A 114,233-nucleotide genomic window follows, 5' to 3' on the forward strand; every position below is an offset into this window, starting at 1 on the left:
CGCCATCTACTTCTGTTAACTCACAGCTTCACAGCTAACACCTGCAGAGTCCAACACTTCAACAAAATTCACTGAGAGGATTTTATAAAGAGGTGTAACAATATGGAACATAAAACAAATGGGTGCAGGTTGCAGTGATGAGAGAGAAAAGAGACAAATGACAATACTCCTCTTAAGGCTACAGCCTTTCCCCTCGTTCCAAAAAACGGTGAGGTTTCACACCTACATGGATCAAACGCTTCTCCTTGCACAAACCACAGGTGGTGTTGTGTAAGATGATGCTTCAAATGTTGTTGACAATCTGACAAATTTCCAAAACACTTGTTCTCATTACTGGAACTGGATGAGAGCTCGGAAAGCATTGCAAGTCTTCTTTAATGTCAGCATCAGTTCTGCAACAGTCAGCCTACAAATGATTCTTTTCTTCTTTTGATCACATCTGAAGATGAGCAGCTGATGTTAACAGATAGGGTGTGCATGGGTATAGCCTATTAAAATCCTTAAGACAAGAACAGTTGGTTTGAGAAGGGAAAGAGCGTCAGCAGGTCCGACGCCGTGGCACATGTTCATGTCAGAGAGAGGATCGCCTAATTACATATACTGTAAAGGTCTTGCACACACACACACACACACACACGCACACACACGCGCACACACACACACAACGACGGTAATGTACCTTTTTGTGCTTTGTCAGCCTTTCTTTAACGTAATGCATGGCTGTGTTTAAGTCCCTAATAATGATCAGGTCAGTGAGTGTTCCATGGATCATTGTCATGCAAGGACACAGAGTAAAACATTGCGGTTATAGACTCAATGTGCACAATGTGCTTCCTATGTAATTTGTCTTGCATTCAATGACAGTCACTTCTTAATATTTAACATTTATTCCAACACTGACATAATAAGGACATCTTATTCATACAATTCAGTATATTAATACATATAAATCATATAATAATATTCAGTATAAAATGATATATAAATACCATCTAATGTAAATATACAATATAAATACCATAAATATATTATAAGAAAATCTAAATATTGTACGATATAAATCACATATATATCAAATATAATAGAACATGTTTATGTATTAAGATGTTTTAAGAAAGTTTTAATGATACAAAAATGAAAGATATGTAATATATAGAATTTATATAAGATGCAACAAAGTGCTGGATCCATAAAAGAGAGCAACTAAACTGTGTTAACTTAACATAAACTAAATAGAAATGGGGAACGAATGGATGATTTCTGATTAAGAGAACACAAAGACAATCACAACTACCGAAACTACAAATAAACCATAACAATTAGTCTATCTAATACATATTTCCTTAATACAGTCTAAATAAATAAATACTATCTCTGAACTAGCATTAACTAGGCCTTAATAGTATATCTCTCCAGCTACAATAGAGTATCTCTCCAGCTTTATTGTATTGTATATTTGTAAACATGTTTGCTGCTGCTTCACAGAATGTCCCCCTGGGGTTGAATAAATAATATCTTATCTTATCTTATCTTACAAGGACTATTTGAATAGTCTTGTTATCATCATGAAGTTAAGTCTTGAGATTTCTGCGGAGGTAAAACATTAGTATATTTTACTGGTTTAGAGGAAATTAAGATGGAAAACTGCATTAATGGATGGTTTCATTTCCACCAAGCAAAATCCGTTCAGAGTGAATATCCTTTTGGAATGATGCATTTGCAGCCCAAAACCTCTAGAAAACCATATCATGACATCTGTGCACAGACGGATGGTAATAAAGAGAAGCAGAGCAGTTGGAGAGGTTGAAGTTGAGGCAGGGAGGAATCTTCAAATTGGCAAATTGGATGCATTTGGGTGCCATTTGGAATTTACTCAGTTAACTGTAAAACTCAATTTCATTGACATGTCACTATATGTATTAATTCCATCTATATACAGCTTTTTGGGGGCTTCAATCAGGCGTTTATACATGTTCCCATTCACAGAAAACCATAACCCATTGGTTTATGTGGACACCTCATGCCTGTATTGAATACCAATGCCTTCAGAATGACTTCAGTCCCTCAAATAAACCTCCAGATGTAGACCTAGCCCTCGTCCTCAAATGGGAGGATCGGCTGTTTGATGCTGGAGAAAGACAGAGTACAGGTTCTCCTCCAGGCCATGCAAATGGCTCATATGGCTGAAATTGCCTTATCTGGTGGTTGTTGCGATACATATAAGCAAAAAGGCCAACACCAACAATGAAGTAATTCTGCTAAAAGGTATCAGCCAAAGCATGATATAACTTAGCAATGGGGCTCCATTGCTGTTCAAGAATCTACAGCCACGCTAGTTTGAGTACGTATTCACAGCAGTGCTATGAGCTAAATGCTAAACACACTGTCAGTTTGGGATGATGGAGATGGCAGGTCGTTTGGCAGATTCATGCTAATTAACTCGAGTATTAGACACATTCAATTTTGACCAGATGGCCAGAAGTTTTGAACCAAATTAGGTGCAATTCCATCCAGAAGTTGTTGAGACATTTCCCCTCAAAGCACTGATGTAAACCTCATGGTGCAGCTAAAGCCACCATGTCTAAAAACTCATCAGGGAGCCACAATGTTGCACACAGTGACATGCTTCTTTAATACAGTGAACAATACTCACCTGTGCTCCATGAAAATAGCCTCTAACAAATACACTATTTACTCCTGTTTGCGTCGCATTTTATTTAGGAAATGACTTGAAACTATTTAGAAGGACTTCTAAATTGTTTCAAGTCATTTCCTAAATAATAGAGGAGTCAGACAATATTGAGAGATGGACTAATGCATTGTTAGTGTTGGTCTCTTCATGGGATTTGTTGGTAATAACAAAACAATAGAATATTTGCTGCATTATCTTTTCAGACAAAATGTGCTGACCATACTGAATGCTATAATCTTTCTCTCAGTGCATATTCGTCCATATTCTTTAACCCCAATTTTGGCTCAAGAGAAACCGATGGGAATGGCTGATCATATTTCACAGATATTTAACATGTTTGTTCTGTGCTGATGAATGCAACATACATTTTAATCACATTAATAACAATGCTCTATTATAAGAGCAGTGTTTACCTCTTTAGCCCAGGAGGTACAATAGGGACACCGGAAAGCCCCAGTGCTGCCTGCACAGAATTGATTTCTACATGCGTCAGCAGAGAAAGGCAGCGTGTTGTTTAACTAGCAAACAGTGTCAGGCCTACCACGGATACCTGCAGCTGAGTGTGTGAATGCAGAGCTGGCAGTGATGCTGCGAATCAGCACGCAGCTGTTTTTTTTTTTTGTTTGTGGAGAAGGTGTGGGGTCCCCATGTGTGACTGAATGCAGGATGTCTCAGAGGTTTTGATTTTGGGAATCAAATAATGAACAATAACAGAAGGATGTTTTCGGTTGATCACCATCTTGGATTGCCACCAATTGTCACGGCACTCGCCGCTGCACTAAAACCAGTCTTTTCGTCCATGTTTTTTTTCTGCTTCGATATGCTGTTTGAAGTCACTAACAGTTCCGCCTCAAATGCATTTTCCTCTCTCGCTCTCGCTCTCGCTCTCTCGCTCTCTCGCTCTCTCGCTCTCTCGCTCTCTCGCTCTCTCTCTTTCGCTCTCTCTCTCTCTCCTCTATCCTCCTGATTACCGCCACAGCTTCAAAATATTGCAAATACTGGCGTGAAAACCGCTGCTGTCATGCTCTAAATTAGGGAGGTTTGTGCCTGCAAGGAATTAAATGGAAGTGGATGAATAAATGTTTCCACACATTTTCTTTTTTTTTTTAACTTCTTTTTGACTAATAAGAAACTACATGTGACAGATTGCCATGAAATGCGTTACACAATAGTATTCGGTTGGCTCCTATTTTGACTTGCTTTGCTGTGTGTCGAGCTATGTTGTGCTTACGGGAGGCAGTTGTTGTTGACCGATGGCTGAATGTTCTCTGAATATCCTCAGTTTGTGTTTTGCTCTGCCGACGGCATGAATTGCATTTAAAAATCTCCTGACAGGAAAGTAAAGTTAGCAACCCCCTCTGCCCTTTGTACGTATTCCTAACAACATATCTCATTTTAGGGGAGCCTGTCAAACAGAAGCCTGCATTTCTGCTCCTTTCATAGCACCCGGTCCTCTGTGGTGTTTTGTTTTGACGTGTTAATAAGTCACCACGTTGTGTTAAGGCTGTTTAGTGGCATCTGGTAATTGGATCGTAGACAGGGATGCTGTTATTCCAAAGGTATGAGGCCAAATCGAGGATGGGATGATGACGTTGAAGAAGCGGAGATAATGATGTTTCAAAAATATTACAACACAGCGTCTCTCTCGGCTGTGCAGACTGTGACGGTGTGTGTGTGTGTGTGTGTGTGTGTGTGTGTGTTTTTCCCCGCTTCGTATTTTCCTCCTTACCATCATCTTTTTGATGCCTCCTCCTGCAGCCTTCACAGACCATCTCCTCCTCTCACATTATCTTCTTCCGCTCAACAGTTGCCGCTGCGCTCAGTGGCTCTTTAATGCCGACGAATAAGTCAAGGTTTAACCTTAAGGGGCTGTGGAGGGTCAGAAGTTCATCTGTCTTCAGCAGTTCTGTTTCATTAGCGAGCGACAGCGGTGACTCGAGCAGACAGCAACACTCGGTGGCCACTTTATTTTTTACAGAACTTCTGTTTTTTGGTAACATTGTCGGAAATGTTTAAATGTACTTGTTTCTATTGCTGAAAACCACAAAACAAAAAGAAACTAATCTGAGAAGCAGTCATTGGAAAGTGTTTGGAAGTGGGCGGGCCCTTTCAAACACTTTCAAGATGGCTGTGACTTTCATTTGTTGCCATCGTGACACAAATGTTGCAACAGTTTTTTCTTTCCGATACCATTTTTAGAGGAAGATTGTCGTCGTGAGCGTGAAGAAAAATGTACATTATTGTTTTGTCCTGCTGCCGTTTCACATTCTCTCTTTTAACTGGAACAAGAGAAAAAAAACCATAACAGCAAGGAATTCCAGACCCCGCCCATCAGCATAATCATGTGCTTGTACCAGCGATGAGAGACACTGTCCTACTTACAAGCATTTTTTTAATTGGCTGTTTTTTATTGTTGCATGTGTCTCATGGCATGCAGCACTGAGACTAAACACGTTTTCCACACAGCAGACGCCGAGCAGAATGCAAAGGGCATGCGGCTGAATCGATGCACGTTGACAGAGAGCTGAGCAGTAAAGCACGAACACACGTGTGTGCACGGACACGCGCACAGCACACAAATTCTCCTGCGGCATACAGGCTGAGAAAATGCTGACACAACGCGTGGTGGTGGGGGGGGGGGCGTGATAATTGGGCAGTGGGGCCGGGTGTGGAGCGCCGAGAAAAGCCTCATCAAAGCTATTAGCATGAGCGTGACCTCATTGGCAATGACGATCAGCTGAGCTTGCACTGATCACCGACAGAGCGGTTTGAACACGCTCGTGTCAACATGTCAACACGTCAACAAGTCAACACGTCAACACGTCAACAGCGTGCCTCTCAAGGAAAGTGAGCCTGAAAAAGTTACTGGGACGTGAATTTATTTGTGTTTTCATTTGTTTACTCCCTTGAAGTGTCATTTAATAAATTGTATTTAGTAACACTTTCTATGACACCCATACTGCATTACAGTAGTAGCCTACAATGCATTATACTTTGTTTATTGCACATATAATTACAGTTATAAGTACAGTGTATAAATAATCCAAAGCGTACAATAAATATAACTAATTATAAACATTTTATAATGTCTTACACGGTCATGGTCTATATACCATACTTGCTGACAAGGATCGTTCCCACAGTTTGCATATATTTCATATTTTATCATAATGCATTCCAAAAAGATTATAATGGTAATTATATATTATAATATTTGACCTTACAAATCATTATAACATGCTGTATTATGATTATTGTTATAAAGCATTATGAATATGAGTGCTTGAAAACTATAATTACACTAATATTATGCATATAAGCTGATTATAATGCATTATAGATATGGGCGTGATCTCAAGTCTCATGTTTAAGATTTTGGCACTATTGTGAATGTTTGGCGTTTCTCTGTATAAAAGTGACAGCAATTGGCCCGTTCTAGAAAAGATGAATTTATTATGAAGAATTGCTTACGATTAATATTCATTATTGGTACTAAGACTGACAGTATTTCTGAGATATCTTGTTAGGAACTTAAGAAGAAAAAGAAAGATAGATAAGTGAGAAGATAAGTCTTGGATTTATCCTCTAGTGACCATAAAGCTGTGTGCCAAAAGTAATGCCAATCCAAAGACTGAAGACCTCACTAAGGTTTGAATTCAAAGACCGATATCCCCATCCCATGAGGCCGAAAATACGAGGGATTGCAAGGAAAGATTGGAAGAACTGCTTCACACGTTGGAGACGCAAGAGAGTGTGTTTCGAGACTGGTGGGACTGAGTGAGAAAGAAGAGTGAGGTAAAATCCAGACGTTCTATATTTAGCAGAGGAGGTATTATTTTCTGTCTGGGGAGGAAAGACACATGGCTTGCCAAACTGAGCTTTCTCAGTAAACCTATCCAAAGTGCACAATTGACCCTTGCTAAGCCCCGTCCCCCACTGCTCCTCCGTCATGCTGTCAGAGCTGCCATGGAGCCCACACTGTCACTAACTGGACTCCTCAAATACATTTTTAGAAAACCAAAAAAAAGCAATTTCAGATAGAAGGGTCTACAATATGCTTAATATGAAATAAAACAACAACACTGTCCCTGTAAAGCCGGGTAGGTCTTTATTATTTGTTAGAATTATTAAAAAGCAAAGCGTGTGTATACATTCAGGAGCTAGCGTAGCCTAGAAGTGCTAATGCTATTAAATGACGTGCGGAACGTTTCAGAAACGTACACATCTCCTCCCAACCTCTCCGGATCAGTATTACATGTCTAACCATGTCCAAATCCACGAAACCAGCCTGAAGACAAAGACAATTTGAAACGAGAGACCGACAGTTGTTGGAGCTTGCCGATGCTACGCTTTAATTAGCCAGTCTTGCATTTGAGGGCGGGGCTTAGCAAAGGGTCAATTGCAAATCTATACACAGATGCACCCGATCCCCCCCACCCCTCCCACACGCATGTACAGTATATATTTAAACATATATACAGTAGCCTATATATATTTATACCAACGTACTACAGTTTGTGTGTGTGTGAGCTCCTCTCTGTTACTTCATGGCTGGTGCTCATTACATTATTATGATGAATATTCAGGAGCTGACCTTATCAGTCTGTGATTTATTGCTTACTCCAGTACATTTTTATTATCATCCCTTCCAATCTTCCAGATCTGGTGGCCTGGCACCTCTGTATCCTTTCAGCCTTATTTAATGAGGATTGCTAGACTGCACATAAACACCATGATAGAAGATTATTACAGAAGGTGTGCGTGCGTGTGTGTGTGTTTGTAAAACATGAACATTTACACATAAATTCACTCCCACTGAGAGAGAAGCATGTTTGCATATGGAGAGTTTTTATTGTGAACACATGTGACTCCCAATCTCGGCAGGACAACACCGATCTCCATCAATCGTGGGGAAAGAAAAAGGTGTTGCTTAGCTTGAAGTGACCACTTGATTAAAGGCAGGAAACATTTGTGGTCACGGGGAGAAAAAACAAGCACTGAATTGAACATACAGTATAACTCATCTTTGGCTCAAATGGACGAGAGTCATACCTCCTAAAGGAAATAGAGGTCTTAGTCACTTGAACATAAAAATTTGCAGTTTTGGGGCATTTTTCGAAAGTAATAATGCAGTCATTTTTCTCAGGGAGACAGTATCCAAAGGAATGTGGACTGTGGCCTCCAGGTTAGATTTAGTAAATTAAAGACTTTGGTTGAGTTTAGGAAAACATCCTTATACTTTAAGTCAGTGTGGACCTTTTTTCAATATTTAACCAAGACCACCATTTTTTCCAAACCGTAATAAGTGTCTGTTGCTTGCACATTACCATATACATATATGAATCATATAGTGATATTATATAGGGCAAACAAATTGAACACATTACCAATACATGTTTTCCAGCTCCATTCATTAACGTGTTTCCTCATTATGTTGTTAAAAGCATTACAAAAACATTTGCTGTTGCAATGTAATCAGCAGCTATAGGCCATCCGAAAACTATTAGTATTTATGAGTGTTCATCTGTGTGGCGACAGAGTCACAAGTACTGTAACTCCACACAGTTTAGCAGCATCACTGGAACAGGAAATATCTAGGATTGATGGCACCGCATCGCTTTCCCCTGGCGGGTGTTACTGCTAAATGAGGAAAAAGTGGTAAAAGTTGCAACGATGTCGCACATGCGGTGTCATTAGCATTGATCAGGGGCCGCTGTAGTCGATGGCTGCGTGGCAGCCGGGAGAATCAATGGTCAGCCTGATGTTGCGTAACACAGGAGAGAGAGAGAAAGAGAGAGAGAGAGAGAGATGGATGACCCGTACTGTAGGAAGCCCTCAGTGTTGCCACAGGAGGGTTTGTTCCGGTGTCTTAAAGAAGCACTCCTGTGTTGGGCTGATGAGGCATTGAGTGACAACTGATCCTCATTAACTCTGCTATATTTGTATTTCTGCTTCGAAAAGTGAGAACCCAGGGAGCTCTGAGAGAGAGAGAGCGCCGTAAGCCATTACACCACATTGCTGACAACTTGAATGGAGGGAGCCTGTTGAGTTTTTACAAACTGACTGTGATCCTGCAAGGAAAAATAAACAAAACCTGCTTGGTCCTCACTGTCTCAAAAAGTCAGCAGAGAGTTGCCACTCTAGGAATTAAAAGCTACAATTGTGAAACTTAATGCCTTCAGGCAGGAAACGTATTGTTAGTCGTCCTGACGCTCAGTTCTTTTAGTTCACAACACTCGCCTCTCATCTTGATGAGCTGTCTACCTGGAAGCAACATAGCCTGAGGTAAGCTGGGGAAGCTGTTGGTGAATTTCAAAGAATAAAAAAAAAAATTTAGACATATGGCTTACCTTCTTCAATTTAACTTAATTTTACTGCTTCTATTTCTTTTATTCAGGGATTTAATTAAATGTAGGCCACATAAATAACAAATATAATAGACAAGAAAACATTGAAGTAAAATATCTAGATAATAATAATTAAAGAATGAACCCGAGATGACAATCATTTCATGGGTTTAAACGTTACATCTCAGACATCCCCATCATCTAGCCTTCATATCGTCTTGGTTTCCATGGCGACGACTCGTTACTTGAGGGCCACCAATCACGTCTCGGCATGAAGGGCAGAGGCTGCGCCGCGTCTTCAGGTTGAGTCAGAAAGAGGAGAAGAAAACCGAACATGACGACAGACAGACTCAGCTCTCTGACCCTGACATGGATGATGCTCCAGCCAAGTGGGGACAAAGAGAATAATCATCAAGAAATATATAAATAAGTTGGAAATGTTAGCGTGGCTGAGACAGCAAAGAGAGCTCACGGCAAAAGAGTAAAGGGTAACGAACTGCACAGTAAGTAGACCTTGAAATGACCTACAGATGCTGGAGCACAAAGTAACGTACACACTGTGACATATGTCACGACTGCTGCTGTAAACCAACGTTAGGGACAGCCTTTTCCCCCGTATTTGTTTTGACAAACAGAGGCATCAAACTATATTATTATAATTGCATTTGAGAGCAAATCAATAGAGCATGGAGATTCGTCTCAGCCTGTGAGGTGAACTTGCAATTTTCCATAAGGTTCTCAGTTTCTTACATCCACTTCCTGCAGCATACATTTCTGATGACAGAAAATCAAAACCAGGATGAAACCTGGTATTTCTGCACTGGAATCCAGAGCACTCATTTTAGAAAAGCACATCTGTTATTGACAGACAGATGCAGAAATGCCCCAAAAAAATTTTAATGAGAAAAAGTATTGTGTGAATTTTGTTAAATGTTCAAAGAAAAGGGCCCTTTAAAAACTATTTTTGTTTTAAAGACAATCAATGTAGGTATTTTCACTTCAATCCTCCATGGGGTAATTTCTCCCATTTCTTTCTGCTCTAATCTTCTCCATGTCCCTACACTCATCACCACACACGTCCAATCTATCTGCCTGGCTCTGTGGATGCCAACATTGACCGGTCCACCACTTTGGTCCAGACTGAAACATCTCAACAACATTTGGTGGACTCGCCTTGACATTTTGAACACGGCATGGTTCCTAAATGAGGAATCCGAATGACTTTGGCGATGCCTTCACTGTCCGTCAAGCACCACCGGCAGGTTGACATTTGTATGTGTTTTTGTATCTTAATGGATTATCATGTGGATTGGTGAAAGTATGCATGTTCCCCTCAGGATGAATTATTATCTCTTTGGAGAGCCCCAAGCTTTTCTTCTAGCTCCATCATCAGGCCAACATTTCTGGTTGTACACTAATTTAGTTTGTGATACTTGCAAAACTAATAACATCCGTATCTGCATCAACTGTATTTTGTGTTAAATTGTAATTATGAAATAGTATCATAACACACTAAAATAAGATGATGAACCAGGCACACATTATACCTGCTAAACAGCAGAATTGTTCTCCTTCTAAGATCTGGAGGATCATGTCCTATCTCCGACTGTACGGCCTTGACGATGCTTTACATTAATTCTCATCACGTTCTCTGTTCCTAACCAGCAATATTGTTATACACTTGCATTTGATGTCTCCTGGGTGATATTTTTGAGTGTGCAATCAATTCCACATTGTTTCAAATGGCAGAAGATAGAGGAAAGAAAGCAGATATATGATAGAAAAGCCACAGTGAGGGAAGCCCCACGATGCTCCTTCACTGCATCGTTTTGAATCACATAAATTGAGGCGTCTGACTTGAGTTATTCCCATGAATACCTTCAGCAGTGGAGTCCTTAATCGTTTTCTTTTTGTGCAAACCAAAAAAGGGACCACTCTTTACATCAGCCAATCTCCTGTGCACCAATTCCCTCACGCAAACCTCGTTGTGTTGGCTGTAAAGCAGGCAGAAGAAAACTCTGGGGCGAGAGCACGAGCAATGAGATGGCTTTTATAAATCCATGAGCACATCAAATAGTGCTCTGCTTCTCCCGCAATTGCAAATCTTTAGAAAGAAGAAGAAGAAAAAAAAAAAAAACTTTCAATCTCCTAAACTGGAGCAAGCTTTTTTTTATTATTATTGGTGGGTGGAAAAAATACCCCGAGGGAAACTGTTTGCAATGCTGTTTGGATAAACGGAAATAAAATCAGTGAGTCGCAGCAATGTGTAGTCACGAAGAGGACTTCTACTGTAAATATCAGCGGGGGGGTGTTGCACTTCTGTCTCCTGAAGGTGCGGTAGAGAGAATGCCGAGACAGAAAGAATTGATAGAGGATAAGAAAAACACAGAGAGACAGATTGATAAAGAGTTGGATTCAAGAAGCATTTAATTGCTAATTAATAAGATAATGTTTGGGCTGCAACAAACTGTAAAACCTTATGGGACCTCTACAGTGCTCCTTATGGCACTGCCTTTGGAACACTAATTAATTCACATCCTGCTGCTAATTAATTCGCCACCGCTAATTAAACTGAAAGGCACCTTCTTTTCACCCAGTCCTCTGTGTCTCTCAGCTCCTCTCCTCTTTACAGTTTCTCCATCGTTCTGTTTTTTGCCTCCCTCGATTTAACAACTCACCCAACAAGCTGAACCCTCGCTCTCTCCACAGTGTCTTCACGGCTGACAGCTAATGCTATTATTGTGTTAAATGCCCCCGGCTAAAAGTGAAGCATCTTGCTATTTGTACCTTTTAAATGGTTTCACCAACAGGGGGGGGGGATTGTTAGCAGGATGTCAAATATAATCCCAACACCACACTTAACTGATAGGATTCAACGGTTGCTAACGTTGCAAATGGCTTCCTGAATAACGCAATACTTGTTATTTTTGCCTAAAAAATAAATAAATGCTTGTCCTCAAAAACACAGGGCCCTTAGAAGGAAATGCCTTCCGATGACTCACGACTTTCAGCAATCCATAATGTGTTTTACTCATGCCTGTAATTATTTTGTCAGGCTCCATCTCTGCAAATCTTGTTTTAATTGTGTCGAAGCCCTGTGTTTGAACTGTGGGGAGAAAGGAGGGCCTCGCACATGTGCTCTTGATTCGCGGCGGCTGACGGGCCACGGGTTGACTGATGGGAAGGAGACGGCTGCGTGGGGATGCTGTGTGATTCTGGCCTCGCAGTGGGAGTGTCGTTCCCCGGCCTCCTGACCCCTCCTCAATAACTCTGTCATGGAAATGTATTACATCTCAATTTGACCAAGGCCCTATGAATACCCCCCCCCCCCACATCCACACAGAAAATAAATGGGCATCACGGTCACCCTTACATGAACTCGTATTGGACAGCTTTTCAAAGAATGTATTATGGCATGCAGAATAACATGTATTTCACAATAGTCAATTTCAATATGGTATCATTTATGATGATTGAAATGACCTACTTATATCTTCAATTTAGTCAACTTATTGAGGCCTGGGGTTATCTTAACTTGGGTTAACAGCTGGCTGAGGAGTTTTCCAGATAGAGACATTGACTCATGGCTAACTGTCATCTTAGATCAAGTGATTCATAGACAAACAGTTTGTCAGAAAAGTAGCATATCATGTATTTCACGAAGCAAGCAGATCATTGTTTCTGAATGCTTTGTTACCCTGATGTGTGCAAACTACTGGCATTAGAAACCATTTGAATGAACATACCTTTTCCTCTTGTGCTGAAGGGAATTTAAAGGAAAATTACACTTTTTTAAAACCCGGGTCGTTGTTCTCGTAACTGCTGGGGCACAGCGGACACACTTTAATACTGTACCAAGCACTGAATGGAGGTTCTTGGACTTATAGCTTCATTTGTTTTAATGCACCTTTATACTTCTCCTCAGTCTTTGACTTTGGGGGGCTGAGCTCCCCTGGAATAAATACAAGTTAGAACTTTTAATGTCTTGAAAAAATGGATGAATAACTCAGCCAGTATTTAAGAGCATTTTCTTAATGTCGCAATTACTGAAATCCGTGAAGAAACAAGTGAAATCATACAAACCTTTAATGTCCATTGCTTTGCAGTCGTGCATAAAAAGTACTTTTACTTTTGATACATTAGTTTACTTTTATGTGAGTTTTAAACTCCACATAACCTTTCTTATTTTGAGTGAAACTTGTCCTCGGTCAATACGCTTAACAGTCCATCATCAACACAGAGGAAAACTTACCTTAGTGTTGGTATTGTAGATCCTCTGCACTGAAATGAATGCTCTTTGAAAATGGATAGGTCCAATAATTGAGTTAAAAATAACCTTTAGTTAACCAAAATGCACAAATGAATCTTCTCATGAGACAGAGACATGTTCAACCTCTATTTGACCCAAGCAACACTCATAAAACATAACATTGCCAAAGATTGCTCACCCATGTAATGGGAAAGTGTTTTACAGCTCATGCAACAGATCTTCAGTTTGAGGTTCAAACAAAATGATCTTCCAGAGGATCAGTGTGCTTTAAATATCCATCCGCTTGACATCAATAACAATTATGATGATGATTATGATGATAAAGGATTGTGCTGCAGTTCTCCCGGGCTATGATGTGAATAAATTACCAACGACAAAGATAATGAAAGTCATACACTATTGATTAAGGCTGAGATAAACCTTAACGGTGCTGGTGTAGAGTGTGTGGTGTGTGTGTGTCCGTGTGTCGCTGTGTGTGTGCTTGTCTGTTTCACTCTGTCTGTGGTATCATTATAAACAGTACAATGACCTTGTAAGGGTCATTAATGATAGTCTGGCTCGAGGGGTTAACTGGATGAGACCCAGAGTGTTTGTGTGTAAAAGCAGATATAAACATTCACAGCATCAAACCACCTTCACATGCTTCATATAGAAATATCATGTGGTGTGAGTGTCTCTGCGTGTGAGCGTGAAACCTGACAGAAGGTATGTGTGATCACATAACGAGATCTGGTATTAAAAGATGTGTTGAGTACATCTTACCTAGTCTCATGCAATCTTAACAGGCATGTTTTATCATAAACCTTTTCATCTGTTGCAGGACTAAAATAACTTTGCCAGCAGCTTTTGGTCGCCGGAACTTATAATATGCTTTTTTATAGTCCCCTTATATTTTGATTAAAACTCAATGCAATTATTATTATTGCAGTAACCGAACAGAATTCTTGGTAGTTTGTGATTCGTCTGCTACGTCACAGAATCTGAATCATAAGTGTATTGGTTTTCAGCCCAACTTGAAAGAAACATTAAATTGTCCATTTGTTTAACAGAGTGGTTGTGATATTGTCTTTTCTGGAGATGTCGGCACCGCCCGGTTAACAATAGCTAAGCAGGATGTTCTGAAATCTGACATCAACAACAGACACACACAACAGACACACACCATTCATTGTCTTGTTCTGATTCGGAGTATAACGGTAATATTTAAATATCACTAATGCAACAATATTTTAATGGGCAGTGCATGTTTTGATCCACTAATGGCAACCAAAAACCCCCTAAAAGCCTGCCATTTCTCAACATGGCAACCCCTACTTTAGAGCCCTATGTTGTATTGTTTTGTCTATTCTATCAATCTATGTCTATTGTTTTATCTATTGTATTGGTGTAATTCATCCTGAGATGTATTTGTACATTCTGGTCCTTTCATGGAAATATATACGAAGCATTCGAAATAATGATATGACTATCGTGACCATATATTTTTCATCTTCTCAGACAAACCATCCTAGTCTGCTCAAACACTGCTTTCATCCACGTAATCTTCAATGCATTGAATTTCAAATGACTAGTCTGATGGAAATTACATTTCAGTGTTTGCTCTCTTTGTGACGCGTGTGCACTGAAATCCACTGGGAGATGTCAGGAAAGAGAGTCTGCCAGAAACATCTGCCTCAGGACCCCTACAAGTGACAGATGTGGCCTGTGGCCATTGTTTTTCACTGGAGTTATTTTCAAAAGAGGATACAATCCTTAAGGAAGACCTCAGTTGTACTCACACAAAATATCCTAAATAGTTCATCATTTTATAGAATTATTTTGGGTTATTTCCACTTGTACAAGTAAAAGAAAACCTAGAATACCCCAAAAAAAACAGCCAGGCACAGAACTGGGACGGATGAGCTAGCCAAGATCTTTTTTAAGTTGGGGTGGGAGAGGCTCGACATGTTGCCAAGGATAGGGAAAGACGAAGGGAGCTCACTGTGGCCTTATGTCCCACAAGGGACAGGGAGGATTAAGTAAATGAGGAGTTTTAAGCTTAATTTATACTTCTGCATTAAGGGGTTACACCATCCCTACTGCAGCTATGAGCGGATGCTCAGCAGACTACGCCATAGCAGACGTGTGTAGAATACAGAAAGGCGTCTCTGTAAATTACAGAGTAGTTTTGACGCTGTTAATATTGTGTGTTTGGGAAATGTTGGTTGTTACATTTGTTCAACAAAATCCCTTATTTAGGGTTAGAACACACATCATGGAGACTTTATGTCGATACGTCCACTTCTTATGCAAAGTCTATGAGACATCATGAGACATCTATAAGACATGGGGGGATATGTTTTATTCAGATAAGTACAATGTAACAATCCTGTACAATGTTATTTTGTTTTCTTTGTGTTGACTTTCTGGGTTTTGGTGAAATTGGTTACCACTGCAGTTATTCATGACCCCAATCGGGAGGAATTGTAATGAGTTTGGTAATCCCTTTCCTTTTCATTTAATGCCAGCTTCAAGTCAAGATTTTAATTTGTCCAATACTTTATGAGCAAATACATGCAAAAAGCCATAACATTTCCCATCAGCCTCAGGTGTACTTTGTGTCTAGTGCTATATAACAAATGTTAGCATGCTAACATGCTGAACTATCTATCAATTTGCATAAACCCTCCTCTGATCAGGAGCTTTGATGCCTCAGCAATTGCTGCTAGAATAATGGAACTGGATACGTTGTTGTTCCAGTTCTGTGTAAAAGGACTCGATCATGTTAAACAACCCCAGGTGTGTGGCAACTGGGGATCAGATTGAAATGTCTCTGGACAGGTGTATTAAAGAGCAGGAGACACTCAGTGAAGGTTCAGTGTCATGGCGATGCACTGAGCAATGCCTCAACGCTCAGCCAGTTAATCTTCAAATGTCTCACTTTGTTTTTTTAATTATCAAAGGGAAAAAGCCCATGTTTGAGATATAATATGATCATTTCAATTGGTTTGCAATTGTGTAACTTGAGGAAGTAACAAATGTGGCTCTCAGTAAGATTGTTTTCGATTAATATTGGACAGAGTCAACGACTATACATGTAAATCAAATCTAATAGTGGAGAACATCTTCTTTTTTCCCCTTCCAGGAACAAGGATATTCTCTGTGGCTACATAACCTCATTTTGATTTAGATTGTTTGTGATTGGTGGAGACAGGTTTTGTGATGAACCCATTTCAGAAGAGCTTTGAGATTTTGAAAGGGATAATTAGGTCACTGCAGCAGGCTTTGATCATGGCGAAGAAAACATTCCTGTCGTTGTTCCTAGCTTCTGTGAAAAGTGAGCTCTGAAGGCTAATGAGTTTGGAATGGAAAGGAGGAAAGAAAGGAGACTGCTAGGAGTTTATCTCAGTCACACCAGAGGTGGTTTTTACTCTAAAACGTCTTCTCTTTTCAAAGCTTAGGGGAAAAAAAGAGTAATTTGTTGTCAACATTTACTGGGACTACAACATCACTTGTGGTTCTATTACATCTCTGATGCCCATAATGTGCCGCAACCCTGGACTGTTAACTAGTGTAGTATCCTGGGTAAGTGCTCTTATTAAGCCAATAAAAGGAGACAGCTCCTGGAAGAGAAGCTGAATGTGTTCGACTGGAGGAGTTATAGTTCTGCTCTCGCACTACATGTGGTCTTTATCATTTCTGAACAATAAGAAACAGATCTGCTTTCATTCCTGCTGCTCACTGACAGTTTGCAGCCCAAAAGTTTGCAGCCCAAAAATGTCCTAATTACACACTTCTGGTGACTAAATCAGGACTGTCCAACTGAATTATGAATGGCGGACTTCTCTGGATAAATATTTGAATGGATACAATGAATAATTTTGATTCTGATTTTGAATATTTCAGTTCTCAGATTACAAAATCAACCATTAAACATTCTCATAGTTTCAGTCTTCTACAAGAAAAGATTCACTAACTCCGGCGTTGCCATTAACCTCCTTGCCTCAGCTTTCCCTTTGAAGAAGTTTAAATAAAATGCGAGGAAGCCCCGACTTTGATACTGCCATCTCAGCATGAACACTTTAGATTAGATTAGGAAAAATATCCTCCCAGCGGCAATTTGCTTTCCAATACATATCACGCTTTTTTACACGCTGTAAAATTTATGGGATTTTACAAGTTTACGGGTTTACAGTCCTCCACGAAAACTTAAAGGTGCTCCTGGGCTCTTCGTGGCATGTAGGTAATCGACTGCGCACGTTGGAGTGCATTTCTGTAAGTGTGATGAGATTATAAATATAGAGTTGGATAAAACAGCTCCAGGGAGAAGCACTGTGAGATGTATGGTTGATGTCATCAGCGGTACCGGACCAAATATGATTCATCTGCAAGTTTAGCAGCCTCGGTGATGAAAACATCAGCCCTAAAATAGGCTAATCCACTGAAATCCCAAAATTCAAAACTGCGCGCACACACATAAGCACAGACACACACTTAAACCAAAGTGGTGCCTGCATAGATCATTTTAGATGAACTAGAGATACATAATGCAATACTACATGTGCTAATACATGTGTGAATTATTGACCCTAAACTGTAAAGCTATCAAACATGTTAATTCAAAGGCTTTACACAGCAATGTATGCACGTGCATGCACAGATCACTGAGCTGCAATAAAAGCCTACTGGATTTAAAAAATCCGCTTTGTGTCACAAAACTTTAGAAGAAGAAGAGAGAAGGAGCGAGTGAGGGCAAGTTAGTGTCTCTGCATTAATGAGGTCTCCTTCCTGCAACTCTTTCCAACTCTCCTTTTCTGTTTGGATTATAACATTCTCTCCATTTATTTCTCCTTAACATGTTGTGTGACATCATGGATTATTCAGTAAGCCTTCGGAGCACAGGCCTGGAGCCCAGAGGGTCAGAGGGCACCTTTGGCACCGCATCTGTGTGAAGTTCACGTTCTAATTTCATCAACATTCCCATGTATTTATTTTTAGAAAGTCAATCATACGATACAAAAACAATACCTTAGAAAAGATGACAAATAACTGCAAAATGATAAAATTAAGAAAATCGACAACAGAAAGACATACAGTGAATATGACGAGATGCAAAACAGACTCAAAACGACTACAAAAAAACGTGCAAAAGGACATTCAGAGACCCAAAACATATACAAATCTAGAGTAAAATTAGATAAAGAAATATTAAGAAGAGGTACAAAATGAATTCAAATACCCTCATAGACTTTATAAAAAATCACCTCTATCCAGATCCTCCTCAAGCTGAACATCAATAAACCTTGCACCACTTTCACTGTATATACACTGTATACGCTTTGCATTTTTTTATTTGATTTATTATTCAATATTTCTTAAATGTAATATGTCCTGCTCTGCTATTTTATTTTATTGTATATACTGTGCATTTTTTCATACTTAATATTAATATTGTATGCTTACTCTGTAACCTTGCTTGCTGCTGCTAGAACCACATTTTCCCCTGGGGATGAATAAAGTATAAATATATCTATCTATCAAAATGACTACAAAGGGACACAAAGTGGGTTATTGCTCTTGTCCAGTTCAGAGAGTTTGGGGGACTTTTACATATCTGTTCCCAGGGGCCCACTGTTTCATAATCCGCCCAATGCCTTTATTTTGTGCACCTCCTTTATTTATTTTTTTGCTCATTCCTTCAGCTCCTTACCTGCCTTATTGTTCCACCACCTCCACTCTTTATTGCTCACCTTTGGGTAACCTTTCTCTCGTTCGCACAGTCCCTTTCTACATCTCTCCTCTTTCTGAGGACAGATCTCATCTCTGACTGGCTGATTGGGTTACTGTGGCTGTCCTGATCACACAACACACACACACACACACACACACACACACAGACACATACAGACACACATTAGATGGCTTTGCAGGGGATGAAACGGAGACAGACAGCTAATAATGACATGGACCTCCCACTGAGGCACAGCCGGATAATCTTCTATTGGCGACTGCTCAACTAGTTATCTGGCCTTGTTGCTCCCCGCTGCTCCGGTTAGCTGATTGGTAGCTCTCTGCTAACTCGTGCTGATCTCTGAATTATTGTAATTCATCCATCATCTACACCCGCTTATTCTGTGCAGGGTTGCATGGGGAAAGAGCTATCAACACACACACACACACACACACACACACACACACACACACACACACACACACACACACACACACACACACACACACACACACACACACACACACACACACACAAAGGGCCAACATTAGGGCAACACTAAACATTGTAGGATGGCAAACACCAGAGAAGTGAGAGCATGGATGGAGTCGAGTGCTGCACATGATGGCAAGAAGCAACTTTCTTTGGGAGCGTGATGAATGATAACCCTCATTATGCTGTGTCGTCAGGTTCGTTGACAGTTTGCTGATGGGTTCAGATGACATTTTGGCTGATGGGCCGAGTGTGTTCTTGGCCATCATTAAACTAAATGGTTGTTTGGATGGCTGACTGACAGGACTGGATCGGCTGCTTAACAAATGGACAACAAGGATCATCAATACTTTAAATACATTAGCAGCGGTCATTGATCCACCCATGCAAGGGCATGTGGGGTAGTCTTTCTCAGTGGTAGGGAATTACAAAGGAACTCAGGGAAAAGAGAGGCATGATATGGAAATAGAGGAACCACTATACACTAAATGTCTGGAGTACAACATCAATCCAAAGTTATGCATCCCAATAATAGAATAAAACAGGACATTTAAGATAGATTGTTTTCTTCTTATATCTGACTGACCCATATTGTCTGACACAGAGGTTCGAGCAGAGCGCTCCTTTCACAGCGGGCCTTTTTCTCTGTCTGACACATGGAACAGACAGGGTGAAATCTTTGTGTGCTTTCTTTTGATGGAAGAAGAGGGAAAGCTGAGAGGGTTACAGACAAAGAGGGATCGCAGTACAAAAACGGCCACAGATGGGAATTAGACCCAGCTGGCCCACATGGTGTGTGTGTGTGGGGGGGGGAGGGGGGGGGGGGGGGGGGGGGTCCATCTGCAAATTAAACTTTTATTTTTAAGAGAGCTGCAATGATGAGAGCGGCGTAGCAGCTTTAAACCTCCACTTTCAATAACCTTTTCATGTTTATCTTTAACCTTTGAGATAATGTTAGACACAAATCTGTACTTGGCTGGAATCCTACACTGCCAGACAATGTAAGCTAATTCCTACCCAAGATGTATATAAGATTATATCAGTGACCTTATTTTAAAGTAATTGTTTTTGGACATTTGATGAGATTCGGATGAGAGGATTGATACCACTATGAAAACTGTTTAAAGTCCGAAATATGAAGCTGCTGCCAAGCAGCAAACTAAAAAGGAAAGCCAATGCTTAAATGCTGTAAACTTGCATTTTCTCTAATGGCCATCAGGGGGCGATTCCTCTGGTTGCTAAAAGTCAGATTGTATGGAAGTCTATGAGAAAATGACCCTACTCCTTACTTTGTTTATTTCCCAATTACTAGTTTAAAGTATTCTTCAATACAGCATGATGTTCATTTGGTAAATTATGATCCCAATTAGAGTAAAATATACCATAAACCAGGGTGTGCTTCAGAATGTGGCTACCTTGTAATTGAGAGGTCACAAGCACGGCGTTGTCCGGTCTGGGGTTTATGTTTTCAAAAGAGCATTGGGCCATTTCCTATGAGTTGCATCAATATGTTATAGTGGGGTAGTGTATGTGAGAAGACCGCATTGGGATCGCATGATATCGGACGTTTTTTACCTGGAAGCAGTCAAAACATTAACTGCGGAGTTGAGCTGGTGTCTGTATCAGTTTTACTGATGAAATGTAAGAATACAATTACATCCACCATCTTTTCTGAATCTGTCCAAGCGTCTCCTATAATTCGGCAACCACACAATCCACCAAAGAGCATGTTTTAAACGATTATTTTACAGTGTTTCTCAGTAACATGAAATGGAAGGAAAGGAAAAACAGTCAATCGTTGAGATGGACATTCTCCACTTGTACACAACACAGGACTTTCTACAGTAACTGTGGTCTCTTTCTGGTATTAGCAGCTTTTTCTGTATCAACTTCACATGGAAATGTATTATCATTTGGTGGGTTTTTGTTTTAGAAGCCTCTCACCGTCCTGTGCTGCAGTATCACTCTCCACCTGAACTCTTAGTTCTATGAAACACCCTGGAATTCTTTGAAAGATCTGGTTATATATACAGTATAACATCAATTGTCAGACATTTTCAGGACAGATACTTTTTTTCCATTACTTTCCCCAGTGTTTTAATAAGTCCATCGTTTCATTATCGGTATTGAGATATTTAGGCAGGGTATCATATCAAAGTCGTTGGTTTTTTTCCATTTACCGTCATTCAAACAAGACAACTGCGTCCTCAACAATGTTTCTCAAATGAGATGAAAGAAGCAATACTTTGTGCAATTCCAAAACTGCTGAGTTTCAACATTTAAATGACTATCCTAGTAAAAACAATCTCACCTCAGTTTATAACAGATCTTTTAAAGGCAGCCATGTGGGACTGAAGAATAGTTCAAAATGGAAAACACATGATTGCTGAGTCAGGCGTTGTGAGCCCCTCAGATTGCACTTAATTACAACTAAATTGATAGAATTGGGGAGACTTGTGTTGCCTGTCTTAGAGAGACAGCAGCACGTTTGATTCCAATGCAGTGCACACACACACACACACACACACCTACACACACAGGACACAAACACACCTTATTACAGCATAAGGCATAACAATAAATTCCTCTAGGGAACATCGTATCTTTTGTTTTGGGGTGATTGTTTGTGGTTAGGTGTGTGTGAAAGTATTAATTTGTGTATTTGTGCCAGCTTCGAATCAATTGCAGGTATACAATGTCTGACCCTTGCAGTCAAGGACAAGGTTTTGGGAGGGCAGCGGCTTGGGACGGAGCTGAACAAAACTTCTATATAAAAAGTAGGTAAGTAAGTAAGTAATTAAGTAAGTCAAGTTTATTTACTATATTGCACTTACCAGAGACAAAGTGCAAAAAACAGAAGTGGACTTTGTAACGTTGTGGACTGTTGATTTGAAGCATTGAGTATAACATGTTGTCCGTTGCCATCATTGTTTCTGAGCTGTTGCCATCTTATTTTTGGCCATTACCATCTTTACTTTTTGACTGTTGTCTTATTGGCTTTTAGGCCGTTGCCACCTTGGTTTTTGACCATTGTCATCTTGTTTTTTTAGGCCGTTGCCACCTTGGTTTTTGACCATTGTCATCTTGTTTTTTTTGGCTGTTGCCATCTTTGTTTTTTGCCCTTTGCTTTCAGACTCTCACTTTCTCTTAAATTACTCTATTTTGTTTTCATGGTCTTTTCATTATTTGGGATTCCTTCAACATTCCTCTTATACTCACTCTGTATTCTTTCATGGCCTTGTCTGAGTTACACTCACACAAATTAATCAGTTTTCTTTGTGCTGATTTCCACCCTGAACTAATATATACCGAGTGACAGTCAGAGTGTACAGAACTGATGAGCAGAGCGCGAAAGGAAATGACACAGAGCGAGACAAAAAGAGTGGGAGTGACCGGATTGGCGACTAAGACTGATTAAGACCGACTGAGGGACGGACAAAGTGAAGGTAACGAGGGGTTGCGGTTTGAAGTGGTAGCGAAGGCAGCAGTTGACTGAGATGAAGAGGTTGATTGAGGTTGGTTTTTGAGGAAACCTAATGTGCTCATCCTCTCTAAGTTTATTTAACATTTAATGAACGAGGAAAGAAGTGGAGATGAAGAAGAGGGGAGGAAGGTGAGAAGAAAGTAGAGGACAAAAGGTCATGGAACAAAAGAAAGGAGACACGCACCAGGGGAAAGGGAGAGGTGACAAATGCAGGAAGAGAAGTGGAAAGAAAAGGTTTGGAGTACAAAGGGAAAATCTGCTGAATACAGTCACCTTCATTTTGATATAATACGCTAGAAAATGTCAAAATAAATAATACATATTAGGAATGTAAACGAATAGGAATACATTTTCCGGGTATTAACAGCATTCTTTGCCGTAATATCTGCTTATTTTTTGCAAAAAAAATATGTATTTGTGGCATTATTTGGCAGCTAAAGAGTATTAATTGCAATAGAAAACAATAAAATTTGCTGGGCGATATGGAAACATCAAATATCACAATATAGTTATTACAAAATAACTACATATTGTTGGACTGACTAGTGGTGCTTTTACAAAATATTCTCTAATGTGGACATAATGATTAAGTGGTTTAAGGCAAATAATGGAACAGCTGAAACAGTCTGGTAAGTTTACCCAAATGCAGCTTTTAAAACCCGGAAACAACAACACTTATGCCGTAATACAATATTACAATGCTCCAAATCAAAGGCAATATATTGTTTCTTGTCACAATATCTATATACAATTGAGATATTTACCAGCCCAACTAGAGGATTTCTAATAACTTACAATGTAAGCTGCACTTCCAGAATATAAATTCAAACAGATATTTCTGTGATATTACCTTTGAGGTTACATCCTAATACTTAAATATCCATATACTATTGCATGAGATGTGCCAGAGAAAGACCACGACAGTAACTGAGAGTTGAAAATGTGCTATTAGACCACGACCAAGCTGAGAGAGAGAGAGAGAGAGAGAGAGAGAGAGAGAGAAATGATTTAAGACAGATCACCCATTCAATCTGCGCTCTCTCCCCTCCATCTCATCCCTCTTTCCTTTCCATCATGATTTTCAACCAACACTCTTCGCTCCCCCGTCTCACTGCTTCTCGGAGAATTAAGAGGCAGCGTCCTGCTTTCTCTGATGGTGGGAAACCGGTCTTTATCCACCACAACTTTTATTTCTATCTCGTAATTAATGACCTGCTTTCCATTAGGGGGAATGTGCTGAGGACACTTTAATGTCAGAGGAGGATTAGCTGATTTGTGGCTCATCACAGAGTGTGAAGTCACGGCACTGTGTCGGCATGCAATGTTTGTGTACGTGTGTTTCATGACACAACTCCCGATGCACTCTGCCAACGATTTTAAGCAAATTTAGGCCGAGAGGGTTGGACAGAGTACAAACAGAAAGGGAAGATGAGCTGGGAGTACTTGCACAACTATAAAAGAAGTAAGACAGTGTGGCTCAAATGCATGAGTTTGCAGATAGTGTGTAAAAACAATACAAAAAGATAAAAAGGAGAGGGTGACGGGGAAATGAAAGAAAAGCTTTCAAGCTTTTATGTGAAAAAGGAAGTTGGAAAAATGAATATTTAAGAGGAATATAATGTTCGCCACTTAAAAACAGAATAAAATATTAAGCAGCGTTTCCGTCGCTGCTTTTTTTTTCTCACTCTCAGTATTTTCTGATGAGGTTTGCCCGGTTCATGGTCAGGCCCAGAGGCACTACTACTTTTGCGTCTTCAAAATCTAGTTCACTTTCAACAATATTATCTGGGATTATTCAAAATTCATAACATTTTGCTTCTCCATCTCTATCTTCAATCAATTTCCTGGGAATTTTATGAGGTCTTGACTGATGTCTATTGCCTTTCTCTTTCTATCCAGGTCTAATATGTTACTTTCCTTCAAGATAAGGTTGCTTTTCCCCCCTCCTACCTGTCTGCATCCCCTTCCTATCCCCTCTCGTCCTCCCACTATTCCTCTGTCAGTTCCTATTCCAGTCGCTTTCCCCATGTTTCTTAATCCCCCTCCCTTCCCTGCAATAATTCCTCTCCTCTTTCGCTCCCTAGCTCCTCTCTGTCAAGCCCTCTCTTTGGCAGCTGCTCCGCTCCCCTCTTCTCTTCCTGCCTCCCCCTTCCTTTCTGTTTATATCACTCTCGCTTCCTCCTTCCCTCTTTCTCACCCTCCATCCACTCCCCTCTCTATCTCTCTCTCTCTCACTCTCCCCCCTTCCCTAAATCAGCCCTTATAGACTGCAGCATCACACATGTTCCAGGCACGCTCCCACAAAGGATGTGCAAAGGTACCAGTAATTACGCACAGGCACGAACGTAACGCTTCGCACACACAGAGACACACACAGAGACACACACAAAAACATGCATCGCGCATGCACACTGAAAAGGTTAGACAGACAGCAGGTAAACTGACAGCTATAGATGACAGGGATGTTGGCGACATGAAAGGAGCATGTGTGTTTGATAGTCGAGAGGCAAAAAAGAAAAGAAGAACGTGGGACAAAACTGGGAGAAAAGTGTCAGTGACACATAATGAGAGACAGAGGAGGAGAGTGAAAGGGAGAGTCAGCAGGCTGGAGCTGCGCTCATTTACGCACAAAAGACATATGTGTGTGTGTGTGTATGTGTGTGTGTGTGTGTGTGAGAGAGAGAGAGAGAGAGAGGGGAGGAGTGAGTTGGAGAGGGAGGAGTGAGAGAGAGAGAGAGAGAGAGAGAGTGTGTGTAGTGTACATTGTCATCCAGTCCTGGCAGAGAGCAGCAGTATTAGCAGCAGCGCGAGCATCACCAGAGGACAGGATAAAGACGCACTGAGCAGACCCGAGGCAACGAGGACATAAGGAATACACACTGATGAAGAAGCAACAAAGGGAGAGGATGGAATAAGCATTTTATTGCTTCTCCTTTCTCGTCCCACTTCTGTTTGGAGCATCTCACAAGCAGAGCACCAGTGAAAACACATACATATGATATATATATAAAATTCCTATACATATATATCAAATTATGACTGTTTTCAAAGAAGCTGCAGCTGGACAAGGACTGAATTGAAAGCTAAATCCATTGCATGAAAAATTGGGAGATGATTTGCCCAAAAAACTGTTGCATATTAATGCTTTGAGAATTTCTTTTGTCTGTTTTTTTTTTTTTTATCAGAGAGGGGAAAAAAAAGACCCACATTGATGCAAATGGAAAATTTGGAAAAAGGGCAACTGAGTTGTTGAACAACAAAGAGCTTCTTTTGCAGGCAGTCCTATATTTCGAAGGGGGCTTCTTTTGAAAACAGGATATTTTTTGATCTGCCATCATTGCCACACGGCTATCTGGCTGTCGCATCTCCACTTGTCTCTGTCGTCCGCATGGGCTCCGAGAGTATTATTCCAATGAGGCTTTCACAAGTGCGACACTGAAAGTGCAGAGGGCAGTCCACGGGCTCTCTGACCCCGCACTGGTATTTCCTCAGCAACGACAAAAGCCCCGCACAGCCCGGCTGGAGCAGAGAGGAAAGGGGGAGGTAAGTTGTGGGGGAAAGAAAGAGGCAAAAATATCAGAGAGAGCTTAGAGAGAGATTATGATCAGAGAGTAAACAAAACGAGATAATCAAAAAACTGAGCCAAAAGCAAATCAAGGAAGGAGAGACAAAACCGCCAAAGCCAGGATCCATTACGTGGGACACTCCACTGGTCAAGCCATCCCAGCATCTCATTTTTACAGTGTTCTTGTGTCGTGGATGCAGCAACGCTAAGACACTAAGATCAGAGATTCAGTGTCACAAAATCAGAAGCCCTCCCCTCGCACCTCTCTCTTTTCCTCCTCTCCCTTTAGTCTTAGCACTTGTAGGGCAGGACTGAGCAAGCTGACAGAGAGATCACGCAGCTGGTGTCCCGGGTCTGTGAGAGACCCCGGGATCCACACAGCGGAGGGGTGCCAGAGGAGTGTGCACGCAGCAGCAACAGGAGCCCCGTGCACGGCTGGGACAAAAAAGCCATTGGACTCCTTCTGTCTCGCTTAAAAGCTACAGACTGACACTGACAGAGCACTGTCACCAGGTGGATTTGAGCTGTTTGTGAGTGTGTGTGTGTGTGTATGTGTTTGTGTGTGTGTGAAAGCGTGTGTGTGTGCGCGCGCGCGTGTGTATGTGTGCATGAGAGAAAACACGCCTCAGGTGCAAAAGCTTTTGGACTGTAATCATCAAAGGATTTCAGCTTGACGAGAGCCTGGAGCATCGTTTTAAAGAACACTGCTCAGCTGTTGTTACCTGTTGGGTCTTTGGCTGGAAATAGGAAGGAAATAGCCTCCGCAATTTTTACAAAATAAAAGCTCAGTATTTAATATCCCTCATAAAGGCTGGATCTACACATCTCAAGGAGGGAGTATAACGTTCACCACAGTGGAGCAAGGTGGCAGCGAAAAAGATGCCCACCACAAAGATAAAAAAGCTCTCTTTGAACAGTGACATTGAGAGTAGGGGGATGAGAGATGCAAGTTAAACTCTGAGAGGGAAAGCCCTGCGCTCTGGTCAGAGTATTTCAAGGACATCACAACTGATTTGACTCCAGCGTTGAGCATTAGAGTCGTTATCCACTCAGGAATATGAGTCCGTCTCAAGAGCAAAAAGCCTTTTATGTGGGAGCCCGTGACTATCTGCAAGTTTGAGAGGAATCCGCCTTCTTTTTCTGCAAACGTCGTCAGGAACCAAGAGTTCTCCCTTTTCACGGATTATTCAACCACTCAGCACGAGAGCTTAGTGCAGGAAATGCAAGAGGCAAGTTCATTCGTAGGTAACAAGCCCTCCTAAACTACATTCCCTCCAAGCCACCGGATTTGGATCTGTCTACAACTGCCTCTGCTGTCTGCTGATGACGTATGGCTTTGTGAAAGGTGACATTTCCTGAATTTTGGAATATTTATCTGCCTTGATAAACCCACACCTACACACATACTGTAAACAGCCAGGGACTGTGATGTGTCTGTGCATGTGAGTGCCTGCTCACAAGGAACTCACTCCTGTTAAGATGCAAGATAGATTTCTTTCACTCACTTGTTCCTTTGCCCCTTGATGACAACTTAGCCCTCTGTAACTGTGTGCATTAATAACTCCCACAGAAACAAAGTGAAATCTGCTTTATTTCTTCCCGGCATGCATCTAGACTAAAACCTCTAAAATCTCAATGATTAATCGTGCCTAAAAAGCTCACATTTTCATTCTGTGACTGTGATTTGAAGATCTTGATAAGAAGGATATATAATTCTCAATTTCTTTTCTTTTTTTAAACCCAGAAGCTATTCTATCATTAAAACTTCCACATCGGCATTGAGCCACCACAAGATACTGGAGTAAGAGCAAGATGGCTCCCTTCGTGCATCCATTCTTGGTTAGCTTCTCCCTGGCCATTCTGCTGGGTTTGACCTCTCTGGGTGGACTGAACTCTTGGCCGTCAGGTCAGGCTTCTGCCCAGGTCTCCACCGACAACCAGACAACAGAGCCTTCAATGATTCCGGAGGCCGCTCTGGCAACCCCGACACCAGATACGGAGGACAAAACGGTTCCCAGTAACGGTAACCGTTGCTGGGGTTACTACGATGTCATGGGCCAGTGGGACCCGCCTTTCAACTGTAACGTAGGTATCTACCTCTTCTGCTGTGGCTCCTGCTTCTACCGTTTCTGCTGCCAGTTCAAAATCCACAGTTTGGACCAGACGTCCTGTTCCAACTATGACACACCCGTATGGGCAAACACCGGGAAGCCGGCGGAACCCGTCACAGAGGTCCAAGAGGAACCGGACAAGGATCGGACCCACATGATCGTGTATATTATCTGTGGAGTGGTGGCCATCATGGTGTTGGTCGGGATTTTCACCAAGCTCGGGCTGGAGAAGAGCCAGGGAGGACAGACGGACATGACCAACTCCAGGTATGAACTGAGAAAGGTGGCCGTATGGATGACGTTGGGCACAAAAGGGGGTGGCGATCAATACGTAGATGATAGATGTGGTAAGGATTAGCAGGGGAATAAATTATGATGGCAATGTTGCCAACAATCATTATGATATTGATGCATTTAGTCTCATAAGATTATCTTGAATTGCTTGCTGGCTTGCTGGATAGATTTCTTCAATCAGCTCATTGACAAATATGTGTAAGAAGCTTTCTATTTTTGTAAATGTCTAAATGATTATATTGATTATATACAATACATATATGTTTGTTGTTGGGATGAGGGGATGAAATAAGGAGTTGCCAAGTGCAGTGGTACTTTGAGCACCCATGGATGGGGGAATACAGGTCCCATTCATTTGTCCCATAGACAACGTTAATGTGACTCCCCGTTTGAGTTTTTCTTTGGGTTCGGTTGTCAGGGTTGGACTGGCCATCGGGAGAACCAGGCTTTTTTCCTATGGCCCTCAGTCAGGCCAGTGCTCCAACAAAAGCAACATCTGGCTGCAGTGTCATATGTACAAAGCAATGACATGACTTATTACTCAACTGAGACACTGTGATTTAGCTAGCAGACAACCTACATGTTGAATGCATTAACTGGCACACTTCTCTTTTAGTACAGGCTAACGTCCTCCCCACGCATGCAGCCCCTGCACCAAGCTAACGCAGTTCCTCCAATGAGACAGTGCAGACAAAAAACAACCACTAATTGTAAGCATCACAGAATGGTCAAATTATTGTACATGATGGCACTTTTGGGCATTATTGATTGTACATTAGACCGATGGCAAACTTATCCTACGAATACAATAATTATCAGACATCTGCCGACGCTTATATTGACCCTCCACTAAACTCCCAGTAAGACAATGAACAAGCTGCCACCTTCATTTTCAAAGTAATAGAGCGTGACTGGGATTAGTAAATGTAAATGTCAAATTGTAAACCAATACACAGCTCGTTAATGAAGAACGTTACTGAGCAATGCACCACCGTCAGTCACATACAGAATGAATAGGAAAAGAAATCTGAAACAATCCAATAATTACGAAATCTCGTCTGTATATTCATGTGTTTATACGGGTGTAAATTCCTGCATGTGTCAATGGACGTGTTTATGCATATGTGTGAGGAGGTCACCAGCTGGGTAATGAATCAAGTGACTGAATCACAGAGAGGTGATAATGGGTGTGATGTTTGTATGCAACAATGAGGGAGCAATGGCCATAGCGCTGGAGAGAGAGAGAGATAGAGAGAGATCGAGAGAGAGATCAAGAGAGATCGAGAGAGAGAGAGAGAGAGAGAGAGCGAGCGAGAGAAAGAGGACCGGCTGGAGGTCAGGGAGTGAGAAATGGATGGAGATTCCAATGGACGCATGTCAGGGGATAGTAGGGGAGCAGTTTGGGGGAAATTACCATGCAGTTGTGTGGTTTTTTCTCCGTATAAGTGTAGCGGTTTCACATTGATGGGTGATTGATTGCTGTGACACAACTATGACTGTGGCAATGTGTGGCCTCCAGTGAACAATGAGATGGGAGAGGGTGGTTTTTTGGAAGGGTGGAATATTGAGCGGATCTGACTGGAGTGCAGCCAACGGCTAATTCTAGTGTAGAGAACAGGGTTGTGTGTGTGTGAGGGGGAGAGGAAGAGGAAGAGGAAGAGATGGAGAAAGAGTGTGGGTGTGACCGACCAGCCCATCGGGTGTTAAGAGTCGGGCCATGGGGGCTCCTTTAAAACCCTGTCATTACCAAACCTCCTCTGAACCTTCCAGGGCAGGATTAGAAAAGGAGGAAGATGAGGAAGAGGAGGACAGTGGTGGACATCAGCATGCATTTGTGTTGTACTTCACTGAGCCACCCAAAAACACAATGAAAGCTGCAGCTCTTGGCACATTTTAATTTATGTGTGGCGCTCTGTATTTAAAACAAGGGATTGTTTGGGAGATATTTTTTTTTTATCTCATTGGCTGTCTTCATCACATACAGGTCAAAAGATATTCAGCATCTTTCTTGAAGTTTCTCAGTGTGTGAATGCCTCCAATCAGCAGGACACTCGACACACTTGACCATGTACTTTGACTTTCCTGGATGAACATTTTTTCCCAATGAAAATAAATGAAATAGCTGATCTATTATTATTACCAGCCATCTTTAAAATCAAGCTGTTAGTTAAGGAGCAACCATGAAGAGAACCATTTTATTTGAGCAATCACTAATGGTATTTCCGTATTCACAAATCCAAAATGACCTACTCCAGTCATCTGATTGGCTGACATTATTGTAGTACGAAGAACAACTTTATTGTCAGACCAACGCGTTTAAGATTGTAGCCTTGATCAGGGTCATAAAAAAAGATTTTAAAAATACATATCAGGCAATTGGGCACCCACACATAGATGAGCTGGCTATGTGGTCATGTTGCTTCAGGCAAATCACATTTTCAAACTAGTAGTGGAGCAAGGGGAGTTTACCTCGCATTAGATCACGCGATAATCGTAGATCACACAGAAATCCATCTTCAGGCTTTGAGTAATGCGTTTGTGTTCAAGCCTCAGTGGCTCGGACCAACACGCGCCCTGCGAGGAGCTACTGGCAGCTGCACGTGAAGTTTAGGTGTGTGCGAGACGATGCAGAGATAATTTCATATCTAAAATACAAAAGAAGCACAGGTACTGTGACCAAAGCTAAATCGGGTCAGTGACAGAATAAAGCAAATAAGAATGTGAAAAGTAAAGAGAAAGACAGCACAGGGGAATGGGTGAAAGGCTATGTTGGGGGAAACAAAGCCAATGAGGACAGAGCTAACCAGTGTGTTGGTGTGGTATAGGAGCCTGTTAAAGGACAGTCCACTGGAGCATGACGAAGGGAGAACATGACAAAAGAGAGAAGGAGGTGCTGATGAGTGAAGGGCTTAGCTGTTGTAATTCTGCTGATTTGCCACTGAGAGCTGTGGGTGGCTGGTTAGATTCATGGCAGGCTGCATGAATAATGATTATTGAGTCTTTCAAAACTTGCTTAGAAGACATTTTTACTCTTGAGGGCTTGTTTTAACACTTTGGACTATGCTCGGCTCCTTGTAGGATAGAACTAGGCTAGTTTTTAATTTTAATAATTTAATAATGTAACTTTTTATTACATCTTATTAAACGCGTATTTCAAGGTACTTGGAAGATTTCTCTGTCCAGTTGTTGGAAGATTTCATCCTTTTCACTGCTTAGATAATCTGTTTTCATCTGAGTTTGGTAATCCATATGTGTTCTGTGGGTCTGGGGAAAAACAAGTCTCCCTGAGATATTCTGGGAAAGATTTTGGGGGATTATGGTGTGTGTAGACTGAGTGGGAAATGTGATTTCATGACTGATAAATGGTTAGTTATTCCCATCAGAATTGGCTTTCAATTAAAAGCGTCCCTGACAGACAGAGTGTGTTCAGCCTAAACACACATTTTAGAGGCAGCACTTTGCACACGAAGTGGGTGAAGTGACACAAGTGGAAGCAAATAGACAACACAAACAGAGAAGAAGAAAGAAGAAGAAGAAACCACTGATTGTTGGTTGTCACCTAAAATGTAAACATCCCTAAAAACCCATTCCTTTTGAGAACCCAATTATGAACGAAGTTTCCCCGTGAAAAACAGAAACACTTTGTGTCTCTTTGCAGACTGGATGAGCCCAGGTCAAATCCCCAAAAAACAAAAACAAAAATCCTCATTTTAAAATGAATTCTCAACCTGCATACATTTGACAGTTATGAGCAAGAAAGTGTTGTGGCTGTGTGTGTAAACATGTGTGTGTGCGTGAGTGTGTGTGAGGGTGTGTGTCTGTGCCCTGTGTGTTCACTCAACAAATAAATCCAGCCACAAAGCTGTTAAGGTGGTAATGCGCTGAAATCCTGGGTCAGGCAATCATAACAGGCAGGGGTGCAATGATGTATAGTCCCAAACACACATGTGCACACACACACATGTGCAAACACACACACACACACACACCCTCTCATTATAAGAGTACTGACCCCCCCACTGCTTCTCCTCCCAAGGGGCTGTTTGTGTTTTTGTTTTGCTTTCAGTCTGTCTACTGCTGCGTCTGTTGTATGGAAACTGCTGCAAAGCTAAATTAAAAAATTTGATATGAGATTCAGCTGTGGGAATTAATAGGCCTTTTAAAGTAACGACAGATCAGCTCATCATATTATGGACTGTGGCTTCATTGAAGGGGAAGAGTGAATATAGAGGGAGGAAAAAGGAAGAGAACGTACACAAGGACCTTTTAAGTAGTAAACAGGTTAATATTACGACAAATGTTTAAAGCTGACACTTTTTTTTTTTATCATTGAAGCAAATTGGTAGAAATCAGCTCAGCTAACATGTCGACAAGGTGCAAAAAAGTCCAGAGCAGCAATGTCCTGACGTGTAATAATCAGTTCCAGTGCAGTTAAGCTGTTGGCCAATAAATAATTGGCGCATTCACCTTCATAAAATCGAACTATAAAAATACCCTTGCACAGCATACCTCCAAACATTGCTTCTGGTGCATTAAGCACTTTAAAGACAATACAACAACACTTAACCGCCAACAGTATAAATAATCTAAATGCCAGGCATGAATATTAATGCCAGTGTAAGAAGCACCGAATAAGCACAAGCTGTCTTTTGCACAATCAAAAAATACATACAACCATCGAATATCCAAGTCATTTCTTACTCAAGTATTATCAACCAAGTTACTCTTAAAGTATCAAAAGTAAAAGTAGTGACTGAGCAGTCAAATATTTAACTATTCATATTTAAGATTGTGCTAATTTTTTACGAATTTAGTAGTTTGATCTACAGCATTATTCTATAAGAGCATCTTATGTTTGTAGCGTGATGAACCACATATCTATAAAGAAATCAGAAAAACTCCCTGTGTCACCGGGCAGCTTGTCCCGGAGATCAGGACCAGAGTAGCTGAAGGCACCTGGATCTAATTCTGGGTTTAGCTGGAAGACCTCTGCCTGAAGTCAGAAAGTCAGAAATGTACTGAGGAGCCAAACCATTGAGTTCCTTCTAGACTATTAGCAGGATTTTGCAAGGTATTCTGTTTAGTGCCGGAAGCCAAGGAAGTAATTTCATTACCAGAGTAAAATGGTCAAATGTTTGTGTATGTTTAAGGATTCTGTCCGCGTCAATTTGAAAAGTAAAAAGTAAAATATTTGCCTCTGAGCGAGTATAAAGTTACATGAAATAGAAATACCCACATCAAGGAAAGTACCTCAAATCTCAGTACTTTACTAAATGTACTTTTTAAAAAACTTTTCACCACAAATAGGTCACATTGTCTCCACGGTGATGCATGTCAGTCAAACTGATTGACGACAGCATAACGTTGCATGTTGATGGAGAAAACGACTGTGCCTAATTAGAGCAACCCATCTGAATTCACATCTCTAATCACACAAGCGATACCCATGTTCATGGTTATGCACGTACCGGTGCTGACGAGGAAAGATTACTCATATCAAGCGCTGTATTTGTCACCTTCATCAGTGACCTTGTTAACACGGCTGATCATATCTAGAATGTCACATGTGATTATAGCGACGCATCACACGGCTAAATTGTCTCTTGTGCTTTTGTTTGGGAGAACAAGTGAGCACTTGATACCTAAATCTGTTAATAGAGAAATATTCCTCCTGATACACACAGACACTAACTCATTGTAATATTACCCAATGTAATATCACTGTACCACTTATCATAAGTTATTACCCTGAAAAGCCATGTGTTCAAGGGCACATGCGATTGAATGACCCACTGGGGATCCAAACAACCATTCCCATCGGCAAATCTACTCCTCGACTCTATTGCGTTTTCTACAGCGCTTTCTATTTCCTTTATTGTTCGGCCGCAGCGGCGCTTTCCATCATCGGCTTTGACAGGTGTTTAGAGCCTAGAGATGAACACGTGCACACAGCTCTGCTTCCCCCCCCCCCCGAAAACGGTTACAGAAGAGGCCGGGTGAATCTTGCATTTTATGGTGAGGTGCGCAGTCCAAATTAAGTTTTTTTCCGCATCAAGGCCTGCGGGGGTGGTACAAACTGATGATGTGGGGTTTAGTTGCTTTTTCCCATTTGGGGCAAAAAGTTCTCAGTTACCGCAAGCAAAAATAAAATAAAATCAATTAAAATATCAAACGGAAAAATGGATCAATGGATCAAACAGATCAAACAATTCTTCAACACGGCTTCACAATGAAACTTGTCGGGTCTTCCGGCTTAAAAAGAGTTTGTGTTTTTTTCTTTTTCGACTAAAGCAGTGAGGCATGGTGAGCTCATTTACTCCTCCTCCTCCATGCCTAATCTGGACCCAAAATAATCTATTTTAGGCTGCAGCAGTATGAAGTACAAACCTCCCAAGGTGCACTCAAATAAACAAGGAATTATTGTTTATGCCTTTTATTAGCATCTGTGCACGCTTAGGGAAGAATAATGAATATATAGTCAATTTAAATATGTCATTACTGACTTCTCTTTATGCTTCCCTTTGCCAGTACATCTGCTCTTTAAAATAAAGGCCAGAGTGATCTTTGGCAGTTGTACTGTAAAAGTGATTAAACATACGCACTTATATTCAACACCAAAACACACGCTTAAGCCGCCTGCTGGCTTTCATGCACCAGCCTGCAGTTTTCTTTTGACGCATTTTACTTGTTGTACCTTCTTCAGCTGACATTTAACCAGTTAAACCAGCAAAGTTGAGATTAACAGCTCAGAGAAGCAGGACAGTTCAGTGTGTTTTTATACATTATACATCCGCCCAAACGAGTTTGTTTGATCCGAAATATGGTTGGTTAGTCGTTGTTGTCTTGACCTACATATCTTGTTCACATGGGACCAATCAATAAAGTGCAGTAGTGCAGTGCCCGTTGGGATCGCGTGTCCATTTGGAGCAGGCCGGTTGATTGGCCCCCTTTAATGCCGCATCGCTCGTCCACTCACTGATGTTTGCTTTACAGTTAGATGTACAGTTAATGCAAGAAAGAAGTCATACATGATAGTTATGATATTTTTTTTTACAACTATCAAAGGTTTGTCCCTTTTATTTTGTCGCAATACTCGGATATTGAAAGAGAAATAAGAAATATTGTATTAATACATTGTGCCAGGCAGCGGAGGAAGTCATTTCATTTCTCAAGTACTGCAAGCAAATACATTTATTTAAGTACCTCCTTATACAATTTGGAGGTACTTAAATATTTCCATTTTATGTCACTTCATACTTAACTACTGTAAAACTGTACTTATCAGACAGCTACTTTGCAGATACAGATTTTTGCTTACACACATGATTGGTTTATGGAGTGTGATGTATATTTATAGATTAAATTACCCAACAGCATGTGGGTAGTTATAATTAGCCTAATCTTGACCAGTTACACCATAACCAATAATAATAGTCCTTTGGCAGGTCTTATAAGTCAAATTATGAATGAAAGACTTCTACTTATCAATCTCAATACTTCCTCCACCACCAGATGTACTACGCTGCACTTCTGTGTATATTGACAGAGATGTGTCTTCACATGCATGTCCGGTAGACGCCGCTGTGCCGGTTGTGTCACGATTGTAACTCCACACCACACCTCAGTGCAGTAGAGCTCGGAGAGACAGATTGCTGCAGAGCTCGGAGGTTCTTCAGCTCAACTGTTGCTGCAGTGACTCCCCGACACGTTTTCTGTCCCGTCTCATTCAAGTGCAAATGCTCTTATGCTGCTCTCCTCCTGTTTCTTCACCTCATCTTCTGCTTTCTCTCATTCTCTCCTGTGTCCTCGTATATTAAACATGTAGCAGACGTCACGTGTGTGTGCATGCAGATGGCAGGAGATTTAGCATATTCATACATCATGCTCCCAGTGAAGTACATTAAAAATTGCAACGGCGTTTTGACAGCAAGGCCATTTAAACTGATTTACCTCAGTCATAAAGGCATCGAGAATAGATAAAACGTAGGACAAAATCTAATCAAAATTACGGTCACACTTCTCTTCTGATCTCTGTGTTTCCCCGATGGCGCAGCATAAACACCCCCCCGTGTGCGAGGGGTTGAGAAACGTTACTTCGCTGTCCACTAACTCGTTGCTCTTGCAACTAATATCGAGCAGATGGAGAATTAGGTGCAAACATTGTTGCACCTTCTTACCTTTTACTTGATTCAGTCTTCTGTGGAGAAGTCTCGTTTTTAAATCTCGCTTTAACATCCACATTGTCAAAATCAGCATAATATTCAGCAACATTGAACATCTTTTGGATAACAACGAAACAAACTCTGACAACATCAGATTCAACTCTCTTCAAGTTTCCAGCGACATGGCAAAAACAATCCCTGTTAGCGCACGTGAATTGATGGTTAGGAGTTGACCTGAGTGATCACGTTGCAGCCTGTTTAGCGGCTGCTGTCTGCATCGTTCTTCCTCAATACTGGACCAATATAAAAAAATGTTTTCCCCATTAGTTACTTAGACACAGCAACATGGGAAACATGGTTGAAAAATACCATAACCTTTTTCCACATCTTTCCTTTCTTCCCAGATACCCTACATTAAGCATCAACATTGCAAAAGCCCAGTTGCCTCCTCTCCTATTTCAGTTACTTGCCAACGCACCCGTCCTTATTCTGTGTGATATTTATATCCAATTTTCATCAAAGCCAAAACACCCAAATTAGCCTACCAGATATCTACCATAAGTTACGTAGCTTAAACACCACATGCCACTTTATCTTAAAAAAGAGGACAAATTATAGATAAATGAAGTGTGATAACTTCATAATGAGAGGTTTATTTTGGATCAGGGCTGTGGGCTGTGGGCAAGTGTCTGTGTCCTCTTTGACTTTTCTAATTTGAAGGCTTTGTGGGAGGCTCCATTATTAAAGTGTGTGTATATACCCCTGCCTACATTCATTCTAACAACTCCTCTCAACTAACTGGAGATAGTGTGTGTTACTGTGAGCCTCTCTCTGACTGTGTACGTTTGTGTGTATAGTCTGCATAGAGGTTGGGAACATGGACTCCATTTTCACTCCAGTGATCCTGGTAATGGTTTCGTCCCAGTGGGGATTGACGTTGGCTCCAAGTCGCCTTGACAGAAAATCAACTGCTTACGTGTCGCTGTTTGCTGAAGCGCACGCAGTAGCCGGCATTATCACTCCCTGTGTACTGTATAGCTGGTCATCTCTCTTTCTCCTGCTCCTCTGTCTCACCACTGACTCAACATTTTAAAATCTATCTGTGCATCTATTCGTCCGTCCGTCCATCTCCATTTTATTCATCGCCATCTCCCCATTCTCAGCTATTATGCATATCTTCATTTCTTTGCAATCTGCCCTTCAACCTTCAGTTTCTTTCTTATCTTTTTAATATATTTCAGTCGGAGGGGAGAAGAATACTCAACCATTTTACTCAGGTAGACATACTGTCACCTGAAGCAAGTAAAGTATAAAGTAAAGTAGCCTCCTGTTCAAATAATTAGTGTTAGCAAATTAATAGGTATGGATTGAATATGAATATTGTGTGTTTAATTGGCTCAATCGCAAAGGGATTTGTAATTACATACATACATCCCTAGGCCAAAGAACTTGCCAACTGACAGCATATTTGTTAGCTTGGTCGCTAACGGGTCGATAGGTTTGCAGTTTATTCAAAGGAAGTATCCCTACCATTGACTCATAACTGTCTTTTTGGAGCAGTTTATACCACTACGGAGGAGATTGCATAAAAATAGATGGAGTAACACTCCTCGAAAGCTCATTAGCTTTCTCAATTTTGGAGTCACTGATTATTGGCCATTCCTTTAAAGGGTAGCCCAGTATCAATAATCAATGAGATCTGCGTGTCGAGGTTCACCAAAGTGTGAAAGAATTGCACTTTGGATTTGGACTGATCCATTGAAATAAACAGATTTTGCTGAAAAATTCCTCCATTTAAAAACTCGTGGCCTTTATAACTGATCACTATTATAAAGCCTGTGTACAATCATGAAACACTTGTTATTGCTGTTCTCATCATCATATATCTGCAGATCATCACAGCAGCGTTGCTAATGAGACAACACAGCTCTTGTTTATTAGTTTATTAGTGTACACACTCATTTCACACAGGTTGCTATTAGTAATGGACCTCAACCAATTTGCTATGTTGCATGTGGCTGTAAGTGTGTATTGTTGTTGTTGTTGTTCTCTCTCTCTTGCTTTCCTATCTATTCTTCCCCTCTCATCCTACACCCACCGTGGCTCGTTGCCTTAGTAATCACATCTCAGCTCTAATCTCTAAACACCATCGCGCCCACAAGAAAGCTTCAATTTAAACACTGAGATTAAACAAGAGAAATAGATACATCCCCTTTGACATTCATCTCCCCCCCCTTCTCTTCCTCCAGCCTTCACCTTCCATCCATATCCTCCCATCTCCACCCATTCCTATTTCTTTATAGTCCAACAAATAATTACCTTCTCGCTAGTAGCGCCCAAACCGCCGTACATCTTCAGCATTGTGCAGGGACAGAGATGAAACAAGAGTGGGGATGAGGAAACACTCAGAAGGGGGAACAGGATGGCACAGCAAGGAGGATTTCACTTCTTTACTTTGCCATCTACTTTCATCTCTTACCATCATCCTCGTTCATGTTCTGTTTGCTTCTCATATTCGTATGCTTGCGCTTGTCTCATTCCCTCTTGGCCTCTTTTTGTCTCGAACATGCTCTGTTTCTCTCTCTCTCTCTCTCTCTCTCTCTCTCTCTCTCTCTCTCTCTCTAAACTAGCACCAGCAAGGGCACACACACTCAGACACAAATCTTCATCTAGACGCACAATAACATGCACAAACGTGTCACGACAGGCTGCACAGTGCAGTGCCTATATATGTCTCAGCAGTCGTTTCTCACGTTTCGGGGCCAAAAGAAGCCGGGTTATTCATCTTCCTCTCAGACCAATCGAAAGACAGAGAGAGAAAGTACAACAACTAAGTTGAAACAAGAACATTTCATGCTTTTCTAGCTCTTTTCTTCTCTCGGTCATCATGTCATGCACGGCACTGACTCTAACCAAACTTTGCATTGTAAGGTGTTGCAGAGGGATTATCCTGGTTTTCAAAGTTGTAATAACTTTAGTGTTCCTTGTCATAGAAACCTTGACAATTCATCAATAACATATTTCTTTAACAAGTGGTCAAAATAGAACATGTACAAGTTACCCAGTAGTATAAATACAATTAAATTATCACCACATTTACCAGCTGCAGCATTATAGTGACATACACATTAATAATCACCATTTTGATGCTATTGCAATGGTGCATGCACTTTTACTTAAATACAATTGTATACGCATGACTTTCTGCCTACACTGCGTTAGTGCTAATTTTACTTTTACTTCAGTAAAATATTTGAAGTACGTCTTCCACTGCTGTTCCTTATCTAAATTTGAATATTGTTTCAGATAAGTAGTTGTTCTTATTTTGGTCAGTTTATTTGTTTGTGTGTTGCAAAGGGTCTAAATCAATACCCATGACATTGAGAATATTAAATCAGTGTGATATAAAATTCCGATTGCTCTGTCGTTGCAGTCAGAAACAAAACACCACACTATAGTTGGTGTTCATCCAAAATTGACCCAGAATGCAAAACTGAATAAATTCAAACAGCTGAATGTATTACAGTGTGAGTATCCCATAAAGCAACGTGCATTATGATCTCATTTCCCATTTCCAATTAATACATAGATCATTTACAGTTTAATCGTTTTAAATGTGGATTATTTGTGTGTCTGGTTGAGGCTGGATTTCCTTCGTACAATATGTTACTGTCGTTCCACGGCATCTAATTGGGGTTTATTCTGCATATCGGTGTGTGCAACATGTCACATGATTGATGAGATTGTGGTGGGTTCAGGGTCTACAGTCGATAGCGCATCCCGATATCATTTTGTCGTCTCCTCGTCTCCCTTGAACCCCCCAACTCCTACCTACACACATGCCAATGCACAGCAACTTCCACAATAACAACAACAACATAGTTTACCTTATGTTGTGTTTTAAACTAGGACAGGTGTGACAAGAGTCTTCAACCAAAAAGAGGCGTGCCACTTTAAGTATTTTATTCTATTAAAACATGACACAAACGCCGCAGAGTGTATCTGCTATCTGTGTACTGAACAGGATTGTGTTTGTTCTTTGCACTAGGGATTAATAACACAGTGCCGGAGCTATAATGAAAATCAATCATGATTCAGGCCTGCAGTTACAACGCGTGATGACACTGTCATCATAGTACACAAGAGCCACTGTGCTGTCTGTAGAGTCAACAGCGAATATTAAATTCAATATTTTACCTGCATCTTTCTAAGTACTTTGGAAGCCTCCCATCATCACTGGAGATACGCCCGGCTTTCTAATACTCTGACTGTCAACTCTTTCCAATTTTTAGATATTTTTTCAGATGGTCACACTGATGACAGTGTCGTGCCAAGTGCTGTCTTCATTTATGAATCATGCACTTTTGGATTGTAATATTGTCACCAAATACTAATAAGACCAAATATAAGTGTAACAAAATATTGTTGAGACGCCCATGTTTTTGTTGTTGTTGTTTCTTTAAAAAAACTAAATGCTAGATTTCAACAAATACAATTTACCTTGGTGACTAAAATGCAGTTGTAAAAGTCAGAGATCCTCGAAACCTTTGCGTCGTGATTGCTCTCAGGGTCATTACTCGTACTGCACACATACCCAAACACACACATACCCAAACACACACATACGCACACTCGCATTTGGCCTCAGTGACACAGTCAATATGTGTTCTAATTATACCGATGCTCTATCAATGTTTTAAATGTCTTCGTGATGCAACACTGCTGCTACGTGGGAGACCGAAGGAGAGAATAATAGCCACATAGGTGGACAAGGGACCAAGAGAGGAAAATTGATTTTGATTTCCTGTCCTTGAGCTGCAGTGAGAACAATATCGCATCCTCAATGGGCCACTGTGAAATAACAGAGTCGACAGAAAATGACGTGGGGAAGTGAGATACCCCATCTCTACATGACAGCAATGATGGTCAAAATACAACTCATCCGTCCACTCCTCCCTCTCTCTAGTCATCTCTCTTTCAATCCATCATCTTTATCCCCATTGCATGCTTCTTCCCCTGCTCTCCTTTCCCTCCTGTCCTTTTCTCTGCTATCTTCCTCTTGAACTCCCCAGCCTGCCCCCTCTGGTTTCTAACCCCACATTACTTGTTAATGTAACGCTGAAGAGCAGTGATTCTCTTCAGTGATATCGATACACAGCTGCAGCTGTAGAAACACCTGGTGCCTTTACGTCAATGACCATATTGTGTCCTTATGTTTACACAAATATACAGCCTGTGCTTGTCTAAATGCTAAATAAAATAGTCTAATCTGCTGTATACAGCTAGTTTAACTGATGATCCTGGTTATTAGAGCGACCACGCTTCAACAAGTGATCGTCAGACTCTGTTGGCCTCAGGCTTTCTGACAGGTTGCTCCGAGGGGTGCAAACAGAGATATTATGAAACGCTCTTTCTACTGCAGATTCTGGCCCACGAACATCCAAAAGGCCAAAACTGGAGGACAGAATGGGTGCACCAGGAGCATCATCTTGAAAAGAATACATCATGTCTGGTATATACGAGGGCTGCAGTGTGTTAAGCCATTTGAAAATAATTGGCCAGTTGAAAAGGAAAGTTTTTTTTCCCGACATTTGCATGTGTGGGAACAGCCTACATACTTTCCTGTAGATACATGTTCATTTAGTTATCACCTTAACTTGAATTTTTTAAGAGCCTTATAAATATTTATATTCATACACGCCGGCGACAGCGGCAAAGCATTATGTTTCCGTCAGTTCATTCTTGTGAATGCGATAACTCAGAAACATCTGGAGGTATTTTCTTTAAATCTGGCACAAGCGTCCACTTGGACTCAATGATGAATTAATTAGATCCCGTCTCAGAAACACTGCTTACAAGTTTAGTTTGGCAAGATACTCTTCACAAATGAACACCACTTTTTTTTTTTTAAAGTGTGAATACAACCGCCAGAAGCAAAACGCTAATGTTAGACTATTAACAAATTAAAACAATGTACTTGATCTCACCACCGGTAAGCTGATGAAGGTGGTGTAGTGTTCAGCCTGACATTTAAAAAAAAAAATCAAAAATGTATGTTAACCACCTTATATCAGGCACTGTGTTATATCAGGACCCAAGAGCGGACACGGAGGCAGAAGGGTAAGTGTACACTTACCCTTCTGCCTCCATGTCCGCTCTTGGGTCCCATTCCTACACTGGGTAGGAATGGGTTTTATTTGACAGCTGGTGATTTGTAGGGCAGGAATCGAATGCAGGTCGGGAGATGTGGTGGCGTGAGCGGCGGCTGCTGGGCTGCAGGGTTGGTACGGGAATCCTGGGCACAAGGAACAGAAGTTAGTACAACGGCAAGATGAAGCGAATCACAAAAGATACTTTCTGTTGAAAAAGACTAAGAGTGGCCGAGAGTCACACTACCACTAAAATGGCGAAATAATCTATCGAAGGAAGCCGGTGTATTTCACAGGGTGGTTTGATTGCAGACAGGTGCTGGAAATGAGCCCAGGTCGCACGCACGCACGCACGCACGCACGCACGCACGCACGCACGCACGCTCGCACAGGGAGACGGACAGGGGACACTATAGACAAACATGCACTCATTTCCAGGTTTTATGACGTATTCATGCAGGACTCTATGACAATGCTAACATGCTTCACTGATTGTTTTCACGTCTCTCAGTTCATTTTTTAATAACACTTTCATGTGTCGCTTTAAGACATGCTTAGAGAACAGCTCGGATTAATCCATTGACCCAGTTTGCACAACATTTCAAATGCACAGTAACAAAAGTGAGCAACTTTATGAGAAGAAAATATGTCAATGTCGATTTTTACAGTTTGTTGTGCTGCCCCTCAAGTGGCCCAAAACATCTTTTGATATTAATGCATTAATGTTTAAGTCGTATGACAAGTATAACCTCTACTACTTTCTACAGTGTCACAACCAATGAGTTATTAGCAATCTTGCTTACCTTTTTTAAATGTCCATTTACTGCAAGTAAAACACAAAGCCCTGATGCAATGGTACGGATTCAACCCCTGAGGACTTTCTCTGCTGTGATCATGAGAGCATCGACGGTGGTTACCACACTAAAGAATGTCCACTCAGGTATAATGGCCAATAAACCCCCATTAATATTAAGACTGTTCAGTCAAGTTACAACGTGGCTAATGTGTAACAAACACTCTAGAGTTCATCTATTGCTCCAGGAACCAAAGTCACTTCATGTACGCTGTTCATTCCTGCTCTGTCCTCAGTGAAGGAATAAAAACATTGGTTACTGTTGATCCCCATAACCAATAAACCCAGCGCTGTGTGCCAGTGCTCAGCTGCACTGCTCAACCATACACGGTCCTTAATCTCTTTACCGAAGTGGAGCACAAGAGGCACAGAAACACGGTTACATAACACAGGCCAACAGGTGAGAGATCTTGGGGGGAAACAGAGACAGAAAGCTTCGGAAGGAAATAGAGAACACGAAAGATAAAATAAAGAGGGAGATGGGAAGAGAATGTAGGTCAGTTTGTCAAATCTAGCAGGAAAGTGGAAAAAGGCACACACGACAACATTGTGTTCTTTTCACGCTGATTCACTTTTACAATCATGAATAGATATTGAAAAAGATATTTTCTCAAATTTGAATGGAGCCTCTGCTTTGAAGCAACATTAAGGCACAGTCGGCACTGACAAGCAGACGGTGACAACGCTTTGTCACCAGGATCCCTAGACTAAAAACAAAAACAGCCTGCCTTAATGACTGTTGTTTTTTTTCTAGTAAATGAGACAGGTTGTGACGAGACCTAATGATTAACTCAGTTTAAACAGGAGAATACAAACGAATGCGTGGATGCACATTTGATGACATTAACCGAGAAGTCCGGTGCTCTCAATGACAAACAAGGTCATTTGTCATCCAGGAGAACTATTTTGACTCAATATTGTCATCACATGATTCTGCCTATATTTTAAAGTGGCAACATAATTTTTTACATGTATTTATCTGAATTATCCATATATATATATATATATATATATATATATATATATATATATATATATATATATATATATATATACATGTTTTAAGTAAGTATCCCTTAAATACATACAGTTCATTCTAGCTACTCACTTCAGAGTACTCCTCAGGCTTTTACCATCTATTTCTAATGTATTCTTCCTCCATTTTCAGGCCATATGGGCCCGTTTATAGTCAATTTAAAGCTCAAATTAAGCCATAATTAAACGTGTCTGCCCTAAGAGATGTAATGTAAATGATCAAATAATGCTGATATTGTGTTTTGCAGCCAGCTGGATCTCTCAGGAATCCTCCTGTTATTTTCTTTCTGTGCAGATGTAAACAGATTATGAGAGGAGATTTATGAAAGACGCAACCCACTCATGCCAGGGTTTTCTATTTTTCACAAACACAAAGTACACAACGTGTATTCTTGACATACTTTAACTCCAAGCAGCTGCAGCAACTTACACATTTCAGCCATTGGGGAACACTGAGGAAGATTGAAACACGTATATTAAATCCTTTTTTCCATAGACTTAAGTGTTGTTATTCTGGCCTTCGTATACATTACGAGTAGAATAAATGAGATAGGCAGGGAGGAAGTCTAGGAGCCTCCTCCTCATGCATCCTTAGCGTCTCCTCCAGCCTCGCCATCTATTTGACTCTCTTTCTTCTCTCTTTTATAACCTTCTTTTTCTCCTTAGCCAACTTCCTTGGTACCTCCTCAATCCATTCCCTCGTCCACTCATTCATCAAGCTATCCTTCTCTCCTCCTTTCGGTGTGTGTATCGGTATGAACCCCTATGAAATGTAAAGGGACATTCACATTCCTGCCACATGCTTAAGGGAGGGGCGGATCGCCGTCTGTGCTGCATACATATATATTGGCAGAATGGCAATAGACAGCCATCTAGATATTCACTGGTTTCAGTTAGAAAACATGAGTAAACCCTACCAGCTGGGAAAGCCACGTTATGCACCCACAACTCGTGTTGGCAAGAGTTTAATATTCTAATAATAATACTAAGTGAAAAAGGATGTTTAACCATCTATTGGTTAACTGACTGTGAAAAGTGACAGAAGAATGTAAGAGATAGAAGCACATGATATGCTACAAGGCTTCAAAGTCATATGTCTGAGTGTAGCAAAAGCAATGTATGTGTTCCCAAATAAATAATATTGGGGTTTATTCAACAGAAATCTCAAACAAAAGCTGCTGTGACCGTTCATTCTGCATTACAGCTGTAAGGCATGCATTTTGTTTCAGGAACACCTTGTTCCCTCCATGGAAAAAAACAGCGCTACTATGAATTGTTATTGGATGTCGTCGAGAAGCATGAGGGGAAAAATCAGAAATGACCAGTGAAGTTGAAGTAGATTAGTCAGGAGAGAAAATCACACTGTGACTGAAAACGATTGGATTGCAATTTTTTTTGTTTAGCTTGCTTATGTTTATTCCTGCCTCTTATTCACTGAGAGGGGAAATCAATAGATAATGATAAATAGAAAGAAAGAATGCTGTTAAAGCAAGCATTCATATTGTCTCAGTGTGTAATAAATGGTCAGTGTTTTGTTGGACATCATCACCATGACAAAGTGAAGGCAATTTGTCATCGCAGAGCCCTGACATCCCACAATGCAAACTGACGTGGCCTTTTGGGCTACAATTGTCACCCCTTCCCCGTCTTTTGCTTGCTGACTGACTTGTCTTTTTACATTCCCTCGTCTTTCTTCCATCTCCAGCAGTGGAAGACGCTCAAAAATACAAAAAAGATTCAAAACCACTGGTGCCCTGTTGACAGCCCTCCAACACTTTTTAGAGCTCTTTGGGAAACGGAGCGAAGAAGTTTGCATCACACTCTAAACAGCAGGAAGAAGCTGTTGTTTAATGGCACCGTGGTGACGCAGGGATTTGTCGTTTTCCATCATCATCATGTGCCTTAACAATGTGCGTATGCTTTTGACTGTAGCGAACCACAAACAGTAACCCAATTTAACCTCCCAACTCATATGTCATGCTGTATCATCAAAGATATGGACTTGTAGATGAAAGGTTATTTTGTATGTTTCTCAACTTATTATTAAAATGGTGGTGGGCAACATTTCGTCAAATAATTCAGTCCAGCATGTGTCTACATGCGGAGACCACTGTCTGTGTGTGTGTGTGTGTGTGTGTGTGTGTGTTTATCTTCATCAATATGTATACGTAACCACTCAACATATAATAAATCACTTTCTGCTGTTCGCATCCCCTCTTAGTCTGTCTCCCTCCCTCCCCCCATCCATCTCTACCTTCCTCTTTCCTCTAAGTGATATCCCACCAGCTTAGCTCATTATAATATCTCCAGCCATTAAGTAGATTTATGGCCCTGCCTTTCTGTGAGAGCTATAGGACCCTTTCTCAGACTGCCCAATCAATGCTCGTTCTCCCTGCATGGCTCCCTGTTTTTATGTTTTGTTTGTGCGAGCAACATACATAAGTGTACATGTGTGTACATGTATGTACATTGTCTATATTCTGACCTAGATTAAATTGGCAGAGATTCTTTATTATATATTCAGTTCCTTATTATAGCAGTAAAAACACACCTTCTCTGAAAAGTAATGTTTACCTGAGCAGAGAATTGGGTCACTCTCTGCATGTGCACGTGTGTGTGTGTGTGTGTGCTGTTATCAAAGCTTCTCTGTGTTTTGTTGACATAGTTGGACCGGCCTTGTGTGTCTTTTTAATGCAGGCTAGTGCACGTGAGCGTGCCCCACCGGCTATCTGACTGCCACTGCTCTGCACATGCGCTTACAATGCCGTCCTGACTAAAGGCGTCGTCACGGAAGCATAGCACCCACGCTCCGGTTCCCCCTCATGTCAACACTGTTGAGGTTGTTTCCACTGTTAACTGCAATAGTTATCTTCTGATGTTATATTTAGTACCTTTATAAGCCATCTGTGTAATGGTGTGTCAGACCGTAAAACCCACAAACCAGCTCCAAAACAGAATCCGTACACTAGAAACAAACACCGTTTTTTTTTGCATTGCTTGTGTCGCGAATTAAGCAGACTCCTATTCTGCATTTGGGGCACTTTGCATGTTTTGTTGTGGATGAATAAGATACAGAGCAGCTTCCACACATATAATCCACAGTATACAATCGGTTCAGCTTTAAAACAGAAAGCTGATGCACGGTCTGCGCGTTTTTCACTTTGTAATAAGCTTCAAATATCAGCCCATAGCAGAGAATGACCTCTGTGCCTCTGAGACCTTAGGACACCATGTGTTATTTACATAAAAACGTGGCGATTATAGTGTCTGTGTTATTGACTTAAAAAACAACTGCTCAGTATGTCATCAGTTTTTGTTCTTGGATAATTGCTGAGGTGCCACCAACTGTGCTCATGACTTAAAGATACGACTACCCCAGAGATGCAGTGTATATCCATTAGGTTATAGTCACTTGCAAAGTTGCGAGAGACAAATTCTAATTCAGCAGCCGCTGAGATATCCTGACTTTTATTTCCTCGTACTTTGTGTCCATGATGCATGGTTAGCATCTTTCATTACACTCATCCTGCCATGAGCTCCTTCAATGTCTCTTCAACCCAACACACTTTCTGATCCAATTACAACAACAATTCATTTATTTTAAATCTTTATTTAAAATAAATGAACAACATAATCTCTTCTCCCACAAACAGGCCACATATCATCTGCGATAATACACTCACTGTTACCACAGGCTGCATTTGTTGCTGTTTCTAGTCACAATCCAGGAACACATGCTGGTGTCTGTTCTCACACCGAGATAAATTGACCAATAGACCAATTGGCCAAAAAGAACCAAAGTGAATTCCTTTAAATTGTTTGTACAAAGACAGGCCTGTGGGTAAGCCAAAGCCATGCCCGTGTATCAACTCAAAGCAACAAGCCAGTGAAAGACACCGAGATAGGGAAAAGGAGGGGGTGGGGGGATTGTTATGAGAAGACGCTACAAGTGTGTGCGCTCATATATTTGTGTGTGTGTGTGTGTGTAAGTGAATCAGAGGGCAGTTTGTCATGTTGCTGCTCCACAGCCCTGATCCAAGCTGACAGGTGAAGCTAAGCGCAGCTAAACAGCACACGTAACAGAGAGGACGAGAGAGGGAGAGAGAGTCAGGAGGCACCGGAGATAAGGAGAGACACACAATAGAGAGTGGGAGATGAGGAAAGAGCGATGGACATAAAATAAATGTAGAGGGATGGGAGATAGTCGTCAGAGTTAGAGAGCCATTAAAAAGAGAAACAATCCGACTACAGAAGAAAACAAGCCGGGTTAAAGAGAGAGAAAGAGAGTGAGAGAGAGAAAGAGCGAGAGAGAGAGAGAGAGTGAATTTGAGCAAAATAGAAAGCTTGGAAAAAGAGATTAAGATTAACCAGTGAAAGAGATTGGTTAATTGGCATTTTATCAAAAGAGTGGACCGAGCGAGTTCATTTTTTACACCATAACTCCATTAATCTTTTCCCGTCTCTTCTCTCCACTTCCCCTGGCATGTCTTTTTGTCTTTACGGGATGTCGAAGACATGGGAATTGATTGAATGTTTTTTCAGCAGGCTTCTTTTATGAGAACCATATAATTTAAGTACATTAAAGTCAATGTGAATCATGGTTATTGTCTGCTGAAGTCATATACAGTATGTAGTGGTTGGGGAGAAAGACAGGAAAAGCAGAACGTGTGTAGAGGTAGACATAGGAAGTAAAACGTCTTGGTAATGAAAATGCATCATTGTTTCCTTTGTGCCCTTTGTAATAAAATTGTTGAACGCATTTTAAACCCACGACAAATGAGGTTAAGTGATGAAAGAGAGTCTGCCAAATATTAGGATTCAAAAGTGAACGTGGACCACTTCAACACTTCTGAGAGAGAGAGAGAGCGAGAGAGAGAGACAGGTGTGTGTGTGTGGTAGGAATTAGAAGCAGTCAAGTCGGACAGGTTGATGGATTACAGTCATTGATATGACCCAGCCTGCATGTATGCACTCACTCATGTCAAGGTAATAGCCAAGATCGAATTTATTGCACATGTGTGTGAGTGTGTTTGATTTCTTGACGAATGAGGAGCAAGACTTGGCTGTGTGACTTGCTTATCCATTAGTGTATTATACCGCATTGTCAGAGTGTCCTTGCACTCTCTGTAAGTGTTTGTGTGTGTGTGTGTCTGTGTGTGACAAACTACATATTGCGCATAGCTTTGATGTCAAGGCTGAACTTTGAGCTGAATGCAGTGTGAAGGGAATATCTGTGGTTGAGCGAATGTGTGTTATGAGCTAAACACACGTTGACTCCTGGCTCACACTTCAGTTGCGCTGCATTGCAAAGCTTTTCATAGTGTTGCTTTCCGTTACATTACATTGCATTGCATCAATTGCATTGTACTGCCTCAAACAGATTAGCACTGAGTTGTTTTGTTTTAACTGTGTGAACAATACTACTGTGATCCCACAAAGTTGATTTAGTCTTTGGGGATTAAGGGCAACAAGAAAGAAAAGATAACGCAGGGTTATAACAGACTGTAGAAATATGGACATGACAGCTCCACTAAAAGCCAAACCATCTCGATCACTCACTGGTGACTGCTGCAATATGAGGCTGCTGTTAAACCTCTGATGGGTGCAGTACCTGGTCCGCAACCTTTGAAATAACACAAATCTTTACTTATTTGGCAATAATTCTACGCTGCCTAACAGCTAGTTTCTACCCAGAATGTATAAAGATTATGGAAACATTTACAAGTTTCAGTGGCTGTTTTAAATAAATAGTTTATGAATATAAGCTTATTCACTTTCTTGAAAGTTAGTTGAGATGAATGATAGGCCTATCACTCTAATAACTTTCCGCCAAATATGAAGCTACAGCCAGCAGCAGGTGAGCTTAGCTTAGCAGAAAGCCAGGAAAAGGGCAGGAAACAGCAATCCTGGCTCCGTTAGAAGAAAACTAAATTCCCCTCGCAGCTCCTCTTAAGCTCACTGATTACCTTTCTTGGCTGGGATTTTTGTTTCTCTACCTTCGCTTCCAGACTTTATCCTGAGCAAAGCTAACCAGCTGCTGCCTGTAGCTTCATATTTAGCACACAGACAGGAGAGTGGTATCGATACAGTTTGAGTGTTTTATGTTCCATGTATTGATTGGAAAAAAGATAGGGCCCACATCAATTCTTAAAGTGAATAGTTCCGTTCAACAACAGAAAAAAAAAGGTTAGTGAATCCTTAATCAGACATGATGTGGCACTAGCATTGCCTGAAATAGGATCTGTAGATGTGAACGCACGCATCAGGCATTCCTGAGCGTCCACTCAAACTGTGTGCGTGTCCGTTGATAGTTGACATTGCTGGCTGACCAGCTGCATCCCCTTATCCACTAATAGCAGCCACAAGGGAGAAGCAGAGCTGCCAATCGCTCATGTAAACTGCATCCAAAATGAGCAGAGTTAAGATGACCCATTCATCTATTCATCCTGCAGTCTCGTTTGAAACGTGCGAGTCTGTGTGTGTCTCACCTCCCGAAACCGAGCAAACGGCTCCCTGAGCGGATGACCACCACACTGGCCACGCCAGTAATCCAAGGTCATTTAACTCTGCAGTTCACATACCGCTAACACCATTTACTAGAGCCTGTCGCAGTGCACTGATGATAGAGGGATGTGGTATTGCTCATGTATCAATGCTGCCCTGACCATAGCATGCTATTTACAGTACATGACATGTAAAGGTTGTGTGTCGGGCCCACATGGGTGCATCCATAACATGGATAAATGCATAAAAGGGTAAATTGATCCCATTGTGCGTGTCAAAAGGATGGATGGTTGGAATGTCGATCTCAATGGCTGCATCAGAGGTTTGGATGAAGGTACTGTTATATTCAGCCTTACACTCAATTTAATTCAAGATGCAGAGTCTACCACTATGAATTATGGGAATCTATTTTCAATAAAAAAAAAAAATAAAGGAAACTTTGGCACATGCATGCTTAAATAGTCTCAATTTGAAATATGAAATTAGAAATGATCAAAAACAGCCACATGTTGGTTGAAATAATGGTTGCTTAGTTAACAATTGCATACATCTACTGTATCTATTCTATTGGATGGTGCCCCTGTAATGATGTCCACGATGGGCTTTCCTAATGAGTGCTTTAGACATTGATAGATATTTGATAAAAACAGATCAATAACATTCTGTCTATCTCAGTGTAATGATGTACCCGTGTACCCCCAATACTGTCAAAGGCTGCACAGGATGATACATATTCTGCTGACAAATGTGTGTCTGAGTGTAGGTGTATTCATGCGTGGGTTATGTGTGCGTCACACTGATGAATGTTTGAGAACAAATCCCTCCAGGAGAGTGAATCTTTGTGTGTGAGTGCGTGCGTGTGTGTGTTTTGTTGTTTCTAAAATAAAGACGGCCCAAAAATAATGAGTGCAGGCAGTGACTCAGAGGTTGACATATGGTATTTTCTGTGACATCATCTTTAGCAACACTACAGCCTCAGCGCTGCGATGCTGCCAGTAACCTGATTCATGCGGCTTCCAGCATGCTGGCTTTGAGTTTGTTCATTTTTATTATTATTTTACTGCTCAATCCAGGAGCCATGGTCTATAAATCAATGAGGCAACATTATTCTGAATCAAACTCGCCCTTAATCTTTATTATCATTTATGTAACATTTTCGCAGCATTATGAAATGGAGATGAGAGGAGCACTAATGACGGACAACATTTCGTGACCTTAATTCAGGCTTCAGACATGATAAACAAAGTAAAAACTGCTATCGTAGAGAAAGTTTCAAGTCCCAATGGGCATAATATTGATACATAGTTCTCATTTTCAAAAGCTACTATTTATTTTGTTTTGCTTAACGTGTGTTGTGAAAAAAAAAAAAAAACGTTTTTCATTCTAGTTTTGATCGACTGGTCCACTGGGATTGTTTTCTGTTGACCCAGCGTGTTTCTGCCTCAGAACTAAGGCTGAAATTAACACTTTGTCGTAACACATATTTTAGGTAATATACCTCTATTTGTGAATATTAAGGCACCACTTTTGGTTCAAACCGTTCTTCCCATGTGAGGTTATACACAAGTAAACACACTTGTGTAAGTGGATGAAAGGCTATATGCATGAACACAAACCGGCCTTGGCATGGCAGGCGCTCAGCCATGCCAAGGGACATTATTTGGCAGCTGTCAGCTCTAATAGGGGTATAGCAGGGTGGGAGACAGATCCAGGCTCTGTACCAAGCCTACAAGGGTGCACTATCTGGCAGCCACAGCATATCTGTGTGACTTACTGTGTGTGTGTGTGTGTGTGTGTGTCTGTGTGTGTGTGTGCACATGCAAGTACACACATGTTTGTGTGTCAGAGGGACGAGTGTAAAAGACCCCCTTTGAGATAATACATGCTTCCACTTGTGCCACTACAGTGTTCTTTTAGCCTACTATCTCTGTGTGGGAATCTGGCTGTGTGTGTGCATTGCCTCCCTATGACAGCAGTGGTGGGATAAAGTGCAGTGAATTACTGATGAAGAGTGGTGCCTATGTCACTGCATAACACCATAAGACAAAGAGAAGGTGGGAGAGTTGAAGGGACATATAAACTACAGCAAACACACACACACACACACACACACACACACACACACACACGCACACACACTCACTGCATGTGAATATCTCTTTATGCCTCTCCTATTACTTGCAAAAGGCTTCCTTCTAGTTCAAATCACCCATTCAGAGGGAACAGGTTTGGAACGACGACTATGCACTTTCACTTAACCCTCCTGTTATGTGATCCGGTGAATGTTGAATCATCCAAAAGTTGTCAGAAACCAAAAAATCCCAAGGAATATAGTTTGTACCTCATCACCAACACCTTTACTAACAATTCAATCAGTTTTTAGAGGAATGGAGTTATTCAACCCTCCTTAGATCAGAGTTCAATTAGGATAACTGACTCGTTTGAATGAAAAATACATGTTCAAACAATTGTTGAGGTACTTTGGAAAGATCTAGATATAAATTGCATTAGTCTACCATAACAAGTATTTTCTGCAAAATTTTATTTGCTATTTTAAACTTTTTTCTTTTCATGGGGTGATGTAGATAAATAGAGATGAGACACCTGTGCTGTTCACGGTCATATTGATCCACTCACTCAAAATCAAGAAAAATGAGTCATAAGGATTTGTATTGAAAGTAAACTTTAGTTATGTTTATTTATAGTGTTAAGATACATCAATAAAAAAATTGTTTACGTTGATTACACTAAATAAGTTAAGCAGAATAAGTTTTATACAGAAAAACTACTTACAAATATTTTTCCTAGATCTTCAAACTTTGAAATGGACCAATTTGACCCGCAACATAATAGGAGGGTTAATTTACATAACAATCACACAATCACAATGAAAACCAACTTAATTGTATTATTGTTGAAGTATGAAAACAAAACACTCAGGCGCAGAATGTAATATTTCAACAAGTAGGTGGAAAATCAGATAATTCGGTCATAATGAAGAACGCCTTATTTACTTGTTTATTTGTTTTCTGTATTGGGGCCTCACATATCTAATTAATAGTGAAATACGAGAGAAGGGACTGCGAAAATACAGCCCCCCACATGGTCATAAGCTCTTATACATCCTCCTCGCTAATTTTATAATTCCCTTGCTCTGCCTCGGAGGATTTAACATGAAATCATTGTAAACCACACGATAAACAATTCCCTCCCACTGTAACCCTTCTAGTTTACTACCAATGGGAATAAAAGGTGAGTCACTCCTATGTGGCATCTATTAACTCCCTCTAGGCACAGCTGTAGGTGGGATGCCGGCAGCTGTGTGTGTGTGTTTGTGTGTGTAGATCTGAAGCTTCTGCTCAGCGTGGATGTGCGGGCGTGTGTCTTTGTGTTTGTGTGTTGGTTGGTCGGGTGGGGAGCCGCGTCACAAACAATTATACAGTGCCCCTGTTTGAAAACAGCAGGGTTGTATCTCAATGCGCGGTCCCATTCTCGGTTACAGGGCCCTGGAATCATCTGCGGGGGGGCCTTGTAATATAAACTAACCTGCTGTGACAGTGAAGAGTGATTCAGCTACAAAATGCTGTGTTGCAGACCCAGAGGAGTAAATGTGTTTGTGCGCAGAACAATACTGAATGTCTTATTACGCGACCGTGGGGTGTTTTTCTCACTTTATTTTTAGAACGAAACACACTTTGACAATTGAAAGCAAAAGTGCACATTTAGTTACACAACCAGGACCGGGCCACTGCAAGACTGTGATACACCGACAAACACAAACCGCATGGTTCCAAGTGATTTGGTTTCGCAGCGTTTGGCCGCATTGATTCGCAACTTGACCATGAAAAGATAGTTGCCCTCTCCTCCCGTCTGGAGTTGGCCAAATGTGTTTGAGCCAAACGCCGCAAAATGTGTTTCTTTATTACTTGCAGATTGAATTCTTTCACAATTGACACGCATTTGCAGATTTGCATGCAGCAAACAAGAGAGCAAGTGACTTATGCTGGACCCTTCTGAGTTTACTGTTATGTCACAACAACAAAACAATATAAGTGCTTCCATGAGCTCATGAAGCCTTTAGCCCGAGCTGCTCTCCCGGAGTACACTTGCTGTGACAGAGCAGTGTTCAATGGCACACTCACAGCCAGGAGGAGGGAAGGGACTGCATCTTCTCGTGCTTTGAGACAATTTGATTTTTTTTCTCCTTTTGAGTATCTAATGAAGCAGCTAACATACAAGCCATTATACACACTCAATTGTCACTTTTCTTTTTAATACTCTAATGTTGTATTTAATTGCATTAGCTAAAGTGCACAGTAACTAATGAACTGAGTGTAAATGATATGTATATCATGAAGACTGCTGCTCAGTATATTCTGTGATTTTAATTCATGTTAGCAGGGAGGCCCTGGCGATGAGTGTTGGTCTGTGGGATGACAGAGATCCGCCTCTTTGTTCCAGATCCACGGCAAGATCATCCCTAGCTACCGTTTTTACAGAAAACACTTACATATGTGGAATCAAACGGCACTCTGCTCACCCTTTCATGGCAACTTTCAGCCTGTCAGACTGCCCAGATATGTTCCTGTGGAGTTTTCCAGAAGTTCCACCAAACCACACGGGATTAAAACCCTCCGCGGCGGATATTTACAGCTTTTGGCTGAATCATTTTTGTTTACGTTTCTGGACATCTGTTCATTATTAAATTCATATCCTGTCTTGCATTACAGAGAAAATACATTTTTCTAAGTAATTTAACAGGAAATTAGGCTCATCTGGTTCTGTGTGAACGCAAAGCTCATACAACACTCCATACAATTTAACAGAAGAGAGTTTTCCATATGAAGAAAGCATTTTTGCTAAATAGCCTTTTTCCACATACTATAACAATAAGAATGATGTTATAAGGTAATAAAGTACGTATGTTCTATGTCATGTACCATGATCAAAAAGATTGCAATTTGGGCAGAAAGTAAGAGCAGCTATTTTTAAAGTCATGATGATATTAAATGTGACAAACTGACACATACAAAGATTACATTACTGTAGTTTGACTTTGGGGTGTAAATGGTGGACTGTGTGAGAGGCAGGGTGCACCCTGGACTGGTGCTGCTACTTAACTTCCGTGATTGGGGCACAATGGCATTGTAACAATCATACATATTAAAAATAAAATAAATATATTATATCAGACCTCTTACCAAAATCCATTCACATAACTAATTGACTTAAAAAAAGCGAACTCATTTCTGGGTTTTATGTCTCATTCATTCCTGCAGCACTTTATTGGCTATGCGGCAAAATCAATAAATCCTACATTTCCCTTAATGCTACCAATAGCATAATTTCACTTGAGTCACCTGGTCTGTGACGCATGCTCTCGGTCGCACATGTTTTTGTTTCTAAACACAAGCCTGGAAAATAACCCTGAAATGAAAATGATAAAAAGACAGCGTAGAGGCCCTGTGGTATATGAATGCATTGTCGTGTGTGGGCCTGTGCTAGAAGTGTGTGTTGTGTGACGCGCTGCATGTCAACCTCATGGCAGAGCCCACGGCATATAGACTGTTTGGATGCTATTCTGATCTCGGGTTTATGCAGTCTTTGCATTTCCCCTCAACTTAAGCGGTGCAGATTTGCCATTTGTCAGAATAATGTGGTGAAAAGCTGAGATGAAAGCGGTTGGTAAGCGCATGCTATTACTTTATTATTTATTATTTTCTGGAGTCATTTATTGATTGTGTTTGTGCACCAACAGGGAGGGCTTTGATGTCCCCCATATCACTCTGTATTATTTCACAAGTGCTAATATTGCAAGTTAGAATAGTTTATGTGACAGTTTCCTCGGGGAGGGGAAAAGAAACGGGGGAGGAAGGGCTGAGAATACTAAAGGGGAAGAGAGAAAGAGAAGAAGAAGGAGGAAATAGAAATTGGGCCAAAGGGTGAGACGGACCAGACACAACGATGTGACCGTGCAAGAGCGCCAGAATCGGAGGGCTAGGAGGAGATGAAAGAGAGGGTTGAGGAAGCGATATAGGGAGGGATAAAAAAAAAAAAAAAAGGCTCCTAGCGACGAAAAAGAGGCGAAGAAGGGGGGCAAAGATAAGAGGAGGGGAATGGAGTCAGATGCAGGAAGTTGAGACGATAAGACAGACGGGATCAGAAGAGGAGACAAATAAATAGAAGTTGTTTCCAGGGAGATTTAGGGTGTAGAGAACAACAAGCACTCAACAGTAGCGCTCTGAAGCATTCTCGAGGGGACGAAAGCAAGAGAGCGAGCGAGCGGGGCGGCGAGAGTGACGAGAGATACAGCCTACAGAATGGTGTCTGGGGGAGTGGAAGACAAATGAAGTGAGGGAATGTGAGTGGACAGATATTAATGTGACGGGTGAGAGACAATGGATTGGCTAGCAAGCAGAAACTGAAAAGGGCAATTGAGATGCATGTACAGCATCTGGGTTCCTGTGATACATACTGCCCATGCTACACAGTATAAGGACACATTTTATGGGTATTTATTGCCCCTGCATGTGCCATTAATGCACTAATTTCCATTATATCCTTCAAACCTCAACGGTTGTGGTTTAAAGAATAAACTCCATTACTAAGCGTGCACATATATTTGCCAGAGGAGATGACTTGTCATATCAAACATCAAACTTTTCTCCTGATGTTAATTTATCCAGAGGAAGTTTATGCTGAGCCGGGTATTTTCCACATGCACACCAGGGAGCTGCCCAGTACAACCACAGTCCACTGGAGCAGCTGAGGATTGTATAATGGCACCGTGGCAGTGAGAAGAATGTCAAGGGAGTGCAAAGAAATACCAATTAATTGTCAGCTTTTTCCTGCCTGATACTTCTGATTTGGGGCTCTGCTATGCAGTCACTTGAACTCTCTCAACAGCATTGCGTTACTTTGGTGTTTAGTAGAAATTGAATTGTACCATCTAATTTCCTGAGCCAAGGAGAGCATGTTTCTACCCAGACAGTTCATTTGTTACTTTCTGTCTCTGATGGATTTTCTCAAGAGCTCCTGAATTGATTTATTTTCATATTTGGTGGACAAATAGCTCATAAAGAAAAAAATACCAGCTAATCGTTTCCATTTAGTTTTCATGCTGTCTCAAATTACACAAACGTGCAAAAAAACAAAACTTTCACTCCGGCACTTTATACTAAGTGCCTATTGCAAGTCTACTGTGTTGAATTGCATTATATCGTACAGGGGTTCATGTGTTTATGCATACTGCTCCCATGACCACGGGCAATCGTCTCACAGCGGGCTAATAAAAAGACATTTGCTCTGCTGCATTTTAGGAGGCAGTGGTAAGGGTTTCAACAGTGAGATTAACAGTGAGGAAATATTTATGTGCGTCTTGATAGCAGCTCTCAGGTCACAGCTGATTTGTTGTCTATGTCGCTATAATTTCCTTGTCAATGGCTACAAGTTGATGCTGAGCGTTCCACTGTTTTTAATCCTTGTTAATGTGAGCAAAATACTGGAAAGTTTTCTAAACTAATTAATGAGGTCAGAGAGGTGGAAATAGAATACATGTGAGCGACCTATTTACAGCAGGTTTTTAGAAATGTTTTCTTTTTTAAATTGCTTTATTAAAAAACAAATAATGGCAAAAGCTAATTTGGTTGCTGACTCTCTAAAAGGGCCAGTAATATCCCTTTGGTTTCCACCAAAGATTGTTGGCTGAAACAATTTAACTGCAATCACACACGTGACAGTGATGCAGCTTTTGTATGAGACACACTTTGACAAATGCGATTACTTGGCTGAAACCACCACTTGTATAAAAAACACATTTTCCTCTTCCATCTTGCACAGAATAGACAAGATAATCTGTCCAGAATGAAATCGACCAGCTTCTTATTGATAAAAAACACTGCACTATATGCAAGCTGCAGGTTCTGCTTGCTCCGAAGGAGTTAAATCTGCATGTTGGAAGGCTGTTTCCTGCCTGTGTTCCAGTTTGGAGGACGCATCAGAACTTGTTCAAAGGCATCAAACAATAAAAGATGGCAAGAGGGGAAGTTGTTTTATTTTTTTATATATAAATGATTGATGCTCCCAGTTGGCAAACATCCAGAGACTCATGCTTTTCATCCTCGATTCCACTTTCTTGAATTTAATTCCGAGGGTATTCTGTTTGGGTTTGTTTATATAGACGTGAACAATCTGCCTCAAACTTCTCTTTGTCCTCAGGTAGAGCTATTAAGCTGTTTGGGTACGTTTAATAATGGCGTTTCACATTATGTCCCATGAACATTTGTTTCTTTTTAAAAAAAAAATCTTTTATCATCTTTCTCATTCTGTGCCAACACATGTCTTCAACACTAATTCAGTCGCACAACAAAGCTCTCTCTCTCTCTCTCTCTCTCTCTCTCTTTTGTGAGGACACTTGTTTCTACAATTCTGTTTGTATGCAGGATGATTTTGTAAGTGAGTAAATGTGTGTCTGTCTTCCTCCCTCCAGGACTCTGACAGAGCTGATGAAGCAGCCAGGGGAGGCAGGCCTGGTGGATGGAACAGGGGTTCATCATCCGATAGGGACCAACGGCATCTCCGCCAGATCACTGCGCTCCAACAACGGTCAGTACTCCATGTGTGTGTCTGGGGGTTTGCATTAGGCCTAGGTATCGTTTAAAAATGTACGACACTGGTACTTACATAATGAGCCACAATTATGATATGATACCAATAGAGTACTTTATTTGATACCTGTTTCATTTTTTTTTTAACTTATGGGTTACTTATGGGTACTAATCGATACCATTGTATGCCGCCACCACCGCGTACATTTTTGTTAGAAGCCACATACTTTTCTCACGTTTTGGTGGGATCTCAGCAAACAACTTTTATAACGTTGTTTTTTTTATTTTTTATGGAGTCTGGCTCGAACATCATTTTTTGCATAAATACATTACTGTTAATACCGTAGACAGTCCGTGTTTTAAACACATTTATTCACAGAGTTTGGTCCGGTCTCTGTACAATGTATGAGGGACTATCGTAGAGCTCTGGGTGCCCCCAGACAGCTATCGGGGCATCAGTTACAACAGGAGGAGAATCTCAATACTAATAGGCCTTTGTAACACAACGTCAGGCAAATTTGTTCTTATTTGCATTGACTTTGTATGTAATTGTTTTTTAATATCTACATCATTATGTGGTCTTTTGTCATCCTTTTTATTTGTATATTGCAATTATATCACAGCTGTGTATTTGGGGTTCGTACTGCTGTCGCAAACCAGCAAACATCTGCTTCGTGTTTGGTGTGATCACAGCGTAAAGCCTCAGTTACAGCATCGGCAAGGACCGCGTTTGTTTTGAACACACTATTAGAGCGACCCTTAAAGTCGAGAGCAATTTAGAAACAAGGGGCTGGATTAATTGAGAGGACTGGGACAAAGCCGTAATAGCCACCAGGACACAACACAACACATTAGCACTTAGCTCATGGGACAGTGAATGGGACGTACATTGTGTACAATCCTGCACTGGAACCCCTTGTACCTATTTATATTGAATCACATTTTAGGTCTCACTTTCTACTGCTGTTTGTCTTACACATAAACACTCACATAAGCACACGTGTGTGTCATCCATGTGCAAACAGCAGGGACAGACAGGTCATTTTTAATTAAGATGTAATTAGCTGTGTTCCAGCTCCGAACCCATAGAGGGAACACTGTGTGTGACCCATCTGTCTCCCTCTTAATCTTTTGACCACACACACACACACACACACACACACACACACATGCTAAAAAAACAAAACTGTGGTTCTTCAGTGCATTGAGACTCCAATTAGGCATGTTTCCTGGGGGCTCATTTGTGACAAGCGTGATGGCATGTTTTAAAGTCCCTGGTGCCTATTTGGTCCTCGTCATCAGGCGCGGAGGAGAAATTGTGAGCCATGCTTTGGTCCAGTTGTTTTCTAGTATCCAGACAGGCTTGTCTTAATGTTTGGGGTAAATGCCTTTATTGTACACCACTGAAGTCTGATGGAAATCTGCCCTCGTACTATCAATAAACATGACGGGTACTTTTTCAAACATACATGCACAGATAAAGACAGCGATACCAGATGTTTCATATGCTCTGGTTCCTATATTAATTATTATAGTGTAAGGTTTTCTTATTTCACACTAACTCAAATGCACACACTAACACATGCAGTATTTTCACAGATACAGACAAAAAGAAAATGCTGAGGCTTCTCCCAGACTTTCATCTTCCCACCATTGCAATAAACAAGTTGTTGGCCTCTTTTTCACCCCACACTGCGCTTATTAGCGCTCTGCTTTCTTCTGTCTTGCTTTGCCTCGCATCTTCCATTGCTTTCTTCCCTTGCTATTAAATCTATTCTTCCTCTGCTTTCTCACGTTATGTTGTCTTGGTATTTTTTTCGTAGTACACACATTTTAATACCCTTTCTACTGTATGTGATAGCATTTTTGCTTTATTATTTCTAAAGGACCTGAAATGAACCTGAATCTGAACTGGAGCTCCATTTTATATTTTAAGATAAGAGCTCTCAAACTGCTTTTTGTTATGTTTATCAACGCTTTACATCTTATGTTCATTTCAAATTTTTCTGCATGCTATACCTGCATGATATAATGTAATGATATATATATATATATATATATATATATATATATATATATATGCCGTAAAATTCCAGCACTTAGGCTCCACAAAAATTAATAATTATGATAAGTGACTTTAAGTAAGTACTTTACCGATCTGGGCAACAAAAGAAGCAAAAGACAAAAGTAGGAGAATTAATTGAATGATAGAAAGATAATTTTTTTTAAACAAGGAGGAGAAGACAGAAGGCTGTGAGAGGTATAAAGGGGGAGGGGGGAAAAGGACGGACACACGAAGGAAACGAAAGAGTGTGTTAGTGTGAGTGCATGTGTGTGTGTGTGTGCGTTTAAGGGTTGAATGGGGGCACAGGGTGATGACAGTAAGGTGATAAGATGAAGCCATGGCGATCCCTTTTTTGTCAGCCGTCTACACGTAATCACCTCTTAATTAAACACATTTAATCCTCCAGGCCACTTAGACAGAGAGGGAAGAAAAATGGAGGGATGTGAGGAAGTGAAAGAAACAGAGAGAAAACTAGAGAGGAGAAAGTTAATTATAAATGTAGATGAAATGCATATCACTTCAAAGGTTAGAGTAAAAGTAGTTTTCAAAGGAGGTTGGAGATTGCACAAAATGGTTCTCCCTCTCCATGATTCAATTTTTAGGGCTCATCCAAAAGACTTCTCGGCAGTATACAAAATGATGTAAGACCCACAGCAAAATAGCACATTTATAATGACACCATAATTGTCTTTCAATGGAAAAAGCTCTTGAATGTCTACCACACTTTGAATGTTGTCTTGAAATAGATTCTGCAGTAGTTTTTTAGCCACACCAGAGGCCTGATTCTAAAAGACAATGTCTGTCTGTGAGTGGGTCTCCCAACTTTGGTCCAGACTGAAAAAGCTAACCAACTATTGGCTATATTACCAATACATGAAAAGGCATTCATGGTCCCCAAAGGATAAATCCTTTCCGACTTTGACAATCCCCTAATATTTCTCTTCAGCACCATCATAAGGTTGACAAATTCGACTCGGAGAAAAAGGTCCCCCCCACATTCATGTCCCCCTCAGAAGGATTTATTAACTTTGGTCACCCTCCATTTAATCTAATAGTGTAGCTGAAAGTACTGCTGTTCTAAAGTGCATGTCTAAAGACTAAGATATGTAGTTTTATTAAATTATTTATTTTAATGATACAGTTAGTCACAGAAATGGACCTGGATGGCGCTTTTCTAGTCTTCCGACCACTCAAAGCGCTTTAACACTACATGACATCATTCACTCATTCATACACTGATGGGAGGCGCTAAGGTGTCACCTGCCCATCAGGACTAACTAACATTCATACACATTCACACACCGTAGGCACAGCTACGGGAGCAATTTGGGGTTAAGTGTCTTGCACAAGGACACATCGACATGGGCTAGCGGAGGCGGGGATCGAACCGCCGCTGAGCCACAGTTGACCCACATACAGCACCATGTACCTGCATTAAACCTTGAACCTTTCTGTCTTTCCCATTTTTTTTTCTTTCTCTCTATACTTTGCATTTTTTTATTATTCTGACCTTGTAGTTTTCATACAGTAGTGGTCCTAAACATTTCTCATTCATCAAGCCGACATGTGCGGACCAGATTATGATCACTTCATTGCCTGTCCTCTAGACTAATTTCTAGAAGAAATCGACTCACAATTCAATAATGAGGCAATACGCATCAAGAACGAAAGCGTGCCCCTGCATCTCACTTTCACTGCAAGGGAACGATGCAGAAGACACACCAGACAGTTTGCTATTCTCATCACTAAACATGCATATCAATGAACTGCTCTGTGCATCAGTGCACTTGGCCTTGCAATAAGCTTTAGCTGCACTAGTTGGAGTGCAGTGAGAATAGGATGAAAATGCACTGTACAAGTTCTGATCCCTTTCCCTAATGAAGACAGCAGCAAAATCCTCATGTTTCCTCTCAGAGTAAAGAATGATCTCCTTATCTGACTCTTCTCCTGCTCATTTTTAAGGAAGACATATTTTTAATACCATGTAAAAGATGAACTAGGGGATAAAAGTGTTAGGATGTAAAGTCTAAGGCTGACATATTGGACAGAAAGCGAGGAGAGCAGAACAGACAAAAAGGAGGGAAAGTATTAAGGTCATGCGACGTTTACAAGGAAGACGGAGAAGTGTTTTGTGTGGTTACAAAAGACAGCTGATGTGATGGAGAGAAAAGAGGTTGACAGAAAGTTCTGGAATCAAATCAAAGGTAATGGGGAGTGGAGAGAGGGAGGAGAGGAACATTAGATGAGGTTACAAGAGACATACCTCAACAATAGCACTACTGAGGCATGCAATGGGAGAAACGGCTTGAGAAGGGAGGAGAGGTGGAGAACGGAAAGAAAGAGACAGGGAGGTGAAAGGGGGCTGATGATGACGATGAGCGGTGGGCGTGACTCTGCGTCCCGTGTTCAATGAGGAAAGAGGCTGGAATGAGAGCTGGAGCGCAACGCAGCGGGTGAGGGAAAGAAAGGATAAAAGAGTGTGAGAAAGAATTGGATACAAGTAAAAGAGAGGATGAGGCAGGAAGGGTGAATGGAGACAGAGATGGAAAGAATAGATAGAAGAGACAACATGCTGCTAGCTGCGAGGGAGACAGCTGGTCAGCTGCTGCTCTGCTCTGTTCTGGTGTGGAGAGCTGCCCTGAGGACAGTCACCCGGCTCTGCAATCACACACACACACACGCACACACACACACACACGCACACACACACACACGCAGAAGGTTACATGTATACATAGAAACAAATTACACTACAGACCGGGTTAAACAGTCTAACACAGATTTTGTTGCGTTTTACTGTTCAGATAGAGCGCAGAGCTTAGGGGGTTTCAAAGACATGGTTACATGAGGTGTTGAAGAAAGTAAAGAAATTATGGGTAAGATAAAAGCAAAGCATATTAAAGAAAGGGCAGATGGAAGGAAAGAAAGGAGGGGAAAGCAAACTAGAGCAGAGGACTATAAATCCTAAAAAGAGATTACAAGCATTTTTTAAAAGTGTGTTATTGTGATTTATTAAATAAAAGGGAGAGTGAGAGATCGGGCGGGTATAAGGCAATGTGATGTAAATAAGAAAGTGTGGCAGGGGAAGAGTAGAACAGATGGCAGGGAAGAAGAGCAGGAAGGAACATGGGAAGATGAGAATGCGAGAACTCTGCAGATAACTTATAGCTGATGTCAGCCATGCCAACATTGCTTCTAATTGGAGCTCTGACTGCAGCAAAGAGTAGAGGAGACCAATGACTGTCAGGTGATTTCAGCACCGTGGACAGCTCCCTTGAAAACAGCCCACGGCTGCAGTCGATTAGTCCAACAATTACCTCCTAACGTCCTTCCCTAACCACTTTCACTTGACCTCTGTGGAAAACGTCACAGGGTCATGGAAAGATGCAAAGGAGAATTCATGCGTGAGGAAGAGACAACCGCGGTGTTCATAGCACCTGACTACACTTTCACTAAGCTACGTAGTTAGGATGCGACTGCAAGCGACGAAACAAAGCTCATCTTGGATACGTCGTCCGTGTTCTTAGTGTTAAAATCAAAGAATGAGTGCTGAGGCTGCAGTACAAAACCAAAGAGAGCAGATCAATAACGTCAGCAGGTTTAATTAACAGATTATTGAATGTTCACAACATCGAAGCATTTCCAAGTTATGGCAATGGTTGCTTATATGATCAAGCTTTGATCATATAAGTTGCCGCCGCAAGGAATTGTGGGGCATCTTCGAACAGCTCTCATCATGGCAGATAATTTCACTCATTTAGGACCTTCCTAAGCAAAAAAAACCTTGGACCACAACCTTGGACTCTACTAGGTCTTCCTCAACTGGCTATACAATAATACACTATACGAGTAAAAAAACTCAAACCCAGTTTTTCACCACAAGAAAAATCTCCTGAAGCATTTATTATCATGTGCGATATCTCAAATTTAAATCTGAATATGTTACAACCTTCAGGACGAATTGTCATAACCTTTGTGATCCCTTTACTAAAGAAACCACATTTTAGTTAAATTAAATAATTAAAAGGGTATTTTCTCGTTCCCAAATCGGGGGACAGGAAATGCATCATGCACATAGGCAAGGCAAGACAAGTTTATTTATAGAGCACAATTCGTACACAAGGCAATTCAAAGTGCTTTACAGCAACATAAAATTACATTATTAATTATTAATTAATTATATTAAAAGCGAAGAGTGCAGATACAATACTTTCAGTTGTCAAATAGAACTGTTTTCAACCTGGATTTAAACATTGTCAGAATTGAGGCCTGTCTCACATCTTCTGGAAGACTGTTCCAGATTTTAGCAGCATAAAACTGAAACGCAGCCTCACCGTGTTTAACTGGGTGTTTTATGAGATGCATCCTTGAAAAATGTTTTATTGGTATTATTCAAAGGATCCTAGACATTTGAACAATCCTTCAGTGGATATTCAATGACGCAGCGTCCTTGAAATTCACATCCTTGAAGAAACCAGCTGTTGTTTTTTGAGAAGCGCCCTGATAAAATCTAATCAAATGCTCGCTGTCTTCCTCCGTTTCTTCAGCATAAAGATGTAGAAATGTCATTAAGCTACCATAATGGAACCATTACATAAATCCGTTGTTAGCTATAATATTATCCTTCGTGAGTTTTAATTTTTGTACCAGTGATTAAATTACCAAAACATAAATATAAATCATTGGAACCTGTGCCCTAGTTGGTATTGCCACTTACATTTAAAACATATTGAATAATGATGCCTTGGACTGTCTGAATAATGCACATGCCCACATGTACTGCTCAGAGGTAGTAACCTTCAAACAAAAGACGCCCCTCGGTTATGGAAGTAAAGACATCAGTGGGGCATATCTGAGCTGGGTGGACTCCTCGTCTCCACTGGAGGTCTCTTCTGAAAGGATTTGCATTTGTGGGGCATAATTTGCATGTTGCCTGCGAGAGAGCGAAATATAAACATCAGAGCGAAAGGGGGAGGAAGGGAGGTGGAGATGGAAGGAGGGAATGTTAAAAGAGGTAGAGCAGGAGGAAAAGGCAAGAGAAGCGGTGTGTGTTTGATGCAGGAGGAGAGGGAGAGCAGGAGACCGTGGAGGGGGGGGGGGGGGGGGGGAGATACGATCGGTGTGACATTGAAATCAAAACACGGAAATGAGTATCATGGGAGCCTGCGGGATGGGTGTTAAGTGAAAAGACGTACTATAAGCAGGGGGCTGGTGTGTGTGTATGTGTGTGTGTGTGTGTGTGTGTGTGTGTGTGTGTGTGTGCGTGTGTGTGTGTGTGGGGGGTGTGTGTTAGCATCTGTGAGAGAGGGAGCGTGTTTGTTTACATCTGTGCGCCCTTGATTTCTTCACTACAGTGCCACATGGGGCCAGTGCCAATTATATCCGCACTGAGCTCGTCAACGACACCCCACCAGAGAGACAGAGAGAGAGAGACGGAGCGAAGGGAGTCAAACAGAGCAAATATGCTTTAAGAATATGTGAGTATATGTGTGTTCATACAAGCATGAAAACATGCTCTCATGCATGAACGTATTGTACAGTTTGCACATCAGGTGGCCAACTTGTCTTCTAATGCAGTTACATTCCCACCATTATGTCTGAATGACTGACAGGAGCCCAGGGTCTCCCTATGTTTGCTGCTTTATGGGAGTTTCTATCCTAATTAGCATCTGACTTGTTAGCCTAAAACAACCAGATTAAATATAGCAAAAAAACTACATATTTTATGGAATCAAAGAGATGCGTTTGACCAGAATTGGCAGCTGTAATACATCAACAGAGATGCCGGTGTGTGTATATGCTGTAATATAACTGTAAACAACCAGAAATCCACAACTTAAACAGATGTCAACTAATTTGTAGAAAGTGTAGACTCACAGTTGATAATCAAGCAGCGATGGCAACGTAACACTTTGGTCCAGACGGAAATACCTCAATAATGTTGGGTGCATTGCCATTAAAGAAGCTGTTCCTGTTCAGATCTGTCCACATTTTGATGCTAAGCTTTCTGTTTAGTTTACCAATGTTCTGGTGATTTCTTCCATTCTTATTGTAGGGATCATTGTCTATTGTCGGGTTGAACCGCGGTAGGGTGTTTTGTTCTCCATGTACACAACAAACCCTTCATAATAAATGATCTATTCATCAATAGGTCTTTCTACAATCAATATCTGACTTTAAAACTTGAGATTGTTGAACACACCAGCTGATGTGGTTCTTTTATAAGACAAGCACAATGTAAATATATTTCTAGTTGGCTATAAGTAATACCATTGTTTTAATGAAATGAATCCTCTTCTCCCAATCTCAGTAGACCTTTGAGTGCTCTTTCCCTATTTCACTCTTGAATGTCTTCCCCTGGATCTTTGTTTCTTTCTCCCGATCTTGCAATTATTGTCTGACTTGGAGAGGAGAAATATCAGTCTACATTTATCTTCTCTGTCAACTAACTTTTCTCTCTCTCTTTCTCTCTCTCTCTCTCTCTCTCTCACACACACACACACACACACACACACACACACACTTGTTCTCCCCCCTCAGGCCAAACTATATCTATATCTTTTCATCCACCAAAACCATACTGACACAGCAAAACATATCCAAAAAACACCCATTTAAAATGTCACTTGCAGGTATTTTCATACATTTCGTTGGCTTCATTATTGCTCCTATTTGGACGAGTTAGCGATTCCCATCTTGAATGTTAAGTGATATGTATCTGCCTCTGACTCATTTAGGGCAGTGCAGGTTTAATTAATGTAGCCTTCACACTACCAGATCTACAGTAGGATTGAGATATCCCCCCGACTTTAGGGTTGGGAAATCAGGTGTAAATCCGGCTGATAATCCTCTGGTGCATCGCTTGCTTTACTCTCCCACTATCTCTTTTCCCGTCTCAGCCTTTACAGCTCCTTCTCATTAACCGCCAATCTTCTCTCATCCTTCGCCTTCTTTCTGTTCATAGCCCAGCTTCCCTTGAGGTCTCTCTCTCTCTCTCTCTCTCTCTCTCTCTCTCTCTCTATCTGTTTCCGCTTGTTCTGTCATCTCTCAGTGCCCTCCTCATCTATCTTCCCTCTTTCTTTCTCTCTCTCTAAATCATAGCCCCAGTGTCTGCAGTCTGAGCTGTCTGATCCCTCATCCCTCTAAATTCACCCAGAAATGATCACAGACCTACAATAAATAGACCTGATGTCCCTTTTGGTGTTTTTTCGAGGTCAAGATTTTGATTTCACTGAGTTGAAAGCAAATTTTTGGGGTTGCAGGGACAAAATCTAAAGGCAACGTGACGAAAATACAGCGAAAAACAAAGATTAAAATAAGATAATGAGTTAGTTGAAGCGTGTGACACGGAAACATAAAGAGAGACATCTAAATTGGATGATGTAAATGTAAATACAATGAGAATAAATACCATATTGCACCAGAAAACGTGCATGAAATAAAAATGATGGATATAAGAAATAAATGGATTCAAAAAGCAAGCGTGGACATGGATGTGCCGCTCTATTCGTCCTCGTTCTGCGAAGATCCGTCGCCGCTGCTGAAAGTCAACCAACTCACAGAGGAGGAATATCCAGAATAGGCTTATTAATAAGCCAGGGCAGCGACAGATTATGGCTTTAGTGAGCCGCCAAAACAATGACTGAGACCGACAAACAGAGCGACAGGCAGGCAGACAGAAGGTCAGTGTATAATTCGACATATTAGCTGATAAAAAGTGTGAAGAAGAAAGTGACATCGAAACGTTGGAACATTCGTAGATTCTTTTTTGCAAGTGTTTGACTACCTTCCTTTACATCTGTACTTTCATTCTGGTCAGCTGAGTGACCAGTGTCCATTTGAAAAACCTTGATAAAGAACACAGAGTCGACCTTTAAACAAGCTAATTCAGGATTATCTTCTAAAGCACTTGTTGCGGTCTTGATTTTTGGCAGTCGACACTTGTTATCTTTGTTGTGTTGGCCATTTATCTATTATTCAGTTATGAATTAATGGGAAGGTCATTCGTTTTGCAGCTATTCTGTCACAGACAAAGTGTTGGATACAGTAACATTATATGACCTGATGTTGGTGCTATATGGGAAGTTAGAGATTCACCAAAGTGACTACCGACTGGGCCATGACGGAGACATGTCACTCAAAACCACTAACATTAACCTCATGGTGGCACAACTGAAAACAGTCAGATCATCCTCTTCTGGGGAACATGAATGTCTGAATTAGATTGTGTATCAATCCATTTGGTTGTTGAGGTGTTTCAGTCTGGATCAAAGTGTCTGATTGACCGACAGAGCGCCATAGAGCCACACCTAGCAGGATTAAAACCTGATGATGGGAAATGTATAGGCCGGTTCCAGTATTAATTGACAATTACAATCTATTTATATTCTTAGCAGTGTGGAGAGGGTTGTGTCCCTTCATTTAGACATACATGTAGGGAATATTATTTACATAAAATATCATTAAACGGTCAACTGAATGGATACAATTCTGAGGCTCGAACTAATGCCCCCTGGCTATCACCTTCACGAGAAACTCCTCCTGTCCTCCTGCAAAGCAAGGAAATGTGGAGATTGTATTCATTTATTTGATCTTGTTCAAGGAGTATTTAAAGATTCCAACTGCAGATACACAGCAATATTGATGATCAGTATCAGGCAGACTGGTTCATCCAGGATCATACATGTGGATCTCTCTCGTTAATACACTTTGACCCCTGCAGCTGCTATAGAGGACATGTTTATAATGCATGCAGCATGTATAAGGGACAGTAGACAGTATCTTCAGGCATATCTGTTCTGCTATTATATGTACGCGTGCATGAAGAGGAAAGATGCTTGTGTATGAGTGTGTTTGCGTGCTTTTGTGTGTGTGTGTGTGTGTGTGTGCGTGCATTGATCTGGTGAGGTGCGGGGAGGTTTTTTTCTCAGTCATTTGAAGGACATCAGACTCCCGTTTAGCAGCACCACGTGCCAAGCAGCTATGACAGCCCCCAAAACACACACACACACACATCAATGATGGCAATTGTGGATAGCATGGACAGACAACTTCAGAAATTGCAGCTCAATTGAGACAAATGATGCCACACATTGTCATTGTGTGGCGTCTTAATGCGTAGGGGTTGTGTATTACGCACATGAATGAATGTGTGTTATCTTTTATGTTTGTTTCGTAGTTGGAAAGAGTAACTGTGAGAGGCTGTGTTGTGTCTGTAACCTCCTCTGCCTCCAGCCATACCTAGGGTCAAACATTATGGATTGACACATTTCTACACATTTTGACCTGAGAGCGAGCGGAAGCAAGTGCAGCGATGTGAATGCATTTACAGTAGCTGTGTTTTTTGTTTGACTGTATGAATATATCATAATTAACTATATAAAGCCTATGAAACATTGAAGAAGAAGGTTTATTTTACTTTACACGCATGCAAAAGCACTCAGCTGTGCTGTATGTGCAAGTAGAGGATGGCATTTGTATGTGTAAGGAGCAATGAGTGGCAGTTCAAAGGGAGAGTGTGGATTTACATGGATGTGAAGAGTGTGTGAATGTGTATATATGTGCACGTGTCTGTTGGATACTGATATGAGCCGCAGTTGAGCCCCTGTGTGAGGTGCAGTGCGTGGCTATACATTAAATGGCCAGGATTAGCCCCGACTGCTGCAGGCTCACTGTATTACTGTTATGGAGCAGCTGGGAGGGCTCGGGCTCCATTTTGGCTCTGTTATTCTGTCATAATGAGGCATAACCCCTCTCATAGAGGGCTCAATGGTTTCCTGGTTAATACATCAGGCCAAGGGTAGTACTTGTGCTGACTAGCAGGGAGGGAGACGAAGGAGGTAGGAGAGTGTGTGTGAGAGAGAGAGAGAGAGCAGGGAGCACAGAAAATCTGCCAGCAGTAAAGTACATTTACAGGACGAAACAGACACATTTCTACAAAGTCTGCCTGCCTGCTAATATTTAGGTTAAATTATGATAATAATCTAATGTTAGATTATTATCATATCTAATGATATTTTAACGTACAATTTGTTTTTTGTGTAAAATCCAGTGCATACACTAAAAATGAACTGGTTAAAAAAGTTAATGTTAATATATTGCATGAATGCAACACTGGGTTATCTTTATAGTACAACAAGCTTAGGTTTTACCTTAAAACGGACACAAATTCATTGTCCAAAACGATGTTAATATGATGTCATCGCGGAAGGGTAGCAACCACCCTCCACTTGCCCCACAGATAAACACTGTAAATCTGTCACAACTGTGACAGTGGTTCAGGAGATTATGACAGTTTCCAATCGGTTCAACAGTAATAGGAAAATAGGAGTAACACTGGGTCAGAACAACACCGTGTCTTTACTACCCATGGGTGCTGCTTGCTGCTAAATTGTCACAAAATGGGCCAATTTTAAGCCAGAGATTTCTATGTGTGTAAGATAAATGTTATAAAGTACACACTATCATACATAAAAGCATGTTTTATTGTGACTATGATTGTGATGCAGCTCTCAATGACAGCTGTGCTTTCTTGAATTGTTCAGTCGGACCACAGGCGGATCTACCCATGTGTCATCCAGTCGGTTAATTGTCTTTGCACCACTCTGAGACTCTGTGCATGTGGTCTGTCATGTTCAACGAGAGCAATTTCCTACAATCAAACCAGAAATCTTGTGTTAATCTCAATCCTGTGATTAGAAGCTTAAAGATTATATCATAAGAAGGGAAAGTGTCTTTTGGAAACCTTGTGTCTCCATGAGAGCACTAAAGTCACAACATGCTTGTTTTTATTTGCTTTCCTTTCAATTTAGGCAATTCAAGTACATCGTTTGGCTTCGTCCTGCAGCCACACAGCATCATGTCAGTGACTGGAAAATAAACTCTTGGGTTTTCACAGGACATCACTGATTCATAAACACAAGTTCATGAGTAAAGACAAAAAGAGGTAACTGAGGAGGATGTCTTTGATAACAATGTCTCCTTCTGTCTGTGAAGGTTGCTCCTACTGTGAGCTTACCTGTATCAGTAAAGAAACAGTGGCTGAGCTAGGCTCTGCTTGCTTATGTTTGTGTGTGTTTGAAATAGAGAGTGTGTGTAAGTGTGTGTGTTTGAAATAGAGAGTGTGTGTAAGTGTGTGTGCGTCTCTAAGCTATAAGCCAAACGATGCTGTAACATATCTGATTGAAATCAGTCTCACATCGAAAAGCCAGAGCTCCGGGTAAGCAGCATGAGAGTCTTTGGTACACACACTCACACGCACGCACACACACACACACACGCACACACACGTCGAAGGACAAAGAAGCACGACAAGCAGCACACACCTTAAGAATCTTAAAATTACACACGTGAGCACTGCAAATAAAGGGGACAACACATGAAAATGTAACACTCTCTCTATCTCTTTCTCTCTCCAGCAAACAGACACACACGTACACAACACACAGAACACACACACACACCTACACACACATACACACAACACAACACACAATGCCACATCACATCATGTCATTTCAGAGAGCGTGTTTAACCTAATCACACTCAACCATGCGTTATCCTCAGAGGGGGAGTCAGGTCTGTTATGACAGTCGATGTGCTGTGTGACGGCCACAGGGTTGAGAGAGCACCGACCAGCACCTTTCAATACTCACACACACTTTAAACACACATGACTAAGACATGTGCAGGACGACAGGAGAGGCGGACATTTGGACAGACAAAGCAGGAAACCAAACAGACGAGACTGCGCGGCAGAATGAATGACTAATTCTGTAATTAATTTCCATATCATTAACCTGTGAGCGGACAGACAACCAGCTACAGCTCCGACGTCCGATTAGATCTGCCCTATAAAATCTCACAGGGAGATGTTTAGTTTACTGTAACAGTGGTTGCAGTGATTCAGTGCCTACCTGTGGGGAGATAATAGTGGTGAGAGGACAAACTAATGCATGAGTAGGAGAGTCACAGTTGCCATGTTAAGGATAAATACAGTCATCTCTGTTACAGTTTTATTTGAAAACAGATTCTGACAGTAGCACAGAGCCTCCTATTTTCTTCCCTACAAAGCCAAAATGATGTAATTACATAGGAAATGGCAGAGTCTCACAGTTTTATAGATAATTTGTAGCGAAAGTGAACTAAAGTTGTGGGCCAGACTGCTCAACAGAGCGCTGGAAATCACGGAAAAAAACTAGAAAACCAAGGAAAGCTGTAGATGAAGGTAAATTGTCAGGATGCATTGTATTTATAAAAATATAAATTATAGCAGTTTTAAAACATAATGTAAAAGTATCACCAGATAAACTAGTCATGCTAAAAGTGGACTACCTTGATAGTAGTAAGTACTGTATCTGCAGTTTCTCACGTTAAGATATATCTCATCACAAATTTAGATGTGTTTATTTAAAGATTAATGAATGAAACCAGCGCAAGAAAGCTGAAAAAGAATCAATTTATTTGGAGAAACTGTGTTTTCCCTGTCTCTTTTAGATTGTCCAAACATAGAGTGCAGCCAGTTATAGTCTTTTGTAAGGTCTGTTTAATAATCAGTATAAAAAGGACTCAAATTCAGATTTTACAAATCACATATCTGTTTATCTAGGAACCTTCAAACTTGAAACTATTTTCTAATCTTCATTGTTTCTGTACTTACTCTCTGCCTTTGTTATGGGTTCAGTAGTGTTATAGATAGTTACAATACATCACTGGAACCAATAGAACCAGACCTTCACTGTATGTATGCATGTGTGCGTGAGATTATCATGTAAAAAAGTGAACCCATATACCACTGACAGCATACTGCTGTGCAAGTGACAGACATAATTTATCTAAGGACAACAAGAGAAGTGCTCTCTCCCTTTTCACACATACGCACACACTTCATACTTTTGTTATCAATAAAAACTAATATCTCTCTTAATTGAACCATTAATCACACATTTACTTAATCGCACGTTGGATGTCGAACGTCCCCCTTCCCACTGGCTGTCACTTTCTCACGGTGTTCATCCTCGTCCCAACACTCTCGCCATATGTCGAAACACACTGCTGCGATCCCTGCCTGCCAATTACCAATCTGCACCAGGGATCGAAAGACGAATCAACACATAATTTATACCTCACATTAAACCGTGATCTGCATCTGGGAAATCATTCATTCTGACAGTGTCCTTGTATTTATGCTTATAAATTATGCACACATGTACTGCAATGTTGCCACTCTGTCCATTGATTCTCATTACTCATGAATATTCTTGAAGACAGATGGGTAAGTAGCAAGCTTACCGGGTAGAGGTGATGTCATAGCTACATATTGCTGTTTAGAAACACATTCCAATGGGCTTTTTCTGTAATATTGTCAAACTGTCACTCTTATCCCACACACTGCTATCAATCATCAGGTTCCTTTTTTTTAATCCAGAGACAATAATTGCTGATTTGACTGTGTTTCCGCTCTTGGTAATGTCATTTCAGTAAACTTGTTGTATACATGGACAACTGTCATACAGATATCAAATCACAAGCTTCTACTTTCCTAATAAAATAGAATAGAAATATCTATCAAAAGTGTCTCTGGTCCCCAGAGGTTGAAACTTGGTGCCTGAATTGGCACAACATTTAAAACCGATATGCATGCATTGCTCAGGAGGACTTGTAATCACTTTGGGGATATCTTAACTTTTCATGTCGTGCCATCATCTGTTTGTTTTGTCCAATGCTTTGGTTTCTCACCAAATACCTGCAGACTGTCCCAGCAGCCTCAGCTGGTAAGTGGTGAGTGCTTATCCGTGTCTGAATAGATTTTTACCATTCAAACTGCATTTGAAACATCTATCTGTCACGCCGGAGCACTAATGAAAGAACCCAAATGCACGACCCGAGGCAGAGAGTAAAGTTCACAAGGATTCCTTTATTGATAAAGGTAATATTGCAACAGGATAGTCTCTGGAGAAGGACCGCCGAAGGTTCTCCCGATGTAACTGGGGAGGGACTGAGGCCGGTCGGCAAGGCTCTGACCCGCTGTGGTGAGAGCAGCTGTCTCACTCAGGGGAGAGTAGAATCGTCAACGTAAACAGTCCAGGGTCATTCACAGGAAGGCAGTCAAACTCGGCAGAGGTACAGGCAGGGATCGGGCTTACTCGGAAACGAAGGGACGTCGGAATCAGAACAGGATATCAGGCAGGAAAAACGCTGGTAAGTTGACTCACAGGTGAAGAAAAACGAACTGGCAACGAGACAAGTGAAGCACAGAGTATATATACACACTGGGAGGGGAGTTAACGAGACACAGGTGAAACACATCAGGGCAGGGAGAGGTAATCACATATGAGGAAGTAAAGACAGCAGACATGACACAGGAGGATGATTTCAAAGTAAAACAGGAAGTGACAAGACAACAAAAATAAAAGCACTACCGTCTAGTGACGGTTGTGACACTATCTCCCTTTGTTCGTTTGCATTTTGAACAGCGACCATCACCCTTACCAATCTCTTACAATGAGGGGGAGGGGGGGGGGGGGGGGGGGGAATTGAACTTTGTAATCGATGCACTGACCTTCCGCCGACATGATTTGTTAACTTTTTATGACACAACCATATTTAATGTGCAGTGAGGCATTCTTGCTTGTGCGTGTGTGGCAGGGAAGAGTGGGAAGAAAAAAGAAAAAGACAATAAATAAATCACAAAAAGCATGGTTGACGAGATAGCGAGAGAAGGCACCGTGCGGGGTGGAAAAGGTTGTGAGAAGTGACAGAGAGATAACATAGAGGTGGAGAAAAAGAAAAGGGATGGTGAGGAACAGTGAGAGAATGAGATATTCAGACAGACTGAGAGGGGAGAGACACCAAGAGAGAAAATAGTTCCCTGGTGAGACCGTGCTATTGATCTTAGCTTGTTGCTTAGACATCGTCTCTCTGAGATCAGGCTGAGCGCTGACACAGCCATTTACGATGCATTATGGGGGATCAAAGGGAGGCCAGTGTTGGCCACCATGCAGGAGCAGACACCGACGGGGTAGGAGAGAGAGGAGGAGAAAAGAAGAGGGAGAAGGAGCGCGAGAGGAGAAACGGAGGAGAAGGAAACACTCTCTGTCATTTGCTGTGGCATCTCAATCATCGCACAGGAGAGGCGATGGGGAAGGAGCATTACAGGTGGAGGAGAGGGGGAGGCATGGGCGAAAACATGAGAGGTTGAAAGAAAAGTAGAGCACGAGTGCGGAAGTAAAGGAGTGAGGGCGAAGAAGCCAAAAATATAGAGATATTGGGGAGAAATTGCAATGTGGCAGCGCGTGCATGCGTGACAGATGGAGGCAATATGGTGACGATGAGGTGAGAAACATGGTGGGACTCGGGGAGTGAAACTCGAAAGAGAAAGTGAGAAGGATGAGGGGAGGCAAGCGGGTGTGTGTGTGCTTGTGTGTGTGTGTGTGCGTGTGTGCGCGCGTGGAAATTCAACCTGTTTCACCTCTTCAAAAACCTCTCCTGTTTACCTTTACTGCACTCATTTACTTCCTGGTTTGCACCTTTATGTCATCCTCTTGTCTCTGCTCATCCCTCCACCCGATGTGTGAAATGTCACAGTACAGCCTTCATATGCTGTCGGCAGGAATGTCAAGCATGGTAAACGCGCTGACGTATTTCACTATGGGTGCGTGCGTATGTGTGTTCTATATTAAGTGCCTTGTGTGTGTCAGTACATAAGTCGTGCTGCTGCAAGACTAGAGGTGTGTTCAAATGCAGCATGCACGTGAACAAGTAGTAGAATTACAGGGCTCGGGCATTGTATACGAGCTGCGGAGGGTAGGTTAGCTAGATCAACACCAGGTTAAGTCTACCATTATTTCTGAGTTCATATTGAGGCCAGATCAGATCAGAAGTAGGGTTTTATCAAGGTTAAAGATAGCAAGGTAGGTAGAGGTTTTCAATTCAGTCCGAATTCCTCTCAGGTGCATATTACTGTGTTTGCATGTGTGTAAGCCTAAGCTTACAGCCATGTCGCTCAGTGTGAGTGTGACTTTTATAACATACCCTGAGGGGGTACACTTCACCCAGCCCGTCTCCATCAATAACAAGCTGAATCACGTGTTACAAATGTCAACGTCCTGACATTGGCATATGAAGTCACAACTCTTCCTTATTGACTCGTTGCGACATTTAGATCCTTGTTTGAAGCAAAAAATAAAAAATTAAACATATAGGACAGTCGTAGCTCAGAGAAGATTTGAACCTTGAGACCAGTGGGGGAAATGAGGGCAGTGAAAGTATAGTTGTTGTTGAGAAACTCAAGTCACTTAACCTCTGCTTGTTCCAGTGGAGCTGATCGCTGGCCACATTACGAAACACGATGAATGGAAACGCTGGGGAAGATTGTCTCTGGGAAAACAAAGGCTACGAAAAGGCCAACAATGTCAGCTGAGCTCAATTTGTGTTATCTGTTGGTTGGATTGTGTCGACACGGTTTGACATTGAGGCTAATTCAATTCATGTGTTTTTTACTTGTAACAACTTCCAAACAAAAACCTTGTTCTCATGATGTGCATATGCTGCATCAATGGGATGGCTTATTGAGCCACAAGAGTGGAACACAGTCACTGTTCATGTTATTAATTTGAGCTGTCCTTTTCCTGCTATAAGAGAGTTTGTCTCTGTTAAAAAGTGGATCGACATGAAGAAAAAGCTGCTTTGGTAAAAGGTAATAAATCTAACTACAAAATGTTGTGTTAGAAAATAAGAACACTTCGAAAACGGAAGATGTATGTGGACAGGTTTATTGAATCTAAACCATTTCATTGAAAATGGACATTTCAGCCGATGAAGCACACTTTGAACTCTGAAGCGATTTCCTCATGTTATTTAAATGCTAGGTGGTCCAAAGTGCGACCATGTTGGTGTGTGAAATCTCGCCCTGCCCTCTTTCTCAAGTGACATCATAACCCTAAAACCTATTGGTAGTTAAAAATGAAGAGAACTATTGATCTCTTTTTCATCAAGTAAAATACTACGATTGCTATTACACCGTCCCTGAGAGACCCAGCCCAGACAAGACCTCATTGGCGGCGGCCTCTCCACCAGCTGTCTCCCCTGTCCCCTGTAACATGCCTAATCCTGACCAGCAGCGCTGGATTCATTTTCCGAAGTGGGGAAGAGGGAGCAAAAAGTGCGTGTGTGTGCGTGTGTGTGTGTGTGTGTGTGTGTGTGTGTGTGTGTGAATGAGGTAATAACACAAGACAATTTAACCACAGATTTCTTCTCTGCTTCTGAGCCTGAGCGCATCCACTCTCTCTGCCGCTTGACCACACACTCGCTTGCACACATTACGCTACTCTTATACCAATGTTATAAGTAAAAGTGGATTGCACTTAATTCCAGCATTTTTCACATGCTAGTACTCTGACCATCAAAGTTTGGCGAGGTATTTGATACGTTGTTCTCTTCATTTACTCTCGTTCAGTGGGCCATCCAATGCACCCTCGGACCTCCTACTTCTATCCTGGCGGAGATGGCCTCATCTGACATTTATCTGCACCTTTATTCCTTTTTACATTCATTCATAAAGAAAGTATTAAGAAATTACTGATGTGTATGGGAACTGATCTGCAGCACCAAAAGACGAGGTTAAAGTTGTCGGGTGCACCTCATCTCTGTAGACAGATGCTGCATTCACATGCACAATCTGTGGGCAACGGGACCAGATTTTGCCAACAGAAGCATTCTGGTTTCCGTTTGTTCCGTTTGAGTAGTATCGACCAATCGTGTTTGAGCAGGCTTTGGTTCAATGCAGTTAATAAGTCGAGAGCAAAAGAATCGGACCAAGTTTGAGAAAATGCCCTTTGGCACCAAGCAGATATTGTTTGATGACTACGTAGACATTTTGGGGATAAAAATGAGATACTTGTGAAAGAACAACTATAGTCTTGCATTCCAAGTTTCTTTTCACATAGTAAGAAACAGCAGCACATGCAAAAGGAAGCCCTGGCCCAGCTATCCAGTGGCTACAACAGAACCACAGAAGAGCTCTGTGCCCTCAGAGGATTATCCATTGTTGGATCGATAGGTGATAGGGTCCGACATTGGGGTGCGCCTGTATTATGTGGTGGTGCACCAGAGCAACCAATAAAATAAGTTAGTTATAATAAGCCATGTGCTATAAGGACCAGAGAATATTAATTATGAAGGTTAATAATTTTTTTAGTGCACAGACGGGTCAAATTTTAGCTGATAGGATAATCTTTCTTTGGACATTTTGACATGTCATAGCAGGAAAAGCACAGGTTTAATTAATAACATTACAATGGGTGAAATCCTTTAAGGTGTGCAATTGCCAGGTCTCCATTGTGCACACGGGCTCATATGCCCTGCTTGTTGGCTACTTCAATGGAAAAGAGCCATTCATAATTGTTGGGTTGTAGTGGATTTTATATATATTTGCACATGTAGATAAGAGAAGTTTATGTTTTAAAGTAATACATAAAGAAAGATATGATAATTAATTTGGGATATTATGAGGAATATTCTGGAGGAATGTATTATGAAACATAAGAGAGGATCACTGTTTTATTATTCTGTTTTAATGACAAATGTAATGATTAACTGTATGATGCATGAGAATGAATGAATGTTTTATTGTTTAGACAATAGTTAAAATGGATGCCGATTGAAACCTAATGTGTTGCTTTTATTCTGAAGGCAGGATAGTAGCTTTTATTCTGATGGGGAACTTCCTGTCCTTGACCGGAAGTGTGAGCTTTGACCTCGCCAGCTTATCAATTGGCTTAGCGAACAGAACGGCGGCATCCTTTGAACTGACCAATAGAACTAACCTTTAGGTGTGAATTCATTTGCATGACCAGACTAACGACCGAGCATTTGTTCTGGGGAGACATGGTTCTACTGGTCTGGAGACTCGAGACAGCCCCGGTCTGTTGCTCCCTGGGAGCTGCAGTCCGTCTGTGGAGAGTTCTTCCTTTCTGGCCCCACGATCGTGAACGCTATCTTTGCCATTACATATTGTTAAACTTTAACTCATTGAATCCTGAATTTCCTGCGGCCACGGGACCCGGAGATTTGAACACGAATCTTACATAATGTTTTTGTTCGTCTATTGTTTGTCAAAAAAGCAGCCGTTTGACTTGTCATAGAAGGAAAAGCACAGGTGTTACAGTACTGATAACATGAATGATGGCTGTGCTCTATGTGCAGTACATTCCCTTTCAGACTGTTTGACAACAACAAGCCTCAACTTTATTCAAAAATAGCGCTTAGAAAATGCCATGTCAGCCAGTGTATAGGCCCTTTTCACAGCAGCCATTTCGACGTGTCATAGCAGGGTAGGTGTAATTGATTACGGTCCCATTCTACTCCGGTGAGCAGGCATGCACAATACCAGGGCCTAAATGAAACAGAGCCATCATCAACTGCAGGATGTATTTGGTTGCCAAAGCTCCAAATCAGAAAGCCCAAAACAGCACAACAAGGGGCCTTTGTAAACCAGCATTCACAATACTAGGACCATGAAACTGAAGCAGCTAAATGGAATTCTGCCATCGTTAATTATATTTATTTAGTTGTGTTTTTCCTGCTGTGACATGCTAAAACGTCTTCTATGAAAAGGTATTGTTCTACAATTGTTATTCAGGAGACACTTTGTGAACCTGCAATAAAAGAACAGCAAAGAATGGCACACAAATGTACTCTAAAATTAGATAGATGTGATGATCATCATATTTAAAACAGGACCACTGACCCTACGCTTCAAACTGTAAATCTTCAAACATCTGTTGGTCCAGATTTCGGTTGATGCTACATCTACAAGCTTTGTATGAGCAGCCAAGTCAATCCATCATCTGCTGAATCCAAAACCGCAACACAACAAATCAACATACTGCACAAAGCCCCGCCGACCCTCAACCTGAGCGGAGGTCTGATCAGCAAGAGTAATGGAAAACATCTGAGTGGGTTTTCGGAGGTGCACTTGTTTTTTTTAAGGATGGGGAGTCATTGAGAGCAAACCATCTCAACAGTCCAGATTATTTTTAGTCTGACAGCCTACATTTCACACTACCTAAAGGATGACAGCGCATGGAGAAAGGGGACATGTAATTATTCGGAGGGGGCTAGACTCTTATTTCCACTCATCCTCCCCTTTCTCTCTGTCTCTCTCTCTCCTTCTCCCCTCTCCTTAAGGGGGGACAGGCAAAGGATCCAGCTGCCAGAGTATGACAGAATCCACAAATCACTGCCTTGGGGGAGCATAAAGTGGGGTAGAGGCAGAAGGAAGGGGGGGGGGGGGGTATGTGCAGATTGCAAGTGTTAGGGAAATATTTTTTAATAGATGAAAAAATAGAATATAATCGTAAGCACATCAGAGCAGTTGAAATGATAATTAGCCATGGAGGGATTTCTAACTTTCTACAGAGATGAGATGAAGTTGATGGCATTCCTGAAAACATGCGTACAACATTAAAAAGTGGGCAGATTGCTTCTCTGTGAGACAACACCCCGACTGGATGGAGCGATTCTCCATTCTGCTCCTTTGTCACTCTCATGTCATCCGTTTTTTTTTTTAAGCCATCTGCTCCCTCTGTTTCTCCTCATGAGGCGCCTCGCTCCCTCTTTATCTTTCTGTCTTCCCCATCCCATCACACCTCTATATCCCGGGATGTATCACAGGCTCTCTCTCTCTCCCTCCGCTCTTATACTGTCCATTATGTCCTCCCACTTCTTCCTCCAGCCTGTCCTACCGTTGTTGTCCCCCCCACCCTGCAGGGTATATAGCAACCAATTAGCAGTCTGCGCAGGATAAGCTAACCCCCCCCCCCCCCTCCACACCTCCCACCCTCAGGTGGCCTTTGTAGCACGGAACCAGTCTTCCATGTAAATCGGTCAGAACATACCAAGATGGAAGCACAAATAGGGAGGTTGGGACGTGGTGGTGGTGGGTTGTTTGGATGGGGATTTGAAGGTCAAAAACAGCCATGCACGTGCACACACATACACCCACGCTCACACACAGGGTCTGTCTAAGAGTCTGTGGAGCATCAATCACTGTTAGACATGGCGGGTGGGCACACTAGCAAGAGATTCACGCTTTAGGAAACACGACGAAGAGCTGGCTCCTGATCCGACAAGACAAAGGGACAGAGGGAAGGACTAGCTCAGTGTGTGTGTGTGTGTGTGTGTTGTGAATGACCACACAGTGTGCGTGCGTTCTAGTGCAAGTTGTGCGTTTGTACGCAGTCCTCATGGGCAGTCCACGTGACCGAGGTGTTTGTGTGTGTTTCTTCCAAAGGATGTGGCAGAGGAGAAAAACCTGCCGCATGAAAAGGAGCTCAAAGCATCTCTCAAAACAGTAGCTCTCTGCATTCGATTGCTTCCTGTTCTGAGGTTTTAGTTTCAAATCTTCTGTAATATTATTCATAAGATTCTGTACGTTCATCTTCTATTTCCACTTCCTCGCTTCTAATTCAATATAATTCCCTCAATCACCCACAGATCATCTGGTCAGTAAATGTATACCGTCTAGTATGATGTTCATGATAATGAAGCAAAAATGAAGTACTTAATACATTACAGGATTAATAAGCAAAAGCAAATGTCAGATCTAATGGTGTGGTGTGTGTGTGTATTCACGAAGCTGCACTGCAGTCTGTTTTGTAGTGTTCCTGTGAGTGTGTATGTGACTGCAGAGGAGCCGTAGGCGGGAGTGGTTTCAAAAACAGCCGAGAATAAACGGAGTTTGCCTGGCAGTGGTAAATTATATCCCATAGACTAACGATTTTATGATATTTATGTTTCGTGTTTATCAGCATTTTTTAAACTTCCCTTTTTTGTTTTCCAAACTTTGCACGCATTTGAGTTTTTGCTGCGTGAGGCAGTGGTTACTCTCCCATTAGCTGCCCCCAGGCTCTGGGGAGGCCATTGGGAAAGAGTCTGTTCATCTGCAGAGCTATGTTTTTGATTTTTATTCAGGCTACCGCAGCCATGAAACGGGAAAGTAAAGGATAAATAAATGAATGACACACTTGACGGAGTGCAGCTGAGATTGGGGGCGATTAATCAGAGGGAGATAACGGAGATTCACAGGGAAGTGTTTAAAATGTATGACACGTGACATTGAGACTTTTCCTTATCAGGTGTTTGAAAAAAGGCATCCTTCATTTAAATGAATATTGTTCTGATGCAGCTTTAATAAGGCATTCGCAAAAAAGTGGTAACAATACAGATAGTTTTGAAGAAATAGTTCCGTTTCAGTGTTGTTTATGGGCCAGACAATTTCACATTAACTTCCTGGAGTCTGTAGGTTACTTCATCCAGACAACAACATAAGAATGTAAAATGGTGTTTTTATCCAGAAACATATCCAGATCTAAGTGAGCAAAATTAATTGATTGATATTTACATCACTAATATTGGTCTGACTCTTTTGTCAGCTTTTCATGCTGAAGGTTGTGAAACAAAATGTTGTTTTAGTGAGAAAAAAAAAGGGTGTGGTTAAAAGGCTTACTGTCACCCTGAGAGGGTTTGAGGTTTTTTTGTCATTATTCACCCTCATGTCACCATCTTCTGACGCAACTGCCAAAAGAAGACATTTTTGAAAACTACTTCTCACTACGACACCTACACAAAAGATGAGATATTTTAGACCTACCTCAATCAGTAGCTGGAACGCGTCAGGGTCTATAACATGCACCTCCAATGTAAATGCTGGAGGAACATGGACGACACGTGCAGCATAAATGCTGGGTAGGTGGCTTTACTCCGATGGTTGCCTCTGTGGAGGATTTAAAATAAGCTTTTCACATGAATTAGCGCTACATGGAGAGATTTAAAAAAAACTTGTCTTTCTTCTTTTTTATTACCTTCATGGGTATAATTCAAAGATGCTGTATGAGCTTTTTTTTTTCTTCAGCGTATGATTGCAGTTAATATTCTTGATCAGTTGCCCCTTGCCAAGTGTTGTAGTGGGAGCCATAGAGTGAAAGAGAAGGCCTACTGGCTGCTGGGTTTTTATGGTGCTGCGTGAAGTAAGTGAGCTGAGTGATTCCACCACCACTGCCGCTGCCTGGAGAATATGAATGAGATCATTCTCGCAGGTGCACACACATAAAACACATAAAAAGACTCAACCACCCAAACAAAAGGGCTCAGACTTTGCTCTCTACACGTGGCCAAACACACACACACACACACACACACACGCAGGGGAATTAACAGGAGAGGGTACATGCCTGTGTTGTGAGAGAGAGTAGAGAGGCCTATCACCTCTACAATCACTTACAGACTTACAATTAGTCAGGGAGCACCAGCATAGCACAGAGGGGAGGCAAAGTCAACCAGCATGGCACAGACATATGAATGCACACACATGTATCGATAAATGTATATACACATACATGCAAACTGGAACTGGTGCTCCAATACACACGCACACCCTTGCACACAAAGTGTATGAGCGGTAATAGTCGCTCTTTGAACAGGTTTACGTGTTGGCTGCAAGGAATGGACTTTCAATTTAGGGCAGAAAATAAACATTATGTATTTTATTTTTTTTATTGAGTTGATTAATGAATCAATAAAAAGTATACAGAAATAAAAAAGGTAATTATATGTTTACAGAGTCTGGTTTTGTCCAACCAACAGTCTAAAACCCAGATATATTAAATGCACAATTATAACGAAAAAGCAGTTAATACTTTCATTTTGAGAAAGCGGGATATGAAATGAAGGAAAGCAATTCTTTCTTTAAAGGAACTGTGTGTTCAAAGGGATCTTTTGTCAGAAATGTAATGTAATATTAATAATTGTGTTTTCTTTAGTGTATAATCGTCTTAAAAAATGAATAATTGTGTTTTTGTTAGCTGAGATTGAACCGTTTATATCTACATAAGAAGCGGCTTGTTTCCATGGTAACTCAGATCAGACAAACTAAACACTGGCTCCAGAAAGGGCCATTCGAGATGTCACGCTTTTTCCATCGGCCTTAGTTCTTCTACACGCTTGGCACACATGAGCAGTTTCAGTTGGCTGCCATCTGCAACCTCGCTGCTAGATGCCACCTAATCCGACACACGGCACCTTTTTAAAAGGCAACTTAAGCAATTATTTCGTTAACAAGGTTGGTCATTTCTTTCTGTCAATCAATTAATCAACTACCTGGATAATTGACTAATTGTTTCAGCTATACCTCAGTTGAGCCATGTAAGGGTGATGTCCCCACATAGTTCAAAAGAAGAATGACATTTAAAATGTATCTAATGCACACTAGTATTTAACTTTATTGTTGAAACACACATAGTTCAACATATTTACATTCATAGTCAATGAACAGTCATATATCTCCTCTTCTTTTTCTGTCTCGGTTTTTCTCTCTTTTCCTCTGATTGCATTGTCAGTTTCACACAAAATACTGCAGATCTTGACTGTAGAACAGTCAGATCCACCTTGCTACTGAATCTACATTTCTTATTATCATTCATTATTAACCACAAGTCAAAGTAAGTCTGTGTTTGGATGGAGGGCTGATAGAGTTGTGCATATATATCAGGCATTCATGTGTGTGGCCATGAAGCTGTGCGTGTATGAACCTACTTGAATGGTTGTCCAGTAAATGGGGAGTATCCCGCTAACATGCCGAGGAGCGTATAAACCTACACACTGTTGCACTTACACACAATGTGTATCCCTGTCATCCTCCATTATACATCAAATTACAACACAAGAGATTGGGCCAACTTCAGAGGCCACACTATTAAAGTGACACTAAGGGAGGGCAGCTCTTGTGTAATGATAGGCTTGTAGCATGTACAGCATCCATACACACTCACACTCGTACACTCTCTTTTTTCTCCAGCTCCAATTTCTCAAAACCAAGTCAGCGATGTTTATCATTTTCTTTTACTTTACTCGCTCTCACTGTAACCTATCCTCGTTATTTCCAGCAAACATTTTAGACAATGTATCAGATCCCTGACTTTCTGTCTTTCTTTCCACGCTCTCTTCCTACTCCATTTCCAGCACCCTTCCTCTCTTTCTCTATATCTCCTGTCCTCTCACCTTTATTATATTCCTTTGGCTGCATCAAAGGTCTATTCAGTAATATTTCATAGAGAGACTAATATGCACACCTTGTGCCCTTTCTTCCTGCCTCGATGCATGCATACATAATTAAGTCCACACTTGATGATCTCCTTTCTCACAACCTGGCAATGGTTGGAAGGTCAAAGTGTGTGTCCATATGTTGTATTATAAGTTTGTGTTTTCTCACTGACCTTGACCATGTGCTTCGGCTTTTTAAGCCTAATTTAAAAGTCATTTTGGCATTTCTGTTTTTACAGACACTCACCAGCAAACATCAAGCATTTAAAATGTATTGTTTCTTTCTGCTGACTTTTATCATGTATTCATTCTTTGTACTCTTTAAACAATAACCAATATCCATAAAAACTAATTATTCTTTAAACAAAGCCTAATTGTCTCATTATTGATTGACAGTGATTTCGACAAGAATGACAGACATTTTTCAAATTAATTTCACCCGCTGGACTACCTGCAGCTCCTCACACAGGTTCAACAGTTTTTATGACCCTTGGACAGCTACTAAATCATTTAAAAAAGACGTGGCCCTAACTCTGAGAGAAACAATTATTTTCCTCCCTCACCTCTTTTATTGGCACAATATTAGCCCCTGGTCACAACTTAAATGTGTTTTTGGATCAAGAGGAGGAGGCCTCTAAATCTTTAATGCCAGACTTGACATTTATAATAAGGACATGTCTGTTTGTTTGACAGACCAAGCAAATAATCTGACCTGGCTGATCTAATCTGGTTACATGGCCAGAGAAAGGTTTAATATAATCACTGGTATCATGTCTTTCTGGTAAAAGCTTTTGTACAAGAGATACGTGAATGTGTCGTTTAAGGGAAGTTGAAGCGAAAGATACAGGTTGCTTTGATTCAAAGCTAATATAATGTCGATTCATGTTTCCAGAATCTTTTGGTGGGGCAACAGGATAGATGTGAGGGATTTATGGCAACTAAATCCAAATTAAACTTTGTTTGAGTTTTGAGTTTTTATGTATGTTCATAATCCCATAACAAATGGGGTAAAATCACTTGACGAAACTCTGAACGGAAAGCCTGCAGACCAGCACAACGAGACCAGAGCTGACTAAGAACTAAACAGATGGTCATAAAAATAATAGAATACAAAAAATACTTTTGAGCAAGGCACCTTGACAGGTGGGGTCTCAAGAGTCATAAGGCTTTTGAACTTAAAACCATATGAAAATAGTGCTTTGCAAGGCCATAAGGTTATATGGTGAAATGTTTTTGCTTTAACACTCGTGCTATGCGGCAATAATGCCGCAATCATGTCATGAAATCAACTTTTCTGAAAAAATGAATCCATGCTGAAGAAAGAGTGTCTCATGTGACTTGAAGTGGTCTGACCCTCTTGAAGCCAGTCTTTGAGTTGAGTTTCAGAGATGTGTGAGTGTAAAGTGAAGCCCGGGGGCTGCTTGTCTCTGTGATGAAAGGGCATGTTCATCACTGGGATTAGCTCAATGATTCACTAGTTCTCTAAGTACAGCAGGAAAGTGTGTACCTGTATGCACCCACTGCAGTGAGACACACATTTTAACCTATTAGAGGCTGTTCACATCCAGACCTTCTAGATTGCCCTTCCAATGGCGAAAAATACAATGTATGGTCATTAAGTCTGCCCCACATGTTATAAAACGTGTTGCACGCTGGCGCCAACTCTGCATTCAGCTGCTGCCCTTAATTATCTCAGTATTATGACAGTGATTTCGATAAATTAATTTCACCTGCTGGACTACCTGCAGTTCCTGACACTCCTTTATTTATGTTTTGCCTCAGGCCCTCGGGCCCCCACCAGTGGACCAACTAACCAACCAACCAACCAACTCAACTAAAACAATTTGTCAACAGCTAGATCCATGTAGCACATTATTGGGGTAGTTATAGAAACGAAAACCAACCAGAGAATAGATGTGGTTATTTTTTCCATGTGTTGCACATTATTGGAAAGCAAAAAAAACACTTATTAATAACCAACAAAAGGCCAACCAACCAATCAATAAGATAATAGATAAGAGTCATTATTGAGACATGTTGCACATTAGTGGGGACGTGATGCAAAAATCAAAGAGCAACCAAAAAACAACCAACTGACGAACCGACATCCAACCAACCAACCAATTCAACTAGATACAACTAGATAGGTCAACTAATGGATATTGTCACAGATTAACAGGTAGATAGCAAGAACACAATAGGGCAAGCCATTTCAATGATTTTTTACCTGTAACTATTCTATAATCTTCCTAACCATAGAACCACATTTTTTTTACAGAATGATGTTTGAGGATATGATTAAATCATAACAAGAGGAAAAGTACAGAAACATGTCCATGTGTTAGACACTCTTTTAGAAAGGTGAAAAGTGACCTTGAGGGAGTGGTCTGCAATAAAATATGTTAATTCATGCAAATCTGAAAACAAATCAAAGATTCAATTGAGAATACATTCCGGAGAATAGATACTTTTGACCTACGTTTCACATTATTGGTGTAAAATACTTTGCCAAAATAAAATAAAAACAAAGTAATTCACTGTGCTCACTTTTGACTCCTGCTGAGCGTCAGAGTGTTAAACAGGTGCATACAGAGAGTTCCTGACTGTCATAAATGTAAGATGGGAGAGAGACAATGGTTGTTTTAGATCTGTTATCAATAAGCTGAGAGAGACAAATTACCCTCACTTGACCTCTGTAGTGCACCAAACCAAACCATGCGGAGTCCGAGGCAATTGATGTGAAAAGCTTTCATGAAAGATTAGTTCAGGCAAATTAGATTAATGTAAGAGACCCAAATTGAGTCCTGTTTCATAACGAGGATTTCTTCACCTCTCCAAATATCTGCAGCTGCAGATGATTATGCAACACACACACACATTGTGCGTGGACCAATTCTCACACACACGCACACGCACACACACACACACACACACACACACACAAACACACACAGTTGATTTGATGCACACACAAGGTTACAAGATTGCTTACAAACACAGACATAGAGAAAAAAAGAACACAGAGAACATCAGTACGTATCTACGGGTAGCGAGTGAGTTTTAGATGACTGTGCAGTACAATTACTTCTTTTGAATAATTGAATCCTCTGAAGTTAAGAAGCGGTGGCCGGGGGTTTGCTTTGTTGTTCCTTGAAGAACAATTAGAGGGAGAAGGGGGCAGGGAGAGAGATAGAAGGTGGGGGAGAAATAATGAGTCATGGTGACTTTGATGGGGGGGGGGGGGGGGGGGGCTGTGGGACTGCAGACGCCTGTCAGAGTGAGAGAAGCTCTTTGTAGATAACGAAAAAGAAATAATGGAATAAAGAGATGAACTCACACCGTTTGCTTTACTGTTACATAACATGCACATGCAAGCACAACATAATGCATACACCCTCATGCATGCATACGCCGACTAATTATCAAACACACATCATGACTGCAGCTACAGAGAGTCTCTAAGTGTGTGTGTGTGTGTGTGTGTGCAAAGATACTTAATATTCTACTGCATATACCCATCGCTGCGCATTTCTTAAGTTATGCCTGACAGGTTAACCAGCCTGACTACAACATCTAGATGAAAAAGGATCTAGTGTGCAGCGACTTGACAGTTTATTTGAGAAACAGGTAAGAGAGAAAAAATAAAGGAAACTAAGACAGAAGCAAGACAAAGAAGTGGGAGGAACAAAGTTTGCAGAAAAAGACCATGAAATAAGAAAAAGATTGTGGAGAGGAACAGCCTCTCCCTATGTGTTCTGTCGCCCTTTACTGTCCATTTAACTCAAAGGAGTAATGGGTGAGATGTGGTTTGGTATTGAGGCTAATGACGCTGTCCATTGTGCTGAAATGAAACAGTTGCGATCTCAGTGGGACACTTGATTGCTCTCCCCATGGTGTTGAAAACATCTGATCTACATTCTGGCAAAGATGAAGACTGAGAGGGACATTCTCATCTCTTTTGTGTCCTCTTCCTTTTTCTTTTATATGTCTTCCATCTGTTCATCTCTCACTCCCTCTCCCCTGACATCCCCCTTCATTAGTTTTTATGGCTTCCATCTTTCATTCCTACTTTTGTTATATATCATTAACAACATTTACATAGACTTCAGTATCTACTACCAAATGTATCTGTCTTTATTCCTTCTTAGATTGGAATACATTTGCTGAAAGCTGCGGCAATCAATCTTTTTATTTGAACAATGAATTTAAATGACAGATCGTAATATAACTCTGCATTAGATAACTCTGCAGTTAAATTCAGCTCAGCGAATGATTTTAGTATCTTTCATTTGGGTTAGTTTTACCACTCTTATTATTATTCTGAGTTTAAATTAGATCACTGTAGAGGTTTGACAATTGATTTCATGATCTTTCAGTTTCAATATACTTTTACCTTTATTCCTTTCTGCCTTATGTCCTTCCTTCATTTACTTTGCTAGCTCTCTTTATTAATCTGTTTATCTTCCAATTCTTGTGTGGATGTATAGCGACCCACTGCATTACGTAAAGTGCTGAGCAGACAGGCAAAGTTCAATGCATCCAATGTGTGGGCTGAAGTCAGAACATAATGGTGTTATCCTGGGACAAGCCCTTGTTTACCATGCAAATAATAGAGTGTGAGATAGAAGAAGAAGGGAGGGGTGATGACGGAGAGACTTCCTCATTAGACTCAGTGTACTGAAATGACTCCATTTACTCCATTTAACACACACAAACCAGAGCGAGAGAAAGTAGGAGAGAGGCATTGAATGAGTGGACAAGTATGAGTGCAACAACTCTCTCTAGTCATTGCATAATAATAATAATAATAATAATGCATTTTATTTATAAAGCACTTTTCATTCAAAAATAATCTCAGAGTGCTACAGAGCCAGTAGATAGTTAAAAACAAACTAGAAGATAAAATAGCTGGCAGTGATTTAACACAAAGTCAAAAATGAATAAAAAGGTTTTTAGGCCGGTCTTAAAGAGTCCAGGGTCTGTGTTGCCCTCATGTGGTCAGGGAGACTGTTCCTTAAGCAAAAGGCCGGTCACCCATGGGGCGGAGCTTGGTGTTGGGGACCCGGAGGAGCGAGCTGTTTGTGGATCTGAGGATGCGGGTGGAGGTTTGGGGAGTAATGCGTTCTTGTAGGTAGGGAGGTGCATTTCCATTCATGCATTTATGGGTGAATAGTAGGACTTTGTAGTCAATCCAGAATAAGACAGGGAGCCAGTGGAGTGAGTGGAGAACGGGTGTCATGTGCTCATATTTCTGGACTCTCATCAGGATCCTGGCAGCGCTGTTTTTTATGTATTGCAGTTTCTGGATGTTCTTGCCAGTGATCCCAGTGAAGAGGGAATTAAAGTAGTCCAGTCCAGAGGAGATAAAGGCATCACTGTCTTTATGTGCCAATATGTTTAAACCTTTTGCCACTAAAGAAAGCCAGCAAGGTAAATTGTACTACATGTTAAATGTAGCAATTGAGAAAAATAAAACTTGTGATTTTTGAGAAATACACTAAAAACACACCACACAGCTATCAATTATAATACAAATCATGGCAGAGGTTTTTAAAAAATTACAGGTGGATGAGTGCTTCACACACATTGTCGCAAGAAAACAGATGGCCTGCCTCTAAATCACGGAGAGAGGGAATAAAAGAGTAAGATGAGAAGAGTTATGGGAAGAACAAGTGAGTGAGAAAGAAAAGAGGGGAGGGCAGGAAGAGAGCTCAGCGAAGCAGCATCTGCTCATACGCTATAGATGTTTTCTTTGCATGATTTAAAGTAACTACAGCACGATATACTTCACACGTGTATTTTGAGCACACTAGAAAAAAATGAATAAGGGAGGCATGAGTGTGACACATATGTCACACTCATGCCACCCAATGAAAGCATTAACACGCAAATAATGGAGTTATCTAAAATGCGCCTGGTTGAGATTGTATTTTCTTTACATTGTGTAGCTGCAGCTGACAGCATTTAAAAATAAACTAGATCAATATAGATAAATATTGCTGTAAGGCTGACTGAGGAATAGAAATATGTGCTTAATATACACGGTACAGCTTCTAAATATTTTTGAAAGCAAATCTAGATTTGCTGTAGATTCACGTTTGCTTTAGCTCAAAATAACTCATACACACAACATTTTTTCAAAATTGTATATGAGCAAACGATTGTTGAATTATTTGAGGTGTGCATTCAACGGCCGTGGGCAGCAAAATCCTAATATTCAAAGAAATAGTTTGGCATTTTAGTCGAGAGTTGGACATGAAGATCAGCACCACTCTCATGATTACAGTGGTGCACTGGTCATTTGGCGAATCCCGGTCGGTCACTAGCCGCATTAGTGGGCTTGTGGACTGTTAAAAAATCCATCAAGTTTTTAAGGTCCATCTGACCCTGCCGGTCTCTTCACCAGCCCTCTCTGTGTCTGTCATGAGAGCAGACTGCGTGCGAGTTCATGGGCTGGGCTCACTGTCCAATCACAACCAAGTTCATTACACTCGTGCTTACATCATAAGCTCCACCGTAGCCATACTTTACTGTTACTGTAGCTACTGTTGCAGCTGGAAAACGATGGACACATTGTTTTGGGCGCAAAATGACTCAACTATCAGAATTATTTTCAAGTTAGCATATGGGGCTGAACTACAAGTTCAGCATCATCATCATTGTACTTATTCATATTTTCATGTGTTGTCAGTAAGGAAATATCAGTAATAAGAAGTGTGCTGTCTTATTTACTTGAATATTATCTATATTAATAGTTCTTTTTTGTGTAGACTAGGGATGCAATGGATACATATGTATTATCCTTTATGCTAAGCTAAGCTGACAAGATGCTTCTTCATATTTAGTGCTCAGATATGAAAGTGGCATTTATTTTCTCATCGAACACTCGGCAAGAAAGCAAACAAGTTAACTAAACAAAATGTTGAACAATTCTTTTCTTTTTTTTTCTTCATAAAAATCTTTGCTACAAATTTGTGAGATAATACTGGTTGCATGCAGTGAATAAGGGCACGTGTCTGATTTTGTAGCTTCTGCTCTAATAATTTGATGTGCACATTGGCCAGCATGGAGGCCAGTCCCCTAAACAGCTGGTTCATTACTCTAGGAACATTCTTTGTATCCTTTGTTACACAGTTATATGGAAAATGTGCCATCCCTTGTGCAATCCCTTGTGTCATAAAGTAAAGTTCTCCTTTATGGCCTTATTTGACCTGTCCTGCCCTCCCAGTCCTTGTTTTTCTCTGTGCCTCTCCTTCTCTGATACACTTACATGAAATGATGTGACATATACGCCACTTGGCTGTTCATCCAGTGTGCCCTACTGTTCTATAAGTGCACTCTTAGCCGGCGTGGCTAGCACAATGCAATGCATTAAGCAACACATGAGTCTCCTCTCTTTCTACCTTCCTGCTACCCATGCCACTCCCTCTTCCCTCCATCTATTTCCCTCTCTTCTTCTTTCCTTCCATCTCTTTCTTTTTATGTGTGTGACAGTAGTCATGTCAGAGTAAGGCTGGCTGAAGCCCTTGCAGCAGTCTGCCTCTTTGATGTTGAGCCCTGCTGAATTAGGCCATCACCCAGCGGTGCTTTGCTGCCTGCTGCACACACACACACACACACACACGCACGCACACACGCACATACACACGCACGCACGCGCGCACGCACACACACACACACGCACATACACACAGTACTCTTGCAAGCAGACGAAAATAAATAAATAAATGGATGCTGGTAACAAAGCATGCACATGCGAAAAACAACACAACAACAACTACACTCGCACAAGCCATGCAGGTCTCGCAATACCTTAATAATATGCTCCAAACCATATCGAAACATTATTATTCTCACACACACATTGAATTACAGTCTCCTCAAGTCCTCATTTTCTTCTCTGCTTTTCTTTAATAAACATACATTTGAATTATTATGAGGGCTTCTCCTCTGAGGCCTCCATACTATAGTACATCAAAGAATGCACACACACTCATGAACACACACACACACACACACACATACTCACAGGGAAAATGTAGAACATTCAGAGTGAATGTATTCAAGAATACAGAGTACAGGGAAGAATGTATTCCCTTTCAATCTGCTCTCTCTTGCTCTTACAATATGGTGGTATTAATAGTAGAAAAGTGACTAAAGCAAGAAGCCTACGCGATTACTCATAACAACTGGCAGCTGACCTGACACTTTCATAGAATTAACATGAGGTGTTAAAATGGAAATACATTGTTCACAAAGAGAAATTAAATTCAGTTGCAAAAAGATGGGACTTTGGTATCCAATGTGCAGTTCCCAATTCATGTGAAGACAATATTTTACAGCCTTGAGTGAGCTCATCAGGTCCACTCAACCTAATGCAAACACTGAAGTTGCAGTAATTGATATTCCTACAGTATCATTGCATAATTATTTTGTGTATTGTGAAAGGCGACGTTCCCATAGATAACTCTGCAGCCCCCTCAGCTCACATTTGACATTTTACGGCCCACTATAACTATTCACTACCACTTAGTAAAACCCACATTATGCTACCTTCTCTAACAACAGACAGACATAGTTCAAAACATGCTGGTGGACATAGTGGAGCATTAAGAAGCTTAAGAACCAGATAGTTGCATGAAGAGCTGGAGGAGATCAAAAATAGAGCTAAAAGAAGAGTGAAAGTTGGATTTATGTTTATCAGGTGGACAGAAACACGACTTCAAAAGAATGCTAATATGTCTCTGTATCTGCTTGAAGTGTAAATAGGCCACTGTTTGCGAACAGCCATATCAACTGATGTTGTGTTTACAGCAAAAAAAATATTTATGCAGTCTTATTTCAAATGCCATGTCCCTAATTTTAATTAGGAATACTGTAGGAGTAATTCATTAGTATCACTCCTACAGCGACAGTTATTTGAAATGCCATTTTTATGTGTGATATTCGTTGTGTTTGAGAAAAAATATTTTCTGAACTCCTATACCCACCTGTGCCATTAATGGAGAAATTGCCTTATCACTTTTCACAGTGCCATGTTTACAATAAGTTTTTTAAGGAGTTATTCACAAAAATAGAGAAATCGGTTGTTTGAGACATTCAGCAGTTTCCATCTTTACAGAACTAATAAATGGTCGCACACCGTCTCTTCCGGATCATTAGCATGACTGTTATTTTGTACAGTATTGTCAAAGCAGGCTCTCTGTCTCTCTGGTGGCCAGGAACAGCCCTGTGGTCAAACTGGAGACCGGCCAGAGAGCTTTCCATCAATTCTCTCTCTCTCTCTCTCTCTCTCTCTCTCTCCCTCTCTCTCTCTCTCTCTGTCTCATTATTTCCACTGTTGTTGGCTCGGTAGAATAATGCTTGAAAACTATGAATGTAGGACACTTAAAGAGCAAAAGCTGTTCTTTTAAATGTTTTTAAAGACAGAACGAGCAGGATTTCCCATTTACATGTGTACCTGGTTTCAATGTTTAAAAAAGGTGACGCCAGGAAACGTCCCGATCACAGAGAAATAAGAAGAAAATAAGAAAATACAAACAGAGGTCTCTACAGATACAAAATCCGTCAACGTGCTATTAGCAATGGTTGTTGCTATCCGATTGCTTGTTAAGAGCTGTGTGGAGGCAAACCCCATAATCATTGATATGCTCTGAATTTGGGATTCAGCACCTAAATGACCTTAATGACCTCAAATTATCCGAAAAGCCTACTTCTTTTAGCCACTTTATAATTTTTTTCTATTGCTTTATTTGTGTTTATTTGCTTGAAGAGTTGGCAGATGAATGAGTGAGGAGGACATGCGGTACCAGCACAAACAATAACAACTCACATTTTAAACACACACACGGCTACAGACACATTAAATTACAACACACAGTCGTGCATCCCTGCACTCCATGCCACACACAGTGTGTCATCACTGCATATCAATTACACGGCGAAGCGAAGATCTATTTCTAATTCAATCAGTCAGCACTGGTGTCACATCCCTCGCTCTCTGGCTTTCTCCCTGCCTTGCCCGCTCTCTCTCCGCCTCGCTCTCCTTTTCCCCCATTGTCACTAATGCATCTCAGTCATCATGGGGCTGATGGACGTGGGTGTCAGGTCTGTGGGTCTGTTTATGCACGCGCGCGTGCGTGCGTGTGTGTGTGTGTGTGTGTGTGTGTGTGTGATGGTTTTTCAAACCCAGTGGTTAACAATTGACTTGAAGTGTCGACATTTTCAGGATTCAAATCAGAATCAGCTTTATTGACAAAGCATGTAAACACAAACACAGAATTTGATTAGTTATTTGAAATAAACCAGAACCACAGTCATTCATTGATAGTTGTCAGTACATTCAATGGTACACAGCATACATCTTAATTTTCCAAAATGTAAACAATAGAAAACAGAGCTCAGCTTAACTGTTCACAAGTGAAGACTTACATATCAAAATGTTATTCAGTCCCATCTTTTCATTTCCTGTTTTTTACTTGCATAAACCTGGATGACGAGGGTTTTTTCTTTTTTCCAATTTTAGATCCCCAATTGAATCTGAAAAGGATACTAATACAGAGATGTAATCTTTGTGAATCATATTGTCATGAATAAAACACACTAAGAATACCATATATGAGTTATTTTGCCTGTCAGCTGTCCATGTGTGTATTATAATGGCAGACCTACATTAAGTCTCTGTCCTGTGCAACCTGCACACCTAAAGGCCTTATGAATATGTATGAATGTAAGCAGAAACTATGTAATGAGGGCTGAAATAATTTGCAAATGGTTATCCAGCCTCAGCTAACCATTACATCCATTCTCCCAAAAAAAAAGACATTTATGTCACATTTGGAATACTGTGTGCAAACATTGTGTTTCGAGAACAAAAACATGAATGTCATCTTAAGTTAGAATCAATCCTAAAAGGCCCGGATGTACCAGAGTTACAGAAGACTTGTAATAGTGGTACTCCTTCTTGAGAATATTCTCAAAACACTAGTTGATGGATTTCCTCTGGCTGACACTTCAGTATTATATACTGTATATATTTTTTTCTCTCCTTTCGCCAGATCATAACCATTTGAACAATGCAGCCTTGTCTCCCCTGGGCCCAGCCATGGCCTTGTCTCACCCTCACAACAACCTGGGAATTGGCTTCAACAAGTACACCTCGCTCAAAGCCGTGGGTGAGTATTACACACACACACACACACAGTGAGGTCAAATACTATACAGTATAAACAAACTAAATGTCCCCATATTGCTACACACACTGAGTGATGTAAATATGACTGTGGTAAAAAACCTTGGACATAATTTCCATGTCCTGTGGTCACATGGACATGCGTGCAGTTCCATTCATACTACAATTGAGGGTCCCTGTCTGTTTGGCAGCAGTTAGGGCTGTCAAAATAGATGTTTGAATATTTGTTCTCAAATAAAAAATAGGTTTGAACTGTTAGAATATCTATTTTTGTGCATAATGTGCATGGCCGTGTGTCCTAACTTGCTGTGAGCTGGATCGAAGAACATCGCCTATGAGATCACCTGAAAGCTTCCTACTTGCTGTTGCAGTCACGTCTCCAGTATGATCTCAATCTCAGTCAGATCTTTCTTTTCAAAATCTAATATACATTTTCTTTAGTATAATATTTCAAATTTAGAACATTAACTGCGGATCTCCTCGCACCGTCTCCTCGAAACAAGAATCCATTTGGTTGTCGTCGACAACGTTAGAGGTGCACACAAGTGGGGAACGGACGTGGAGCATGCGCAGCTGGCAGTTGTTATGTTTATAGTCCGGTTGGTGACAAATTGTGGGCGGCACATGGACATTCACAGCGGACTTGGGCCGATGGTGACTGGTCAAGGACAATCCTTTCTCAGCATGAATGGTCCACTCACAAGACAACACCACAACCTAATTTTAATAATGTCACTTTCCCAAATATTTGTTTGCTCCAACAGTGGGAATATATTGAATACTTGGAAAAGAAAATGTATGATGTTCTTTACCACCATGAAGCATAAACCAATGCTGCAACAAAAAAAAATATATTGAGTTCAGGCAGAAACCTTTTCTTTGTTGAGTTAGAAGAAGAAAAATGTTAGCAAAGCTTTCTTCTGTGAAATTAAGAGCACCAGTACAAGAATGGAAACTTAAGTCGGGCTCATGGTGAAGCGCAGAATCAATGTTACACACTTCACTGAAAAGCTGTCACTGGTGAAGAGGAGATTAGCAGGTCGATGTAGAAATATAGCAGCTGTGTCTTTTGGCACTAAAACCATTGACAATAAATATAATGTGTGTCATATATGTACACAATGTATAATATGTACTGTATGTACAATATGGACAGTATATTTATGTCCGTGCTTGCATGCTGTTTACTTCTAACTGTTAAGGGGGCCAGGTTTTGGACACAGAGGCAGGGGCTGATACAGGAGATACAGTCTGCTTTATAATACTTTATGAAACCAGGGAATGCCTTTATTGAACAAAGCAAAAATGTGGATCATTGTATTGCATGACAAAAATCACTTGTGTCTACTGTTTGTTATTGGCGGGTTGGTCATCTGCCTAAAGCGCAGCCACTATAAGGCTGACAGTTATTGACGGCTCGCCCTCCTGTTAATGGTTACTGTGTATCAGCTGTGGAAAAAAAGGTATGATGGATGGTATAAATTCACTGCTGATGATGACATAACTAATAGTGGACTGGTAACGCAACTAGTTCACAAGGTAAAAGAAAGGATAAAATAGACACACAACATTAGAAAGGCATTGGTGGGTGGAGAGTAACATCAGTGTGGACAGCAGCAGGTTGAAACAACTGGTTCAGGCCTCAAGTTTGGCTTCTGCCTTTTTCCTTCTGTCTCGCTCCATAAACACACACACACACACCAATACTGTATATAACGTCTATCATTGAATCCCTGCAGACCGATAAGGACATTGTGACGATGATGAGGAATGGCAGTTTGGCGCATGTGCATGTACTTTTCATTGACACTATGTGCAAATAGAGACAGGAATGACAAACATAGCTGAAGAGTATCACACACAGAAACCAAAGAGGGTGACACATCCAAAGATTTTAAGGGAAAAGCCATAATCGTTTGACTGTTTTCCAAGCCCAGCCCTCTTTTGGTATGTCTGTCAAGCATTTTGTTGTTACATGGAAGATAATGCAGTTTATAGTCATAACAATGACAGATTTATTTGTTGGTCCTTGACAAAATTAGGCTTCTGATTTCTAGCCATAAACAATAGAGTGGAAGAGTTCGTCATAAACAGGAATGCTTGGAGGGAATTAATTCATATTTGGTGCAAACATCCACTTGGACTCAAGGATGAAATGTCAATATTTTGGAGGTTTCATCACCCTCATAATTCAAACCAGTTTATGGTACCTTTCTCCTCTATTCATCAATTGAAACACTCTCAGCTGCTCCCTTTATATTCATACAGTCTCTTAGTCAATATCTAAGAAAGGCCTTTATGTGTAAAGCTCCCTCTGATTAGAATAATCTACCTGTAAATGTAATATAGAATCAGTTTTAAACCTCTATAATTAGGTTTTATAACTGGACTTATATGACAGAATGATCCATTTCCATGCTGTAGTTGGTGTATGATCTCCTGTCTTTATATGTCTTATTTGATCTAATGGTTATTTACTATGCTGGTCGCTTTTTTGTTACATTTCATTTAGTTTAAGTTGTTGTGTTGTCATGTTTTTTCTTCTCATTGCTCTTATATTGTATCATTGTTGTTGAGGACCGACAAGTTACATCTCAAGGTGTTATTTCTAATGAAGAATTTCCAATCTTTTCTTTCCTGTTTACAATAAACGTGTACTGTCGAATCAGTTAAGACAGTAAGAAGGAGAAGGATGGCAAAATGAGTGTGGAAAGTAACTGAAGAGAAGAAGAGCAAGAGAGGGAAAATCTCATCTCATTATTCTGCTCAGTGAGTGAGAAACAAAGGCAAATTGCAGCAGCAGCAACCCCCCTAACCACTCAGTGATGAGTGTGAGAACTCAGCCACATTTCACTGAAAAGTACGCCAAAACAAATCCCTCACACACTGAGGTGCAAGGCTCCTTTCTCACCTCTCTCTCGACGTCTCTGTTTGATGACGCACAGACAATGAACCGCTTTTCTTTGTGCACCTCTGTATTACTATTTTTGTCTCTCTCACACACACACGCACACACACACATACACACACACACACACAAACACACACAGGCGCGTACATGCAGGTACTTCATGTACCTCCACAACATGTTTTACCAGTTTGGGGATATGATCTGGTTAACTGAAGCTGAAATGCTGCAATCAGAGAATTTTGAAATAGAATATTCTTTCTCTCAATTCAATTCAATTTAATTTAAAAATACAAAGTTTAAAATACATTCCCAAACTAATTTTGACCAATAGAAGTAAGAGAGTGAACAAACTGCGATGCTTACTTCCAGAACAACTGACCTCATGAGGACTACAGTACTCCCACGTGCATTTTACAACATAAGTTGACACAATATTATTTGAAGAATTATGATAATTGCAGGAAAACGAACAGACATTAGGGCCTTTTTTCCCAGAGTGTTGACTAGCAGGCTACATGAAGTCTGCAGGATCTTCTTGCTGGACGCTATTAGGGCACGTTGTATAGAGTCTGAGTGGAGGGCTGCAGACACTACTTAGAGCTATGTCCTCTGCTTTAATTTAAATATGATTTCCTATTTAATTTATTACATGAATATTTCAGTCATATTAAAATGTAAAGTGTACATTTGGCATCTCTGAAACATACACTAGAATCAAGGAAACTAAAGATGGTTTTAATAAAGGTTAGTGCACTGACATTACAGAGGTTTACACAACATTTCCATTTCTATTGTTGTTAGTTGTGCCTCAAGCTTTGTTTTTTATATCATTATTTGTTCTCATTGTGTTCTTAGAATGCACTCACAAGGAAAGAAATATGAATACACACACAGTCCAATCATGCTTATCAAAAATAAACATGGCACCAGGTTCACAAATCCTGGCTGTGTGGACAAAGTCATGGCTAGGACACACAACAGTTTGGGTGGGGATAGCCAACCATTTGCCAGCTGAAACAGTAGGTGGACCAAGCTGCTTTAAAAACTCTACATTGGTGCTTAATGCAGCTGTTGACACGATTGTTTTCTAAAACATCTTGTGCCAAGCAAGACGCAAGAGGTGAAATGTGACAAAAGGAAGCAGTGAGTAAAATAAGGGGGTGATAAAAAAAGAAGAGCATGACCGGTCCAAGACGCCGGGACTCTGACCACAAACCTGTGCCAGGTGTAGCAGCAGGATTCTGGCTCAAGCAGCTCTGATATATCTGTCTTAATTAAAGCAGGGTGGACCGACAGGCTGAGAAAAAATCTTGGATAAAGATGCGAAAGGTCAGAGAGTGAAAGAGAGAGAGGACAGCAAGAGAAAAACTTAAATGCCCTAGGTTTGATCTTGAGGAAGCAGTACAACATATTAGCATATACTGTATGTGTGTTTCATGTAGCTCCATTCCAGTGAGTGAGAAAAGAAAACAGAAAACAGAAGGTGGAAGGATATTCTCCAAGAGGATGTGAAAAAGTGTTTGCTAGGACGCTCGGACTCCACTTGGTGGGCCAAGACGTCTTTAACTAAAGTCTAGTGATCCAACAGCTCACTAGAGCACTGTTTGAAATATCTTTCTTTTTCCTACAAATCAAGAGCTATATTGTTTTTCAGAATTAAGTAAACTATATTTAAATACAGAGAGATTAAAAGGTTACGTATGCAGATAGAAAATATGTAATGTATTTAAATGTGCCAGCTTGTTGTCCACAATTACTTAGTAAAGACAGACAAGGATAAAAAGCACATTGAAAGTTCAGAAAAGGGTTGCAAGAAAGCACATACAAATTCTGAAATCATCATACAAAAAATAAGATCTGCATTGTGCTAAGCATTTATTCAATGGCACTCAAAGTATACCAAATACAATGCGTTACATTTAGCTGACATTTTTATCCAAAGCAACTTACAATCATACACCGTAGAACAGCTACAGGGAGCAATTTGGGATGAAGTGTCTTGCTCAAGGACACATCGACTATATGGCTAGCAGAGCCGGGGATCGAACCGCCGATCCTCTGATTGAAAGAAGGGCCTGGACCTGGTAACCACTGATCCACAGTCGTCCACAGTGTGTCGTCAAACTCCGTTGCAGGACCCACCTTCTGCAGTTATATTGCGGTGGCCCAGATTGGGCCCACAGGCCTCGCTTCAGGCTGCTGCTAGATAGAGAACAGAAGCTGATGTTGTTGAAGATTGCGGAATAAATGAAATACAGATGGAAAGATTGGATAACAAGAGAACGAGAGAAAGAATGAGCAGATGGAGAGTCTGTGAAATGGAGAAGAAGGCACACAATACTGTCACAGAGGACCCTGCTGTCAGGTACTCCTCCTGGCAACATGTGTGGAAACACTCTAATGGACAGCAACAGCAGTTGTTGTGCGAAGGAAGACTGTGTTTAATTCATTGTTTTTGTGCCCTGCCAGATTCTCCCGTCCTGTCCAGAGATTTGAACCGAATGTTCTTTAAAATTCAGCTGCGGTGTATTACACCAAAAAAAAAGAGTCCCCAGATCCATAATGAATAACCGACACAAAACTGAAAACCAATGAAACCAATACAATTGCACAAAATGTGTATGTACATACATTGGAAAACCTTGTACAACATTAAAAATAGTGCCTACGTCAAATATGTATCTTTACGTCATCGTGACAAACAAGCAGCTGGTAAAAGCTGCCAAAACCGCACGATGCACTTTACTGCACAGACTCATACACATCAAGCGGCTTATTCCCTCTTTAATTTGCAAAGAATGATTCTTTGTTGCCAGGCACACATTTGCACAGACATGTACAGAAATATAGGAATCCACAGACACAAATACACAATGATCCCCAACCCGTTCATCCTATATTGAAAAATGTAATTAAAGCATAGCAGTTTTTCTGTTCATTATCCTCATTCTTAGACATCGATAATGTGATACTTTAATATGCCTCCTAAAGCTCTGTTGTTTAAACGATTAAAGTGATTCATTTAATTGTTCTTTCTCCGTCTCTAACTGTCGAAAGGTTGATCTACTGAAAACGAGCATATGTCTCCTTTAAAATGTTTAACATTTTTCATCAATAAACCACATTTTTAAAGTTCAAGTTAAACACACGCTGCTTTGTCATGTCATGAGAAAAGATATCCAGTCATCCTTTGAGATAAACAACAATTTAAATAATTGATGGTACTTTGAGAAAGGATGGATTGTATTCAAATCATTGGACCAGCTTGAAGAATTTTCCTGAATGATTGCTGGTGAGTCTGTCTTGTTCCTCAATAGCTTCTGTTGAAGTGCCCTGAAGTTACACAATGGACCCACATTTGAAGTGTTCAATAAGCAATTACCAGACAGTGATAGCCCTGGACAGTTTCTTGACTTAAAGGAATGGGAGATTACTCCTCAAGAAAATAAGAATAAGTGTCTTCAGTCATCCTGGCTCGAGTAAATGATTAGAAAGTAATCAAGAGCAATGGCTACATAGGTAAACACACAGCCTCTGCTAAACTCTGTTTTCTAACAAATACAGTATAGTGAAGCCATAAATCTGCAATCTTTTTTTTGAGCCAGTGGATGATTTCTTATTGTGTTGTTTAAATGAATATTGTCCAAAGACTCTCCTTGAAAAGCTCTATTTTCTTAAAATGGCAAGAGCTCAAGCAGTCCAGTGGTGCAACTAAAATATGCGTTCAAAGGATGTCTTTTTTTATCAGAACACCGTGTGTGTGTGTGTGTGTGTGTGTGTGTGTGTGTGTCTCTCATATGCATTGCCCAGGCACATCCATTGACATGCATTACAACAAATTAATCTCAACAGGTCATATGTCTTCAGACCGGACACTTGACACAATGTTATTATTATGTTCCTGTTTGGAATGTAATAATGATTAAGTTCAGAAACGCAGGCACACAAACAGATACAACAAAACAGACAGATGTACTTTGTCAGAAAACATGTAGTACAAACTGATAGCATCTGCGTCCTGTTATCATACGAGGAATACAGATGTTAAGAAATTGATAGGAGGCAGTATGATTCAGAGCAATAAGTGTTTGAATGTGCGAAAAGACCCCCAAAAAGGGGGGGGGGGGGGCCTGCAGTGGTGAATAGTCGAGTTCCACTCAAGGAGCTCACACTAATCTGACTTGACACGCTGAACCCACTCTATTTTTACTCCCAACAAATCTCTCGTTTTGTTCGACACTCACTCACTCACCCTCCTTTTCCCCCTGTTTTTTGACTATTTTCTTGATTCTCACACTATTCCTTTCCCCCTGGTGCTGTTGGTGTTTTTGACTCCCCTCTCAGTGTGTAGACAGTTCAGAGCTCAAATACATAATATATGGTACAAACACTGACATCTCCATGGACACACACACATAATGTACACCCTGTGGGTTTCATCGTATTTGCCTTTGGTTTATTTTGCATCTGCTTAACTGACAGATTTGCCTGGAACTTGTGTGTGTGTGTAGGTATGTGTGTGTATGACTTTACCAGATAAGCTGTCCGACTATGTTCAGAGTTGGAATGACATTAATGACACATACACACACAAAACAGACATTGTTAAACAAGTCAGATTATATGTTAATACGAGAAGATATAGGTGTGAGATGAAAGTGACGTTAACTGTTCAGTATTATAATTTAACCATGTCTCTGCCTTCATTTTTCTACCTCTACTGCCTCCCCCGTCTTCCAGACACCTCTGCAAGAGACTACTACAAGAGCTACCCAATGATGGATTACACCCACCGCCAGTCCCCTCCCACGTTCCAGCCAATCAACTTTCACCCCAAGGACAAGCCCTTCCTCCCGCCGCCCGACATCCGAGCGCCACTGGCCATCACGATCAACGCATCCCAGATCCCCAAGCCCAAGATCTCCAAGACAAACACCCACCCCCTCACCTCCAGCTCAGCCTTCAAAGCATGGGACCCCAGTAAGAGCCACATGCAGCACCCGGTGGCCACCCACATGGGCCTCCAGGGGCAGCAACACCACCTCATCCAGCAGCAGCAGCAGCAGCAGCAGCAGCAGCAGCAGCAGCACCACCACCAGCCTATGCACCAGCAGAACAGCCGGCGCCTGGCCTACTCCAACAAAAGGCAGTTCAGCATCGAAACGCTGCCTGAGCTCTTCTCGCAGCCGCTGGGCTACAGCCACTCGCCGCACGTGCACCCCAAGCACAAGGGACTGCCCACCAACAGCAAGACAGAGGTCACTGTCTGAACATGGGGATGAATGGGTGAATTGACAGAAGAGGAAACAAGTGGAGTTGTAAGCAACTTTTCAAAGAAATGCTCAGATATCTTTTATATCCACAGCCGTCATGGCGAAAGGAGAGAAAGCAAATATCGTGTATAATCAGAATATTTTTCTTTTCTTTTTTTTTCTTTTTTACATTTTCCTCATCATTGTTGACAACAACAATACTAATAATGATGCAAGTGATATTTGTGTTCTTTTAAGACCACCTGATCAAAATTGCAGCAGCAGATTAGCAGTGATGGTGGTGAATTGGCAGGTGCTGGCTTTGACTCTTTGAACCTGGCCGCTCCTCTAAATAATTGATTGGCTTCTCAGTGTGTTGGCACAGCTCTCCCCTTCTTCTGCTCTCAACCCCCTTGCACCTCAATGACACTCTGCACAGCTCTGTAGCACCACTTCACCACGCACAAATGTTCAAATCTTGCGATCACATACTATTTACCCCGCAAACTAGTCCAGACGCACTCTACCCTTCTGCAACTTCAGCACCACGGACAGCGCCATGGATTTATCATTACACAGCACAGTGATAGTCGCCTTTGGGACGCTCCTGAAACACACTGCAGCGGGTGTGGTGGAATCACAAAATGGAATCAAGTCTACAGTGAACGCGACCAGCTCCGGCGCCTGCGGCACAGACGAAATGTGGCGCAGCTGCGCCCGGTGGAGGCTGCTGATATTTCAGAGCCATAAGGCCATGGATTCTAACTTGCACAAACCTCAGTGAGATAAAGGATCAATAAGTCAGGCAGACAAGACTAACATATTTCACTTCAAAAAAACTCTCCCCCTGCACTCTCTCTGCCACTAGGAGATGAAGAGGGAGAGCTGTCAGGTTAACAAGGGAGATGCATTTTGGTCATTTCGCTAACAAGGGGGATGTCATCAACCCTAAAATCGCCTACTGTTTTTCAGAAACTGTCGGAGATTCTGGGAGGTGGAGTGATTCCCTTAAGACTTTGGCTCCCCATCAGCAGAGACAATGCCATTGTGTTGTCAGCTCCCATTGCCCTCCAGCACCTCCAGAGAGTGAGATATCAGCCTGGCAATTCATACCAGCGGGGCGGCGAGAGGGGGGGAGGGGGGGGGTTGGTTATTCATCTCATTCCAGGGTCAAATGAGATGAGAAGGATCTGAACCATGTACACACACACACACACACACTACACACTTGTCAAAAACTACAGACTGTTTCTAGCAGTCTCAGAGACCACAGGCACCTCCCAATGACACACAAACACACACACTTGTTTCTCCTCACACTGATCTTTCGAAACTGGGGAAGTGATTTAGAAAGTGCTCTGTTGGTATTAGTAATGTTTTTTTGTTGTTGAGCTTCTCACTTCAGTCACCATCTCTTATATTGCTGTGTATGTTAACCTCTAAAGAAAACCTAGGATGGGTCCCGATCCAGAGAAAGGGAGCTAACGAGTCGGTATATCCTGATAGGTTGTTATAAAGTCATTGCGTTCTCTCCTTCTCTCTACTCCACACTAGTTTAAAAAAAAAGGCTGGGTTGGTTTCAGTGAAATGTCAACCAATGCTGAATATTGCTACAATCATTTAGTTGTACCAGAAAGTGAAATTGCGGTCTCTGCATATATACTTTAGATTACGTCCATCCATTTTTACATTTTACTTCAGCAGACAGATCCACAAGTTTGCAGAGACATGCTTTCATAATCAAACACTTTATGATTAACATCATGAAGTGTTTAAAGATGTACAAAGAAAAAAGCAGTGATGCATTACTTTTCAAAGTATGGTTATTACTAAACGCAGCTATTTGATGCATGTGTTTACTGCTGCAATGCTAACATAATCTGAGCGGCTGAAACCATTTGACAGTAAGTACACTGCAATTTACTTCAGTCCCTCTAATGCTGTCCTTTTGCATCCAGTGAATGAAAAGTTATATAATGATCAGATTGTACATGTTAATGCTTTTATGCTATTTACATGTTGTGTCGTATTTCTTGGCTCACTCACGTTAGACACATTTAGGAGTTGCAGGTTGTGTGAACTCCAAAACTTCATTTTGTGGACTTCTGAAAAGCTGCCTGCAGTCACCTGGGCTAACGTTATGCTAGCTGTTGAAGGCCAGTAAATACCTCCAAACTCTAAGCTGGCTATTTGTTAAACCAAAATCTATTTCTTTTATTTCTACATGGTTAAAAAAAAACAACCTCAAAAGAAATTATGAGGTGTTTTGTTTTTTTAAAGGAAGATTCTGGCATAACTAAACAAGGCGCATTTTCCAGGACAGCAGTTATCGCAAATACACCACCTGTTTTCCTGAAGTATGTCTTTCAGGACAGCTTAGTTGTCTTTCTTTCTGTCTCCAATTTGATTTAGCTCCTTGTCTGATGTGTCTGGTTCCAAGTAATCAAAGTGAAATTACCTGTAATAATCCTCATAATAATAATATATGTTATACTCTCCATTGCATTTTAATTTTTGAGTTTCTTTAGAAGACAGTATAACCACAGTGAAAGTGAGCCTCCCACAGGACTGACTATACAGGGTGATGAGATCAGCCTGAAGATGCCTCGGATGTAGTTCCTTATGCAGTCATCCACAATGGCCGCTTCAGCTGGCTTTTCTTGGTCAAAAAATGGAGGTGACCTGTAGAATCACAGAAACCACATGTATGGGAAATACGTTGGAACATACCAGAATTTCTCTTTGGATGATACAATTAATAGAGCAAGTAATTTAACTATACTTGCTGGTAGGTAATTATTTTTTCAGTCAGTAACATATGGCATTATTATATTAAATTTTTTTCAGGTAACTTGTCAGACCGCTCGCAATTGCTGGCTTCAGCTGCTTCTCAGCCTTCAAAATCTCGTGCCTCCACAGCACATATTCTCCCCTCCTCATCCACCATTCAGAACAGCCCAACAGTCAGTCTGACTCACTGATTGAATTCACCTTCGTGAATTTGTTATCGTGAGGACACCAGCTATGCCGCAGTGCATATGTCTGACACATGCTAGAGCCCATCAGACAGGTGGTAGAACCTAATCAAACGGCAGCGCTTACCAGTAGTCACACACTATTTAGCACTTTCTCTCGCTCCCTGTCTCTTTTGGTCTTTCTTCTATTGCTCTCTCTCTCTTTTTTCCACATCCTGGCAGCCTCCTGGCAGACTTTCTTCTACCCCAAACCCCTCTCTGTCCATGGAAAGTTGAGCAATTGATACCAAGCACTTGTTTGGTGTTTGGTACCTAGTGCTCCAAGCTGTTGTCAAGCCTGGTATTCTCATTGGTTTCCCAGAGCATGTGAGTGTATGCATGTGTGTGTCATCTAGAGTATGAAAGAGTGTGAGTGTATGCATGTGTGTCCTGTTGTGTGTGTGGGTGGGGGGAGCAAACTATTATTAAGGCCGGAGTCGGTCACAGGGCAGACTCCAGATTTACTCCCTAATACACCCTCATACTCACACGCACATGCAACCAAACTCAAACTCTCACACTCAAAAGAAAACATTCACACACTAGCATTCACAAACACAGACTGCAACATGAATGGCCAGATGCTTTGCAATACATTATTCACATTTGGAGCTTTGCTGGTGCCGACCTGCTACCTTAAAACGGCACCAAGTGGATTTCAATGTAAAATAAATTACCTTTTTTGAAACCATTGATTTTTCTTCAAATCCCCATTTTGCATCTCAATTTAATGGAGCTGTGAATGTACACAAGCAGCAGATAAAGCAAGCGGCGGAGTAACACTTTAACTCGAGAGAATAAATTAGCAATATAATGCTTGTTTGTAATGCTGCAATGGCGTCTCCACTTTACCTCTCCAAGATGTGAAAAAACCTGTAAAGCAAGGCAGCTGGAGTAGTGCTCGGTGCTGCCGGCACGCTTTTGTAATAAGGGATCAGCACAGAGTGGGAATCATGAATACAAAAGCATAAATGGAATATGCATGGTGTGAATATGCATCAAACACATCTGCGCTTATGCTCTCGCCAGCACTGCACTGTATGTAATGTATCATGTTGCAGCAGGTCTCTTCTCTATAGCCTTCCTTTCTCTTTTACTTTTATTGGGTGCCACACTTTAAGTGGGTCACTCCATATGAAAAGTTTTCTGGCCTCTTTCAGCCCTACCAAAATATTCTGTGGGGTCTATCTTTAATCACTCGGAATACATTAGAGGTTGAGAACAAACGAGGGATGACAGCGAGTAAACAAGCAATATGTGTCAGTAAAGCAATAAGCGCCCACCCGTCCTCAACCTATCCTTATCTCTCTGTCTCTGTCTGGAGCCCTCCTCAGAGTTTAAAGGTTGGGTGCTAATGAGGGTGTGGGTATTCAAACCCAGAGGAGAGTTGAGCAAAAGATTGGGCGGTGTTGCATGGACACAGCTGATATGATGATGGTTGTTTTTCATTTGGATTTGTTTGGGTCGTCTAAAAAACATGAATTCTTGGTTTTATCTCTCTGATATACAGCTTTCAAAAGTATGGTGTGACTGTAGGGGAAGTCGGTCTTTACTTACTGAATTGCACAATTTCAACATCATAGCAATTGTTGTGGTTGGGTCTTGGAAGACAGGACTCTTTCATACTCTAGATGACAAATAGCACTGGAGGTTTAACACAATGGCAACACTTGCAGTCTACAGTACGTCCTTCGGGACCAACAGAGCCAGAGGACAGGCTACCAGCAAACTTCTGACAACTTCTTCTCAACTTTCTTCAAGTTTCGTTGGCTGACATTGCTCAAAATGATTTTCCCGACAGAGTTTAAACAACAAGTACTGTGAATGGCAGATTCTTGAATATCTTCTTGCTCATTGCGAGATGCGCATCTGACGTGCCACACTCGCAAGACACTCTTGTTGATGTACTGGAAAACACCTTTCAGTGTTAATTTCCCTGTTGCCAGGCATCCAGGATCAATGCTGAATGGACTCTATGACTCCCTTCAGGCAAAGGACTGCCTGGAAAAGCAGTTGTTGGTAATGCTGAATAAATTAGACTGAAACAGTTTCTGATGAGACACTGTTTTGCCTCTGTTGCAGACAATGTAAATACTGGAACACATGCACAAACATACATGCACATACATACACATGAAACAAGAAACAAGAGCCACAGTAAGTATATATCTTCCATACAATGTCCACAACTTTGTGGTACGCAACAGGACCAAAAGCCTTGAATCAGGGGAAACTGAGTACACCTAACTGATGCTTAAACATCCAAAACAGTGAGAATGCTGAGACTGTTTGGATCATCAGTTTAGAGTGCACTTACTCAATCTCTCCTGATTAACGACAGACTATGGCGTCACTCGCTCATCTCAGAGCGAACTGACTGTTGTTTGTAAAACTTTCTCTCGATAAAAGAAACAATGCAAGTATTCTACCACGGGTTATCCGAATGCAACCTGGTAGACATACTTGGGCTCCATGATCCCTCGCAATATATAGATTATGGTGTATGGTTCAATTGTTTCTTTGTTTTTTGTCAGTTTGGTTTTTTTGTAATGTGTTTTTTCAAGGACTAAACTCCTGTCAAAAACAAAAAAAAAAGTTTATTTGACCAATGGAAAGTTAAAAGTGCTTCCAGATGTTAGACTCAAGGCTGCGCACCCTTCAACCCTTCGACCCTCCTCCTGCTCTCCTTCCTTTACCACCAGAGGATGTCATATGTTTGAAGCTTGTGATCTTTTGAGTTACATTGTATGGTATACATGCACTCATGTATTTAATGTTAAAAGATATTGCATTGTATCCAAGTGCTTTGCCAACACATTAGCTGAAAGATGAAAGGAAGAGTCAGTGATTTCTTGTACAGCTTTTGCATCTGCAAAAAATGAAGAAAAAAAAATTCATGCAATGTTTCATGATAATTTGTAATGGGCAGCAATAGGCTGCCTTGGATTGCTATGTATTACTTGTGTATATATGTATGCTGTACCACTTGTCTGCTGTGAAATTTGTTGACTACTCAGCTTATATAAGGGCTTTTTATAGATATAAAAACAGACTGGGCAATCACTCTCTGTAACTCAAGACGAATTTCTCTAGAGGTTTTTTTTTTTTTTAGGGATGACGGGATGTGAACAGAATTTTCATGAATACAAAATGCTATATAAATAAAGTTTTGACTGACAAACTGGCTGAACATATATAAACATATGACGTTGACCCATGTTCGAGAAATATAGCATTAATTTGTTTATCGTACAAGTGTGAACTGTTCAGAAGGAGCAATAGTTTAAGAAATACTAACAACTAAGAACTTTTTTTGACAGCCTAAACTAGATCATTAAAATTGCAGTTTGACATTTTGGGTAATACATTTCCATGTAGTACAATATGTATTACACAGGATTTCGACATTGGGGTTGTCTCGAATAGAACATGGCTGACTCCTGTGACATGTTGACCTTTTTCACAAAGATTCCTCCCCACCTGAAACACATTAAAAAAAATATATTATTGCAGTGAGCAACGTAGGCATCCGCGTACGGGAAATGTTTTGTGACTGCATGGAGACCTGTGCCAGACTAGCTTTTTCCCCTTCTTTCCAGTAGCTGAGACATTGTAAGGGCATCAACAAGTAAGTATAATAGTTTTCTGTTTTTGCCAACATGTCATGAATAATTTGTTCACTTTTTCACAGGATTAAACTCAACGCAGAAAAGGAAATATACCAACAGTAGCATGAACAGACCATCATGTAGAAACCAAGTTCAGGCTTGTTGGAGTTTAAAAAAACATCCGGGAAAATACAAGAAGATAAATATCTCAAAGGAGTGTGTTCACCGGCTGGGGAAATTATGACACTTCATCACCAAATAACCCCCAAAACAACTGACTCCCTGATGCCCTGATACTAGACTGATGATATACACAAGCACATGTTAATTTATCCAAGAATGAAGGTTTCCCCATAAATCCTAATTAAATGGTCGTGACAACAACATCCATGGTAGTGCTAGAATGGGAACCGCCGCCTACAAGCTTCAGCCTAGAAGTTCTGCTTCAAGCAACATTTGACCCAGTTAGAAAGTTTTCAAGCTCGACACCCCACACAATATGCTTTCAGGTTTATTGCTAAGTGCCGCACGTTGAAACAGAAAGCACAGAAAATCACAAAATATAACAAAAAGATAGACAGGTATACCAAAATGTTAAAATATGAGGAACTGAGACAAGGGAATGCCAGTTTCCTCATCCTCTAACATCACCAGTATTCAGCTGGACAAGCAAAAGATAGCAACTCTTTCTCTTCTCTTTTCTCTTCCTATGTCTATGTAACACACAGCCTAAAGTCTGGATCTCCCAAAAGAGGCGTGTCTTAATTTGTTCTGACATCATCTGGGAATTGACTGGCTGTGTTTCCCTTGGGTTTCGAGC

At 41.0% G+C, this 114,233-nt stretch overlaps 1 protein-coding gene across 1 annotated transcript; it reads left to right on the forward strand.

Annotated features, from left to right (window-relative positions):
* Positions 1 to 26,383: 26,383 nt before the first annotated feature.
* Positions 26,384 to 106,809, forward strand: LOC117734795 (protein shisa-8-like). Its single transcript, XM_034539061.1, has 6 exons — positions 26,384 to 26,396; positions 26,488 to 26,538; positions 28,344 to 28,938; positions 60,157 to 60,272; positions 98,495 to 98,611; positions 106,280 to 106,809. The coding sequence occupies exons 1-6, from the start codon at positions 26,384 to 26,386 to the stop codon at positions 106,807 to 106,809; spliced, it is 1,422 nt and encodes a 473-aa protein (XP_034394952.1).
* The last annotated feature ends 7,424 nt before the right edge of the window (positions 106,810 to 114,233 follow it).

Source organism: Cyclopterus lumpus, chromosome 8 (assembly GCF_009769545.1).
Source record: "Cyclopterus lumpus isolate fCycLum1 chromosome 8, fCycLum1.pri, whole genome shotgun sequence".
NCBI classification, from domain to species: Eukaryota; Metazoa; Chordata; class Actinopteri; order Perciformes; family Cyclopteridae; genus Cyclopterus; species Cyclopterus lumpus.

What these genes read in the sequence shown, in the direction of transcription:
- LOC117734795 (XM_034539061.1), top strand. An exon ending in ATCACTGCGCTCCAACAACG is followed by an intron (nt 60,273 to 98,494) that starts GTCAGTACTCCA and finishes TCCTTTCGCCAG; the next exon opens with ATCATAACCATTTGAACAAT. An exon ending in CACCTCGCTCAAAGCCGTGG is followed by an intron (nt 98,612 to 106,279) that starts GTGAGTATTACA and finishes CCCGTCTTCCAG; the next exon opens with ACACCTCTGCAAGAGACTAC.